The sequence below is a fragment of the Dromiciops gliroides genome, chromosome 3 (genome assembly GCF_019393635.1).
Source record: "Dromiciops gliroides isolate mDroGli1 chromosome 3, mDroGli1.pri, whole genome shotgun sequence".
Taxonomy (NCBI): Eukaryota; Metazoa; Chordata; class Mammalia; order Microbiotheria; family Microbiotheriidae; genus Dromiciops; species Dromiciops gliroides.
In genome coordinates, this window is record NC_057863.1 from 651,176,655 (window position 1) to 651,279,972 (window position 103,318).

Genomic DNA, 103,318 nt, shown 5'->3' on the forward strand with positions numbered 1-103,318 from the left:
ACTCCCCCTAGAAAACATGTAGAAAAACTTATGAAGAAAGCTATGTAACAAATCTCCTGCTGCTCAGTGCCTTCCTCTTACCTTAGAACACCTGTACCAGAATCAGATACAATTCCAGGCTTCGGTGTCCCGTCACAGTTAGCAAGATTCCCAGGAAATGGACTGGGGAAGGAAGAAATGTTCCAAGTTGATGTCCGATGTTCAACATGGGCACCAGTCACATGAATGATAGATTTGGGTGGGCTACTTAGGGGGTGATGGGGTGAGAGAATGCCCCCAAGACCCCACAAGGAGTGAGTACTCTGCTAGCTAAGAAGAAATGGCCACAGGCTGGGAAAGAGGCTAGGCCAGCAATTACAAAGAAGCATGTTCATTGCTAGTTGCTTTACATTATATCACCCACTAAGTGACAGCAGCTGAGGCATAGCAGAATGAGAGCAAGATTTAGAATTAGAAAAAGACATGCAGAACACAACCTCCCAATAAAGAGTGGAAGAGTAGAAAAATACCTCTACTTTAGCATGTCAGTTTGCCAGGGTTAGAGGGTGTCAATTACCAAGAGTTAATAGTAGAGTTCCCTTAATAGCTATGTTTTGGGATCCTGGCACATGAACCCCCTGAGAAAATGTATTCAGATGAGGGTGGGAGGTTTGAGAGGCAAAAAGGATGCAGACCCTTTGCAATCATATCAAGTTAGACTCGTATTAAGTTTGCCTGGTATTAACCAGGCAAAACAGGGATATATTAGGAATGACCAAGGCTTTTCATTCACAGTACATCCTATCTCGAGCCTCAGGGACTATACCCCAGGATAGCCAATATATTTAGTAACCAGATTCCACTAGAAACCAAAGGAATCCACTCCTGGGCGGGTAGTTTGGTCATAGCTTAGTGGAGAAGATGGAATTAAGTTATTTGGGTCCAAGGCTGGGAAGATGAGTGTTAGCATCATACATCCAGCACTATGACAGATATTGCATGGCCCAAGATAAATTCAGGGGAGTTGTTGGATTATTTGAACCTGTAGGGATTCTTGGCTGGATCATACTCACAAACCAACAGATGGGCCATACAGCTTGTTCTGATGTCCTTCCCTTACACCCTGCATGTGAGTCTGCTTACAATTTGCAAACATCATGGCAGCCAAAGCCCTCAGGCCCCTGTTACATCTCTCCCCACCCTAGCAGCATCGAAGAAGAGGTCATCATGAAGCTTAAGGGGGCCCACCATGAAGGGATGGATTGTGGGCCAAGTGGATGATGGTCATGGTTGGGAATGTTATGGATTAAATGGATTATGGTTGCTGTTACGGGCAAGAGTCCTAGCTGGGTCAAAAATGACATGTGGCAGGCTAAAAGCCAACCCTATCTCAGTTGAATATTCACATATTCTGCTACTTGGTGACATCCAGTGTGTTTCGGTCCATCTCTTTCCCCACTCCCAAAAAGAAATTTCAGTTTTAAAAAAAGCAAAACAAAAAAACATTTCCCCCAGTGCTTCCTGTCTATCACAAGGTGCTATTAGAGGGGATCCTGTAAGTCAATCCCTCAGTAAATTGTCCATTATTGAATGTAATTTTTATTGCATTATGATCTGAAAAGGATGTGTTTACTATTTATGCTTTTCTGCATCTGGTCCTAAGGTTTTTATACCCTAATACATGGTCAATTTTCATATAGGTCCCATGTACTTCTGAAAACAAGGTATATTACTTTCTATTCCCATTTGATTTTCTTCAGAGATCTATCATATCTATCTTTTCAAGAATTTTATTCATTTCCTTAACTTCTTTTTTGTTTATTTTTTGGTTAGATTTATCCAGTTCTGAGAGGGGAGTGTTAAGGTCCCCCACTAAGATAATTTAATTATCTATTTCCTCCTGTAACTCAACTTCTCCTTCAAAAATTTAGATGCTATATCATTTGGTGCATATATGTTAAATATTTATATGACTTCATTGTCTATGGTACCTTTCAGCAAGACATAGTTTCCTTCTTTTAACCAGATCTATTTTTGCTTTTGCTTTGTCTGAAATCATGATTGCTACCCCTGCTTTCTTTGCTTCAGCTGAAGCATAATAGATTCTGTTTCAGCCCCTTATGTGTACCCTGTGTGTATCTCTCTGCTTTAAATGTGTTTCTTGTAAACAACATATTGTAGGATTTGGGTTTTTAATCCATTCTGTTTAATGGGCGAGTTTATCCCATTCCCATTTACAGTTATGATGACTATTTATTTCCATGCTATTTTCACCTGTTTATCCCCCCCATTCTAACCACCCCACCCTCTCCCTTCTCATGTGTTTTACTTATGATCACCACCTTTTCCAGTATCCCCTCCCTTGTATCAGTCCCCCCACCCCACCCCATCCCTTTTTAAACTTCCTTATAGGATAAGATAGAATTCTATATCCAACTGAGTGTGTTTGTTATTCCCTCTTTGAGTCAACTTTGAAGAGAGTAAGGTTTAATCTTTGTCCATGCCCCCCATCCTCCCCTCGATTATGATAGTTTTTATGCCTCTTTTTGTGTGTGTGGGGGACAATTTACCCCATTCAATTTCTTTCCTCCTTCCATGTAATTTCTTTCTACCCCTTAATTTTGTTTTCTGGGGTGTCATTCCATCAATGTCACCTTGTGACCACACTCTCTGTCTACATATACTCCTTCTAATTATTCTTATAATAAAGTTGTTAAGACTTAAAAATATTATCATCCCTTCAATATTACCTTATGACCACATCCTCTTTAATATACTTCTAATTGCTCTTATAATAAAGTTATTAAGAATTACAAATATTATCTTATCATATAGAACTAGAAACAGTTTAACCTTATTAAATATCTTACAGTTTTTCTTTCTTGTTTCTTTTTTTTTTTTTACCTTTTTATGTTTCTGCTGAGTCTTGTATTTGGAGGTCAGTTTTGGGTTTTTTTTTGGCTGTTTGCAATACTTTTTCTTTGATCTGTGAGCTTTGAAATTTGGCTATGATGTTCCAGGGAGTTTTCATTTTGGGATCTCTTTCAAATGGTGATCAGTGGATTCTTTCAATTTCTATTTTGCCCTCTGGTTCTAATATTTCAGGGCAGTTTTCTTTGATAATTTCTTGAAAGATATTGTCCAGGTTTACTTTTGGTCACACCTTTCAGGTAGTCCAATAATTCTTATATTATCTCTTCTGGATCTATTTTCTAGGTCAGTTGTTTTTCCAATTAGAACTTTCACATTTTCTTATATTTTTTTACTTTTTTGATTTTGTTTTATTGTATATTGGTGTCTCATAGAGTCATTAGTTTCCATTTGTTCAATTTTAATTTTTAAGGAATTATTTTCTTCAGTAACCTTTTGTACTTCCTTTTCTATTTGGTTAAATCTGTTTTTTTTAGGGAGTTATTTTCCCCGGTAAATTTTTTCAGTTCTTTTTCATGGTTCTCTTGCATTATTTTTATTTCTTTCCCCAATTTTTCTTCTGCTTCTCTAATTTGCTTTTTAAAGTCCCTTTTAAGTGCTTCTAGAAATTCTTTTGGGGCCTGAGACCAATTTGCATTTTTCTTTGAAACTTCGCCTGTAGTCATTTTGTTACTATTGTCCTCTATATTTATGCCTTGATTTTCCCTATGACCATAGTAACTGGCAATAGTCAAGCTTTTTTGTTGTTTTTTGCTCATTTTTGTGCCTTGATGTTTTTATTCGAGTTGGAATCTCTTCTTAAACTGTTCCAGGGTTTGTGCTAAGGCTCTGGGTCTTATTGGTGGTTTTCACTAGACTTCAGGGCTTAGCCATTTGCTTTTGCTGGTTGCTAAAGTTAACAAACTCTTTCTGGTGGCTGGCCCTGGAGGAGCTCCAGAGAATGGCTTCCTCACTTGGGCATATTGGCACAGGACGTCCTCAACTCCTCATTAAAGCTTGCACTAATCGCTTGGGCTTTGTGTGATTCTTTCTCAGATTCCCTGCATGAGTAGTAGATGTAATCAGGCACTTGTGTTTCTTTCCACAAGAACCAGTTCTTTCAGTTGTTCAAGGATGTTTTTATTAGCCCTAGGCTTGAAATCCTCAAAGGAAGTGGGTAATTTCTCATGATTTCCTGACAATTCTGGGTTTGACACAGCATACCAAAATTTCAGTATTGTAAAGGACCACAGAAGCTACCTAGTCCACTCATTGGCTGCCTGAGAATCAACCTGACACCTAGGCTTTGCTTGGACACCATGTCCTCTGTCTCTGTTCTCTCTTTACCAATCTAAAGAGCATTGTCTTTGATAGAGAAAATGGACTTCAATAAAGAAGTGAGGGAGCAGCTAGGTGGTGCAGTGGATAAAATACTGGCCCTGGATTCAGGAGGACCTGAGTTCAAATCTGGCCTCAGACACTTACTAGCTGTGTGACCTTGGGCAAGTCACTTAACCCTCATTGCCCTGGAAAAAAAATAATTAAAAAAAAAAAGAAGTGAGATTTCCCTTCTCTCATTTATCCATCACCCTCCTCGAATCCCTTCTTTAATTCTCAGCATAGATTTATTTGGCCTTTATTGTTGTGATTAGCAGGTGAAAAGCAATTTACCTTTGTAATAAACATGTTTCCATGGCATCAGCTCGTTCTCACTGTGGGTTTCATTATGGCATTGATCCTTTTTGGCCACGACATAGAGCACACTGGATTTTGCTTCTCTTCGTGACCCCCAGCACTTAGCACAGGGCTTAGCACATTTTGTTGTTCGGTCATGTCAACTCTTTGTGACCCTGGTTGGAGTTTTCTTGGCAAAGATACTGGAGTGGTTTGCCATTGCCTTCTCCAGTTGACCATTTCCTTAATAAAAGGCTTTCATAAATGAGTGAAATCAAGGAGACCTGGCTGGGTTTAAATCTGTGTGATCAAGGTCAGTTCACTTAACCTCAGTTTCCCCATCTGCCCAGTTTTGTTGTGAGGTTCAAATGAGAGAATAAATGTGAAATACTCTAAAAATTTACAGAGCTATGTAAATAAATAGTTAACACTAGTGTTCTCCTCTATCTGCCCTTGCTCTCATCACTGTCTGTTTCATTTAAAATCTTAGTTGGAAAATAAGCTCTTTGTCTATCTATACCATGTTAGACAACTCTCGCTTTTCTACCACATAAAAATTGTTTCTCTGTCTATCTTTGGAACTTACTTTTTTGTGCTCTTTCTCTCTCCTGTATTGACTTCCCTTCTTGAAATTTAGGTCATGAATTTCTATTTCCTACCATGTGAGTTTGCTTTCCATATATTTTATGTGCATGTCACACTTTGTCTTATTCTCTTTTCCCATATCACAAATTCTAAACTGAAATGTCCATTTCTCCCCAAGTTTCCATAATTTCTACATGAGCAACCAGTTTCTTCTTATTAGCTAATATCTGATACAGAGCAGCAGGTCTCCTCATTACTTCCTTTACCTTTCAAAGATAAAATTATTGCTGAGGTAATTAATTAATTAGGGCAAACAGAACAGGACAGATATCATTATTTTTGGTGAACAAGAGGTGACTGGTGACCTTGCAGTCTCTTTACTAACCCCTATTATACTTTAATAAATGCTTAATGCCCCAAAGACTGGTACTATGAGTTTCGAATTTAAGGCGACCATACATTAGATTTTTAGACATAGCAATTAGATCTTAACTCTCACATGTGAAAACAAAAAGTCAAGCAGAATTGGAACTCAGCAATTCCCCAAAATAAGTCCAGCATTCTATCCACTGTACCATCTACCTTCCCCTAGACTGACTTCTTAAGGGGAAGAAAGCATTGAGCTTTTCCCTCTCCACCCACTATGATGCTTCGGTGTGTTGAGGCTTTGGCTTTCTAAAAGAATGGAGGGGGTTGGCAAGTAGGATGGGAAGGCTTTAAATGTTAGGCTAAAAGACCGATGGCTGAGCTCATCCTTCTGTGAGGAAGACCCGCTACCCCAGCCAAAGATTTCTACCAAGCCACAATCTGAGAGCCCCGAAAAGCTCTACAACTTCATTCTCAGTGAGGTGTTGTTTAGCATTGGCTAGAAATGACTAGAGGGTCAGCAAAGTACTGCTGAGGGGGAGCCATGGAAGACCAACAGGGAGCAATGTCCAGCCTAGACTGGATATTCAGTCGAGACCATAGGGTACTCAACACCATCTGGATCAAAGGCTTTCCAAAGATGCAGGCCTGCCTGAGCCCCTTGCCACCTATCTTAGGTGAGAGGCAGCAAAATGATCTCACAAGAAGAAATTGGCTGCCCCAAAGCATTGGACGCATGAGTCGTTCCCCAATTCTTGTGCCCTGGTCTCAGATGTTTCATAGATATGTGCCTCTGCATTTATAATCTTTATCAGAGCACGGGCCCTGGATTCAGGAGTACCTGAGTTCAAATCTGGCCTCAGACACTTGACACTTACTAGCTGTGTGACCCTGGGCAAGTCACTTAACCCCAATTGCCTCAGTAAAAAAAAAAAAAAATAACAATAATCTTTATCAGGGTCCACTCTTCTCTACAGGTGGTATATGTATGTATGTGTATGTATATATTTATTGTATATGTATGTGTATATACTGTGATGTTTAAAAATCTAACTGTGATGTCTAAAAATCTAATGTGTGGTCGCCTTAAATTAGAAACTCATAGCACCAGTCTTTGGGGCATTAAGCATTTATTAAAGTATAATAGGGGTTAGTAAAGAGAACACGTGGAGAAAGAAAGAGCCTAGGTCCCTGCACCTCCTGCTCCTGTAGTGATCTCCAACCAAAAGAAGGATTCCTGTTCTCCCAAGCAGAAGTTCCCTGTGGGCCCGCCCAGGCCTGGTCCCTACACACAGCTCCAAGCTAATTGACTGGTAGCATTGATTGACATGACTTTCAGGTGGTTCTATGAATAGATGTAACTTCCGGATGCTAGTCACATGCTTTCTCCTCAGGGTGGCACTGCCCTGGTTCTGGCAATGTCTTTCTCAGCAGGGGCGTGGCACTCTGATTGTCACACTGCCCCCTGTGCTTCATGAAGAAACTGTACACACACGCACACACACATGCACACATATATGGGACTGTGGACCCTAGGCTTCTAAGGGAAGCATTTTATTACTACTAATTAAATCCTTTTGCTTTGAATTAATCATATCCTCTGGCTGACTAGCACTAGCCCCACTGGCACAGGTCGGGTCTCAGGAGTTATGATTAGGAATCATATACTATCTTAAACCTCTTGGAGCCTTGTCCAAGGAATCTAACTACAAGTTGGGGGTGACTCTTCGGGTGCCACAATAGTGAAGGAGATATGAGAGATGAGAGGGTAGCTTAAGGAGTAGATGGAAGGGTTTTAGAAGTGGATTTTTGGGAAAATATAACTGACTCCATTTTGTCCTGAATTTGCTATGTTTCTTTTTGTAGTACTTCTTTGACACATACGGTCTCCTTCAATACCTTCCTTCCACCAGATTATGAAAGAAAACTCAGAGGATTTCCATAGTTCAAGGAAGTCACTCCCTCTATCTGATGTACAAGGCTCTTCACAAATGCTAAGTGATTCATTGATAAACGAGGTACTATTTTCTTTGATTAATCTAGTATAAATGGCTGATACCAAGGACATATTCTTTCTGTCACAATCTGAGCATCTTTTCCCACCTATGGGCTATACCTGCTTTTATCAGAATTGCTTTGTAAGAAACACATTTCTTTGTTTCCTCTCTCTGCTGTCAGGTAGCTCAGTAGGAAAGACAATATACATACCTAAATATATATGTGTGTCATATACACATCTATGGCATCTGTGGAATGATGTGACATACGTGTCCATCACCTACTGATGTGTGTCACACTCTTGACAGTTTCCCTCTCTGTCTATATTCTGGGCTGCTTATTTGGGTAGTACCTAAAAAGAACCCTGAGAACTGACAGCACTAGGGCAAAAAGACAGCTTTTTAAAGGGTAGGGAAGAACTGAACATGTTTGTACTTTGGGCCCATGAAAGGGATCAATAGAAAGGAAGAGATGAGAGGAAAGCAAAAGTGACCATGAATATACTGGTCTCGGAATTGGATAAAGGGAATAGGATGAGCTTTGGTTGGGCAAACATAATGGAGGAGCCATTTCATTCTCTGAGACAGGAAAGGTGTTGAAGTGTTGTGAGGAGCAGGGAAAATGAGGCAGCTGGTCCAACATCTAGTCTCTCAACCTTCTGGGGTCTGGGTCAAGAAGAGAGGAGGAAGAAGAGGTCAAGTAGAAGGGATTCTGGGTACAGGAACCCAGAAACCAGAGCTTCTGATAGAGGTGAAGTGGGAAACTGCTATTTTTGTAGGGAGTGTGTTGTGTGCAAGGGGAAGGGTGTGGGGGTTCCTTCCCTACTCATCTCCACTTCTCAAAATTGTGATCTTTCATCAAGGCTCAAGCTCATACACCTGGGTGTTAACTGCTCCAACCTTTGTCAAATCCTTGGCTATTGATTTATGTGACTTATCTCTTGAGACCCTTGAAGATTCTTGAGGACAGGATTGTTTTCATTTTTGTCTTTTGTATCTCCAATGCCTCAACATGGTGTCTTACAGAAAAGACACAGCCTTGGCAAATGTCATTGAATCGCCCTTCTGTTTGGCATTTAAAGCCCGTTTCAGGCTTAACTTGTAACACAAGCTGCTCTCCTCCATTTCTAGGGTGCGGCCAACCTGGACTTCTCTCTGCCCTACGTGCCATCTCTCTTCTTCGGTGAACTTGTGCTGGCTGACCACATCTCCTTCCTCAGCACCACCTTTCAGGATCCCCACCTTCCCTCACAGTTCAGATCCTGGACTACCTCCTGCATTTGGCCTCTACTGATGTGTCCTTGGAAATGTTGTGTAGTCTGTCAACAAGCATTTATTAAACGCCTACTACGAGACAGACGCTCTGCTAAGCCCTACGGATCCAAAGAAAGACAAAAAACCAAAAGAGTACTTATATGGGGACATCTCCCTTCAGAACGGAAGCTTTGGGTGGGGTGGAGGTCCTAGAAGTCTCCGCATATCCATTCTCCAGTAATGCCTGCCAAACAAAAGGCACTTATGAACGCTGATTAACTGACTGATAGATAGATTGGTAGATTGATAGCCTGAGGTGAGGCTGAGAACCGGGAGGATGGGCTGCTTAAATCTCCCGCAGGCCCCACCCCTCCCCCTACTTAAGGTCCTGCCAGCAACTTGCCCGCGGAGGGATTCCAGACCACCCTTTCCGGTCAGGCCCGAGGCAGAGGCCCGTTGGAGGAGACCAGTTTTCCAAGATGGAGAAGTGGGAGGAGAGGCCGGAGTCCGGAGGGTGAGTGAATCCGAGAAAGACAAAGACCTGCAGACTTACAGACTCAGAGATGAGGGTCAGAGATCCACAGAAACAGACTGGCCGACAGAGCCCAGGAGGGGCGCTGAGAGGCTTGTGGGAAGTCGGGGTGTGGTATAGAGAACTGTGCCCTGGGCTGGGGTCCTGGAACCTGGTTTCCAGTCCTGCCCAGCCCTCAGCTCCCTCAGGAACCTTAACTCAATCAGTCAATCAACACTCATTTATCAAGTATCTACTTGGGTGCTAGGCACTGGGGGTGCTCATTCAAAGAACGAAACAGCCTCTATTGACAAGAAGTTCCTCAGTTCTCTGGACGAAAGTTTTCTCATGTGTAAAATGGTGGGATGGGGGTGGGGCTGGGGAAGAAGGGTGCAATTTAAATCCAGTGTTGTCCAAGGCCTCTTCCAGCTCTGACATTGAATGTTCTACGTTTTAAGACTGTGATTCTCCAGATATACTCAAATGATGTGAAAGGTCAAAAGTATTTATATAATAATGCTAAGATGTCTTAATCCTTAATATGGTAAATATTGATGGGTATAACCCACAGAAACAAAACAAAAACTCATGGTGGTGGGGAGTGGGTTCCTCAGTAATTTTTAAGAGTGAAAGGGGAGAGGGCAGCTAGATGGTGCAGTGCATAAAGCACCCGCCCTGGATTCAGGAGGATCTGAGTTCAAATGCGGCCTCAGACACTTGACACTGACTAGCTGTGTGACCTCTGGCAAGTCACTTAACCTTCATTGCCCAAAGCCCCCTCCCCCCAAAAAAAGAGTCAGTGAAAAGTACAAGATGGTCCTGAGACCAAAAAGGTTCAGAACTGCTGTTCTAAGACACCTCCCAGCCTTGACATGCCCTGTTCCAAGGGCTCTTCCAGCTCTGACAGTCCTTGTTCTAGGAACTTAATCTAGAGCTAGAGCCTCAGACAATGAGCAGATTGTCATAGCTAGCGAAGCACAAAGAAGGGGGGTCGGTGATGACTTTTCCCTTCCTTTATGGTGATATTCTGACCTCTGCCCTCTCTTATTACAGGAGGAGCCTCTCTGAGCCCCAGAATTCACCAGTCTCCATCCCTGGCTCCCAGACCCTAGCCCTGAGCCAGGCGGGGCCAACAGAATCTGTGCTGCCCCGACTCCCTGAGGGTCTGGCTGCTCTCACCATCCCCATCCGACTTGATGCCCTGTCCTATCTCCTCCACAGTGCTCTGCTTGGGGCCTATAGCCTCCGGCCTGGCGCAGCCCTTTGTCCTTGCCACCCTAACCCTTGCTGTGCCCGGCCACCAGCCTTAGATGAGCCAGTGGCCCAGGATCCCCCCAGACAGCACTGGGCCAGAAGCCGCAGCCCAAGGGAGGCTCTTAGGCCGAGGGAGGTAGGGCCCAAGGGTGGTAGAGGGCTGGAACCCCCAGTGGGTACCACCAAGCAGAGCCTATGGGTCCGTCCTTCACCCATTCGACATCCTATCAAGGACCAGGGGAGTGAGTACCAGCGCCGAAGACCCCCTGCCTCTCTGCCAAGGCCCAAGGAGGAGCGAGAGAGCAAGCACTACCACCAGAGGAGTGAGACAGGGAATACCCGAGAATATCAGCACCACAGGCCTCCCTCCCCTCCACCACAGCCCAAGGAGACCTATGAGGGCAGGTACCACCATAAAAGTGTCCCACCTATCACCTCAAGCCCTCCTGCTGAGGACTGGGAGAGCGAGTACCAGGAAGCCCCCGGTCCCACCATGCCAGGCCCTCAAGATGCCTCTTCAGTCTGCTCTGAGAATGTGGATAACAGCTCGGATGCTCAGGCCCCCCAACCCTAAGGGGACACCTCCCGTGTCGCACAAGCCAGTGAACTATGAATGGTACCCACCACTTCTGGAAATCCATCTAGAGAGCAAAGCTGGACATCCCCACCCCCACCCCACCTCCTCAACCCATTCCCATCTCCAGTTACAGCTCAGCCCACACAGCCACAGCCAGGTCACTACCTTCATTCCTGTTTTCTGTCCCTGACTCTGACCCAGCCCCCAACTCCAAACACAGGCCTCCATCTGTCCAGCAGGACTGGGCATCTGGAGGTGCCTCCTTTGCCCCAAGTTCCTCCTCAAAGTTTATACCCAATGGGGACCTGACCTTAGGCACCCTAATCCATGTTCTGTCCCCCCATCAGGGACCCAGGCACCCTGTAGTTCTCCAACCCCTAGGGACCCGAGCTTTCTGGTCTCCCAGTCCATTAATAAAAAGGTTGTGATTAGTTGTTTCTGTGTCCTTGGCAGCAGAGGGTTAACCACAAAACAGGAGTGTTCTGGAGTTAGGAGGGACTGGTAACTATGAGGGCCACACATCAGCAGAGGGAGATCAGAGGAAGGTAGGGGGAGGCCCTGAGGAGCTGAGGGTGGGGGCCTACCCTTTCCCCCAAATGAGTCGTCTCAGCAACTCCCATTTAGGGCCTGTTTCGCCAACTCAGCAACTCCAGGGACTAGAAGCTACTGGTGCCTGGGCCTATTGTCCCGAGGGGTTAAGGGATTTGGGGGCACCCAGGGGAGGGCATTCAGGAAGGGCTGGGGCTAGGCTGGGACTCAGTCTGCACCAGGGGGACGTGATCATCGGAGGGTTCAGCTGCATCTCTGCGACCAAGGTATGGAGCCGGGCATCAGCTCCTATGGTAGGAGATTGAGATAGCTGAGACCCCAATCCCAATCCCCATCAAGGGCCCAAGTACCTGAATTCCCAGCTTCCGATCCTCCAGGGACCCATATCCCTAATCCCCTCACTGTGTTGGGGACCCAAGCATCTAGTTTGTCCACCTCCCTTGGGGGCTGCCAAGATAACCAGTCCTCTTGCCAATACAACCCTAGGCACTCAGGTGTCTGTACCACCCTAGACCCAGCCACTTGAAGGATACATATGGGTATCCAACATTCCCCCCTTGGAGATGCAGGTATCTTACATCTTTGGACTTACCAAAGTATCTAGCTCAATGGCACATATACCAAGGGGGCCTAGAACCCAGCCCATTCGCCCTCAGAAACCAGATAGCCTGACACCCCCAGCCTCTGCCCCCCGCCCCAGACCCAAGCATATTGGTTCCACACCTCCCACCCTCTCAAGGACATAATTAGGTTCCAGGTCCCAACCCTTTCTAATACTCAAGTAAGATATCTTTGCACCTTTGGGGACACTCAGATGGGCATCCCCACCTCCACCCAGTCCCCTACCAGTCAGGTTTCGATGAATCAGAAGTCGTCTTGTCCCTTCTATTCTCACCTCTCTCAGGGACCCAGGCATCTAACACCTCTGCTCCTAAAGTGTCAGAGACACAGACTCTATCACCAGATCATTTCCTTCCTTAAAATAAGTGTGTGAGGACCCTGGCATTCTTGGGACCTGAAATCCCCAGAACCCACCCTCCAAGCAACCCCCAAAGAGCCAGGCATGCAGCCTTGGGGCATTCTGGGCATCCAGCACTTTTGAGACCCACAGGTCTTCAGTATCTTCAAGGAGGGGGTCTGGCCCACTAGCCGAGCACCCCATCCCTGTACCTACCTCGTGTCTCTCCTTTCTCTTCCTCTCTCCCTCCCCTTCTCCCAGGAAACCATGTATAGCTTCATGGGTGGGGGCCTCTTCTGTGCCTGGGTGGGGAACATCCTCCTGGTGGTTGCCACGGCTACAGACCATTGGATGCAGTACCGGCTGTCGGGGGCCTTTGCCCACCAGGGGCTCTGGCGCTATTGCCTCAGCAACAAATGCTACCTACAGACTGAGAGCATCGGTAAGAGCGTTGGCGTTGGTAAGGGAGGGGAGTCCACCTATGGGACCTGGCCATTTGGCCTAAACTTGATAGAGCAGGCCAGGCAGGCACCAGAGACCAGAGTGGGTGGGCAGGGACAGAGTGAGGAGATTCAGATCGTCAGAGCTGGGAGGCTTTTAGAACAGGGAGTGTCAGGACTGGGAGGCTTTTAGAACAGGGAATGTCAGAGCTGGAAGAGCCCTTAGAACAGACAATGAAAACTAGAACTCAGAGGAGCATCAGAAATTATTCAGGCCAGTCTTTTCACCTGAAGCAATGGTTTAGGGGAAAAAAAGGTGGGGTTGGGGGGCAGCTAGGTGGAGCAGCGGATAAAGCGTCAGCCCTGGATTCAGGAGGACCTGAGTTCAAATCCGACCTCAGACACTTGACACTTACTAGCTGTGTGACTCTGGGCAAGTCACTTAACCCTCATTGCCCCATCAAAAAAAAAAAAAAAAAAGAATAGCCTGAAGCCAAGAAAGCTGAGAAGCTGAGTCTTGGTTGAGACATTCAGTGGTGGTGCAGCCTCAGAAAAGTCCTTCTGTTCTCTGGATCTCAGTTTCCTCCTCTGTAAGTCTGCTCCCATCCCCCACCACCATGTGTAGCAGAAGCTCTGCAAACTCTCTTGTCCACACTAACCCCCTTGCATTGGGTAGATTCACCTCCCCCCGCCCCCAACAGTCTTCCTCAGACACAGGTCTGACTGTGCTGCTCCCTTCCTCACGAAGCTGCAGTAGCTCCATATTGCCTCTGGAAAGTAAAACAAACTTCTCCACTTAAAACCCTCTGCAACCTGTGGCCAACTCACATCTCCAGATCATTCCACATTATTCCACTCCACACACTTGACATTCCGGACAAACTGCATGATTAGACATCTCCATCTGGGACAGTACATTTGTCATCTCTGCCGATTGGCACAAGCTGCCCCCAGTGCCTTGCCCCTCTTATCTGCCTTCCTTCAAGGCCCAGGCCTGCATCATGGAGCCTTTCCTGATTCTCCCCATATTACCCCCTCCCCACTTAGGATCGAGTGGTGCAATGGATAGAGCACTGGCCCTGGAGTCAGGAAGACCTGAGTTCAAATCCGGCCTCAGTGGGAAAACCACTTAACTTCTGTCCACCTCAGTTTCCTCATCTATAAAATGGGGATAATAATAGTAATCTACAGGGCAGCTAGGTGGCACAGTGGATAAAGCACTGGCCCTGGATTCAGGATGGCCTGAGTTCAAATCCAGCCTCAGACACTCGACACTTACCAGCTGTGTGACCTTGGGCAAGTCACTTAACCCTCATTGCCCCACAAAAAATTAATTAATTAATTAAATAGTAATCTGCAGTGTTATAGTGATATAATATTTGTAAAGTGTTTAGCATAGCACAGAATAAGTGCTTAATAAATTCTTGTTCCCATTCTCTTCCCTTCTTTCTTTCCTTTCTAGTATTAAGGAAAGAGGTGAGACTGACTTTCCTTCCTTTCTTCTTTCCTTCCCTTCCTCCCTCCCTTCCTTCCTTCTTTCTCTTTCTTTTTCTTCCTTCCCAACAAATCAAAAGGGTGCTCTCTATCCTCAAAATTTCCTAAAACATTTGGCATATATCTCTGCCTATATATCTACCACCATCACAATCTACTTTGTAGCTTGCTTATCAAATTAATGAGTAATCTTGGAATTAATTGAGAGATGAAGATGCAGATAAAAGCCAGGATGAAGAAATAAAGAATGAGAAACAGGTCTAGGAAGATTGAGAGCCAAGGAGAAATAGAAACAGGGATAGAATGGTAACAGAAAGGAAGAGAGTAAGATAGCAACAGAAACCAGAATATCAAGGTAGAGGTAATGAAACAAATAGATATAGAAACAGATAGTTGAGAGAGGCAGGATAGAGAAAGAGAGAGAGAGACAGAGACAGAGACAGAGACAGAGAGATAAGGAGGGAAAGAGGCAGAAATAAACCAAGACAGATTGTAGACATAAACTGAGAAATCAAGTGATAGGAAACAGAGATAGAGAAAGACAGAGAGACAGAGACAGAGAACAAGACAGGTTGTTGACATAAAATGAGAAATCAAGCGATAAGGAAACAGAGATAGAGAAAGACAGAGAGGCAGAGACAGAACAAGAAAGAGAGAAAAAAGGAGGGAGAGAGGAAAAGGAGGAGGAGGAAAGGAGGGAGAGACAGAGATAGACAGAAATAGACAAAGATATAGAGGAGGAGGAGAAGGAGAAGAAGGAGAAAAGAGAGAGAGAGAAGAAAGGAGGGAGAGAGAAGGAGGAGAGGGAGAAAAGAAGATGAAAAGAGGGAAAGAAAGAGGAATGAGATGGGGAGGGAGGGGGAGGGTGAGCAATGGGAGGTGGGATGTTGAAGAAGGAAAAGAAGTAGGGAAAGGGACACAGAGAGGAAGAGACAGACACAGACATAGAGATAGGGCAGAGGCAGGAAAAAAAACCCTAGGAAAACTGAGATGGAGACAGAGAAAAAGACTGAAAAATGAACAGAGAGAAACAGACAGAACTAGAAACAGAAACAAGTCCTATCAGTCCAGGTGAAACAGCTCACAGATATATACCAGGTCAGGGTCTGGGAGATGAAGCCCCTATGCTGTGCCAGGCACTGTGCTAAATGCAGGGGGCTACAAACACCAGAACAAATCTCTTGTTCTTGAGCTCACAAAATCTCACGTGGGAGACACTGTACCAACAATTAGATGCCAACAATCCACCAAAAGGTAAATTGGAGGCCATCTCAGAGGGAAGGCAATGGCATCAATGGAGATGTCAGCTGGGACTTAAAGAGAACAAGGAATGATGAGGAGGAGGGAGGACATGATGGTGCATCCTGGAAAAGGACCTTAGAACACAGATCTTTACTGCTCAAGGAAACCTTGGACCACAGGACAACCCAAAGGGAGAAGACTAGGCTTCATTCTCTTTTGCTACTTCCAGCTCCATTGATTTCTTTCTGCCTCAGTTTCCCTACCTGAAAAGTGATAAATTTGCTCTAAAATCTTGATCTTAAAGGTCCCTTCCCACTGTGAGGTCCTAGGGTTCTATGCCTTGAGCTCTGGTATTGGACCTAAGACTTAATAACTGTGTGACTTTGGATAATCACTTCATCTGCCAAGCTTTAATTTCTCCATATGGAGAAGACAAGTTATGATTTTCTGCCCAACTCCATGGGATTTGGCGGGGTAGGGGGGGCGGGGATACTAAGAGGTAATATTTGCACAAACACTTGGTGACTGAAGAAGGCTACGTGCATTGGGAGAATCAAATGAGCTAATTACTATACGTGAAGCCCTTCACACCCACTAAAGGGTTACACAATTTCATCCTTATTATTACCCAGAGAATTCTTATCATAGTTCCTGTTAATGCAATGCGAAGCATATTTGTTGTTTTATTAATAACATTACATTTCTATACATTTCCTTTTTCTTTTTTTTTTTTTTTTTGGTGAGGCAATTGGGGTTAAGTGACTTGCCCAGGGTCACACAGCTAGTAAGTGTTAAGTGTCTGAGGCCGGATTTGAACTCAGGTCTCTGAATCCGGGGCTGGTGCTCTTTCTACTGCACCACCTAGTTGCCCCTCCATACATTTCCTAACAGCAGCCCTGTGAGGAAGTTAGAATGAGTATGAGGCAGCTGGGAGGAATGGTGGATAGAGGGTTGAACTAAGAGTCAGGAAGACCTGAGTTCAAATCCTGCTTCAGACCCTTACGTAACAATCACTTTTATGGGCCTCAGTCTCAGTCTATTCATCTGTAGAATGGTGATAATAATGGCACCAACCTCCCAGGACTTCATTGAGCATCAAATGAGAGATAAAGTGCATCACAAGCTTTAAGCACTGTATCAATGTAGTTAATTTATTATTGTTGTTATTATTATTATTATTAAGGCTGGAAGAGACTTCTGGGCCTGTCTCTTTCAACCAGTGCATGAAAAGGAATCTCCTCTTAGAAAATACCCAATAAGGGTTCATCTAGCTTCTTCTTGAATACTTCTGGGAGAGGGGGGCGGTGTGGAGGACTCACTACCTTCCAAGGCAGCCTATTTCACTTTGGGACACCTTTTTTTTTTTTTTTTTTTTTTGTGAGGCAATTGGGGGTAAGTGACTTGCCCAGGGTCACACAGCTAGTAAGTGTTAAGTGTCTGAGGCCAGATTTGAACTCAGGTCCTCCTGAATCCAGGGCCAGTGCTCTCTCCACTGTGCCACCTAGCTGCCCCTAGGGACAGCTTTTAATGTCAGCAAGTTTCCCCTGACTTCAAGCCTAAATCTGCCTCTTTGCACTTTTTCACCCATGATTACTAATTCTGAGCAAGCCTAAGGGCCAGAAGGGGCCAAATTCTCCAGGAAAAGTGGAAGAGGGAGAGGACATTTTGATTCTGGAGGATCAGGGAGGATTTCCCCTTAAGTTGTGCCTAGAAGGAAGAGAAGGATTCTGCAGGGTGCAGACAAGCAGAAAGGGCTCTCCCAGACTTGGGGGAAATGATGTATGGGCTTGTAATGAACCAGGAGAGGTAAGGCTGAAGTTGAGAAAGCTCTCACCACCTAATCTAGCTGGACATGTGGGAGGGAAATTGAAAAAAAGGGCAGAAAGGCAACCCTCCAAACTGGCACCATGGAGAGGCACCTGGCCCTGGGTTCAGTTTCTGCCTCAGCCACAGACCAGCTGGGTGACTCTCGACAAATCACATAGCCTCCTTGTAAAACTAGGAGCTTTGTGGTGAGAACACAGAATCTAGAGTCTCAGGACTTGGATTTCAATCTCCGATCTGCCAGTTAACAACATGAGATTTGAAGCAATTCACTTCACCTCTCTAGACCTTGGTTCCCTCATCGGTAAAATGAGGAGATTGTTTTTCATGATCCATCCCTCTGCCTGCTGCTGCTGCTACAAAAATCAAATATCCTTGTGGACTGAGAGGAATGTGTTAACCTTCAGATTCTGTAGGATTTTAAAATTGTTATTGTCTTTATTAAACGCCGGTCAGGGTAGTCAGTGTTTTACCCTCTAGGTAATAGGGAGCCACTGGAGAATTATGAGCAGGGGAGGAAAGATCAGGAGGATTCCTTTGACAAATGTGTGAAGAAAGAAGAAGGGAGAGGACAGAGGCCCCTATCAAGTGCTGATGGCTGAGAAAATGCCACTGGATTTAGTAATGAGAAAGTCATTGGTAACCATGAAAAATGGCAGCATCAGGAGACAGGTAGGAATAGAAGCAAGCTGATGATGACAGAATGAGTTGAGATTTATATCTGAGGTGGGGAATAAAGGATGGGGAGATCATGTTAGGAGTGTGAGAGCCACGAGAGGTCACGAATGGACAATGGAAGTGAGGAGTCAGTGACTTAATGACCAAGTGGGGTCTGTCGGGGAGTGGGGAATATAGCAAGACAAAAGGTGGTGGGTGGGGTGGAGTCGTGGGAATGGGAGAGCAGCAATACCACCCCGGCAGTACCCCGACGTGTTATGGCCGGAGCCCGACAATGGAAGGTTGTTGTTGACCCCCTGATAGCATACTGGAATGCGACCCGGGCCTTCATGATCCTGGCTTCCCTCTGCTGCTTTGCGGGCATCGTCATTGGAATCCTTGCCTTTGCCCAGCTGCCCACCTTCCATCGACTCACACGCCCCTTCTCAGCGGGCATCATGTTCTTTATTTCCAGTAAGTGACCAAACTCCTCCCTCCCCTCCACTCTCACCAGGCCATTTCCTGGACTCAGGTCTTCCCCCAACAATTGATGGGATCCCTAAGAACAACACATGTCATCCCCATCCCCAATTCTCACCTGAGCCATCCCTGAATCTAGAATCAGAGATCCTAGTTTTGGCCCCAAATCTAGCCCCGTCTCCTATCCTTTATCACCACCCACAAACCCAGCACCAGTCCCACTGCCGCCCCTGTCCTGTCATACTCTCTCTCACCCACTCCAGCCCCCACATTTTCCTCCATGGATATAGAGTCAGAGACCCCAGATCCATGCTCTCAACCTCTAGTCGCACCCCTCCCTAAGCCCACCTCCATTCCTCATGTCCACCTGCTCCCCTACCACATCCTGATGCCCACATGTATCCCCAAATCTCCCCCTCATGCTCCCTCCGCACCCCACTTTCGGCCCCCAACCCACATCTCTCCTTCTGTTGGGCCTGTGTTTGCATCCTAGCGCTCTTTGTCCTTCTTGCCATGGCCATCTACACGGGAGTCACGGTCAGCTTCCTAGGCCGGAGATTTGGTGACTGGCGATTCTCCTGGTCCTACATCCTGGGTTGGGTGTCTCTGCTCATGACCTTCTTTGCAGGTAACTGTGGAGTGGACTGAAAGGGGAGCTATCAGTCAGGGTTTGTGGGGAAGTCTGGGCTGAATGGGTGGGGATGAGGAGGGCCTGGATCCTTGATCTGGGTTCCCTCAGTCCCTCTGTCTTTATAGGAATATTTTACATGTGTGCTTACCGGATGCATGAATGTCGCCGCCTGTCTGGGCCTCGCTGAGTCCTGGCATCCTACATGGAGCCCTGGATACTCCCTATCCCTGACCCCAACAGGCCACCCCGCAGCCCCCCATTCACACTTGGATCTGACATCAATGAAGGCTGAAGGAACAGGAAGTCTGGGTCCCTGAGGGAGTGGGGGTAGGGTGGTCCGGATGCTTGAGTCTCTGAGGGGAGTAGAGCTGGGGCTAGCAGAGTCAGGATACTTGGATCTGGGGGAGGGGTGAGAGCTGGGGCACAGATCCGAGCCCCACCTTGGGCCAGCCACAGAAGCTGGAAATCGGGGCTCCCAAAGAATTTTGGGACAGGAATCTGAATGTTTGGGACCTAGATTGGGGCAGGGGAGAGGGAAGAATAGAAAGGATTGTTCTAACCTCTAATAAAACTACTATGAAGCCCATTTTTTGTCTCTGATGTGATTTTATATGGGGGTCCCTGAGGAAGTGAGGATGAGAAGCTAAGGATGCCTGAATTCCTAAGGGAGATAGAGGCTAGAGCCAGGAAACTTGGATATCTGAGAGGGCAGGCATGGAATTCACGTTGCCTGGATCTCTGACAGAGGGGCTGTGGAACTCTGGATGGGGGTTGGGGAGGATTGAGGCCCTGAGATGCCCAGGTCCCTGAAAGGGTGGGGGCTGGGGGACAGAATTCCGTGGCAGTTGAGGGAGGTATCTGGGGAGCTTTGGGGTCACACTCATCATCAAGGTGGTACCTTACTAAGTCTGCCAAGATGCCTCTGAACTTGTTCCCTGCCATCCCTAGCATCCTTTTCCTCAAGAGTCTGGTCATCCTGATGGTAACATTCTTCTTTCCATACTGGGCTCTCTTCTTCCATCATGAACACGAGTCCTTGGTGTTTGCCAGCCCATGGATCATATGTGTGAGGAAACAGTGCAAGCTCATCAAGAATATCGGTAAGACCTTCCAGACCCTGGCTTCACCTCCCTCGCTGCCTTCTCAGCCTCTGTTTCCTGCTGCCCCTGAACCTGTCATCTTCAGTCTAGGACTACCTACCCTCCTTCTCCCCTCACATGTGAGTGACCTCTAGTCTTGGACTCTAACTGGTGATGGGTGCCTTCCACCTTTCAGCATCTCACTTATGATGAGTGACTTCCAACTTGCAACAGGTGGCATGGGATAGGTGCTACTCTCGACCCTTCCCTATTGACCCTTTGCCTTTCATATGTGACCGCTGGTTCCTTAATGCCTGTCCAATAACTCCTTGCCGAGAATTGACCCAAATGGTCCTGACTTATAACCTCTGATCCAGCCTTAGTCCACCTCCTTAGGACCCCTCTAGGACCTTTCTTCTCTTAGTTATCAATTCCACCCATTAATCACCTTTGGTTTTTCCCCAGTATGATTAACCTTCATCTCTTCCCTTAAACCCTGGTTGACCCTCATCAACCCACCTGGCCACCTCTCTGGGCAAGTAACTGGCTATGATTCAGCCTTTGGCAACCACTCTGGCAACAATTCAATTTAATCCCACAACTTTTTATTAAGTGCTTGTGACCTGAAAGGCCCTATGCTCAGGGCTATGGAGAGCAAACAAAACAAAACAAACAAAAAACCATTTCATGACAAATGGTGAGTTCTCTGCTTTCAAGGAGCTCACAATCAAATAGCATCCTGTGCAAGGATCGGTGATTTGGGCTGAGTTGGTCCAACTCTTTCCAATCCTGCTAGAATTGTCAACAAACATTTAGCAAGCATTCACTATGGGTCAGGTACGATGCTAAACACCGGGCATACAAAAAAAAGGGGAAAAAAATACAGTCACTGTCCTTAGGGAGCACAGAATATGAAGGGAGAGACACTACGCAAACCACCCTGTGCAAACAAGATACAGACAACATAAATCTATAGATGGCCTTTGAGAGCTGCTGTGGCCAAAAAGTTCACTACCCTGTAGCCAGCCTAGGGGTGAGATCCTCAGAACTTAGTAAGGTTATCAGATGCATCATCATCATTATTGTTCTTATGTTGACAATATTAATATAATTAAGAGGTATAAATTATATTGAGATTCTAATGAATGGGTATTGAGGAGTCATTATATAATTAATAATTAGGTGTTCAACGATATGTTAATTATATTGGTATAGTTATACTTGACATAATTAACATATTCTATTAGTCATTATAATAGCTCACATCGATACAGTACTTTAAGGTGTCCATATGTGACCTTTTTCATTTGAAAAAGTGATCTGGTGAAATAAAAGCTATTTCTGTCTCTGCTTTACAGATGAGTGTCTGAGGCAAGTTTCAAACTCAGGTCTTTATGACTCCAAGGCCCCCTACTCTAGCCACTGAGAGCTTTCATTGTGTCATTAGTGCTTTTGTTTTGTTTTGTTTTTTTATTTTCACAGGATTTTTAGTACCAATTTTTTCTCCCTTCCTCCTCCCCAAGAGGGAAAGCAATCTGATATAGGTTGTATATGTCCAATGACATTAAACATATTTCTACATTAGTCATCTTGTGAAAGAAGAATCAGAGCACAAAGGAAAAACCTCAAAAAAAGAAGGAAAAAAACACCACAGTCCAAAAGTAGAAACAGTATGGTTCAATCTGCTTTCATAATCCACAGTTCTTTTTTTCTGGATGTTGAGAACATTTTCCATCATTAGTTCTTTGAAACTGTTTTGGATCATTGCACTGCTGAGAAGAGCCAAGTCTATCCCCATTGTTCATCATACAGTGTTGCTGTTACTGTGTACAATGTGCTCCTGGTTCTGCTACTCTCGGTCAGCATGAGTTCATATAAGTTCTTCGAGGTTTCTCTGAACTCCTCCTGCTCATTGTTTCTTACAGCACATTAGTATTCCATTATATTCATATACCACAACTTGTTTAGTTATTCCCCTATTGATGGGCATTCCCTGGATTTCCAATTCTTTGCTACCACAAAGAGAGCTGCTATAAATATTTTTGTACATGTGGGTCCTTTTCCTTTTTCTATGGTCTTTTTGGGATACACACCTAGCAGTGGTACCACTGGGTCAAAGGGTATGAACAATCCCATAGCTCTTTGGGCATAGTTCCAAATTGCTCTCCAGAATGGTTGGATCAGTTCACAGCTCCACCAACAGTGCATCAGTGTTCCAATTTTTCCACATCTTCTCCAACATTTATTATTTTCCTTTTTTGTCATATTAGCCAATCTGATAGGTATAAGGTGGTACTCAGAGTTGTTTTAATTTGTATTTCTCTGATCAATAGTGATTTAGAGCACTTTTTCATATGGCAATAGATAGCTTTGACTTCTTCATCAGAAAACTGCCTGTTCATATCCTTTGACAATTTCTCAATTGGGGAATGACTTGGATTCTTATAAATGTGATTTAGTTCCTTATATATTTTAGAAATAAGGCCTTTACCAGAAATGCTGGCTGTAAAAATTGTTTCCCAGTTTTCTGCCTCCCTTCTAATTTTGGCTGCATTGCTTCTGTTTGTACAAAAACTTTTTAATGTAATGTAATGTAATGTAATATAATGTAATACGATGTAATCAAAGTCTTCCATCTTGTATTTCATAATATTCTCTATCTCTTGTTTGGACATAAATTGCTCTCCTCTCCATAGATCTGAGAGGTAAACTATTCCTTCCTCTCCTGATTTACCTATGGTATCACCCTTTATGTCTAAATCTTGAACCCATTTTGACCTTATTTTTGTATAAGGTGTAAGGTGTTGGTCTATGCCTAGTTTCTGCCATATTATCTTCCAGTTTTCCCAGCAGTTTTTGTCAAATACTGAGTTCTTATCACAGAAGCTGGAGTCTTGGGTTTATCAAACAGTAAATTACTATAGTCATTTACTACTGTGTCTCCTGTGCCTAACCTATTCCATTGATCCACAACTCTATTTCTTAGCCAGTACCAAATAGTTTTGATGCTAGCCACTTTATAGTATGGCTTCAAATTTGGTACAGCTAGCCCACCTTCCTGTGCATTTTTTTTATTAGTTCCCTTGATATTCTTGATTTTTTTGTTTTTTTTTTTCAAGATGAATTTTGTTATTATTTTTTCTAACTCTATAAAATAATTTTAGGTAGTCTGATTGGTATGGCACTGAATAGGTAAATTAATTTAGGTAGAATTTTCATTTTTTTATATTAGCTTGGCCTATCCATGAATAATTGATATTTTTCTAATTACATAGATCTGATTTTATTTGTGTGAAAAATGTTTTGTAATTTTGGTCATAGAGTTCCTGGATTTATCTTGGCAGGTAGACTCCCAAGAATTTTATATTGTCTACTGTTACTTTATTTTTTTTTCTTTGCTACAAACATTTATTCTGTTTTTTACAGTTACATATAAGGGTAGTTTTCAACATTCATTTTCATAAGATTTAGAGTTCCAAATTTTTCTCCCTCCCTCCCTTTCCTCCCCCCTGCACAAGACAGCAACCAGGTTATATATGTACAATCCACAAGTGCTCTTTTTATCAGTTCTTTCTATGGGGGTAGATAATATGGATTGTCATTAGTCCCTTGGGATTGTCTTAGTTCACTGTATTGCTGAGAGTAGTCAAGTCATTCACAATTGCTGATCAAACAATACTGCTGTCACTATGCACAATGTCCTCCTAGTTCTGCTCACTTCACCAAACATCAGTTCAAATGAGTCTTTTCAGGTTTTTCTGATATCATCCTGTTTGTCATTTCCTATTGCACAAGACCATTCCACCACAATCATATACCACAGCTTCTTCTGTCATTCCTCAACTGATGGACATTACCTTGATTCCCAATTCTTAGCCACCACAAAGAGTTGCTATAAATATTTTTGTACAATTCCCCCCCTTTTCTCTTTTTCATGATTACTATCGTTAACTGTTTCCCTCAATCTTATCCCCTTCCCCGTGATATTTACTCTATTATCTATCTTCTTTCACTCTATCCCTCTTCAAAAGGGATTTGCTTCTGTCTATCCCCTCCCCCAATCTGCCCTCCCTTCTTTTGCCCCTCTCTCTTTATCCCCTTCCCCATCTATTTTCTTGCAGGGTTAGATAGATTACTCCACCCAATAAAGTGTGTGTGTGTTATTTCCTCCTTGAGCCAATTCTGATGAGATTGAGGTCTTTGAGCCAATTCTGATGAGTGTTAGGCTCATTTACTGCCCAGATGAAATAGATTACTCTACCCAGTTGAGTGTGTGTATTAATCCCTCCTTGAGGCAACTCTGATGACATTAAGGTCTTTGAGCCTATTCTGATGAGTGTACTGCCCTGCTCCTCCCCCATCTCTTCCCCCACTCCATAAGCCCTTTCCTGTTTCTTTCATGTGGGATTTCACTCTATGCTACACAGTTGTGTTGGATATGTGATTCTTGGTTGTAATCCCAATTCCTTTGCCCTCTGGAATATCATATTCCATGCCCTCTAGTCCTTTAATGTAGAAGCTGATAGATCCTGTGCTATCCTGACTGGGGCTCCATAGTATTTGAATTCTTTCTTTTTGGCAGCTTGCAATATTTTCTCCTTGACCTGAGAGCTCTGGAATTTGGCTATAATATTCCTACGAGTTTTCCTTTTGGGATCTCATTCAGGAGGTGATGGATGGATTCTTTCAATTTCTATTTTACCTCCTGCTTCTAGAATATCAGGGCAATTTTCCCTGACAATTTCTTGGAAGATGATGTCTAAGCTCTTTCCTTGATCATGGTTTTCAGGTTTACCAATACATTTCAAATTCTCTCTCCTGGACCTATTTTCCAGGTTAGCAGTTTCTCCAAGAAGATATTTCACATTGCACTCTTTTATTTTGTTCATTTGGATTTGCTTTATTGTGTCTTGGTTTCATATAAAGTCACTAGCTTCCATTTGTTCAATCCTAATTCTTAGACAATTATTTTTGTCAGAGAGCTTTTGTATCTCCTTTTCAATTTGGCTTTTCAAGCTGTCAACTTTTTCTGATGTCTTTCCTGCATCACCCTCATTTCTCTTTCCATTTTTTCCTTTATCTCTCTAACTGTATCTTCAAAGACCTTTTTGAGTGCCTCTATGGCCTGAAACCAATTCATATTTTTCTTTTTTTAGTCTTCTTCTTTTATTTTTCTTTCTTTCTTTCTTTCAGCAAGGCAATGAGGATTAAGTGACTCGCCCAGGGTCACACAGCTAGTAAGTGTGTCAAGTCAAGTGTGTGAGGCCAGGTCTGAACTCAGGTCCTCCTGACTCCAGGGCCTGAACTTTATCCATTCTGCCACCTAGCTGCCCCTCATATTTTTCTTGGAAGCTTTAGATATAGGGGCCCTGATGTTGACATCTTCCTCTGAGGGTGTACCTTGATCTTCCTTGTCACAAAAGAAACTTTCTATGGTCCTCACCTTTCTCTGTCTGCTCATCTTGCCTTTCTTTGACTTTACTTTTAGCTCCTTAAAGTGAGGCACTATTTCCAGGCTGCAGTATCCCAAGTTTCAGAAGGTCCCAGGTGGTATTATTTAAGGAGGAGCAGGTTCTTCACTCACCTGACCTGTTTCCTGGTCTTCAGATGACTCCAGACCAACTTGCTAATCAACCAGCTTTGTGTGTTGTGGTTGTCAGCTCTGACGAGCCTGTGCCCCTCCCCCACCTGGGCCACTGCTACTCAAGCATACCTCCTAGTTCCCAGAAGGGGTGAAAAACCCAAGTTCTGCCTCAGCAGCAGCACAGAACCCTGTAGTCTCCCCCCTGCCAAGGGCTCAGTCCTCTCACCAGAGTGTGAGCTTAGTTCCAGACAAAACTGGCACTGCAGCTGATTCAGAGGCTCTAGGGGATCTCTTTTTCTGGCAAGGCCTTCCTGAAACTGGACCTGTGTCAGGGTGACTGTGGGGTTGGGCTCCACTCCTGTCTCAGCACAGCAGTGACTTCCTTCTGACCTTCCAAGCATTCTTGGTTGGAAAATTATCTCAGCACATTCTTCTGTGGATTTTGCTGCTCCAGGAATTGTCCTATGGCATTATTTGGATGTTTTTTGAAGTGATCGTGTTATGAATTCGAAAGCTCACTGCCTTTCCTCCACCATCTTGGGTCCACCCTGAACGTTCTGTCTACCCTTACTTTAAATGAAATTTTTCTTTCTATCTCTTGCCTCTGAGCTTTGTTGGTTGTGTATAGAAATGCTAATGATTTATGTGGGTTTATTTTATATCCTGCAACTTTGCTAAAGTTGTTAATTATTTCAAGCAGTTTTTTTAGTTGATTCTTTAGGATTCTCTAAGTATACCATCATATTATCTGCAAAGAGTGAAAGTTTTGTTTCCTCCTTGCCTATTCTAATTATTTTAATTCCTTTTTCTTAGAGCTGTAGCTAACATTTCTAGTACAATATTAAATAATAGAGGTGATAATGGACATCCCTGTTTCACCCCTGATCTTATTGGGAAGGCCTCTAACTTATTCCCGTTACATATAATGTTTGCTGATGGTTTTAGGTAGTTACTACTTATTATTTTAAGGGAAAACTCCACCTATTCCTATGCTCTCTAGTATTTTTAATAGGAATGAGTATTGTATTTTGTCAAATGCATTCTCTGCATCTATTGAGATAATCATATGATTTTGGTTAGTTTTGTTATTGATGTGGTTGATTATATTAATAGTTTTTCTAATGTTGAACCAGGCTTGCATTCCTGGTATAAATCCCACCTGGTCATCATGTATTATCCTGGTGATCACTTGCTGTAATCTTCTTGCTAATATTTTGTCTAAGATTTTTGCATCAATATTCATTAGGGAAATTGGTCTATAATTTTCTTTCTCTGTTTTTGCTTTGCCTGGTTTTGCTATCACCACCATATTTGTGTCATATCTAACTTTTCTAATATTCTATGCACCTCTTTAACTTTTTTCTTATTTATTTTGTGGTTAGATTTATCTAATTCTGAGAGGGGAAGGTTCAGATCCCCTACTAGTATAGTTTTGCTGTCTATTTCCTCTTGTAATTCATTTAACTTCTCCTCTAAGAATTTGGGTGCTATACCACTTGGTGCACACATGTTTAGTATAGATATTACTTCATTATCTATCATACCTTTTAGCAAGATGTAATTTCCTTCATTATCTCTTTTAATTAGATCTATTTTTGCTTTTGCTTTGTCTGAGATAAGAATTGCTACCCCTGCTTTTTTGACTTCAGATGAATCATAATATATTTTGCTCCAACCTTTTACCTTTACTCTGTGTATCTTTCTGCTTCAAATGTGTTTCCTGTAAACAACATATTGTAGGATTCTGATTTTTAATCCACTATGCTATTCAATTCCATTTAATGGGAGAGTTCATCCCATCCACATTCATGGTTAAGATTATGAACTGTTTATTTCCCTCCATTCTCTTTCCCCCTTTGTTTTCCCCTCTTTCACCCTATTCCTCTTGACCAGTGTTTTGCTTCTGACCATGGGCTCCCTCAATCTGCCCTCCCTTTTATCAGCTGCCCTTCTTTTTTTTTGCCCCTTTTTTCCTCCTGCTTCCGCCCTCCCTTCTATCAATACCACCTTTTCCCCCTTCCCCTTTTGTTTCCTTAAAGAGCAAGCTAAGTTCCTTGATACAAATGGGAGTGTATTTTATTCTCTCCCTGGACCAAATCAGATGAGAGTAAGGTTGCAACAATGCTCACCCCTCCCTTCTTTCCCTCTATTGTAATGGGTTCTTTTTGTGCCTTTTCACATGATGTAATTAACCCCATTTCACCTCCCCCTTCCTCTCCTCCCCCTAGTCTTCTTTTATTCTGCCCCTTAAGTTTCTTTATATCATCACATCAAGGTCAATTTAATAACAATACCTTAACAGAGATACAGATCCCAAAAGTTAAAAAACCAAATCTTTCTTTCTTTCTTAACAATTTTTAGATATTTTATTTTTTCCCAATTGCATGTAAAAATATTTTTAACATTTGTTTTTTTAATTTTGAGTTCTGAATTTTCTCCCTCCCTTACTCCCCTCTTCTATCCCTTCCCTGAGATGACAATTTGATATAGGTTATATGCATGCAATCATGCATATATCCATATTAGTCATGCTTGTGAAAGAAAATGAAGACCAAAAAAAAAAACATGAAAAAAATAAAGTGAAATATAGTATACTCTTATTTGCATTCAGACTTCATCAATTCTTTCTCTGGATATGGATAGCATTTTCCAACATGGATCTCTTGTAATTGTCTTGGATCATTGTATTGCTGAGAAGAGCTAAGTCAATCATAGTTGATCATCATGCAATGCTGCTATTATTGTGTACAATATCCTCCTGGTTCTGCTCATTTCACTTTACATCAGTTTGTGTCTTTCCAGGTTTTATTGTATTCATGGACCATGCCATTCCCCAATTGGTGGGCATCCTCTCAATTTCCAATTTGCCACCACAAAAAGAGCAGCTATAAATGTTTTTGTATAAATTTGTCTTGTTCCCTCTTTAAAAATATCTTTGGGATACACACCTAGTAGTGGTATTTCCCAGTCTTATAGCCCTTTGGGCCTAGTTCCAAATTGCTCTCCAGAATGGTTGGCTCACAATTCTACCAACAGTGGATTAGTGTCCCAGTTTTCCCACATCTCCTCCAAAATTTATTAGTTTCCTTTTCTGTCATATTAGCCATTTTGATAGATTTGAGGTGGTATTTAGAACTGTTTTAATTTGTATTTCTCTAATTAATAATGATTTGGAGGATTTTTTCAATGCCAATAGATAACTTTGATTTGTCTGAAAACTGCCTATTCATATCTTTTGACTATTTATCAATTGGGAAATAACTTGTATTATACATTTGACTCCATTCTCTATGTATTTGAGAAATAAGGCCTTTATCAGACACTTGCTATTTAAAAAATTCCCCAGATTTCTGATTTCCTCTTAATCTTGCCTGCATTGGCTTTGTTGGTACAAAATCCTTTTCATTTAATCTTTTTTTTTTTTTTTTTTTTTTTTTGCTGGGCAATGGGGGTTAAGTGACTTGCCCAGGGTCACACAGCTAGTAAGTGTCAAGTGTCTGAGGCCGGATTTGAACTCAGGTACTCCTGAATTCAGGGCCGGTGCTTTACCACTGCGCCATCTAGCTGCCCCTTTCATTTAATCTTATCAAAATTAGCCATTTTATGTCTCATAATGCTCTCTCTTGTTTAGTCATAAATTCTTCTCTTATACACAGATCTGACAACTATTCCATGCTCCCCTAATTTGCCCATGATATCACTCTTTTTTTTTTTTTTAGTGAGGCAATTGGGGTTAAGTGATTTGCCCAGGGTCACACAGCTAGTAAGTGTGTGTTAAGTGTCTGAGGCTGGATTTGAACTCAGTTACTCCTGACTCCAGGGCCGGTGCTCTATCCACTGCGCCACCTAGCTGCCCCGATATCACTCTTTATGTCCAAGTCATGTACCCATTTTTACCTTATCTTGGTACAGGGTGTGGCATGTTGTTTTATGCCTAGTTTCCATCAAACTGCTTGCCAATTTTCCCTGCAATTTTTGGCAAACAGTGCGTCCTTCTCCCCAAATCTTGGATCTTTCTGTTTATCAAATACTAGATTGCTGTGGTCATTGACTATTATGTATTCTGTACCTAATTTATTCCACTGATCCACCACTCTATTTCTTAGGTAGTACCAGATTGTTTGTGACAGTTTTGTTTCCTCATTGCCTATTCTAATTCCTTCAATTTCTTTTTTTTTTCTTATTTCTATAGCTAACATTTCTAGTATAATACTGAATAATAGTGGTGATAATAGGCATCCTTGCTTTACCCCTGATCTTATTGGGAAAGCTTCAAGTTTATCCCCATTACAGATAATGTTTGCTGATGATTTTAGGTAGTGTGATGTTTAAAATCTAAATGTGTGGTTGCCTTAAATTAGAAGCTTTAGCACAAGTCTTTGGGCATTAAACATTTATTAAAGCATACCAGGTATTCATATGGAGTTAAGAAAAGGCCTATCTAGCCTAGAGTTCCACCCTGGTCTGGTTCTTCCTCAAGTCCTCCGCCAGGAGCCTGCTTCAACCACGAACTCCCCAGCAAACTGATTGTGGAAGCTTTTTATAGGTCCAGAGCATGGGCGGTCATTACACACTGCTTTAAGCTGTCATCCAAATCCATTGGTCACTGGACTTGAAGGTGGTCTCCAGTTAAGTTCAAAGTCTAGCTTCTGAGAACAATACCTTCTTAAGGGCTAGGCAGGTGTGCTTACAATCTAGTTAACTTGAAGTAGGCTAATCAGCAGTCAATCACTCTCACTTAATTCAATCAGTTTAGATTAATCTCCAGGTGGGCCTTTGAGTATCTGCTAAATCCCATTATTTTATCACAATAGTTACTTATCAATTTAAGGATGACTCCCTTTATTCCTATGCTCTCTAGTGTTTTTTAATAGGAATGGGTGTTGTATTTTGGCAAATATAATAGTAGTAGACCTCCATCAGTCACGGCTGACCATGGATCAGTGCCTTGAAGAGCCACAGGCCACAGTGTGGCTGTGCTGGAGTGTTCTCTCCAGGGCGCTGGCCTGGGTGGATCAATATGGAAAACAAGCTGTTGCCCATGCAGCAGGTTTTCACTCTCACTGGTGGATCCAAAGGAGAGGCAGAGCCAGTACAGTTTGGCACCAGTGCTGCTGCAGGAGTTGCCAGATGGATGTGATGTCCAACATCCAACTGCCTAAGGGACTCCGACTCCTGATTTTTCCTCCAGGTTAACTCCTGAAGCCTTTCCCATACATGGGTATAGCCGCAAGGCAGCGGAGGTTTCAAATCAGGGTTTCCTTCCCCTAGGCGGGTTGCCTGCCAAGGCTAACGAGCCCCACTTGCCTGAAGCGACCGGTTTTAAGGTGCCAGTGACTCACCTTCACCCCTTCTCCTGTTAGTGGAAACAGTTCTGCCATGAGAAGGCCAGGAGTTGGGCTTCGATTGTCAGAGGCTATTTGAGACGCATGACATTGGAGCATTTCATAGAGAGAGGGAAGTTATCCCCACTCCCACCGTGGCATGACAACCTTTGGCAAATATACTCTGCATCTATTGAGATAATCACATGATTTCTGTTGGTTTTGTTATTGATATGGCCAATTATGCTGGTAGTTTTTCTAATATTGAAACAGCTCTCCTGCATTCCTAGTATAAATACCATCTGATCATATGATTCTTGTGATACATTGCTCTAATCTCATGCCTAGTATTTTATTAAAGTTTTTGCATTGATATTCATTAGGGAAATTACTCTATAGTTTCCTGTCTCTGCTGTTTTCCTTTCCTTTTCCCAGTTCTATATTTGTGTTAAAAAAGGAATTTGGTAGGCTTTTTTGCCTATTTTTCTTTAAATTTTATTTTTTGGTTGCATTTGAAGTTCTGAACTCTCTTCCTCCTTCCCTACCTCACACTAGAGAAGGACACCATTTCACATAGGTGTATATATAAACATATTTATGAGTGTATGTATATGTAAAACCTGTTCAGTGGACCCCTTAAAAACCATATTATGTATACTTCTATTCATCAATTCTTTCTCTGGAGGTTGATAGCATATTCATTCATAGGTCCTTTGTAGGTGATTTGAGTATTATAATACTCGGAATAACTTAGTCATTCATAGATGTTCTTCAAATAATATTGCTGTTACTGTATACAATGTTCTCTTCATTCTGCTCATTTCATTGTTCATTATTTCATGCAAGTCTTTACATGTTTTTTTCTAAAATCAACCTGCTCATCATTTCTTTTTTAAAATTAAATTTTTTTCTAATTACATGTAAAGATTTTTTTTGAGTTCCAAATTTTTCTCCCACCTCTCCTTCCCTCATCCTTCTGCAGCCAGCAAACAATCTGATATAGGTTATACATGACAAGCATGTTAATCATTTTTCTACATTAATCAATGCTCATCATTTCTTTTTTTTTTCTTTTTTCAAAAAATTTTTTGTTTTTTGTGGGGCAATGGGGGTTAAGTGACTTGCCCAGGGTCACACAACTAATAAGTGTCAAGTGTCCAAGGCTGGATTTGAACTCATGTCCTCCTGAATCCAGGGCTGGTGCTTTATCCATTGCACCACCTAGCTGCCCCTATGCTTCCCAATAGCACTTCATCACAATCATGTAGCACAACTTGTTTAGCCATTGCCCAATTTCCAGTTCTTTGCCTCCACAAAGAAAGCTACTATATTTTCAATATTATACACTATATGTTCTTTCCCTTTTTCCCTCATCACCTTACAAAATAGACCTAATGGTGCTGGGTCAAAAGGTATATATGGTTTTATAACTCTTTGGGCATAATTCCACATTACTCTCTAGTGGTCAATTAGTGTCCCAATTTTTACACATCTTTAACATTTGTCATTTTCCCCTTCTATGATCTTAGCCAGTCTGATAGTTGTGAGATATCAGTTGTATTAATTTGCATTTCTCCAATCAATAATTATTTAAGAGCATTTTTTCCTATGATTATATATAGCTTTGATTTCATTGAAAATTGCCTATTCATATCCTTTGGCCATTTATCAATTGGAGAATGACTCATAGTCTAATAAATTTGACAAAGTTCTCTATATATTTGAGATATGAGACCTTTATCTGTGAAACTGTCTAAAAATTTTCCCCAATTTTCTGCTTTCCTTCTTATCTTGGTTACATTGTTTTTATTTGTACAAAAGCTTTTTAATTAAATGTAATCAAAATTATTCATTTTACTCCTCAGAACGCTATCTCTTGTTTAATTCATAAATTATTTTCCTATCCATAAGTCTGATAGGTTAATATGTTCCATGTTTTTCTAATTTTCTTATGCTATCTCATTTTGACCTTATCTTGGTAAATGGTGTAAGATATTGATCTATGTCCAATTTCTGCCATACTGCTTCCCAGTTTTTCCAACAAGTTTTTACCAAATAGTGAATTCTTATCCCCAAAACTTAAATCTTTACATTTGTCAAACACAAAGTTACTATAATCATTTACTACTATGCATTGTATGGCTAGTCTGTTCCATTGATCCACCTATTTTTTAGTCAGTACCAGATAGTTTTGATAATTACTGCCTTATAGTATAAGATCAACTACTGTGAAACTTCTTTCCATTTTCATCAGTTTCTTTTATATTCTTGACCTTTTGTTTTTCCAAATGAATTTCGTTATTTTTTTCTAGCTCAACCAAATAATTTTTCAGTAATTTAATGGGATAGCATTGAAAAGTAGATTAGGAAGAATTCTCATTTTTATTATATTGGCTCTTCCCACCTACAATTAGTATATATTTATTTAAATGTCTTTGTGTAAAAAGTGTTCCATAATTTTGTTAATGTAGTCCCTCGGTTTGTCTTGACAGGTATATTCCCAGGTATTTTATGCTATCTGTGGTTATTTTAACCTCTTGAAAGATTTTGTTGAAGATATATAGAAATACATAGATGCTTTATGTGCATTTATTTTATATCCTATTGTTTTGTTAAATTTATTGTTTCAACTAGCTTTTTAGTCAAATCCCTAGGATTTTCAAAGTATATCATCATATCATCTGCAAAAAGAGTTACTTTTATACTTCCCTTGTATTCTGATTCTTCTTACACAACATGATTAATGCAGAAATATGTTTAATGCTTTCTGTCTTGGGGAGGGGGAAGGGAAGGGAGAGAGAGAGAAAAAATTGGAAATAAAAATCTTATGAAAACAAATGTTGAAAACTATCTTTACATGTAACTGGAAAATAAGAAAATACTTTTATGATTTTTTTTAAAAAGTTAGTTTTATCCGGGCAGTTATGTGGTTCAGTGGAAAAAGCACCAAGGAGGACCTGAGTTCAAATCAGCCTCAGACACTTGACACTTACTAGCTGTGTGACCTTGGGCAAGTCACTTAACCCTCATTGCCCTGCAAAAACAAAGAAAACAAATAAAGTTAGTTTTATTATTTTATTGCCCATTCTGATTCCTTCAATTTCTTTTTCTTTTCTTATTGGTATTGCCTGCATTTCTAATACAATAGTGACTAATACTGGTGATAATGGGCATCCTTGTTTAGGTCCTGATCTTACTGAGAAGGCTTCTAGCTTATCACCATTATTGTGTAGGTGCCATATACTGCTGAGAAAAAGGTTTTTCCTTTCTATTCCCATTCAATTTTCTCCAGAGGTCTATCATACCGACGTTTTCTAACATTCTATTCATCTCCTTTTGTGTGTGTTTAGATTCATCTAGTTCTGAGAGGAGAAAGTTGACCTCCCCCCCTTATCATTTCACTATTTGCTCCTGTAACTCATTTCATCCTCAGAAGTCCAGCCACATTCTCTAACAAGGCTCCCTGCATCTCTCTAGCTCCACCACTTCCTCTTCCTGTCCACATCTTATCTTCTCTTCTCCTTCCTCTGTGACCCCAGCCCCTCTTCTCCCAGCCCGCATGGTCTCCTCTCGAGCCTCATCCTCCTGAGGCTCTCCCCCTCCTGCCTTTTCCTCCTGTCCAGGCCATGTTGAAGCCTCTCGCGTCACGTTGCTGATGTCCATGGTGCTTTCCCTGCCGCTGGGTCTGAGTCTGCCGGCACAGTGCACTGGAATCTTGTCTGGCTCCCTGCCAGAGATCATGCCCTTCTTCACAAGTCTCATCTGCCTGAGCATCGGTGAGCGGCCCTCCTGGGGCCCAGGGAGGCGGGGCTTGCACCGAGGGCCAGGCTCTGCGTGCCCCTTAGGGATATGGGCAGTGACTAGCCACTGGTCCCCTGCGGGTCCTCTATACCATCCTCTCTCCAGGTGGGGTGTCTCCTCCCACCTCCGTGCTCCCGCTCCAGGTCCCCAGCTGTCCACCCTAAATCCCTGAGGTGCTCTTACTGCCCAGTGCCTCCTCCGGCCTTAACTCTCCATCCCGCCTCCCGTCAGGTATCACTGAATTCCTTGCCTTCGTATTCTTCCGCCTCATGTTGAACCATCTCAAGTTCCTATTAAAGGAATTCTCCATGTGGCTCAATTGGCCGGTCTACTTGCTCCTGATCTCCTCAGCGATCTACATTGTGACTGGTGCGCTCCGTGAGCCGGAGGCAGGAGGAGGAGGAGGATGAGGGAATCGGAGGGGATCGCAGGAGAGAGGAAGGGCAAGGGAGAGGAAGGAGACCCGGGCAGAGGGCCAGACCGGAGGCAGGAGACAGGAAAAGCGAGGATGTTGAAGGAGACAGAAGGGATGGAAGCTATCATAGCAGGCAGGGAATGGCGCTCGAAGGAGAGGGCTGTGGATGGCAAGTGGAGAGAGGGAGGCGGAGAGGAAGGGATGAAGTGCAAAAGGGAAGGGAAATGATTGAGGAGGGAATGATGAAAGGGGAGGGAAGGGCAAAAGGGGGAGGGATTGTAGAAAGATGGGAGGAATGGGAAGAAGCGTGAGGAATCTAGCCCGAGGCTGTTGGGGTAGGGAAGAGTACCTATGTATACAGGGAGGGAGGAGGGGAGATGTGTGTGGGGGGGGGGGGAGGGGCTTAGGCAGAGAAAGAATTAGCAGAGCAGGAGGAAGTGGAGAGGAGGATAGAGAGATGTGGACCATTGCGGGTGGTGCGGTAGACTGAAAATGAGGGGGACCTAAGTTCAAATTTCGTCCCAGACACTTACTAGCTGTGTAATTGTGGGCAAGTCACTTCACCTCTCTTAGTGTGTTTCCTCATCTGTATGGGGATAATAATAGCACCTCTGTCCCAGGGTTCTTGTGAGGATTGAATGAGATATTTTTAAAGTGTTTTGAAAACCTTCAAGAACTATATAAATATTATTAATATTTTATGTAGGGTAGAAGGGAAAGAGAAAGTAGGGAAGCAGCATGTTGAGACAAGAGTATTATTGGGGTAGAGGCTGAGGGGCAGCTAGGTGGCAAAGTGGATTCAGGAGGACCTGAGTTCAAATCCAGCCTCAGACACTTGACACTTACTAGCTGTGTGACCCTGGGCAAGTCACTTAACCCCAATTGCCTCACTAAAAAGAGAGAGAGAGAGAGAGAGAGAGAGAGAGAGAGAGAGAGAGAGTATAGGCTGAAATGAAGGAACCAGATGGGCAGAAGAAAATAGATTGAGTGGGATAGATGTTGGGGTGGACCATGAAGGCTAGAGCAACACAATAACAGCCATTGGCTTGCATGTGATTCCTGGGGAGTACAGCTAGTCCCTTTCCTTTCTCCAGGGTCCTTCATCTTCAGTCAAAATATTCATCACTCCCCCTCTGTGATACTGCCCTCAGGGAAACTTTCAGATCCCCCAAACCTAGTAGTCTCACAGAGTCTAAGAATGTCCACAGTCTCCAAAACAACTGAGCAGTCTGAAACCTCCAGGAACAAAACATCTGACAGAGCTCCTAGGGTCATCTGGACCCCACAGCCCAGAAACATCTCAACAACTCTGATCCCTTCAAAGAGTTCCATGAAGTCCCAGATCTTTAAAGCTTCCTTTTCCCAGATGTCCAACAGATCCTGGATCTCTGAGCAGCCTGGTGTCTCCCAAAGGCCTACATCCCCATATCCCTTTGACTTTAGGGTTCAATCAATCTTTATGGATTCCCCCAAACCTTCTGACCCCTCCAATCCCCAGAATTCCACTTGAAGACACCCAGATCTCTAAAGTCTTGCTCCCAAGATCACAGAGACATCTAAGGCCATTACTCCCTCCCTATAGCCATAACTCTCCTCCTGGATGGTAAAAATATTTACTTTTAGGAGCACTTCCCTGGGTCCTGATGTTGGTAAAGGTGTCTAAACTTTCTCCTTTCCCACATCATAACTCCCCTTCCCCCAGCAAGGTAAGATTTGCCCTCTCTGTGAGATCTGTCTGTACCCCCTTGAGGTCCCTGGAGAAAACTGGGGGTAGACAGGAGCCTGCATATTGGGTGTGGTGAAGACAAGTTGACCAGAAACAGAAAGCCAGAGAATAAGGAAGATCTCCTAAGACAGAAGGATGAAAAGGGACTGTTGTCAATTTCCTGGATGAAGTCTCCATCATTAAAGAAAGTCTGGGGTTTCTTCCCCAACCCAGTGTCCTACCATTATCTCAATTACCAGCTTGATCCCATTATGGTCCCTGTTACCCCCATCTCTAGTCCCACACCCCATCTGAACCTCCTCCTCCATCATCCCTATTCCTAAGCCCAGTCCCAGCTTGATCACTCACTCCAACCTAATGTACATCTCAACTCTATAGCCAAACCCACTTCCTTTAGCCCCAAACGCAGACCACACACTCTTTTCCCCCATGCCAAACTCCAATTCCACCACCCTCCCCAAGCCACCTCCAACTCACCCCAGCCCCAAATCCATACCCATTCCCTATCTTGATCTCTACTCCTAACTCTAGCTCCACGTCATTCCCTTTCCTCTGCCATGAACTGGGAGTGATGATGTCAACCGTGGGGGTCTTGGAAGGTTCTATGACAGTTGGGGCCCCTGAGTAAGTGGGGGAAGATCAGAGAAGCCTGGGAGGGGGGAACATAACTGTTGTACCCAGGGAAATATCTGAAGGAACTAAGAGGGAACTGAGGGGACTGGGAAGGACCTGACGAGGTGGGGAATAACTATGGAGGGCAGTGAGGAATCTGAGGAAAAGCAGAAGGGCAGGCAGAAGTGAAGAGAAACTGAAGACAAACATCAGGGACTTAATGAAGAGTGGAGGTAGAGCAGGACAAGGCCACACTGAATCACAGTCCAGGTTCCCAGAACAAGCCTGGGCTAGGCTTTGCCTTCCTTGTACCAGAAGCCTCTCAGCCTTCTGTGGAAAATGAGGAAACGTGATTTGAATTCATTCAGACATGAAGGGGGCTTGGTGGCCTTCAAAATGGCCCTAAACAGCCTGTGCTTCGTGCTTCTCCTTCTCACTGTGTTCTTGCCCTACTGGCTGAAGATTCAAGTGCCTCATACCTATCAGAACATGGGCATATGGAAACCCTGTGGGGAAAAAATATGTGAGGACATTCTGAAGTCAGGTACATGGGAACAGGGAGGAGAATGGAGGGCGGAAATCGGGAACGAGGATATTGAAGGTGGTAGTGAATGCAAATGGGGACAGGAATAAATATGGAGAATAGAGATAGAAGATGGAGGTTGAACAAAGATGGAGGGTAGAGAATGAAGGTGGAGATGGGAATAAAGGTAGAGGATGAGGGAAAAGAGGATTCCCAAGCCTACTGAATGTGATTTAGACAACATGGGTTCCATTAGTCTAAAAAGGTTTCTTCCTGTGGATGAGCATGTGGGCACAACAGACTGATTCTGGGGACCTAGGAGGAGAAGGGTGTGTGTGTGTGTGTGTGTTGTGTGAGACAGAGAGAGGAAAGGGGATAGAAAGAGAGAGAGAGATTGGCTATTGCTATCACTGCCTCTCTCCAGTCTTAATTAAGGTAGTTCAAGTGCTGATGGGCATAGCCATTGTAACAGGCTTCCTGGCTCTTGTGAACATCTTCCTGATACTGATCAATGCAGTGCATGATAGGACATTCTTCTACCTTTTCTCTGCCCTGTGCAGCTTTGTCACTGGTAAGATACCTAGATTCCAGTGTCCCTATGGGGCTTGGTCAAGAGGTAATGGGAGGCTGGACACTTGCTGTTCTGGGGCAGTGACACCATCTAATTCTTCCTGCAGCCTTCCTGGGCCTTGTTGGCCAGAGTATCTTCATGGTAAACATACAAATAATATCTACCCACCTCATCAATCACTTTGTCTTTGAATGGGTCTTCTACCTAGGCTGGGGCACTTCCACGCTGTACATCCTAAGTGGTGAGGTGGTGAGAGGGAATGAAAAGGCTGGGGATAGGGACAGGATTGGAAAGAGAATAAGATAAGGATGAGGGTGGTGATGGGCATGGGAATGAGGATGGGATGGGGGGTGGAGGTGGGTTTGAGGATGGAGATGCAAAGGAAACTAAGAGGCCTCCCCTCTTAAAGGCACCCTGATACTGGTGAGGAAGTATCCTAAAAGGGTGAAGAAAAGAACCAACTCTTTGCCCAAGTCCATCCAAGAAGCCAAGCAACCCCCCAGCTGAAGGCAGCCCCCACCCTTTCCTGGGCTAGACCTTCTGAAGCTACATGTGTGTGTGTCTGTGTTTCTGTGTATGTGTTTAAAGCCTCTCAGGTCCTGGATTTGAGTTTGCCTCTGGGCATGCCTTCTTTCATTCTAACATCTTTGCCTCCAGGACCCCTTCCTCTTTGCCATTCTTCCTAACAACCCCCCGGGCTCTACTCTGTGTGTTTGGTGGGGGAAGGAAGAGGGAGAAGAAGTGGGCCGAAGCAGCCTGAAGCCGCCCAGGAGACTTGGTTTGCCACCTCAAAAATCATTTGTATAAACAAAAACAGTGAATAATTGAGTAAACAAACAGTCTAACCAGTGGAGTTTTGGGGAAATAAATTGAACCTTTGATGGGCATCCTAGATGCTTCTGGTCCCAAAGCCCATGAAATCTCAGAGATTCCAGCCTCCCAAGCCCCTTGGGGACAGGTGTCTTATCCTGCAGTACCTTTGGCCCCCAGAGTCCTAGTTTCTGAGTTTCCCACTGTGTATCTGCCCTACCAGGCCATAGGTTTCCCAGGGCCAAAGCCTTTTGGGGGACTCAAGTGTCTGCTTCCAGTTTCGATTCACTTCAGGGCTCTAGGTGTGTCGTCACACTATCCCCTCCCCAGGATGGAAAGAAAAGGGGCCTAGTGAGTCAGCTTTATCAAGCCTCTGCTCTTATGAGCTACTCCCCTCCTACCCACATCCTGGTGAACACCACTGGGTTTTTGTAACGTCCTCATAGCACCTGCAGGATACCTCCTTCCCTTCCAGGAAATAGGAGAAAGAGGCCTCTCCCCTCAACACTCCATACAATCCTCCACACCTGGTATGATTACCTGCCTTTCCCCACACCCAGCCCCAGGCAGAGGATGTGACATTAGGGTTTGAGGGAAGAAATGTAAAGATGATCTTTGTCATCAATCTGGTGTGAAACCCCCCCACCACTTCCCTTTCCGGGACCCACACTTGGAGCCCCCAACCTCCTGCTGGCTTGGCCAGATGTCAGTCCCCTCTTAGCTTCCTGAAACCCAATCATTTGGCCTCCAGTCTTCTATAAAAGACCCTCAAAGTCCCAGCTACTGGCACCCCCATCTCTCAGGAATTCAGGCTGCAACAGCACCCCCCCCCCGCCCAATTCTCCTTACCCTGCCTACAAGATCCAGGCTCCCTGTTCTTCTCTGGCTCCCACTGCCTAAGGCCCCGGGCATCTGGCCTGCCTACTTCTGAGAAGGCACCCCCCAGGATCTGAAGACTGAAGTCAAGGATGCGGCCCTACTGCATGCTCGCCCTGCTCTCCGGGAGCCTCGCTCTGGTTCTCCTGCTGGTGGCACTGAGTACAGATAATTGGATTGCCTCAGTCGGCCATAACAACCAGGCTCACTCTGGCCTCTGGCATCTAGAACAGGAATCTGTGAAAGGTAAGAGGGTCGGGTCTGAGCCTTGGATTTGGTGATTTTGGAACAGTCAGCTTGGGCTGAGCTGCTGGCTCTCCTGTTGCAGATTTTATCTGGGCCACCCGAGTCTTCACCATCCTGGCTGCCCTGGCTGGTTTGCTGTCCATCTCCTGCCTGATCGTCTTCATCATTCCATCCCTCAGTAACTCCAGCTTCAGCCACCTGGCCTCTTTGATTTTTTGCATCACAGCCTTTGTCGCAGGTGAGCCCCAAGGCAGGGGAGGGAATGAAGCCTAGGAGGGAGAAGTGGCAGGTTGGGGAGGAGGGAAGGGCCTCACTGCCCATGTCCACAGTCCTCTGCAGCACGGTGGGAATGGCTGTTTACACTGGAGAGCGATGGAGAGAGTCTGGTCATTCTCAGATTCAAACCTTCTTTGCCTGGTCCTTTTACATGGGATGGACTTCTGTCCTTCTCTTCCTTTTCACTGGTGAGTGGGGCAAGTGAGGTGTGGGAAATTCGTGGAGGGCTAGAGGCCTCTGGGAATATAGGCCTCCCATCCCAGGAAGAGAGAGAGTGGGCAAAGTGGCCCTTTACCTCTAGGGCCTCTAGAAAGAAACCCCAGATCAGGAGAATAGAGAACATTACATGAATGGGAGGGGGGGGTGCATGATGAGGCGGGGGGGGGGTAGTCAAAATGAAGCTCCTCTGAAACCTCCTCCTCTCTGTCATAACAGGGGTCCTCAGCCTTGGGGTGCACCAGGGCACTCCTCGTCCCAACTATGAGACCTTCTCAGCCTGAGAATCTCATCAGTGCTCTATTCATTGAATAAATCAAAAATTGCCCATTGGATTGATTTGTGTCTTATTACTCCCAACCTTTAGCCTGAGTCCCCAGTCAGCTTGGGTTTCTAACCCCTTCATCCCTCTGTCTTTCCCCTTCAGTCTTTCACCATTTCCCATTAATTCTCCAGCCAATCACAGCTCCTTTCCCAGTCTCCCTTGATTCCTTCCCAATGTCCTCCCCCCAACACTGTTCCCTCGTGTCCCACAAGTACCTTACCTCTATTCCCACTCTGCCTTTTCTCTCCATCTCCTAGCCTCCACTTTCAGCCAATTTCCCAATCTTCCCTTCTCCCCATCTCCTAGTACTGCCTGTGTCCCACCTAGTTTTCCCCCAGTGTTGGTCATCCCCTGCACACCTTACTTTCCATAGTCTTCCCCACATCTCTTCTTTTTTTCTCCATCCTGTTCCCCCCCCCCCACACCACATTCTCTCCCTGTTGATCTCAGTCTTGTCCTTCTGTCTCCTCTTCATCCTTTCCATTTTTTCTCTCTCCCCTCCCAATTTTCTCTGGCTGCCTGACTCCAAGATAGCCCCTGCTGCATTTCTCTCAGTCTTCCCCTTATTCTGTCTCTGCTCCTAGAATACCCTTGTTGTTCCTCTCCTGTTCTTCCCTCTCTGGTTCCCAACCCCAAATGTCCCCTTATCTCCCTTATCCTTTGGTCTCCCTAATCAATTTCCCTCACTACTTAGGTCTGTCCACATAAAGACTTTCAGTTATCCAACCTTCTATCCTGTTGCTGATCTAGGATGAACAGGCTCCTTCTCCAGGAATGGGGTGTGTGCCCCTTTAATGAGGTGTAGAGGGGTTCTGGAACTCCTTCCTCACAGAGACCCTAGCTCCCCTCCCCGACTAAGCCTCCATCTCCCCACCCCAGGCGGGAGGTGCTGGAGCAGGACGGCTGAGCTGGGTGTGAGCCACGCAGGTGGGGGGGGGCTCCCCTCAAAAGAAGGGACTCGTCGTGAGGAACAGGCTAGCTGAGCTGGGCGGCAGGCAGGCAGGCAGGTGGGGTGGGGCGGGGGTAAGGTGGGCGTGCAAAATGTGGGAAGAGTTTCTCTCCAAGGGAAGGGCTTACGTGACTCCAGGAAGTAGGGAGTGGGTGGGGAGGGCCCCTCTCCCCACCTGGAGTCGCAGCTCTGCCACCCCCCCCCCGGCCTGTAGCTGCCCCTGGATGGGGGTGAAGAGAAGCCTGCAGAGTGCCGGCTTGACGCTGGGCGTCTTGGCCAACATCCTCGTAGTGCTGGCCACTGCCACCGACTTTTGGAGCCGCTTCTCCAATGGCCACAATGGACTGTGGCGGACGTGTGGAAAGAACAACTGTACCAATGCCCCCTGCGAGAGTGAGGGCCGCTCCACCCCAGCCCCTCCCCGTCGCAGCCAGCCCTTGAGGTCACGTTGTCCGGACATCCCGCGCCCCGGGCCTCAGTTTCTTTAACCGTAACACGGGGCGGGGGTGGGGGTGTCTCCGAGGCCCCTTCCAGCGCTAACTCTTTGACCCTAACACTGCCCCCCAGACTGGGGACCGGCCCCGGCTTTCGCACGGCCTCCACCCAGTCACTATGTCACCTTCCGTCCTCTTAACCGCAGAACGGGGACGCTGGGGCCTCATCTCTGAGGGGAGGAGGTGTTTCTGCTGACACCTTCCTCGACCCAACCCTTCGCCCTCTTTCCACAGCCATGCTGTCGGCAACAGCGGCCTGTGTGGTGTTGGCCGCTGGCTCGGGCCTCGTGGCCTCCATGATGGGCACCCGAGTCCTGCACGCGTCCAGGGACGGGAACCTTATCCCACCCCGGGGCCGGAACGCCTGCCTAGTCTTCTTCCTGAGCGGTGAGAGACAGGCACCTTGGCGGAAAAAGCGGGCCCGGGGTGAGGCCAGGAACAGAGCGGGGAGCGGAGGGCTAGAGAGCGGAGCTCAGACCCGGGGTGCCCAGGGAGGCTTTCCGGGAGAAGCCGTGTCTGGAGCTAGGCATGAGTGTAAGGCTGGGGACCGAGACGGTCAGATCAGGCTAAGAGCCAATCAGGGATGAGGAGGCGGGGCCACGGAGGGGGGCTCGGGGGAGAAGCCGAGCGCAAGGTGAGACCTTACCTGGGAATGGGGCTGGGCCAAGGGCTCGGGAGAGGGTAAGGCCGAGCTCGGGCACTGGGGTGAGGCGGGGCCGGAGAAGGGGGCCAGGCCAAGCAAAGTGGGGTTAGGGTCTGCAGGGGAGGGGAACAATCTGGATGCGGGCGGGGAGGAGCGGGGGGCTGGATGAGACACCACCTAGAGAGCCGGGACAGCTGCTTTCGAGGGGACGTCGGGTATATCTCGGCCCCTCGCCTCTGCTAACCCGAGGGGTCTGGTGGGCCAGCGCTGCTGCTGCTGGCAGGCATGGTGGGCTACACTGCGCGGGACGCGTGGAAGGTAGACAGCTTCTTCTCCTGGTCCTACTTCACCGCCTGGCTAGCCCTGCCCTTCTCCATCCTCGCAGGTAGCAAGGCCCATGGGGAGATCCTCACGTCCTTCCACCCATCCCAGGGACTCCTAGTTTCCTCTCCTCGGTCCATCCCCCCCGCCTTCGGCTGCCAGGGACCCCAGGTGCCCCTCCAGTCACTTAGGTCCCTCCTCCAAAGACACGCAGTGCCCCTCTCTTCCCATCCTCGGGACTCCAGCACTACTCCACCAGTCGCCCTCCCTCAGTCACCCAGCCTCCTCCCCTAGGTTTCTGCTTCCTCTTCGCGGACATGATCCTGCAGAGCACGGACGCCATCAGCGGTTTCCCGGTGTGCTTGTGAGCCCAGCGAAGCTGGCCGGAGGACCTAGGCTAATAAAGGCGCTTCCCTCCCCCAGTCTTGCTGGATTTCCCTCCTCCTGGAAGCCTTCCCGTATCATCCCTAGTGGGAGGGGACCAGAAGGAAGGGAGTGATTTAGTGTGGAAAGGGGGGAGGGAAGGGGAAAACAACCCCGCCCCCTCCGTATGGCCCCTCCTCCTCTCCCCGAGGCCCCACCCCGTCCGCCCTTTCACCCAGTTCCACGCTCCGCCCTTTGGCCCTGACTCCGCGATCATCCTTCTGGCCTCGCTCCCGCACATGCGCAACAAATGTGTAGTTGGGAGGAAAGACGGGCGGGTCTCCAGCCCTTGGACCCTGTTTCGGTCGTGGAGGTCCGTTCTACCAACTGCGTGCCCTTTGCTCGTCTTTGGCGTCTAGGCCTCGCCTCTCGCACACACCTCCTCCCTTCATTGGCTCGCGCGCCTCTCCCCAAGCTTCCAAGGCATTCGGCGGATGATTGGAGGAGAGAGGCTGCGAGGGGGCGGGACGATGTCATAATATAGTTTCTGATTGGTGGAGGGCGGCGGGATGGTGTTGGGTCAAGGTGAGAGAAGTTTCGGAGACAGGGAGATGAGAGGCGGAGGAGTTAATGGCTACTGATTGGCGAAGGCCGTAGTTAAGGGGCGGAGCCTAGGGACAGCACCGATTTCTGGTTGGTGAAGAGCTTTGAGGGCGGGGCTCCCGAGCGGCCACAGCCTTAGGCGGTGACGGCGGAAGCGGAGGCATCATCAAGATGGCGGAGCTGCGCGCGCTGGTTGGAGTCAAGCGGGTCATAGACTATGCGGTGAAGGTAAGCACGACTTCTGACCTCGCCTCCGTACCTCTCCACCACGTCTGCCTAACTCGGCAGCGCGAACGCACGGGGTGGTCTCACGGCCAAGCGAGGGCAAAGGTCGAGGGGCTGACCTTTGACCTGGATGCTCCCCTCTCCAGGGCTGACCCCTGACACCGGGTTAGGGTGAGAGGAGGGGTCCCGTTCTCACTAGCCCGAACACTGAGGCTCAGCGTGGACGAGCCACGGGCCGAGACTCCTCACCCCCTCATTCTCCATTCCCGCAGTGGGCCGGGGAGGGGCGGGGCTCCAAGGGGGCGTGCTTGCACCTGTTCCCCGCCCTCCTGGCCCCAGAGGCCCGGGGGGGCCCCGGGTTGGGGTGCAGGGGAGGGGGTCACCCCGGGAGGGGGGTCATCCCGGGAGGGGCTTCCCTAGTACAAGGGAGGGGGTCACCTCAGGAGGGGCTCCCCTGGTTGGGGTGCAGGGGAGGGGGTCACCCCGGGAGGGGCTCCCCTAGTGCAAGGGAGGGGGTCACCCCGGGAGGGGCTTCCCTAGTCCAAGGGAGGGGGTCACCTCAGGAGGGGCTCCCCTGGTTGGGGTGCAGGGGAGGGGGTCACCCCGGGAAGGGCTTCCCTAGTACAAGGGAGGGGGTCACCTCGGGAGGGGCTCCCCTGGTTGGGGTGCAGGGGAGGGGGTCACTCTGGAAGGGGCTCCCCTAGTGCATGGGAGGGGGTCACCTCGGGAGGGGCTCCCCTGGTTGGGGTGCAGGGGAGGGGGTCACTCTGGGAGTCCCTGCAGAGGAGAATGTTGTGGCCAAAGGAGGAGAGGTGGTCAGTGGGCATGGGAGCTGGCCTCCTTCCCACCTTGGCCCAGAGCAGGGGTCAGAGGGAGGGGGCAGTAGCTGGGGCTGCTGACTTTCTGACCATCCTTCCTTTGCTATGCTCAGATCCGGGTGAAGCCGGACAAGTCTGGCGTGGTGACCGATGGGGTGAAGCACTCCATGAACCCCTTCTGTGAGATCGCTGTGGAGGAGGCCGTGCGGCTGAAGGAGAAAAAGCTGCTGAAGGAAGTGATCGCTGTCAGCTGTGGCCCCAAGCAGTGCCAGGTGACTGTTGGTGCCCTCTGCCCCCAGGCAGCCCCCCCCCCCCCCCCGCAGCGCCCCCCGGGGCAGCATGGGCACACGGCAGGAGCCAGGAGGGCCGGCAGCCCTGACCCCGTCACTCTTCCCCTACAGGAGACCATCCGCACAGCGCTGGCCATGGGCGCTGACCGGGGCATCCACGTGGAGGTGCCCGAAGGCGAGGCGCAGCGTCTGGGGCCCCTGCAGGTTTCCCGAGTGCTGGCCGCCTTGGCCCAGAAGGAGAAGGCTGGGCTGGTGCTGCTGGGGAAACAGGTGGGAGAGCCCGACCCACCTTGTCCTTCCCTCCCCACCCCTTGGGGCTCCTGCTGGTCTCCTCCTCTGTGTTTCTCTCCCCTCGCCCTTTCAATACTTAGTTCTCCAGGGTTAGGAATCAAGAAATGACAGGTCTGAGTGTCTGGGGGATGGCCTGTCCTGTGCTGGAGTCCTACAAGAGTAGGGGGAGGAGAAGTCTTAGGTTTTGTGTGCCAAGGAACTCAGCCCTGGGTAGACAAGAGCAGCATGGCCTTGGCAAGGTTCCTTCCCCTCTTGGGGCCTCAGTTTCCCTCTCTGTAAAAGGAAGTTGGAGAAGAAGACTTCTAAGGACCCTTTCGGCTCTTAGGCTCCAAGTTCTAGCATTACTCCATCCCCTGGCAATTTCCTACATCTCCCCTCTTCACAGGCCATTGATGATGACTGTAACCAAACTGGACAGATGACAGCTGCCCTGCTTGACTGGCCTCAGGTGAGCCTCTGGGAAGGCAATGCCGGATGTGGGTGATTCCGTTCCCTGAAGTTCCCTGGAACATCCCTTCTACCTCTGTGTGGTGCCCCCCACTTCAGATGCCCTGAAGTCCAAATTGGGCTCTCTGGAACACTATGGGCACATTCTCCTTCCCTGCTCTTCTTCCTGGCTCTCAGGCAGCTCCTGGATTCGTGTCACTTCCTTCCCCCCCAGCTCCCTTTGGAATTCCTGTGGACCCCCCCCATCTCTCCAGATTTCCTGTAACCTCCCAGCTCCCTCCAAACTCCCTGTAACGCTGCCCCCCCCAGCCCTCCCAGGCTTTTTCAACAACAGGCTCTTTCCTCTTCTCCAGGGCACATTTGCCTCAAAGCTCTCACTAGAGGGAGAGAAGCTGAAGGTAGAACGAGAGGTTGATGGTGGCCTTGAGACAATTCTCCTCAAGCTGCCCGCTGTGGTGACTGCTGACCTTCGGCTGAACGAGCCCCGTTATGCCACCCTGCCCAATATCATGGTAAGCAGGGGGCGGGCGCTCCCAGACTCTCAGGCTGGGCTGGGCCAGTCTGAATCATCCCCCCCTGAGTCCTTTCAGATTGACATACACATACCCACGCACATGTGCACGCACACCCATGCACACGTGCACGCGCACACATGTGCACGCGCACACACACACCTAAGCTCACACGCACACACCCCGATTTCTCAGTCCTTTCAGATTTCCACTATCCTCCAGAGAGGGTAGAAGGGACCTGGGAGGCCGGGAATCCCAGCCTCCATCATGCTCAGTCTAGTCTTCCAGCTCCCGCCTCCTCCCGTCTCCCATTGTACTTCCAGAGAGCACCTGTGGTCAGAACATGTGTGCTGAGCTCCGGGAGTCCTTGTGAATCCTCCTCTTCTCAGCGCCCCCCCAACAGAACAGTTCTCATCCCTCTCTGCTCTGCAGGCACTTCCCCGTAGCTACTATTTCTAGACCTAAGGAGATCGAGCACTAAGTGGTTACTGAGCCCTTTGTCGCCCCTGCCTTGTCTCAGAGCAGCTCCCTGGAGTAGGTGTTGTGTATTTGTATTGCCGTTTTACAGACAAGTCAGTCACGTTCCAGAGAGCTTAGGGGCCCACAGCCAGTAAATGTCCCAGGTACAATGTGAATCTGGGACTCCAGGTTCTGTACTCTATGCATTTCTACCCAACCATCTGCTCCAAGTCAGCTCTCTCCCAAACGTGGGGTGCGCTTATTTCTGCCAGATGCATGATTGGTGTTTGTGCTCTGATGGGATGTTGAAATGGCATGAGGAAGTGTGCCCCAGAGCCTTGGGTCTGGCTCCCACCTGAGCCAGAGGGTGCTTGGTCTGGGATGCTGTCTGGTGACGCTGGGTCTCACTCTGTTGGCACAAGGCTTCCTATGACCCCATCAGTTTCTAAGGGGCTTTGGTTACTTTCTGGGAGCCCCTCAGTGGCTCCCTTGACAGACTGGGGCCCTCCGGCCAGTGGGAAAGGGCCCCTAAGAGGGGACTGGATTTCCAGGTGGGATCCCTGTGGGGAGGGGCATTTGCCCTTCTGCTATCTTGCTGGGAGTATCAAGTCAGCCATCAGCACCCACTGTCCCTCCCAGAATGGTGGCAGAGCCTGGACTTTCCCTTTTAATCCTCCTCCAGAAAGCCAAAAAGAAGAAGATCGAAGTGATGAAGCCTGGGGACCTGGGGGTGGACACCTCCTCCCGAATTTCTGTGCTCAGTGTGGAGGATCCGCCCCAGCGCACGGCAGGGGTGAAGCTGGAGACCACTGAGGACCTTGTGGCCAGATTGAAAGAGGCAGGGCATGTCTGAACTACCCCTCCTCCAATAAATTGGTGGCACTCGTTCCCCCTTTACCTTCTCCTGTCTGCAGCCTCATTGTTGAAATATCTGCTCAGTGGACTTGCCCTTTGGAAGCACCTGGTTCAGGAAGTCTTCTCGAATTCAACATGACTACATCCTCTGCACACATCTCACCACTGATTCACTGGCATTCAGAGGGGTGGCTCCCTTCTCCCTCAGTCTCTTGTGCTACAAACTTCCTGAGCACTTTGGGGCATCCCTGGGACTCAGGCTTTGTTCTGTCACTGGGGAATCCCTGAAGCCAGGGCTGGACCCCACTTTGGCCAAGGTTATTCCATGTCACTGATGCCCTCAGGCTTGGTGTTGGCTAGGGCTGTCAGATGGATTGCAGGAAGTGTGGGGAGGGGAGGGTGGCCAGAAGAATCCTGTCACGGTTGTATTCATAAAAGCCTGGGCTGTGTCCCCTGTCTCCATGCCTGCTCCCCACCCAGGAAGCCGCTTGGCTTGTCAGACCCGTCTTGGCTTGAGGAGGGTTGGGAGGCTGGACCTAGCCCTGGCTTTTTGCCTTTGACAACATGGCCACCCAGGGGCCTCAGCCTCTCCAGCAGCTGCTGCTCCTGTTTCTGGGTGAGCACCCCTCCATACCTACCTCCTATGCCCCCATTTAGCTAGACCCCTGTGGGTGTACCTTTGTGTCCCTTCACTGGGAGAGACTTGCTTTTTTCCTGAGGTGTCCTCACAGGAAACCTCACTGTTGGGGGAATTGTTTATCTCAAGGTCCCTAGTTCCAAGACCCTTGTCTATAAGAGACATCTCTGCGTTGTGCCTCCTCGGTGACCCTCTGAGGGAGAGTTTGAGAGATCTTTCACCTGGAGGTCTCTTCTAAGAGTTGAGCCTTCTCTGTAAGGGTGCCTTACCTAGGCTTTCTTCTGGGAAAGGGAGGGGGAAGCCTTCCTGAGAGCCTACCCTGGACCTTTTTTTCTTGTTTGCCTTCCAAAGACCTTTATCCCCTTCTCTGAGGTCTCTTCTCGGTAGGCTTACCAATTATGGGAGAGACGTCTCTCTCAGATCCTTGACTGGGAGAATGTTCCCTAATCCTTGGTATGTAGCCTCCCCACTCCCTAGTGGGGAGTACCTTCTCCCTGTGGTGTAAGAAGCTGCGGCAATAGTGCCCCTACCCTAATCCACTGTCCATCTCCCACCATTCGTTCTTGTTTTCTTTCTCTCTGTCTCTATCTCTGCCTCTCTCTGTCTCTCTCTGCCTGCCCCCCCCCCCTTGCTCTCCCTCTCGCTCTCTCTTCCTCTCGCTCTCTCCCTCTCTCACTCAAATAAAACATCCAGTTTCAGGCGTGGGAACATCATCCCCTGCTGCTCTTGGCGGCAGAATATCACCTTCACCACCTTTTCTTGGAAAAGGACACCCCTTCTCCAGTCGTCCTAACGCAGCCCCGAGCGCGAGAGCCTCCCCCGCTACAGACCTGGGCGGGAACGCCTCTCCTGGCAACTCCAGAGAGAGATCGCCGTCTCCTACAGCTCAGGGTTCGAAATCGTCATCCCTCCAAGTCCCTTCTGGGTGGTCCAGCCCGCAGGTTGCTCGGAGTCCCTTGTCGGTGCTCGTGGGTTCTCCCATCTCCCTGCGCTTAGCCCCGGCTCCAGCCCTCGGCCCACCCAGTCCTCTCGTAGTTTGGCGTCGGGGCCCCACAGTGTTGGCAGCTGGAACCCTGGGGAGCGAAGCCGCCCTGCCCAGTCTAGCCCCAGCCTACCGGGCCCGGCTTCGCTTTGACCAGGCCACTGGTGGTCTGGATCTGGAGCAGGCAGAGCTGGCCGACAGCGGGCACTACACTGCGGAGGTGATTCACGCTGGGCGCGAACGGGAGCTGCGGCAGATCACAGTCAACGTGTATGGTGAGGGGGCCTGGCGGGCTGGGGTGGGCGGATACTGGAGCTGACCTCGGTCCCTCACCTCTCTGGGTTTCAGGTTACTTGTAAATGAAAGGACTGCACTCGATGGTGTTGGAGGCTCATTCCAGCTTTACCAGTTAATGGTAGCTGACATTTATATAGTGCTTTCGGACTTACAAAGCTCTCTATACACTGTTTCATTTGATCCTTAAGCCTATGCCGATAGGTGCTCTTATTAGGATTTTCCAGGTGAGGAAACAGGCTGAGGTTGTCACTTGCCCAGAGTTACTCAGTAAGGCAGGAGATGAGTTCAAATCTTCCTCTTATCAACAATAAGCATTTATGAAGTACGCACCCCCTCAGGTTCAGTCACCTGGAGTAGGGAGAGGAAGGCGACACCCGGTCTCTGGGAGTTGGGGAGAGAGAGAGGGATGATGAATGGGGTGCCTAAGTCCGGCTTCCCTCTGCCAAATTTCTTCCGCAGAGCCAGTGCCACAATTAGCGGTGGCGCCCGCGGACCCAGTGACGGAGGAGGGGGCCCCAGAGCTACGGCTGCGCTGCTTGGGGGCTCGGCCCGGCCAAGGCCAACTTAGCTGGAGCCGGGGAGGGCGGCCCCTGGAAGCGGCGAGCGGAGATGATGAGGGTCCGGCCCGGCTAAGGACCAATGGAGTCGACCTGGTCATCGCGCGTCCCAAACGCACAGACCAGGCCAACTACACGTGCCGTGTGCAGAGCCCCTTCGGAGTCAGTGAGGCCACGGCAGCTGTCACCGTCCTGTGTAAGCGAGAGGCACAGTTCGGGGATCGAGACGTCTGGATTCCCAGGAATGGAAGGCGAAGGAGGAGGAGAGGGTGCAGGGCAAATACTTGACCCCCAGGGGGAGGTGGAAGCCGAAAGGGCGAATGTCTGGATCCCTCGCCTGGGGACGGGATGGAGGAGCTCTGGGGGCTGAGGACACCTGGGCCCCGGTGGCCCCGAGGAAACGTGGAGTGGGAAGGGAGTTCCCCCGGGGGTCCCTGGATGTGGGGTGCAGCTCAGGGGGTCGGGACGCCTGAGTCGGGGAAGAAAGACCCTATCGTCCAAAAATGAGAACAGTTGGGTGCCGGAGGAGTCTGGGTCGGGGGTGCTGATCCAGGGCGAAGGTTCGGGGAAGACGCTGATGTCTCGCCTGTCTGCAGACGGCCCGGATCCTCCGGTCATCACCGTCTCCTCGGACCGGGACGCGAGCCCAGCCCACTACGTCTTGGTGGGCAGCAATGTGACTCTACGCTGCGATGTCGCTTCCAGGCCCCCAGCCGAGTTGTCCTGGAGCCTGGCGGACCCAGGAGAGGCTGCTGTGCCTGCGGGACCCAGACTCCTCCTGCCCGGCGTGGGGCCAGCCCACACCGGAACCTACGCCTGTCTCGCGGCCAATCCACGCACAGGACTTCGGCGCCGCGGGCTGCTCAACCTCACCGTGGCCGGTGCGGACCCGGGTCCGGGGGAAGGCCGGGAGAGGGGAACGGGGTTCTCAGAGGAGACAAGGGTGAAAATGGGGAGGTATGGAGCACTGCGGGGAAGAGGGGATGGGCGGGGCTAAGAGGAAAGGAGGCGGGTCTATGCATGGGAGGCGGGGCTTAGATGAGAGCTTGCTGAAGGGGCGTGCCCCGAGGAGGGGCTTCCCTCCTGACCCCGCCCCTCCCTCAGCCCCGCCTCCCGGCTCTCCGCGCTGCTCCCTGCAAGGCTCCTCGGGTGACCGGAGCCTTCTCCTGGGCTGCACGTGGCCCGGGGGAGTGCCTGGAGCCTCGGTGCAGTGGACAGGGCTGCCCCCGGACGTCCCCGCGGGCCCTGCGCCAACCTCGCTGTTCGTCACGGTCCCTGCCCGGCCGCAGCTGAGCGGAGTCACCTTCACATGCCTCGGGCGCCACCTCGCGGCCACGAGAAGCTGTAGCGTCACCCCCAGTGAGTGGGGGCGGGACTTCTGCCACCGCGAACCCGAGAGGGGCGGGACTTCCGCCTTTGGCAGCCAGGGCGGGACTTCGCCTCACTAGAGGGACCCTGGGCTGACCGGTCCTAACCCTCAGGGCAAGGAAAAAAACTTTATCTCAGAGGAGGATTTCCTCTTAATTCTTAGAGACGTCCCCATTTACCCCCAAATCGTGGGAGTGGGACTTCCTCTTATGTCTAAGAAAGGCCCTGGACTCTGGGATAGGAGAATTGTCCTTTTCCCAGGGGTCAAGGAGTTGAATTTCCCATTTTTCTTTTAATTTTAGAATTAAGGAGTACTTATCTTTCTACCTTGGGAGACAGGATGGGACTTCCTTTTTCCACCGGTCCACTAGGGAGGGCGGGACTTCCTCTTTACCCCTGGCAAGGGGTGGCCCCTGGATAGAGCAGTGGGCATGGAGTCAGGAAACCCAGAGTTCAAATCCAGCCTCAGACACTTCCCAGCTGTGTCACCTTGGGCAACTCACTTCATCCTGTTTGCCTCTGTTTCCCCAACTGCAAGATGGAGGTGATAAAAGCAGCTATCTCCCCGGGCTGATCAAATAAGTTCATGTTTGTAAAGCGCTTTGCAAACCTTAAAGCTATAGAAATGCCACCAGTTTTCTTCACTCAGCTTTTCCTCCTCAGAGGCGCCCCAGGAAGTGCTGCTGAGGCTGGAAACTGAGAAGTCCAGGTCTGGGGAGGCCCTGGTGACCCTGGAGGCCACAGGCTGCCCTCCACCAGCCAGGGTGGCCTGGGCTCGAGAGGGCCGGCCACTGGCTCCCGGGGGCGGGGGCCGTCTGAAGCTGAGCCCTGACGGCCGGAGGCTTCTCCTTGGCAACTTCAGCTTGGAGCACGACGTGGGGAACTACTCTGTTCTGTGCAGTGGGGCCCTTGGGGCCGGTGGGGACCGGATCACCCTCATTGGTCAGTTCCAGAGGCACTCCAGAGTCCTGAATTCCGGCTCTTCCTATTCAGGGACTTGAGTGTCCTGTTTTCAAGGCTCCTGTCCCATCATTGCCTCATGGGTTCTGGGTTCTGGTCCCCATCCCTGCCCTTTCAAGAATATAGGCATCTTGGGGCAGCTAGATGGTACAGTGGTTAAAGCCCCAGCCCTGGATTCAGGGGGACCTGAGTTCAAATCCAGCCTCAGACACTTGACACTTACTAGCTGTGTGACCCTGGGCAAGTCACTTAAGCCCCATTGCCTGCAAAAAAAAAAAAAAAAAGAATATAGGCATCCCGCTCCATCAGAGACCTTCAGTTCCTGCCCCCCTTAGGTGCCTAAGGCCCTAGATTCATTCTTTCTCCTTTCCTTCTCCAATAGGACCTTCTGTCTCCTCTTGGCGTCTGCAGCCTGCTGATGGGGCAGCCGTCTTGACATGGGATGTGGAACGTGGATGTGTGGTCAGTGGCTTTGAGGTGCAGGCACGGACAGAGAAACCAGAAGCAGGGGCCACGGGCCTGAGTGGAGGGGCCTGGACATCGTTGCTACTTCTGGGCCCCGGGGAACGCTCAGCTGTAGTGCTCCTGCCCCCTAGTCCCCCTGGGCCTTGGAAATTTCGTGTGCTGCCCACTCTGGGTGGTCAGCCTGGGATTCCTTCATCTGGCCGCAGCTACCAGGCTGGTGAGATTGCGGGCTTGTATGCCTGTATCTGTGAGAAGGACTGGGGAAAACACAGTTGAATACCTGTGGAGTCTCTATATAGGGGAGGTTGGCTGAAACAGCTGATCCCTGGGCCCCATCCTGAATCCAGTCTCCCTGTCTAAATCAGGTCCTGTCCTGGGCCCTGGGGCCATTGCTGGTATTGTGCTCGGCTCCTTGCTGGGTTTGTCCCTTCTAGCAGCTCTGCTGGTCCTGCTTGGATGTTGTGCGTGTCGGCTATGGGGTAAGCAAGGGATGGTTCTGTAGCATCTGAATCGAGATGGGCTCGGGACAGTCAAGTCACAGTGACCAGTGAGGAGGTAGTGGCCAATGGGGCAGGGGCAGATGAGCACCCTGACCAGAGTGAGAAAGTGGCTAAGAAGGTTGGTTAGTGAAGAGGGAGCAGAACCAGGGCCAGTGGGGACTGAACAGCCAAAATACCTTGACCCGTGACAGAGAAGATACAACTTTGGTTAATGAGAAGGGATGACCACTGGGGAAGGAGCAGAGGAGAAACAGGGCCTCTGGGGTTGGATTAAACCATATCTTTGGACAGTAGGAACAGAGAAGAATTTGGGAGACAAAAGGGACCCCAGATTTCTAGCCAATAGGAACAGAGGGAATAGATATCTTATAGCCTGGGATTAGATAGAAGCTCATTTTGACTCCCTCCCCACCCCACTCCATCTCCTTATCTCCCTTGGCCAGTGTCAGGCTGGACTTGCTGGTGGGCAGAGTGGGAGGGTGTGGGGAGATCTGGCCAGCCAGACACACAATTCCTCCCTTTTTCTTTGCTATGTAGGAAAGAACATGAAGAAGCAAAAGCCCCCGATATTCCCCCCTGCAACCTCTACCCCAGAGAAGAACACACAGAATGTAACCCCTGTGGAGGTCCCACAACCTTCCTCCCACGGTTTCTCCACAGAACCCAGTCCAACCTGGGCTTCTCCTGTGAGTAAATGTATCGGGAAGTGCTTGACTGTTCAGAAGGGAGCAGTGAGACCAATTTTTTCCCCCTCCACAAGATGAAAGGGTGAGACTTGCCACCAAAAAGTAGTATATTGAAGTGGAAGACACCTGGCATAAAAAAGGGGGGGTTGTCTTGCAGTCATGGGACCTGGATTCAAATGGTAACTCTGCTACTCTACGACCTGTTTTGTGACCTTGGTCCAGTCACTTTCTCTGCACTTCAAGGGTTGAACCAATTAACCCATATGGTTCTAAGACTCCCTTAAAAACAACAGCAGTATGAGGTGGGACTTCCTGTTTCTTCCCATGGTAGGGAAGGACTTCCTTTTCAATTCATAGGGATGGGTGGCCCATTTTTTTTTCTTCCACAATACAGGGCAAGCCATACTCTTAACAAGATAGGGGCAGGACTTCCTTTTTCCTAGTAGGTGGGGGTGGGACTCCCTGTTTCCCCTTTCTTTACAAGACGGAGGTGAGAATTCCTATTTGTGTTCACCCATGTGGGGCCTAGAACTTCACTCTCCTTTTCCTCTCTGCCTGGACATAACTGGGGAGAGGTGAGGTATGGAGATATAGACAGGTGGTTGATGCACTATAAGACCAGTTCCTCTTCCTTCCTGCCCTAGACCCTGGATTTCAGCCTCCAACCCCACTTGCTTTCTTTTCTTCCAGGTCACAGTATCCAGCCAGGTCACTTCTGCCAACCCCAAGGGAGTTCACCGAACAGTCCGATCAGCCACTCAGGTGTGAACAGTCACAGCCAGTGTGGGCCTCAAGGACATTAAACTTCCTGGACCCTCTGGAGGCTCAGGAATTCCTGTTTGACGCCAGCAGAGCATAGAGGGTCTTAACTTTGCATGATGAAGCTTCGGAACTCTGTTCTGCACCATGGAAAAGTCTGGGATCTCAAGTAGAGACTTCCTGTCCTGGCATACCAGGGTAGTAGGGCTACCTGTCTTTTCTTACTTGAAGAAAGAAGATATGACTGGGCAAGACTTCTTTTGTTCATTTCAGGAGCAGGGAGTGGCCTTTCTTATGCAAATGACGGACTAATTGGCCATCGGTGGGGCAGGACTTCCTGATTTGGCATGGTGGAGGGGCAAGGCTTCCCATGTGGCTGCTTATAAGTTGGTGGGAGTTTTCTGGAGGTGTGTGTGTGTGTGTGTGAGTGAGTGTACCTTTGGTGGACAGAAGTGAGGAATTAAACAGCTTTATGGACCTCTGAGTGGGAGAAATTGGGGAGAAAGATATTGGGATTCTCAACCAAGACAAGAGGTTGGAGACTAGATGCCAAGGTCCCTCAAAGAGTGATTGGAGCCCAGTTATCTGGGACAGGGATGCCATAGACAGGGTTTTGGAAAAAGGTGTTTATTGGTGTGACGGTTTCAACACTCCCTATGGTTTGGGACACACTGGGTCCCAGGGTCCTTCCCCCCACCCCACCCTATTTTCCTTCCCCTCCCCACCCCCTCAGGACCCTGGGAATGGAAGACGATGTGGATGGGGTCCATGCCCCCCTCTGAGGTACAGTCTCTGCCCCTCCCTGATCCGGCCCACCCCCCAGACCCTCCTTAGCCCTGGCCAGCTCTGAATCATATGGACATTGAGGAAGTGTTTATGTAGCAGATGGTGTTTACAAGTCTAGGACTGGGCCCAGGACTCACCCTCCCTCTGAGTGGTGGTTTTTGGGGGTCTCTAGTGGGACTAGATAGCAGCAGGCCTTCTGTTAGATCCTCTGTCCCTCTGCAAAACCACCACCTCCGGTGGAAACTACAGTTGGGCCCAGGGAGAGCTGGGAGTTGGGTTGGGGGGACTATTGCTGATCACAGTCGCTGGTGGGTGTAGGTACGTGTGGGTGAGGTACAGTCGGCTGACTGGGCTTCAAGCCAAGACTGGAGTGGCTGGAGCTAAAACAGCCGGCAGCCAGTAGACAGGACAGGGACACAGGCAAGCAGCTAAGGGTGGCAGAGGGGTAGGGGATGTAGCACTGAGGCAGACAGCTGAAGCGGGGGAGGCCACAGCCACCAGCCTGACAGTAGGATGGAAGCACCAGTCGGCCTGGGGGGAAGGCCAGAAAGTGGGGGAAGGGAAATAGTATGGGACAGGAGGACACCCAGAAATGTGACAGGCAGCCTTGGTTGTCCGGAGAGGCCCAGAGACGAGATGGTGCCCTCCCCGAGCTTTCCTCTTCACTGGGGCCGAAATCCAACGCAAAGGGGTATGGGGCCACTCCCAACAGGTGAGACAGCTAAAGCTAAGCCTGGTGGTGGGGGCCAGGGACCCCTGCAGCCAGTGCAGCCGCCTAAAGCTGGCATGCAGAGGTGACAGGCAGCCTGTGGCTGGCAGGGGTGACGGGGCTACCCTGAGGGGGTCAGGGGCAACTGGGGTACAGTCAGACAGGTGAACGGGTGACAACGATGGCTGTAGAAACGATGCATAATTTTGCGTTTATCCCTCACAGTGATGGGTTCTCTAAGGATCTCTCCTCTTCCTCCTCCTCTGCCCGGGACTCTGGGCCTCCCTCGCTGGCTCTCTCTCTCTCCAGGCTGCTGGCTCACTCCCTTGCTAGGGCTCCATCTCTGTCAGCCTTGGCTCCTACATGCCTCCCCACCACAGCCAGCCCAGGGCAGAGAGGAGGGCCAGGGGCCCAGGGGGCCGGGAGGCAGCGTTCTCCAGGGAGCCTGGGCCTGAAGGCAGAAGGGGAGGATGAGGAGAAACAAGGTCAGGAGGAGGGAAGCCCTTCAGCCCACCCTCAGGCCATTTTCTGAGCTCCCTCTGCTTTGGATGCCTTCTCCCCTCTCTGGCCTTTCTTCTGATCTTGGTGGAAATTGGGAGCTTCAGTCCTCCCTGCATCCATTTCTCACCAGGCCGCTGATTCTCCGTATCTCTGTCCTTCACCCTCTCCCGCTGTTTCCGTCTCTCCACCTGTCTCGCTGTTTCCTGCTTTTCTCTCCCCACCCCTTCTTCCACTTGCTCTCTGCCTGTCTTTTTCTCCCGTCGCCCCACTCTGGCTCTTGCTTCTTGCCCTTTTTCTCCATTTGTGCCGTCTCTCTCCACCTCTGGCTCCCCATCTCTAGTCATTTCTTTTGTCTTTCCCTGTCTTCCTCGGATTCTCTCCCTGTTTCTCCCTCTCTTCCGTTAAGTTTCTTTAGATGTGGCTTCTTGTCTCTGTCTCTGCATCTCTCTCTGTCTCATTCTGCCTGTCCTCGGTCCTGCATACTTCTGCTGTCCGTGCCCTTCTCTCTCTCTTGCTCCAAGTCCCGTGCCTCCCCTCTCTGGCCCTGGGTCTGGGGCGCTCTGTCCCGGACTGCGGTCCCTGCTCTAGCCTGGGCGCACTCACGCAGAAGGCGCATGGAGGCGCTGGCGGCCCCAAGCCGGTTAGCCGCTCGGCACGTGTAGTTCCCATAGTGTCGGCCGCTCACGTTGGCAAATAGCAGCATGGAGCGAGTCCTCTCCGTCTGCACCTTCAGGCCCTCGGCCGCGCCGCCCCCCAACCTACGGACAAGGTTGTGAGTCCCCCCCTTCCTGTCGTGCTTCCCCCAGACCCCCGCAGCAAGGGCTTTCAGTGCCCAATGTCTCAACTAAACGTGACGGACGTGTGTGTGTGTGTGTGTGTGTGTGTGTGTATCGAGAGAGAGCACAGCCCTAAGGTAGGGTGGACGCCCACATCTTTAGTCTTCCCCACACTGGAGAAGGACTCTCAGTGTCTCGCAGTTGACAGCCCACCTCTCCCCGCCCTGCCCACCGGGAGCATTCCTGCATCACTCCTTCCACAGTGGTGGGCAGGGGCCATTCCTCTCTGAACCCTAGATGAACGCCCCTCTCCGCCCCGCCCCTCACTTTAGGACCCGAGATGCAGGCCCAGCCCTAGGTAATCCTCACTCCGCGTCCCTCCCTTGCCTTAGTCACTTGGAGGTCCACCCCCTACAAGGCCTCGCCCCATCGCGTCCTTCCTTACTGTTTGTCATCTTTGAACCACTGGAAGTCAGCTGGGGGCACGGCCATAGCCTCACAGCGGAGCAGCGCAGTGCGTCCCACAGCTGTCCGGGCGCTTGTCACATCGGTGATGGTCGGAGGGTCTGAGGCAGAAGGGGCGGCGCTGGATGAGCCGTTCTGACTTCGCACCCTCCCCACTCCTCGCTTGGTGGTTCTCAACCCCAGCTCCAGGACTGCCAGTTCAGGGACCCAGGCGTCCCTCCCCCAAGCCAACGCCTTCGGGGACCCAGAGTCCGGACGTCAGGCCCCTCCCCCTAGCCCATCCTCTCTCGGGGACCAGGGCGATAAGGGGCTCACAGTTGACAGTGACTGGCACGCGGCGGCTGTCAGGGGCCGACGCCACGCCATTGTGGGTCACACACTCGTAGTCCCCCGCCTGACTTCGCCGGATGTCCGAGATCTCCAGAATCTCACCCTCGGATGTGAAGCCGTCTGAGGGAGGAGGGGCAGGGCGGACACAAACACACTTAAACACGGGGACGACACGGGCACAACACAGACATACATCAGCAGGGGCAAGCATGGGGAGGGGGCAAACAGGGGCTGGGACCCTGGAGTCCAGGGATCATTGAGTGGGAGAGGGTTTCGTCTAGGGATTGAGGTGCTGAGGTCAGAGACTGGTAATCGCCTAGAGAGAGGAGACACAGGGTCCGACAATCCAGAGAGGGTATGTGTGGGGACCTGGAGAAGACAGTGATGAGAAAACGGCTCCAGTGAGTGCAGGTCTGAGAGATTTCAAGGGACTCTGGGACTAGTAACCAGGTATTGGAGCCAGACGTCTCCGTAGGTGACTCAAACTTATTGGTGCTATGTGGTCTTGGAAAACTCATCCATATAGGCCCTTCAAGCTGGAGCGGTTTGCGTGCTGTGTTCTAAGAGTCCACCCAGCTCAGACCAAAGCCTCAACCTGGATCTGACCATCTCCGTTCTAAGCTCTTTCCCAGATCTCACAGTCTGTTCTAGGGACTCTTCTAGCTCTGACACTTCAGATTCTAGGATCCCTCCTACTTCTGACATTCTATGTTCTAAGTTCCTGGTTCTGACATTGTCTGCTCTAAGCTTCCTCCCAGTTCTGACATTGTCTATTCTAAGCTCCATCCCAGCTCTGACATTTTCTGTTCTAAGCTTCTAGTTCTGACTTTCTTTTTTCTAAGCTCTCTTCCAGCTCTGACATTCTCTGTTCTAAGAATCAAAAGGGGAAATGCTTGTACAGTATCTTACAAATCTAGTGATTTTGTGTGAGATGCAGTATATCATAGGAAATAGAGCCACCTCCTCAGAGACGGAAAGACCTGGGTTCAAGTATTGCCTTGGACCCAGCCTAGCTATGTGACCACACAGAAGCCATTTAACCTTTGAGGCCCCTGGGTGGTACATGTGCTGGACTCAGAGTCAGGAAGACTTGAGGTCAAATAAAGCCCTGGGCACTTTTTAGCTGTGTGATCCTGGGCAAGTCACTTTACCACTGCCTCTGTAAAATGGAGATAATAATAACACTCACTGCCCACCAGAGTTATTGTCAGGATCATTTTGTGAACTGTTTTTAAAACCTTAAAAGGGTCATATAAATGCTAGCCGTTATTAGGGTTGACAGTTCCAGCCAGCTAAGTGAAATCACAGATCCTTGGAATGTTCTGCTGTTTTTAGTTATTATTTTATTCTCTCCCCCTCCCAAGATGGCCTCCATGGTCTGATAGTCTAAGTTCTAAGGAGCCTTCCAGTTTTTTCCATGTTCTATGATTCCTCTCAGCCCAGACATTTTATGTCCTGTGGTTCTTTCCACCTCAGGAATATGGAACCACATTCCAAGGCTCTAGCAATCTGTGTTTTAAGGTCCAGAGAAGTGAGTCCCAACAATTACCTCACAGTTATTAGATTATAACCTACTTGAGGGGCAGCTAGGTGTCGCAGTGGATAAAGCACTGGCCTTGGATTCAGGAGGACCTGAGTTCAAATCCAGCCTCAGACACTTGACACTTAACTAGCTGTGTGACCCTGGGCAAGTCACTTAACCCTAATTGCCCTGAAAACCAAAACAAAACAAAACAAATAACCTACTTGAGAGAATACCTTATATTGAAGCTCCCTTTTCTCTTCCAGTATGGATCACAAAAGACAGTCTCTACTTAATCCAATTTTGCTAAATTGAATCTAATGGGTTGAGTCCCTGGGGTCTCTCCCACCACAGGTGAGAGGTCTAGGCATCAGAGATTGAATTTTGGTTTGACACAAGAATTCCAACCGGAAGGGGATGCCTGATGCAGTGAGTTCCCCATCAGTGGAGGTCTTCAAATGAAGAGTGGATGGCCACCATCATCCTGGGATCTTCAATTCAACAAAAATGTATTAAGTTCCAATCTGGGGCAGAGCACCTTGCCAGGCACCGGGCTTTTTGCTGGCAATGGCTGGATGTAGACAGAGGAATTTATGTTCAGGTACCGGTGGGGTTTGATGGTGTCTGAGGTTCCCAGTAGCTCAGAGGTTCTGTTATTCTAAGGTCTTATCCAGTAAATATTTAATACTTGACTGATAGGCTAGAGAAGACTATAGCTAGTTCATCCTAGAATCACAGACTGTTGGATCTGGGAAGGCCCTTAGGTAATGAACTCTAGACCCACAAAGAGGAGTGGGAATAGCCCAATAGACCACATATCAGGGCTATTGCAGAAGCAATCCCTTCTCAAGTTTGTCTTGAATTAAATGCCCTTTTGAGGTCCTTTACAACCCTGGGTATCTGTGATCCTTTTTTTTCTTCGGGGCACCCCATTCTCCAGGGTAAAGACCTTTGGGTCATCCTGGATACCTTCTTCTTCCTTGACTTCCCATATCCAACCAGTTGTCAGATATCAAGTGTCCTACCACAATCGCATCATTTGCATTTGTCTCCTTGTCTCCACTTACCTGATCACCATCCTAGAGGGTGAAGGCTCTCTTTGTCTCTTGTTTGGACTTCTGTAATAGTGTGCAAAGTCATCTTCCTGCATCCAGTCTCTCCCCACTGCCCCCAACCTTCCTCTACACTGGTTCAGACTCATATTCCTCATTCCCATTTTAATCCTGCTGCTCCCTTACTCAAAAGACTTCAGGGGCTCCTACTGCCTGTTGATTACAGTCTCAATGTTGTCATTCAAGGGCCCTCTACAATATGGGTTGCAACCATACCTTGACTGCTTTATCTCATACTACTCCCTTCATTTACCTCCTCCATGCCTGGAAAGTCTTCTCCCAGTTCCATATCCACATATCTGTTAAAGTCTCTTCCTTCCTTAAAGTTCCAGGTCAGATAGCATCTACTCCATGAAACCTTTGTTAGCACTCCTCTCCCCACAGTGAAATGTATCTCTCTCCCCACAAATTTCTTATACCATCCTTTGGATCAGTTCCTTTGCTCCCATCTCACTCTCCTTTGTATCAGTTATTAATGTAGACATCTCTCTCCCTTATTGGATTGCCAGCTTTTTGAGAGCAGGGCCCACATTTTTATCTATCATTGCACATATTACCAGTGCTTAAGATAAGGCTTTGAACCTTCTGAGCACTCAAAAACTCATGGATTTAGAGCCCAAAGGAACCTAAGAAGCCACCGAGTCCAGTCCCTTCATTTTAAGGTCAAGGAAAGTTAAGTGATTGACCAAGGTTATAAGGAACTGTCAGAAAGAGGATTTGACATTTTATGTTCTAAGGTCTCTCCCAGTTCTGACATTACATATTTCATGCTCTCTCCTGTCTCTGCCTTCCAAGACTGTTAAAACAATGAATGAATATTTGGAACAGTACTATAATGAGTTCCCCATCATTAGAAGTCTCCAGACAATGGCAGGATGACTACTTACAGACTACTTAATGGGGGGATTGGAGAGGGGATTACTATTCAGGTGTGGGTTGGATTAGATGAGAAGGGAAGAGAACAGAATGAGTATGTCTGTAGTGCCATATATATATATATATATATATATATATATATATATATATATATATATATATATATATATATATATATATAAACACTTTTACAGATGTTATCTCATTTGATTTTCACAACCACCCTTTGAGGTAGGTGTTATTATTATCCCCATGTTATAATTGAGGAAACAGAGGTTATGTGACTTGCTCAAGGTCATACAGCTAGGAAGTATCTGAGACTACCAGCTGTTCCTGTGGTAGACTCTGAGATCCCTTTCATCACTTGAGATTCTGATATTGAGGACAGAAAGGTAGTGAGCTCCTCATCACTGGAGATGGTCCAAGAGATGCTGGATGGTTTTCCCATTCCCCACCTTCCACTCCCCTGAAGGGATTCCTGCACAGTCAATGATTGGACTGGATTCGTCTTGAGGCTCAATACATTCTAACTCTCAGAGTTTAAGCTCTATGACTGTGGTTTTAGGCTAAAAGATGAATTCCCCACACATGCATGGTTTGGGGATGTAGGGATCTCTCAGGGTTTGGGAGTTGGGACTTAAGGGATTTGGGGAGGGCCTGGAGTGCAGCAAGTATAGCAGTGTAGGGTCTGGGAAGAGAGGGTTAAGTTGGAGGTTGAAATGGGAATTTGGGGGCCCAGGGTGAGGCATTAGGAAGGTAGGGTTGGGGGAGGGCCCTCACCTCGGAGCTGTCTCCAGGTGACTGTGGGCTCTGGCCTCCCCACAGCCAGGCATAGCAGGTTCACGTTCCCACCCTCATTCACTGTCACAGCAGAGGAGATGTTCACGATTCGGGCAGGGACTGAAGAGAGATGGGGAGATGGGGGTAGGGGGTAGAAGGTGACCCAGAGGTCAGGATCCTCCAGCTCTTCCTCTCTAAGGGTCCCAGATTTCCTGATTCTGCATCCCTCACCCTCTTTAGACAGTTTCATCCCTTAATACCCCCCCAAGGATTCTGGGAATCTTGGACTCCCAATTCCTTTCCACCCCCCAACCCCCACCAGGGATCTTCCACTCTCTTCTCCCTTTGGTAATCCAGGCACCTGATACCCTAGTCTTGCCTGCTAAGGTAGGCTAAGTGCTCTGATCCTCCTGCCTTGTTCCTCTCAGGAACCCTGATATCCCAGTTTCTAATCCCTGCCCCCTGAGAAAACCAGATGTCCTCTTCCCCAGCCTCATCTCTCAGGGGCCCAGGCCTCAGGTCCTTCTAATTCCTGCTTTCTAGGACCCAGAAGATGTAGAAGGTGCAGTAGCCCATGATATTAGCTGCTCTTGGGCCCTGAGGGGGAGAGGCTGGGCAGAAAAGCCTGCCTCAGCATTTTCTCTGGGTGTCTGTATATCTCTGACTCCATCTCTGCCTCTGCTCCCCTCTGTGTTTGTCTTCCTCTACTTTTCCCTTTGTGTATTTCTGACTCTTATGTCCCTTTTCTGTCTTTCCCTTGGTATGTTCTCCTCTGTCTCTATTTCTGTCTCTGTCTCTGTGCCTCTCTCCCCCTGCTTTTGGCTGCACAGCTGCCTTCAGGAGCAGGGCAGCAGTCTGTCTCTTCATCCTTTTGTTAGTCTCCAGAGCCACTCCTTTCACTCCTTTATTGCTACGGCTGTCTGTGTCCTTATTTCTGTGTTTCTGTCTTTCTCTGGGTCTCTGTTCCTTTCTCTGGGTTTGGGTCCCTATCTCTCCACCCCCCACTTACTCTGCCTCCTCCTTCTCCTCCCCCTTCCCCTCCTCCTCCTTCTCTTCCTCCTCCTCCTCTTCCCCCCTCCTCCTCCCCCCTTTTCCCTCCCTATACGTTTCTGTCCTTCTTGAAGTCCCTGTAACTTTTGCTGTCTCTGCCTGGGTCTCTGTTTCTGTCCCCACCCTACAGTGCCTATCCTCCCCTGTCTCTCCTCCCCTGTCTCCCCAGGCTCTCAGCCCCTCCCAGGGTCCCTGATCAGTGCCTAGTGCCCGTCTCTCGCTGGGGCGCCAGCCTGGTTCTTACCGTGCACTATGAGGTAGACCTGGGCCGTGTGCGGCTGCTGCCTGGTCTGGAAGGAGCAGGTGTAGAGACCCTCGTCGCCCAGGCCCACGCGGGTGATGAGGATGGAGAACTCGGCGGGAGAGTTGGTGAGCAGCCGCACCCGAGGGTCGCTGGTCCAGCGGTCATTGCCCGCATACAGGATGTTGGAACGGTTCAGCCAGGCCACGCGGGTCACGTGCTCGTCGATGGAGCAGCTGCGGCCACGGGGGAGGCTCTGGCTGGCACCGGCCTGGGCACCGGGCCCCAGAGGGAGGGGGCTGGGGAACCCGGGGGAGGGAGTTTGGGGGCGGGGTGAACGGGGCACCTACCTTGAAGGAAGAAGGAAGGGGTGCCTTGGGAGGTAGGGGTCATCAGGGAGAGGATTGGGGCGGGGGTGCATAGGGCGGGGTCTTGGCTGTACCTGAGTGTGGCGTTGTCTCCCTCGCACACGGTGTAGTTGTCTGCCAGAGAGCTGAACTCCAGGCTCTGCGACAGCAGCCCTGGGGAGAAGGGGAGGGGTGGAGCACACGATCTCTATTCCATCCCCCACAACCAAAAAACCTGGGGCAGGGCTGGCATGTCACCCACACAATCTGTGTAACCCCGTGACATTGTAAAGACAAGCACAAGCCACCCCTTGTCAGTGGGTTACAGCTGGCAAACACCCCCAACACAGATCGATTCAGAGAATGGCACATAGAGACAAAGAAACAGAGAGACAGTAACATCGACATAGACACAATGACATCAAGAGACAAGGACCTGGGCTCAGGGAGGGATGAATTGCCTAAACTGGATTACAAAATACCCTGGAACCAATAATGTAAGTGGGAAAAGATCCTGGCTAAATCTCCCAGCAGGCAATTTGGGGAGGAAAAGGAGGGGAGAGGCTAATTAATCCAGGGCCCTTTTTATCCTGGGACATTACTACCAGGAAACTCCCCCCCCCCCCCCCCAGTATTCCATCACTAAACTTTAGGTATATGTGGATAAATGTGCAGCGGATGGATGGGGAACAGGTGCTGATCCTGGAGTTTATCTGAGATCACATCTATTTCCCTGCCTCTGGGCACTTGCTCCCTCCCCACCCAAATCTTTCCTGTATTTAAAGAACACCAGGAAAGAGACTGTCCCTAAGAAATATATAGATAGGGGCAGCTAGATGGCGCAGTGGTAAAGCACCTGCCGTGGATTCAGGAGGACCTGAGTTCAAATCCAGCCTCAGACACTTGACACTTACTAGCTGTGTGACCCTGGGCAAGTCACTTAACCCCAATTGCCTCACAAAAAAAAAAAAGAAAGAAAGAAATACTGAGATACACGGAGGCAAACCTTCACAAGATAACAGAACCCTGGGCAAGTCACTTAACCCTAATTGCCTCACCAAAAAAAGAAAAAAGAAATACTGAGATACACGGAGGAAAACCTTCACAAGATAACAGAACATACTCACTCACCAGGACAGGCAGCTTTTACCAACCCCCTTCCTACCCTCCTTATGACTTTCTCCACTGTTCAGAACACTCTACTCAGTCAAAATAGACAGAGTCAAGGGAGAGCCAAGACCCATTGGGAATCAGGTTAACTTTGAGACACATAGTCATAAGCTAATGACATAGGAAGGCAGAAGTACACAATCACACACTGTCTCTAGCACCTTCCGCCTCCCTCCCTCCCCCAGACCCTGGAGCAATGATTCCCCTCCCCCCCCCATCTCCCAGGGGCCCAGAGGAGGAGCTGCAGAGCCTTGATTTCAACATGCTGACACTGACTCTCATACACAGAAAGAGAAACACAGATGGAGACAGCCAGGCAGGGGCACTCCCAAGGACACAGTCACACACAGCAGAAAGAAGCATGGAGATACACTGAACAAACAGGGACGTAGACATAGTTACAAGGACAAAAGTCTCAGACACACTGATATACAAACAGGCAGACACCTAGTCCCAAGGACACACATGCATACAGAGAGATACAAAGTCACACACTTCCAGGCAGGAGCAAAACACAGAATCAGACACAGATATGAACACAGGCGTAGAAATAAGCAGATACACACATCATAGAGATGGAGCCACACAAATCCACAGACAAAACAGGCAGACAATCATAAAGGTGTACAGTCTGATACCAAAACATACAGAAACAAAAGTAGACACATACAGACACAAAGTTACAAAGATACACTCTCATATATAGAGATACAGAGATCTATAGATACATATACATATACATTGATAAGCACAAACTATTTGACATCAAATTTTCTTCTAAAGTCTATCTGTCCCTGTCTTTTCCTTTCTCTCTCCTGTCTCTCTGTCTCTCTCTCCTTCTCTGTCTCTCTCCTCTCTCTCCCCTCTCCAATCTCTCTCCCTGTCTCTCTCTCCTTCCCTTCTCTGTCTCTTCCTTTCTCTCCTCTTCTCTCTCCCCTCTCCAATCTCTCTCTTCTCTGTCTTTCCCTCTCTATCTATGTCTCTGTTTCACACACACCGTCTCTCACACACATAGACACACACTCTCTCCCTCCCTCTCACACACACTCTCTCTCTCTCTCTCTCTCTCTCTCTCTCTCTCTCTCTCTCCTCTCCTCTCCTCTATCTCTCTCTTCTCTCTTTCTCTCACTGTTTGTCTGTCTGTCTCTCTTTCACACACACCCCCCTCACACACAGGCACACACACTCTCTCCCTCCCTCTCTCTCTCACACACGCACTTTCTCTGCCTTTCCTCTCTGTCTTTGTGTCTCTCTCTTAGTCTCTGTCTGTCTCTCTGACATATATACTCTCCTCCCCACAGACAGACACACACAGTCTCCTCTCTTCTTCTCTCTCACACACATACACAAATACACACACACACACACACACACCTACCCCTGATTTAGAGCCCCATGTCCATTATAATCATTAAATGTCCTCCCTTGGGGAAGGCTATTACAATACAATGCAATGGGAGGGATAGAAGCAGGACAACAGGTGTGAAGACCACAAAGTAGAGTAATGGAAATGGAGGAATCAGGGAGAGTTTCCCTTCCTACCTGCACACCCTCAGGCCAGAATATGACTGGAGAGAACCACTGAAGGAAAGTTGTGAGGGGTAGGGGGAGAGGGAGGGAGCATGGACCAATGAGATCTAATGTTCCCCCTAGCTCTGTCATTCTGTGCTTCAGCTCTCAATCTTATAAACTATGAACTGAGTTCAAATTTGGCCTTGGACCTTGGGCAAATCACTTAATCCTTATTTTTGTCTCAGTTCCTCATCCATAAAATGGGGATACACCAGAGAAGGAAAGGGCAAACCATTACAGGACCTTTGCAAAGAAAACCCCATGGACAAAAGTCCACAGGATTACACAGAGTTGGACACAATTGAACAACAACAACAGTATAAAAACCATTTTACAAGGATTTAGCAGGATTTATCACAAGGGAATGGGAGAAGAATGTTGGGAATAGACACATTCTCCTAGCTCTCTAGGACCCCAGAATGCCCCTTCCAGGGACTTAACTCTTTTGATCTGGAGGTACCTGCAGGGACTCAGTTGTAAAGACTCCCCAGAGCCTGACTCATGGATAAATTTTTGGCTGGAGTTATTACATGAAGTTGGAAATTATTCTATAGGAGACAGGAGATGCAGGTTATTACATGGAAGTGTAAAAGGAACGAGATACTGGATTTTAATCTTGAGTGGTGAAAAAGACTATTCAGGGTACTAGGTCCAGATGTTATTGACCATGTCAATGTGAAATTGGGACTCGTTTAGGTGGAGGTCAGCTCATTTATCCCTCTGTGTCAAGTACAAAGCATCCCTTGCTTCAAGTGGATGCCAAAGGGCTGACTCCCACAGCCTCCCGAGCCCAGATGTCTACTCTGGCCAATTATCTTTCAGAAGGAAGCTCCATCCTTTCCTTGATACCCTGACCGCCCCCAAACAGGCAAGCAAGCCGACAAGCACAAAAAATTATCTCCCTCAGTGGCGTCTGCCAAGAGAGATGAGTCAGGTTGTCTGTTTTCAGACCTTAGCCCTGGTTCTGCTCTCCCCAGGGAAAGGTGAGTTCCGACAGAGAGGGTGGGAGGAGTGTGAGCCTAAAGGGTTTCTTGCTGCCGGGGCAGCTGCAGCCCGGATAGGAGCTCAGGATGTGGGAAAGGAGCAGGAAGGGTCCGAGAATCATAGAGGCAGAGAGCTACAAAAGCCATTTGAACTGAACACAGATCAAATCAGAGCTGGGAAGGTCTTAAAATAGAGAACATAAAGTGTTTGAGCTGGCCCTCACTCCAGCGGTAACTTCAATGACCTGCCCTACATGTCTCCAAGTGAAATCAGCCTAAAAACAGAGAATGTCAGAGCTGAGAGGGACCTAAGAACTCAGAGTAGAAAGAAACTTTCTCGAGGGAGAAACTCAGCGATGGAAGACACTGTAGACTCTAGAACAGAGAATAGGAAAGGAGATGAGCACCAAATAGAGCCTGTCAGAACTTTGATTGGCCTTCAAATGTGCAATGTCTGAGCTGGAAGGGGCCTTAAAACATTCAAAGCTATTTATCACATGAGAATGTAAAATTTGGAAGAGACATTATGAATGGGGAATGTCAGATGACTAAGGAACTTCTGAACCTAGAACAAAGAATGGTAGGGTAGAAATGATGTAAGGAAGATTGTCAGAGCTGGGAGGAATGGTAAAATATCCGAAGTAGGAAGTATTAAAGTATTAAATGTGAAAGCACTCTGAGAACTCAAAACAGAACAGAACATGAAAGAATATAGAATGCCACACTTGGAAGTCACTTTAGAGCCTAAACAGAGAATGTTAAGGGTGAATAGGAACTTAGAACATAGAACAGAGAACGTCAGAACTGAATGAACTTGAAAACCTAGGACAAAGAATGCTAGTACTGGGAGGGATATTAGAAACCACTTAGTTTAATCCTCTCCTTTTATAATTGGAAAACAGACCTAAAGAGGGGATATGACTTTCCCAAGGTCACATGGACTTAGTGAAAGAGCTGGGACTAAAACCTGGGTCAATGACTCCCAGTCCATTTGCTAAGAAACTAAATGGTAGAGAAACAAGAATAGAGACCAAGAGAAATAAGGAAGCAGAACGGGAGACAGACATGGGAAAATGCTGAAACAGAAAAAAATAAAAGGACCCAGATTCAGACAATATTAAAAAGAGAAAGATTCAGAGACTCAGAGACAGGCAGAAACAGAGTTAAGAGAGACAAAGTGAGAGACAGAGTCAGAGACACACAGAGAGAGATGGATGGATACTTGAGGAGGAAAAGACAGAGGAAGGGTTTTAGAATTGGAAGTTATGAGCAAGGGAGAGAAAAATGCTGAGGGAAACAGGAGAGGAAATCCAAACACTCAGAGAAACAGAAAAAACAGAGATAGAGAAAGCACAAAGGAAACTTAGTAAGAGAGAGATAGTCTAACATACACACGGAGACAGAGGCAGAGACCTGGAGAGATTTTGAGAAACAGAGGCAAATGACAAAAATGGAAAGAAACCAAGAGAAGCACAGGCAGAGAGAAGAGAGAAAAAGAGAGACAGAGAAGCAGTAGAGACAGAGACAGAGAAAAAGAGAGATAAAAAGAGAAAGAGAGAAATGACAGAGAGACAGAGAAAGGCAGAGAGAGACAAGGAAACAGAGAGAGACAAGAGAGACAAAGACAGAAAGAGAAGAGAGGTGACAGAGAGAAAAGGAGAAAGAGAGAGAGATGAGAGACAGAGACAGAGACAGAAAAAAGTGAGTAAGAGAAAGAGATGAGACAGGAAGATAGAGACAGAGAAAGAGAGGGACAGACGGACAGACAGACAGACACACGAAAGAGATATGGAGACAGGTAAAGAGAAGACACCGGACAGAAACATATGCAAAGAACAGGATCACAATGAAGAGACAGAGGGAGGCCACGGAGAGATGAGAGAGAATGAGATGTAGACAGAATATGTAGAAAAGAGAAAGATAAATGGAAAAGTCACAAATATGGGCAGGCAGAAGTCAAGAGAGATGGAAAGATACATGAAGGGGGGAAGATTCAGAGAGACAGAGACAGGCAGATGAAAGTGAGAAATAGACACAGATAGAGACAGAGACAAAGCCAAGAGAGCAGGCACTGGGGGAAGTTAGAGAGCCCTGTCCAGACAAGAAGGCAGAGCAACGAAAAGCTTTGGCCCTTTCCCACCCCCTTCCCCTTCAGACTGGCTGGAGGAGATAGCCCGATCCCTGACTGTGGGAGAATCTCCTCTGGGAGCCTGAGGTCGGACTGGGCCCAGGCCCCCTTAACCCATTTCTTGCCGGGAGAAGCCTCAGCCCTAAGTAGGCCTGGGCCAAGGAAACTTAATTAGTCCAGCGTCTCTTCAACCCATTAACCTTTCCGGCAGGAGCCGGAGAAATCGATGCCAACCCTGGCCCTCCTGCCCATCCCCCTCTTCCCCATAGCTACCCCAAACCTTCAGACACCTGAATGATCTGCTGCCCTGCCCCTGCTCCCCACGACACGGGCACTCTAGACTCTATTGCCCCCTCAATAACCCAGACGACCCCATCCTTCAGAACCCATCCTCCTCAGGGACATAGGCGCTGGAGCGGCCAGCACGGCTTCCCTCTTCCCTCCTCCCCTCCCCCCTCCCCCAATCTGGCCTCTAAGCCCCGCTGTCCCCCTGAAATAGCCCTCAATGACCCGCCTCACCTTCTCCCTATTCCACCCCAACCCTCTAAACTCTTCCACTTATTTGAACCCCCCCACCTCCCCCGTCCCCATCCCCAGGCCGATGAAGCTGTTTTCTTCAATCTCCGCCTTCCATCCCTCTATCTCCCGTCTAGCCAGCTTCAGGACTCAGGTTTCTGCCCCCTACCCTATCCCCCTCCCGACAGTCCCCTCTTCTGCTCTCACCCGGCAGGGATCCAGGCGAGCGGCCGAGGCCCCAGGACCCTGGGGACTGTCACCCCCTCCCCCGCCCAATTTCTGGGACCCCCTAGAGACTCAGCTGTCTTGCTCCCCACGCCCTCCCCTCAGCTATCCCAGCATTCAGCCTCCACCCCCCGAGGGGACCCTAGAGTCGATCCCCCAGCGGTCCCCACCCCACCCCCCACCGTGGACCCAAGGCATCCATCCCCTTTCCTCCCAGACACATCACTAAGGTCACTTCCAACTCTAGAACCCAAAGATAACCTCATAGCTACCAAGGACCCAGGCGTCCTGATCCCTCGCTCCCCGCAGGGACCCAAGCTTCCAGCCCCCCGCCCCCCCGGCCCCAGCGCTGCAGTACCTCGGCTGATGACGGCCAGCCCGGCCAGGGCGGCGGCGGCGAGGAGCCGGAGCCGGGCCCGGGGGGCGGGGGGGGGGCATGGCGGCGCGCAGGGGGCGGGAGGGGGAAAGGGGGGGCCGGTCCGGGGCGCGCGGGGCCCGGGGGGGAAGGGGGAGGGGGAGGGGGGCTCCCCGCCTGCGGCACCGGGCGGGGGGGGGGCGCGAGGAGCCGGCGAGAGCCCTGCTGCAGACCCGGGGAGGGGGCGGCGCTGACGGGCAGGGGGACCGGCCAATCAGGGGATGCGGGGGGCCGCGGGGCGGGGCAGAGGGGGGGGCGCTGCCTGACGGATGGAGAGGCCTTTGTTACTGCGGTTCTGCCCACCCCCCTTCCGAATCCCCAGTTCCCTCACCCCCGCCCCCGTCGGGACCCAGGCATCTTGCCCACCAGCCGCCCCCGCCCGCGCCAGAAGGCAAACATCCCGGCCCCTAGAGCCTACAACGCAAGGACCCAAGCCTCCTGCCCCTTTCCTTTTCCAACAAGGACGCAGGTGCCCTGATCCGCAGGCCCCGCACTGTCAAGGGATCAGGTGTCTCAGGCCCAGCACTGGCAAAGATCCAAACTCTTGACCTTAATCTCCGCCCTCTTCCCCCAGTCCCTCAAGAATCCATGCATCCCGACCCCTCTTCCTGCTACTGCCCCGTAGAAACCCATGAATCTTGTCTCTCCCCACGTGACCTAGAGGTCCTACCCCTAGGTTCACCTTGCAGGGACCCAGGCAGGAATCCGACCCTTAATCCTCCCCTAGGCGTGACCCAGGGGTCTCAATCCCTCAGCTGGCACTGCCTTTTCCCACCAGAGTCCTGACACTCTTTCCACTTGGCTGGAAGGAAGCCAGGCATCCTGAACCCATCTGCTTACTTGGGGACCCAGATAACCTGAAGTCCCCACCCCTCACTTTCTTGAGTTATCCTGGCCAGCCCTTTCAGGAATTACTGGCAATAAAATGGATGCCAGGAGTTCTTATTTAAGGGTCTCTCCTCTTTGCAGCCAAGGGCAGCTAGCTTTCAACTGGGCTATAGGATGATGCCCTTCGGGACCCATGGACCCATGGGCAAGCCAGCCACCAATTCAGTCAAGCCTGATAGGGCTGCCTGTCATTCTGGCCAGCTGTGCCTTCTAAACAGCATAAACTGAGTCTTGAGGTAATTTTATTTATTACTATGCCACAAAGGTTCAGATCTAGAATTCTCTAAAATTCCGAGATTCTGTGAATGATGAAGTGACACCTACCCTGAAATCTTCAGGGAATAAAAGGTTCATTTAGGAGCTTCCCCCCAAGGGGTACCAATCTGATATTACACAGCTTGTCTTCAGTCAGAATGGAACTCAGGTCTGCCTGATGCTGAGGCTTAGCCCTTTATCCACTGAGCCACCTTTCTTCCTAGCACAGTCACCCTAGCACATAGTAGGGGCTCTAGAGATGCCTTTTGATTTAAAGACAATAGGCATGCAGAAAGGATCTATAATCCTAAGGAGCTCCTGATACAGAATAACCTTCCACCAACGAAAACACAAATTATTTGTGAGTTAGGAGATAAACCCAGGAAATTATCTGAGATCAGGAGTTAGGACACTTGTCCAGAGTTACCCATGAAATGTATAAGTGTCAGAGTGAGAATTTCTGACATCAGCCTCAGTACTTTGTCTATTCTGTTACGTGATTGGTCTGTCTCTATTTTCATCTCTGCCTCTGTCTCTTTATCTAGATTGGAGTGAGGAAAGTGCCACCTCTGAAGCCTACTGGCTGTGAGACCATAGACAAGTAACAATAATAATTATAGCTAACATTTGTATAGCAATTACTTTGTGCCAGGTACTATTCTAATTATTTCATTTGATCCTCATAATAACCCTGAGAGGTGGGTGCTATTATTGGCCCTATTTTATGGTTGAGGAAACTGACGCCAACACAGGTGAAGTGATGTGCCCAAGATCACGCAGCTAGCATGTCTCTGAAAGATAGTTTTGAACTGAGGTATTCCTCTATAGGCTCCTCTATAGGCTAAGCGACCTCACTGACCTCAGTCTCCCCAGTAACTTTCTAAGATTGGAAATTTAAGACAGCTGCTGATCTGCATTGATAAAGGAATTTTCTTTTTCTTCCTTCCTTCCTTCCTTCCTTCCTTCCTTCCTTCCTTCCTTCCTTCCTTCCTTCCTTCCTTCCTTCCTTCCTTCCTTCCTTCCTTCCTTCCTTCCTTCCTTCCTTCCTTCCTTCCTTCCTTTCATTTTTTCATTCTTTATAGTGGGCAATGAGGTTAAGTGACTTGCCAGGGTCACACAGCTAATACATGTCAAGAGTCTGAGGCCAGAATTGAAACTCAGGTCCTCCTGAATCCAGGGCCCATGCTTTACTATTGTGCCACCTAGCTGCCCCCCATAGAGGAATTTTCTTAACCAGGAATCTTGTTACACAGGTTACATTTGTAACATATGGGATCTAGATAAAGCTATTTCTATCTATTTCTATGCCCTCTATCTTTATCTCTAGCTCTCTCTCTTACTCTCAGTAGCTAAATCTATATCTTGTTTTAAATCTATATATTTGTGTCTTTATATATGTATCTGTATATGCATCTCTCCCTTCCCTTTCCCTCCCCTCCCCCTCACTCCCTTTTCCTCCCTTTCTCTCCTCCCCTTCTCCTTTGTTTTTGTCTCTGTTCCCCTCCCACCCTACCTTGGATTCAAACATTTCCAACTCCTGCCTTACCAGCTCGTGATTATCTAGAGTCAAACCACATCACCTTTCTAATACTCAGTTTTACTTATCTATAAAATGGTGGTAGTAGCACCACTCACTAGTTACCTCTATAGAGACACTGCAAAAAAAGTGCTTTGTAAACCTAAAGTATTATAGAAAAATTATTATTGTTACTACTACCACTACTTTGCAATTTTTTTTTTTTGTATTTTTTTTTTTTGTTGTTTTTGCGGGGAATGGGGGTTAAGTGACCTTGCCCAGGGTCACACAGCTAGTAAGTGTCAAGTGTCTGAGGCCGGATTTGAAATCAGGTACTCCTGAATCCAGGGCCTGGTGCTTTATCCACTGTGCTACCTAGCTGCCCCGCCAATTTTTGGATAGCTAAAACTTTACTTCAGCAATGGCTGATCTATCTAGCTATGAGCACCTCCTAGAACAGTTTTGTATATTTCTGTTAAATGACCAAATGTCATGTAGGAGGTTGTGATGATTCATGAGGGTTATAGAGATATCAGTTTAAAAAAATAATAACTTTTTCATAGGATTTATTTGCTAGTTGCTTCAACAACTCAAGAGATGCTTTTGGAATTCCACTCTATATATGCCCATCCCCCTTTCAAAGTCATTCAAGTGATATTTTTTCCCTGTCTTTTATAATTAGGGAGAATTTCTGGAGTTTGTGTTGAGTCAAGATTTTCTGGGACCTGGGGTTCTTTAGCTTCTCCCTTTTCCAATTTTTGTAGCCTGCTTGATTTAATCTCTAACTTTGACTAGGAACTGAAGTGATGAAGTCACCCCCCTTCCCACTTAAAAAAAACAATTGCCCTTCACTGGTTATTGTGTAACTCAGGACTCAGGGTACTGTTGACAAAAAGCAGTATCAAGCCCTTGCCTACCACTGGTAAGATCAGCTTCCAATTGTATTATGAGTTTGTGCCAGCACATGCTAAAACATTCATGTATCAGTCGATTAAGAGAGTTCATGGAGTACATTCAAAGTTTGCCTGCTCTACTGATCCGACAGGTATATAATGATACTGATTAATAATAAAAATAATAATAGCTACCTATATAGTGCCTGATATGTTGTCATCAATCACCACACCCACCATACCACACCATCATCATAATTGTCGTCATTGTCATCGTCATTCCCATTTGACAGTTCAGGTTACTGGGGCAGGCTAGAGACTAAATACATTTTGCCCAAGGTTGAACAGCTAGTTACTTAACTGAGGCTGGATTTGAACTCAGGTTTTCCTGACTACAGAACCAGCACTCCATCTACTGCACCATCTTATTCCAGGGTATTTTACCTTCTTGTGGTGCCAGAACATGAAGGGGAACTGGTCCCTTCTCTATGCCAAGATGACTGGTATGACAGGCTTGAGTAGGCTAGACTATTTCTGTGATTTTTAGGAGCACTTACATCCCTCTGAGTCCGTGATAATATTATCCGTTGAGGCACCAGACCTGCAATTTGCCTTTTTTTAAAAGCATTCCTGTCAGGCTTTTGGAGCTACCATTATTGTTGTTGTTTGTCCTTCATTCTCAAAGAGGACCATGACATCGGGCGGGGGTGGGGGGGTGGGGTGATGTCATGACTTGCAGTGAATTAGATTTAAGTGAGGGAGGGCTGAGCAAGGTCAGTCTCCTCCAGAGTCATCTGGGTCCACTGGCAAGGACGACTGAAGATGGCCCTGGATGTTGAGGCAATTAGGGTTAAGTGACTTGCCCAGGGTCACACAGCTGGTAAATGTCAAGTGTCTGAGGCTGGATATGAATTCATGTCCTCCTGACTCCAGGGCTAGCACTCTATCCACTGTGCCACTCATCTCAGGGTGCACAAAACCCCTGGTAGGTATCACCCAGGCTGACAGCCACCTAGCTGGCCATTGTCATTCTCCTCATGACATGAACAATGACCTTTGAGGGTGTGGTGCTGGCTCTTTTTAGTACCCTTGTTAATAACAGTTTCATTATTTAAAATTGATTTTACATAGAAACAATCCCAGGGCAAGTCACCATCTTGCTATTATGCTTTTATACTTAGTGGATAAAGAACCCCTGTTTTTTGTAGTCGAATAAATGGATGAAGAAATAAAGTCATTTTCTGCAGGCTCACTAAAAGTGTTTTCTGTACAAGCCCAGTTGCAGATATGAGTTGCAAGATAATATGGACCTCATCCTGTTTCCACTTGACTTTTTATTTCTTTTGCTAGTTCTTTATATCTTGAAGGCTTTTTTATTCTCCAGAAGGCTTTGTGGTTATGAGTAGTTTGGTACGGCACTACTATTTAAATGTGGTACTTAGTGATTAAGGATCAATGTTATATTGGGGATAATGGTTTGGTTCAGTACTAGAGTTCTTACTGATATCTGCATTTATTGTATGGGAATTTGATGCCTATCACTCCATGAAAAAGTAAAGCTTTTGATGCATAATTTTTGCCAGCAGGTCATGTATTGCTAGAGGTTCAATAGGCACTAAAGTTGTACAACCTGTGGTGATGTGTTGCACAGTTTCTATCACTTTATATAATTTACAGTGATCACTAAGACAAGGTTGCTTAAGGATAACACTTAAAATTTGTGGTAGCAATGACATGTTCCATAATTGTCATCATAAACCTTCACATCTCTTCTGTCTCTGTCTCTGTCTCTCCCCTTCCCTCCTTCCCTTCTTTCCTCCTACCTCATCTATTTTTTGGACCCTTTTTGGCCTCCCTGTTGTTGACTGAATTAATGTATTATTAATGGATAGCATTTTGACTCCATTCTTGGATCCTAGCCATCAAAATCTCTATCCATAGATAAACTACTTGGGCCACATAAAACAAATCTAGTGGTATTCATCTTTTAGTCTTTCTTTTCTTTTTCTTTTTCTTTTTTTTTTGTGGAGCAATGAGGGTTAAGTGACTTGCCCAGGGTCATACAGCTAGTAAGTGTCAAGTGTCTGAGGCTGGATTTTTGAACTCAGGTCCTCCTGAATGCAGGGCTGGTGCTTTATCCACTATGCCACCTAGCTGCCCCCCTAGTCTTTTCTTTTATATGGTTAAGTGATGTCTGTTTGTTCCAAAAGTATTTCTGTAGTTTTAAAATTTATTCCCCCCCCCCCCCCCCCGTGCATTGAAAATAACTATGAATCCTCTTTCCATTTTGGGGACATGAAGTGTTAAATCTTTCAATAGTTGCCTAGAGATGATGGGCTCTGTGCTTCATCAATATTGTGTAAATTTGATTAGAATACTTTCAAAATTGCCATTTACCAGTTCCCAAAGTATATATGACCAATATTTTATAGGTGTTCATTTCTTCATACTTTGTCTTTTGTTTCAGAAAAAATCCTAACATCAATTATGTTTAATTGTAAATGTAATATTCCACACTCATATTTGCTTTATACTTTGATTTCAGGATGCCAGTAAGTCTCTTAACACATTAAACCACAACTTTCTTCTTGATATCTTTATAATCAGTGTGTCTTAACTGAAAGTGACCAAAATATGAGTAGATATTGCTTTTTTCAATAGTTTAATGTGACCTCTAGATTCAGTCTTGAATCCTTTGGTCTCTATCTTTCCTTGGCATGAATTAGAAATGCTATACTTATAATTACCTTTATTATTATCAATTTTATAAATATTCTATTGTCATTATTATTGTCACATCTTATTCTTTTCAACTTTTTTTAAAAATAGAATTCAGATAGGAATTGCCCTGAGAATGTCTTTATCTTTCTGTTATTATATTTTATAAGTTCTGAAGTCTATTTCGCAGGTGAATAAAATGCCTTCTTTTTGTAATTGATTGAGTATTGAAAGGCAAGAAACATTTTCTGTATACTTATTGTTGGCATCTTTCAGAACAGTACAAACACCGATCAAGAAGATGGGGGTTATATCTATCTTGTACATACACACATATACATGCACCCATACATATATGTGGCCCATGGGGGCAGCTAGGTGGCACAGTAGATAAAGCACTGGCCTTGGATTCGGGAGGACCTGAGTTCAAATCCAGCCGAAGATGCTTGACATTAGCTGTGTGACCCTGGGCAAGTCACTTAACCCTCATTGCCCTAAAAAAAACCCCAAACCACCATAGGCCCATAGCCTAGAGCCTTCCAGCTTTGACATTCTATAGTCTGTGTTTTTGCATTAGTTTTTTCTGCCTATTCATCTTATAAGATCATGGAAGACCATACCATGTCCTTTTCTTGTTTCCCCCACCACCACCCAGTGCCTTAGATGGATAAATGCCTGTTGATGGATTCAATAGATATCATCTGGCAGCATTGCTAGTCACCCTCAGATTAACAGCTACAGATTAGCTTTAATCCCAGATACTTTTCATCATCCCTCTCACCCCTTCTTCCAGTTTCCTGTTTCAAACTTGAGCTCTGAGTACTCAGTATTGGTGTCTTCTAGCTCGTAGATCTTTTGGGGCTTCTGGGCTTGGGTGGAGATAGAAGCATATTGTACCTCATCCCCCCACTCCTGTAAGCAGGGGGTCAGCACAATTGCCGGCGGGATCTCTGGGCTGGCATGCTGTGTAGAATTCTCATGTTGATTCTGTGAGACAGAGAAAGGTCAAGGAGTTTTGGGAAGGGTTGTCATCCCTATGAGGAATCTAAGATATCGGCTCTGCCTGTCTCTGTTCTCCATTACCGTTCTACTCTGATATTCTAGGTTCCATGTTCCAATATTCTTTCCAGCACTAGCCTTCCATGTCCTATTATATTCTTCTGGGTGTTCTACTGGTTACTTTGTTCTCCCTTCTATAGTTTTAACCCATGGCTGAGCTAGTTTAGCATTATCCTTTAACCTAAAATCTTTCAGCCCTTTATTCTGCTGCCAATCATGCCTTGCCAAGCACCATCCTTGGATTACGCTCATCACCTGCCTCCTTCAGTTCTACTCATGAGCTGCTGAACAGAGCTGCAGAAAGTTAAAGAACCAAGCTGACTGGGTGCATTGCAAATTCATATCACATAATTTCAACTGGGTCCTCACAATAGCAAGGTAATCCTGTTATTCCTCTTTAATCAAGTCACCATTTCCCTCATAACTGCAGCAAAAAGTCCCAGACTTTGTCACTCCCTCCTCAAGCCCTCATGGACCTGCCTCTGCCATGTTAAACCGATGACCTCACCCCATCTTTCACCTGAAGAAATTGAGACCATTTGCTGAGATTTCCTCTTCTTCCCCTCCTTATCTCAAATCCATCAGATGCCTTCCTCCCACTCTCCCCTCCTTCATCTCTTGTACATAAAGAGTTAGGTCCTGGGGCCAGCTAGGTGGCGCCGTGGAAAAAGCACTGGCCCTGGATTCAGGAGGACCTGCTGTTCAAATGCAGAGCTCAGACACTTGACACTTACTAGTTATATCATTTAACCCTCATTGCCCCCCAAAAAGAAAAAAAAAGAGTTGGTACTCTCTCCTTGCCAAGGCAAAACTCTTTCTACAGGGTGGGCCCAAAAGTCAAGGATACTTAATAATGCCTTTATTTTTTGTTTTTTTCATTTACAATGCCAAAACATATATAGGAAGATGAATTTACATCATATGATGAACATCAAATCTCATAAATGGCCAAAAAAATAAAGAAACATACTTTTCAAAGTTATTAAAACATCAGATCCCTTTGTGACTTTTGGTCCACCCTGTACATTCCATCTTCTTTTTTCTCCAATAGATTGCTCCCCCATTAATCTTCAGTCTCTCCTTGTCTGCCTCCTGCTGCATACAGCATTTGCTCATACCTAGCAAAACTCACACTTGATCCAATTTCCTTCCTCATGGTGTAGTGGAAAGAGCAATTTAGAATCAAGTGGATCCATGTTCAAATCTGCCTCAGCCACTTACTTGCCATGGCCTGGATAAATCAATTCCATTCTGGGAACCTCAGTTTCTTCAACTGTCAAATGAGGTGGTTGGACCAAATATATCCAAGACCTCTTCTAGTTCTAAATTCTGTGATCCTATTTTTTTTAGGGCAGATATTTTGTCTTGGTTTTTGAAATCCTCCATAATCTACCTGCAAACTAACTTCCTAGATGAATCTCACACTGTTTCCTTCCCTTCTTTTCTGAGCTACTCTGTCATAAAGAACATTGGTTTTTAGTAAGAATCCTTGTTCTACATCCTGGTTTTGACCGTGGTAGTCACTTTTGCTCCTCAGGGCCTCAGTTTTCTTCTCTGTCAAATGAGGGGGTAAGCTGAAAATATCTCTTGTATCCTAATGAGGTCTTTTTATTTGGAAAAAAAAAAGTCCTGGGTATCTTAATGGATTTCAAGCTCACTTTGAGTCAGCAACATGCTATAGTAGGCAAGAGAGCTATCATATTTGTAATTTCCAGGAATAAGCATGTAATAGTTCCTCTTAACAAGTTTGACCTGTAGTGATTGGGTTTGATCACACCTTGTGTTTACTTCTGGTCATCACAGTGTTGAAAATGCATTGACAAGGAACAGATTATCAGTGGATGAAGGACAACCACTTTGGTGACAGTCTTTAGCTTCCTGCCATATTGATTGAAGGAGGTGGGGATGCTTAGCTTGTGCAAGAGGACTGGAAGCAGAGGGTGATTGATTTGGTCATGAGAGCTGTGTTCAGATTTTGAAAAGACTGTCCTATGGGAGGATGTGATTCGCCCTTGAGGCGAACCAGAGGGGATATGAATAGGAAATTGCAAAGAGGCCAATTGAAAACCAATGTTGGGGCGGCAGTAGGGTGGCACAGTGGATAGAGCACCGGCCCTAGGATTCAGGAAGACCTGAGTTCAGATCTGGGCCTCAGACAACTTACAAATTACTAGCTGTGGTACCCTGGGCAAGTCACTTAAACCCTAATTGCCTCACCAAAAAAAAAAAAAAAGAAGAAGAAACCCAATGTTGGGAAAAATAATTCCACAACAATTAGAGCCATCTAAAACTTCGATGGGCTCCTTTGGGTGGTGTGTATTCCCCTCATTGCTGTGTGCCAGCAGAGGTTAGAGGACACCTGTTGTGTGGTGTCATACACGGTTTGCTTTAATAGCTTGGAAAGTACACTGAGAATTTTAGGACACTTTCGTTGAACCAGATAGCCACTGAAGTCTTTGTTAAGCCTCAAGGTTTATAATTCTGTCAACTATTGCTATTGTCTAACAGATCTTTTAGCCTTGGCTCTCTTTCTTCCCTCCAACACATCCTCCATAGGCCACTTTGATAATCTTCCTGTATACATAGACTTGGGCATGTCACTCCCTTGCTGAAAAAAAATCTTCAGTAGCTCCCTATTTATCCACAGTCTAGCCCAATCTATTTTTTCCAGTTTCAAATCCCATTATTCTCCTCAAAGCACTCTGAAGTCCAACCAGACTTTATGACTTGCTATCCCCAGGACATAGCCTATCCTCTTTGCCTCCTCAGTTTGTTCCCAGATCATTCTTTGTTTGTTTTTTTTGTTTTGTTTTTGTTTTTTGTTTTTGTTTTTTTTAAGTGAGGCAATTGGGGTAAGTGTAAGGTAAGTGACTTGCCCAGGGTCACACAGCTAGTAAGTGTTAAGTGTCTGAGGGCCGGATTTGAACTTAGGTCCTCCTGAATCCAGGGCCGGTGCCTTTATCCACTGCGCCCACCTCGCCAACTCCCCCCCCCCCCCCCCAGATCATTCTTTATCTCTCTCCTCCTCCTTTCCCCAGTTCTCCTCACCCTGGTCTCCATCTGATGAATTTCTACTCCATTTTTAAGCTCACTCTTACGCCAAATTCTCTAGGAATCTTTCCTAGGCACACTGCTTGGCAACAATCTTTAGCCTCCCATCTCACATAACTTTGGGTCCATATGTTTCAAAGTAGTATTTGATATACACAGTGATATTATTTCTCCCCCACCCCACTCTCCAGTTAGACTGTAAGCATCATGAAGGCAGGTATCAAGGTTTGTCTAAATTTTGTATCTCTTCTAGCACTGGGTCAAAGAGCTCTGTACACATTTTAATAAATGTTTGGTGAGTGAAACTGATCTTTGGCCTAGGCAAAGTCATCTACTTAGGACCCATTGTCCCATCTTTCACAAACTATAGCTTCTCTGCTGAGCCAGATCCTCTCTGTCTTTTGCCACCTGACTCCACATATGAGGACTTGCCACTGCACCTAATAATTCCAGGGATGAGTTAGGGTCAGCTTAGTGGGGCTAGTTATCAATGTCTACATTATGGTCATTCACATGTTGCTGGGTGATGGTTGGAGTGTACTATCTTGTCAACTAGATTAAACTATTCAGGGTTGGGGAGTTGACAATCCTCATGATTCTGGAAGCCCACCGCATTGGTGTGGATAGGGAATGAGAATGCCTTCTTCCCAATCCTTTCTATTTCTCCAGTGTCCTATAAGGTGATGTTGATTGAGGGATGGGGATTGAGAATCTGGGGTAACTTACCAGTGGGACCACACTGGAGACTTGGTTGGTGCTGATCCCAGACTCTGAACCCCCCACATCTCCGTCTGATGGTTTTCTCCTCAGTCTCTTCACTCTGAGAAAGGGCAGCCATGCTTGGTTATGAACATTTCACATGACATCTAAAGGCTCTGCCAGTTATGATCTAAGTTTCTTTCCACATTTGACTTCCTATAGTCCATGTTCAATGCTCTGCCTGAGGCAGCTCAGTGGGACAGTAAATAGAACACAAGACCTCAAGTCAGAAAACCCTGAGTCCAAATGTGACTTCAGACACTTCCTTGCTGTGTTACCCTGAGCAAGTCACTTAACCTCTTCCTGCCTCAGTTTCCTCACCTGCAAAATGGGATGACAATAATACCACCCATTTGTTGGGAGGATCAGATGAGATAATATTTATCAAGCCTGTCACATAGTAGGCACTTAATCATGCATGCTTTGTTCTTCTGCTAAGTTTGAACAGTCCTTGTCCTAAAGTCCCACCCAGCTTTGATATTTTTCCTTTCTAAGGACTTTCTAGCTCTTATTCTAAGATTCCTATTAGCTCTGACATTCCCCATTCTAAGTCCCACCCTCCCCCAGTTCTGACACTCTCTATTCCATATTTTAAGGTCTTCCACTCAGATTTCTGAGCTGAAAACTCACAGGCAAGTCACCAGGCAAGTGAAGAGCACAGTAGCCAAGATGGATAGAACCAGAGCACTTTGATTCACTGTTTCCAAGAGGTGACTGGACCTTGGTGAGCCTTTATCTGAGGACACATACAATTTAGAAAGAGCTAGATTCTCCACCATTCTTTCTCTAGCTCGTCCCCGCCTCACCCCCACCCATTCTCCAAAGACTCCAGGAATAATGACATCCCATCTAAATGTCTCGCATCTTCCTTCTCACCATCCACTCATCCAGTGCCCGCTCTTCCCTGAACAAGACACTAGATCTCTCTGCTCTGGACATTTTCTTTGGGTATCTTCTGTGCCCGGAATTCTCTTCCCTTTCATTTCCACCCGCTGACTTCCCCAACTTCCTTCAAGTCCCAGCTGAAATCCCACCTTCTACCTTTCTCAGGTCTTCTCAATGTTTTTGACTTTTACCCTACTGGTTAGCCAATATAGATTTTCTTTGTACATAATGCCTAGCATGTTGTCTGTTCATTATACTGTCCGTTCCTTGATGGCAGGGACTGTTTTTTGCTTGGTTTTGTATCTCAAGAACTTGGTAGAGCATTTGGCACAAAGCAGGCCCTTAACAAATGCAAATTAACTTGGTGAGACTAGCACTGCAGGCCAGGAGTGGAATGAGACCAGAACCCAGAAGAGGAAATGGGGGATCCCCAAGGAACAACCTTCTTAGGGGCCCAGATCTTTCTCTCTCTGGTCTCAGGACCCAAGAATCTAGTGCCACTGGTTCTAGCCTTCCCTTTTAACTTCTCCTGAGCAAGCCAAGTGTCTGGTCACCACCCTCTCCCCAAACTCACTGGCAGGGGTGAGCTGGATAGTTGTCTCTGTGCTCATCGTGGCTTCTGCTAATTTCACCTGACAGGTAATATTGGTGTTATTGTCCTGGGGCCAGGGGGTGAACAGGAGTTTGGAGGAATTGGTATTTTGTGAGGCCAGTCCCTGGGAAGAGAGAGCAGTCCCTTGCCAGAGGAAGGTGACAGGTGAAGCATTTCTGCAGACTTCAGGAACCACACAGGTCAAAGTCACCTGTTTCCCAGGTTCCAAGATCTCTGGCATGTGAATCTCTGGCTTCTCGGTCAGTTCTGGAGGAGGAGAGATGGTGTGAGCTAGGTAGAAGGAAGAGGGGTCTTTCCAAAGTGTACAGTCATGTGATGGCTTTGGGGTGTCTATTTCCCTGGTTTTTCCCTCTTATTCCCTGACTTATCTCTCTGTCTCCAATGGCTGCATATCACACCCAGCCCACAGTGTTTTACTACCTCAAGGAGAGCCCCCTTCACTAGTGTGTCTGTCCCTTCCACACACCTATGAAGAGCTCTCCCACTCCCTCTCATCCTTGATGCCCAGATTCTGAAGTGATCACCCCTGCCTAGGGTCATGTTTCTTTACAGAAAGAATCAGAGTCTCCCCTTCCAGCCAAGGTCCTTGAGACTATAGCTCATGGATCACCAGCATGTCCTTCCCTGGCTTCCAAACTGACTCCTTCCCCAGGCTTTTCATCATCCCAAACAATTTCCTGGGACAGAGAACTCACCTACCACCTGGAGTGATACTCTGTGTTTGGAGTAACTGTAACTCAGTGCTCCCTTTTCTATACGGAACTCATAATCCCCTGCATCACTTTTCTTGGCCCCAGTAATTCTCAGGGAGCAGTTGTCCATTTGGGGATTCCCAATAAAGTGGAACCGGTCTTTGTCCCCGGGGTGGATTGTCATGTGGGGTTTATTGGTGGCCACCAGTTTGCCTGATTTCTTTTGGTACCAGTATGCATAGCCTGGGTCATTATTCCTGTATTCTGAGGGATAGTGGAAGGAGCAGGGGATGGCGACACACAACCCTTCCTGCACAGTGACTGGCCCGGACACGCAAAGCTCAAATGTTTGCTTCTGTGGAGAAAAGGACCCTAAGGGGAAAGAGGAAGATTCAGCCCAAGGCCTCCTGTATTTTTTCATCCAACCTTACCCCCACACCTTCCACAACTGATTTATCTTTCAGGCCCTCCCACGTCTCTCCAGGTACCCTCCGTTCTGACTCTTGCTGCGACTTACCCTCCCAGAATTGGAGCAGCAGCAGCAGCAGGAGGAGAAGGAAGTCCATGGTGAGATGAAGGGAAACAGTGGAGACCAGAGCTACTGGGGGGAGCCTGAGACCCATTCATACGGCCTTCTGGGGGGAAGAACCCCAAGCCAAGGGGAAGAAGCACCTCAGAACTGGAGGAAGGGAGACGGGCTTCTGAGAACGCTGGGGAGCTGGGTCCTCTCAGCTGCCCAGCTTCTCCCTTCTGCTGGTCCTCAGAGCAGGCGCCACAAAGGAAACCATGAGCCTGATAGGAGGGAAATCAGATCTGTGAAAAAGGAAGATGGCCCGAGGGATGGAGGTGGTGCAGGGAAGTGACCAGCACTTCCTCTTTCCCTGGTTCCCGGTGCTCTGTGAGTTCAGTGATCAAGGTACTCCTTTCTCACAGAATCTGGGTTCTGAGGCCCAACCTTAGACAGGAGGCTCCTCCCAACCTCCATGAGCTCTCCATGGTTCCAGCCCTGTTGCCTAACTTGTTTTTCAGTCATTTTTCAGCCACGTCTGACTCTCCGTGATCCCATTTGGGGTTTTTCTTGGTAAAGATACTGGAGTGGTTTGCCATTTCATTCTTCAGCCAATTTGACAGATAAGGAATCTGAGGCAAAGAGGGTCAGGTGACTTGCCCAGGGTCATGCAGCTAGTCAGAGTCTGAGGCTGGATTTGAACTCAGGTACTCTCGGATCCATGCCCAGCATTCTATCCATCATACCACCCTTGATACCTAACTGCACCCTTTTATTCCCCCCCCCATATGTCCTTTTTGCCAACTCCCTCTCCCCTGGAATGTCCACAGTAATCAATTTCTATCTTGAAGTAAAGGTTTCAGTCTTTCTTGCTCCTCTTTGATGTCTCCAAAGCCTTTTTACTGTCTCTTTATCATGATGACAAGAATTCCCAATTCTTTAAAAAATATATAGGGTATGGGGCAGCTAGGTGGCGCAGTGGATAGAGCACCGGCCCTGGAGTCAGGAGTACCTGAGTTCAAATCCGGCCTCAGACACTTGACACTTACTAGCTGTGTGACCCTGGGCAAATCACTTAACCTTCATTGCCCAGCAAAAAAATATATATATATATATATATATATATATATATATATATATATATATATATATATATATATATATATATATATATATGGTAGCTTTTGATTTTAAATGGGCTCAATTTCTTTCTGTATCCCTTCACTTTCCTCTCCAAGAGCCATACCTTAGAACAAGGGATTGCTTTCTTGAAAAAAGTAAAGAAGGGAAAGAAGAGCAAAAAAAACAAACAATAAAATCAATAAAAAAATCAGGTGTCATGTTGTTGTTCCTTCAGAGGACCATGACACTGGGGTAATGTCATGACTTGCAGTAAATTGGATTTAAGTGAGAAAGGGCTGCGCAAAGTCACCAACCTTACTGTCTCCTCCAGAGCCATCTGGGTTCAGTGGCAATATATATCAGGATGACTGAAGATGACTCCGGATGTTTTAAGGCAATTGGGGTCAAGTGACTTGTCCAAGGTCACAAAGCTAATAGGTATCTGAGGTCAAATTTGAACTCAGGTCTTCCCAACTTCAGAGTCAGTGCTCTATCCACTGCACTACCTAGTTGCAGATGACATAATGATATACTTGGAAAATCCCAAAGAAACAATTAATAATTTTAGCAAAGTAGCAGGATAAAAAGTAAATGCACATAAATCATTAGCATCACTATAGGTTACAAACAAAACTCTGAAAGAGATAGTAAAAAATACCCAATTTAAAGTAAATCTAGACAGTATAAATAGGCAGGAGAACACCTACCAAAATAAACCCAGGAACTATATAAACAATATTATAAAGACCTTTTTATAAAAATAAAATCAAATTTAAATAACTGGAGAAATAGTGTTCATGGGTAGGCAGGGCCAATATAATAAAAATGACAATTTTACCCAAACTAATTTATATATTCAATGCCATTCAAATCAAATCATTTATTTTACTAAATTAGGAAAAATAATAACAAAATTCATTTGGAAACACAAAAACTCAAGAGTGTCAAAGGAACCAATGAAAAATGTAAAGGAAGGAGGTTTAGCAGTAGCGCATCTTAAACTATATTACAAGGCAATAATTAAAACTGGTACTGGCTAAGAAATAAAAAAGAAGATCACTGGAATAGAATAGACATGCAATTTATAGCAGCAAAAAAAAATACAATAACCTTATATTTGACAAGCGTAAAGACAAGATTTTGGGATAAGAATTCATTATTTGGCAAAAATTGTTGGGAAAACTGGAAAACAGTATGGCAGAAACTGGGAATAGACCAATATCTTACACCATGGATGCATGACCTAGATATAAAGAGGGATTTTACAAGAAAATTAGAACATAGAACATATTACTTATCAGACTTATGGAGAGACAAACACTTTATGAATAAACAAGAGAGAACAAAGGTATAAAATGGATAATTTCAATTACATTAAATTAAAACATGTTTTGGGTGAATAAAACAAATGTAGCCAAGATCAGAAGGAAAGCATGAAGTTGGGAAAATAATTTTTATAGACAGTTTATCAAATAAAGGTCTCATCTAAAATATATAACTTTGTAAAATCTATAAGAGCACGAGTCATTCCCCAATTGATAAATGTTGAAAAGATATAAATAAGCAGTTTTCCAATGAAGAAAGCAAAATGATTTCTAATCATATGGGGAAAAATGCTCTAAATCATTACTGATTAGAGAAATGCAAATTAAGACAACCTTGAGATATCATTTTATACCTACCACATTGGCTAAAATGATGGAAGGGGAAAGTGACAAATGTTGGAGGAGATGTGGAAAAATTGGGACACATTCACTGTTGGTGGAATTGTGAACTGATCCAGTCATTTTGGAGAGCAATCTGGAATTATGCCTAAAGAGTTATTAAACTACCTGTGCCTTTGGACTCACCAATACAACTACTTGTTCTATTTCTAAAGATGATTAGGGAAAAAAGAAAAGAACCTACATATTCTACAATGTTTATAGTAGTTCTTTTTGCGTTGAAAAAAACCTGGAAATTACAGGGATGTCTATCAATTGGGGAATGGCAATATTATTGTACTATAGGAAATGAGGTAGTTGATTTAAGAAAAACATGTAAAGACTTGCAATGAAATAAGGAAGAGAGAAATGAGCAGAACCAAGAGAACATTGCATACTGTAATAGCAATATTGTTTTAAAAATGACTTTCAATGAATCAATTATTTTGACTATTTTAAATACATAATCACTTCACTAAGACTTGAGACACCCTCCACATAATTTTCCTGAATTTTCATAGCTTTACATAACTTTGTATCAATTCATGTAAATTTTCTCATGTTTTTTGGTATTCATCATTTTCTTCATGTCTTACAGCCCAATAGTATTCCCTTCTATCAATGTACCACCATTTCTTTAGTCATCAGTACACCATCTCTCTCTCAGTCTTTTGTTAACACAAAACATGTTGCTGTCCATATTCTGCTTTATTGTGAGGCCTTTCTTTTTATCAATGGCATCCTTGGGTCCTATGCCTACCGGTAGAATCTCTGGGTTAAAGGGTAGGGGTATTATAGCCACTTAATGTGTGCCTAATACCAAATTGCTTTGCAGAAGTAATTTGTTGTTCTACAACAGGCTGTGTTAGTTAACAGCTCCATGAATAATGTTCTACAACCCTCCTCAAGAACAATCCCCACTTTGTGAAGGAATCTTCTTTGCCAATGCACTGAGCATGAGAGTAACTTGCATTTTTATAGTACCTTGTGGTCTACAAAACATGTACATGGCTTTGTGGCTGTTCTACCAGGCATCATTCTGCCCACATCATGGATTAGAGAGGTAAACCTTCCATAGAGCTGAAGGGACTGAACTAAGGCTGCCCAGTGTGTAAGTATCAGAGGCCATACTTGAACCCAGGTCTCCCAACTGCTTCTACTCATTCCACTTTGCCAGTGGGCTCTTGAACAATGCCCTTATTTCCCCTTAATTTGTGTCCATTATGGGCACCGTGTAAACCAGACCTCAGTGGTGATAGAATGTTCTGTGAGTGGGAGCTAAGTGCAGACAAGCTTCGGTCTCACCAATTGAAAAAGTCTATCTCAGGCCTCCTAGGAAGGAGCCATGATGCCTCCATCACCTTGGATGGGGTCTCTACATTTTCCCCTGATGTCATCTTTTTTTTTAATAAAAGTATTTTATTATTTTCCAGTTCCATGTAGAGATAGTTTTCAATGTTTGTTTTTATAAGATTTCCAATTTCAAATTTTTCTCCCTCCCTCCCCTCCCTGTCCCCTCCCCTAGATAGCAGGCAATCTGATATAGGTTATATATATATATATATACACATGTATATATATGTATATATAATAACATTAAACATATTTCTGCATTAGTCATGTTATAAGAGAAGAATCAGGGCAAAAAGAAAAACAACACCAAAAACAAAAGAAATAGTATGGTTCAATCAGCATCCATATTCCAGTTTTTTTTTTTCTGGATTTGGAGAGCCTTTTCCATCATGAGTCCTTTGGGACCCTGATGTCATCTTTTTTTTTTTTTTTTTTTTTTTTTTTAGTGAGGCAATTGGGGTTAAGTGACTTGCCCAGGGTCACACAGCTAGTAAGTGTCAAGTGTCTGAGGCCGGATTTGAACTCAGGTACCCCTGAATCCAGGGCCGGTGCTCTATCCACTGTGCCATCTAGCTGCCCCCCCATGTCATCTTTACTTCAGTCACTTTATCTCCAACTTCATTTTAATATAACCCATCTCCAATCATGTCAACCAATTAGATTTGAATGATGTCTAACCATTAGATTTGATTGCTGTGTGATGGACCTCCTACAGCTGGAAAGGTATATGAACCAGGACCCAACTGAGAGGAAGGGGTCTTTGGTCTGAGGGAGACTGACTTAGACCTCATTTTGTTAACATCCTGCTGGCCATATTAATAAAGTGACTAAATTACCCAGAAAGTATGTATCTCATAATTTTAATCATCGCACATGTAAAAATTTCAAACTTTAAAAAAAAAATTTTGAGTTTGAAATTTTTTTCCTCCCTCCCCTGTCCCCCTTCTAGAGAAGGCAAGCAATAGAATATTGCTTATGCATGTGAAGTCATAGTCATGTTGAAAAGGAAAAGATGCACACACACAAACCCAAGAAAAATAAAGTTTAAAAAGGCCTCATTCAATATGCACTCACAACTCATCAGTTGCTAACATTTTTCATCGAGGTCCTTTGGAATTCTCTGGCATCACTGTCTTAATCAGAGAAGTGAAGTCTTTTACAGTTGATCTCATCTTTACAATTTGGTTGTTACTTTGTGAATTGTTCTGATTCTGCTCACTTGATTTTGTATTGGTTCATATAAGTCTTCCTTAGTTTTTCTGAAACCATCCTCTTCCTCATTTCTTATAGCACAATAGTATTCCATCACAATCATATACTGCGACTTGTTCAGCAATTCCCCAATTGATGAGCATGCCTTCAATTACTTAGCCACCAGAAAAAGAGCTGCCGTTGGGGGCAGCTAGGTGGCGCAGTGGATAGAGCACCAGCCCTGGAGTCAGGAGTACCTGAGTTCAAATCTGGCCTCAGACACTTAACACTTACTAGCTGTGTGACCCTGGGCAAGTCACTTAACCCCAATTGCCTCACTAAAATAAAAGAAGAGCTGCTGTAAATGTTTTTGTACAAATAGACACTTTCCCCTCTTCTCTGATCTCTTTGGGATACAGACTCAGTTGTGATACTGCTTTGTCAAAGGGTATGAACAGTTTTATAGCCCTTTGGGCATAGTTCCAAATTGTTCTCCAGAATAGTTAGGCAAGTTCACATTTGCGTCCCAGTTTTTGCACATCCACTCCAACATTCATCATTGTTCCTTTCAGTCATGTTAGCCAATTTGATAGGTATGAGGTGGTACCTCAGAGTTGGTTTAATTTAAATTTCTCTACTTAATAGTGATTTGGATTGTTATTTCTTGTCACTATCGATAGCTTTGGTTTCTTCTTCCGAAAACTTCCTTTAACCACTTATCAATTGAGGAATGGCTCACATTTTTACAAATTTGGCTCAGTTCCCTGTACATTTGAGAAATGAGTTGGCCAATCCATTTTTAGTAAAGGATATCCATCCCCCCACAAGAACATACCAGAGATAGGGCCATGCTTCTTTTTAAAGATCTTCATTGAGGGAAAATCTGTGATATCCAAAGACATCCCATTGCACTTTGGGACAGATCTATTTATTAGAAGGTTTTCCCTGACATTAAGCCAAAATTTCCTTCAATTCTCTTTGCCCATGCACCACCTTTCACCCTCTTGCTCTAGGTTCAATCTTATGAGGCCGAACAGAATCAGCTTAATCTTAGAAATGTAACCCCTCTTCCACATACTAGCTTTGCAAGTCCTTGAAGACAGTGGTCAGATTTCCTTCCCTAACTCTTTCCCCCACACTCAACCTTCTTTTTAGTCTCAGCAGTCCTCATATGGAATAGACTGGAGGCCCTTCCCCATCTTGGCTGCCTGTCTCTGAAGGTTTATTGCCTTTTTATTCCAGAAGAAGATAACATCAATCATACAACCACCATCCCAGTCCAAGTCCTCCTCACTTCAAACTAGACTTGTAATAGCCTACTAACTGATCTCCCTACACCTAACCAATCAAGCAATAAACATTTATTCAGGGCTTACTTCCTGATAAGTATCTGGGATACAAATTTGTTGGTTGTTGGGGTTCTTTTTTTTTTTAGTGAGGTAATTGGGGTTAAGTGACTTGCCCAGGGTCACACAGCTAGTAAGTATCAAGTGTCTGAGGCCGAATTTGAACTCAGGCTGGTGCTCTATCCACTGTGCCACCTAGCTGTCCCTGTCTTTCATTCTTGATGAGGACAATGTCATCAGGGTGATGTCATGACCTGTAGTGAATTGGATTTAAGTGATACAGGGCTGTACAAAGTCACCAACCTTACTCTCTCTTCTAGAACCATCTCAGTCCGGTTGTAAAATATATATCAGGACAACTGAGATAACCCTGGATATTTAAGGTGATTGGGGTCAAGTGACTTGCCTAGGGTCACACAGCTAGTAAGTGTCTGAGGTCAGATTTGAATTCAGGACCAGTGCCCTATCCACTGTACCACTTAGCTGCCCCAGGATACAAAGAGAAAAAAAAAACCAAGCCCCTGCTTTCAGGGAACTTACATTCTACTAGGGGAAACAACAGCTTTGTAAAAATTATATACAGAGTAGATATAAAGTAATCTTTTTTGTTTTTTTTTGGTGGGGCAATAGGGGTTAAGTGACTTGCCCAGGGTCACACAGCTAGTAAGTGTCAAGTGTCTGAGGCCAGATTTGAACTCAGGTACTCCTGAATCCAGGGCCGGTGCTTTATCCACTGCGATACCTAGCCACCCTCCCCTGCCGCTGCCCCCCCCCATATAAAGTAATCTTAATAGGTAAGGCTGGCAGCTGTGGAGATTGACCCTATAGAAGGTAGAATTTGAGAGGCATCTGAAGGAAACCGGGTATTCCAAGAGTCAGGTTTGAGGAGGGAGAGATTGGCAGGTAGGGGGAAAGCTACTGCAGAGCACAAAAATGGGAAATGCGCTGTCCTTTTCTGAGGGACAGCAAGAAGGCCAGGGTATCTACATCATAGAGTACACAGAGGGGAGTAGAATGTCAAAGACCAGAGAAGGAGGAAGGGGTCAAATTGGGAAGTCCTTTGCTTGTCAGTCAAAGGACTTTATAGTTGATCTTGGGCATAAAAAGGAATCACTAGAGTTTTTGAATAGAGGAAGTGACATGGTCAAAACTGTCCTGTAGGAAAATCACTCTGGCAACTGTGGGAAAGAAAGATTGGAGGGGAAAAGGACTTGAGTCAGGAAGACCAAGGGTAAGGTTTTGCAATAATCCAGGTGAGAGGGATAAAGGCTTGAATTAGATCAGTAGCTGTGAATATTAATGAGTGAAAATTTGTTTGGGAGAAATTATTGCAGAGAAGGTATAAATTTGGCAATGTGGGGTGAGTGAAATTGAGGAATAGAGGTTGACAATAAAGTGGAGAACATGTGTGATTGGAGGGTAATAGTGCCCTTAGTAGTGATTGAGAAGTTCAGAATGGGGAGGATTTGTGGAGGAAGATCAAGAGTTCTGTTCTGGACATATTGAGTTTCAGAGGTCTATGGGACATCTGGTCTGAAATATCCAACAGACTGTTAGTGATTTGAAACTTCAGCTCAGGAGAGAGATTCAAACTGGATGGATTTATGTAGGACTCATCTTAAGGAAGATGGCAGTTGAAGCCAGGGGAGCTTTTGAGATCACCAAATGAGGCAGTACAGTAAGAAAAGGGCAGAGGTCCAAGGACAGAGCCTTAAGCAACATTTCCAGTTAGTGGGAGTGATAAGGAGAAAGGTTCAGTAACAGAGATTGAGAAATATCAGCCAGAAAGACAGGAGGAGAACCAGGAGAGACCAGGCTCCCAGACACAGGAGGAGAAGGTGATAAATGTCAGATGCTGCAGAGTATTCAGAGAGGACAAGGACTGAGAAAAAAGTCCATGAGATCATTGGTAACTTTGCAGTCTCTCATCTTCTCAATCCATCCTCCCCAAAGCTCCTTAAATGATTTCCCTTTAAAGAGAGTGTCCCTCCTTTGTTAAATAGATTCCAGGGAGTCCTTATTACCTCAAGAATCAAGTATAGATTTCTTTGACATTGAAATCTATCTGAGGTAGCTAGTTGGTGCAGTGGATAGAGTGCAAGGTCTGGAATCAAGAAGACATCTTCTTGAATTCAAATCCAGCCTTGTATACTTACTGTTGTGTGATCCCGGAGAAGTCACTTAACCCTGTTTGCCTCAGTTTCCTCATCTGTAAAATGATGTGGAGAAGGAAATGGTAAACTACTTCAGTATCTCTGCCAAGAAAACCCCAAATGGGATCACAAAGAGTCAGATTTGACTAAAATGAATAGTGGGGCAGCTAGGTGGTGCAGTGGATAAAGCACTGGCCCTGGATTCAGGAGTACCTGAGTTCAAATCTGGCCTCAGATACTTGACACTTACTAGCTGTGTGACCCTGGGCAAGTCACTTAACCCCATTGCCCCCCCACAAAAAAACCCCCACCAAAACAAAACCAAAATAAAATGAATGAATAACAACACAACTTAGCTCCAACCTACCTTTCTAGTCCTATTGCACCTTACTCCCCTCTGCTCTCTCTACCATCAAGCTCAACTTGCTTTGTGGCTCTTCTTCATAAAGAGCACTCTATCTCCACCCCTATGCCTTTATAGTAGCTCTCCCCCAACCTAGAATACACGTTCTTCTCATTCCCATCTTTTAGAATTCTGAATTTCCTTCAAGGCTCAGGACAACTCCTCCTTTCCTGTCTGCTATGAATTCATTTTCCCTAACTCCAGCTGGATGTTGCTGCATGGCAATATTTTTAAACCATGGATTATTTTGCTTTCTATTATGATCCCCACAGTGACTATTGAATATCTGTCTTTCTCCTTTGAGAATCCAGAAATAGTCATTCAATTGGGCTATCACATAGTTAGCCTGAAGAGAAGCAGTATGCATATAGCAAGGGTTTTAATAAGGAATATTCCAGTCAATGGAGTCCTCCCAGCCCCTGGATGAGATTGCAAAATGTAAGGGGCAGGAAACAGAGATAATGAGCTATTCAAGTATAGTTCTTTTCAGACTCTGAGTGGTTGCATTCATTGTTTGTCAAAGGCATGAAACCTTGAGTTTCTTGTATTCTGAATGACCTGATTGTCACTGATTGTGAAAGGTAAAAAAATGGAAGTTATCCATTCACATCTTGAAAAGGCTTCATCCTTTTTGGGAATTGGTTGGGTCAGTGTAAAGGAAGTGTTTATTCAGCTTTGCTGCTTTCAGATATTTCCTTAATCAACTTATGGACTTGTAGATTGACTAGCCATTGTCTGGCCAGAGTTGCAGTCATACCTTTGGTTGTCCTTAAGAAGCATGAGCAAGGGGTAGCTAGGTGGTGCAGTGGATAGAACACTGGCCCTGGATTCAGGGGGACCTGAGTTCAAATCTGGCCTCAGACACTTGACACTAGCTGTGTGACCCTGGACAAGTCACTTAACCCCAATTGCCACACACACACACACACACACACACACACACACACACACACACACACACACACACACGGCATGAGCAAACCCTGGGAAGAATCAACTTTGGCAGAAATGAGTGTAATAACAATAATAGCTATAATTGATAGTGTGGAAGAACCTAGTTTTAGAGAAGGGTCATGAGTTCATAAGATCAAAGATCCAGAGCTATTCAGGATTCCAGAAGCCCTCTGCCCTAATTCCTACTTCCCATATGTTCTTAGACACCCATGCCTCCCTGTTTTCTGCCTCTAGACCTCCCATGGCCAATTTATGACACTGGGTATCTTACTTCTCTCTAGGCATCTGGAGCTATGGCTCTGGCCCTACTAACCCTCTCCCCACCCCAAAGCAGAAACAGCATCAGCAACCATAGCTTCAGGTCCATGGTGAGACAAAGGGGATCAAGGGAGAGCAGAATTGTCTTTGGAGTAGCCTCAGGCCAATCAACATGGCCCTCAGTGAGGAAGGAGCCTAGTGAGAACAGAAGAGAGATGGGAAATAAAAGAGATGAGAATTCTCAGAAAATCAGTCTAGCTGATTGCACCAATTCTTCCCTTCTGATGGGCCTCAGAGTAGGGGCCCACAAGAGAACTTCACAGGCTAATAGGGAGGAAGTTAGATATGTAGAAATGGGAGATGGCCAGGAAGATTGATGTGGGAGAGGGAAGTGACCAGCACTCACCTAATTCCTTATGCTCAGTGACCTAGTGAGTCCTTCTCTGGCATGAATTGGGGCCTAAGGGACCTAACACTAGACAAGAGGGGCCTTCTCTGACTCCCATGAACTCTCCATTCCTCAGCCCTGTTCCCCTTAATAGCCAAATGCACTATCCCTCTCCCCCTGACATTCCCTCTCACTCATATATTCACATTAGTCAAGTTCCTCTCTGTCTTTTAGTGAGGACCTTAATCCTCCTTCTTGGCTCTGCTTGGTCTTCCTAAAGCCCCAGTTCTTGTACTGTTATGATGATGACAGTAAGTCACATTTCTTATTAATATCCTTTGTTTTTATATTGGTTCAATTTCCCCTGTATCACTTTTCTTTCTCTTTCTAGAACAATGGATTTTTTTAGTGGAGTAGACAAGAAGCTGTAGAACAACAACAAAAATCTTTAAAATCAATCAGTTCATTGAGAAAACCTCCCACGATATTCATTGTTCCACAGCTGTGGATCAATTACCTCTGCAAAAAAGTAGGAGAAGTGCTTTTCTCCTATGATTTCTCTGAAGCCTTGCTTTTTCTTGGAAATTGAACAAACTTCCTGTACCCTTCCCAGCACACCCCTCTCCCACTTTTCCAGATTAAACATTTTTATGTATATTTTTCTATTCCAGTCTCTATCCCTCCCTTGTCCCCTCCCCCGCCCCCTACTGGAGTTTACTGAGTAGGAAGAAGGGATATGGTCAGACCTGTGCTTTGGGAAAATCTCTTTGATAAGTGAGTGGAGAATGTGATGCAATGAGGAGGGATTAATGTGAGGTGGTAAAGGGAGTGTTCCCGGGTGGTGGCAGAATCAGAGGAGAAAAGGGGGCACATGTGAAAGATGTTAGGAAGACAAAATTGACAGGACTTGGAAACAGATTGGAGATGGGAGTGAGACACATTTAGAGACAGGAAGAGACAGAGAGACAAAGAGACAGACAAAAAGACAGAGTCAAAGAGACAGACAGAGACAGCGATACACAGAGAGAAGATAGTGGTGATGCCCTTGTCTCTCTTTCACTACAGAACTCTATGATTTCTCTACCTCTCTTAACACCTGACTTCAGCCAAGTTACTTGTCCCATTCTTCTGGGGGAAATGGGTGCTCATCCTCTGAGGAGGACCTGTGATGGAAGAATGTGACCGACTCTGGGCTGGGTTTTTGGCACCATCCTGAAGGAGGGGATGAAATTGGGACCATTAGTTTCAGAAGTCAGGATAGGGAATGGAAGGGTGTCGGCATTTATTAGGTGCCTACTATGTCATGCACCATGCTAAGTGCTTTACAAGTGTCTCATTTAATCATCACAAAAACCCTGAGAGGTAGGTGCTATCAATATCTCTACTTTACAGCCAAGAAAACTGAGGCAGACAAAGGTGAAGTGATTTGTTCACAGTAAACACAGCTAGGAAGTGTCTGGGGTCAATTTGATTTCAGATCTTTCTGACTCCAGGCTCACCACTCTATCCATTGTGCTACCTAAATATCTCTAAGAAATAGGGGAGCCCTAAGCATTATCTCCCATAGGACCCCATCTCTCCCTTCCTTCTCAAGAGTCAGGCACTTTGGGGGCAGCCAGGTGGCACAGTAGATAAAGCGCTGGTCCTAGATTCAAGAGGACCTGAGTTCAAAACCAGCCTCAGACACTTGACACTTACTAGTTGTGTAACCCTGGGCAAGTCACTTAACCCTCATTGCCCTGAAAAAAAAAGAGTCAGGAACCTAGTCTCCCTGATCCTGACTCTTTTTTCTCTCTAGTTTTGTTTCCTTTGAGGCACCTGGGTATTGTGTTCACTACTTCTCAGCGCTCACAGGCAACCTTGAGCTGGACAGCCTCTGGGTTGTGAGCTTAGGGTCATGGTCCTGGACCTTGGGGGTGAAGAGGAGTTTGGAGGAGTCAAGATTTTGGACACAAATCCCTGGGAGGACATAACAGAGCCAGTCCTGAAGAATTGGGGGGTGTCCCCTCTCTATAGTCTCCAGAAACTATACAAGTCAGGGTCACTTGGCACCCAGCCTCCAGAGTGTCTGGAATGTGGATCTCTGACTTCTGTGTCAGATTTTGAGGAGAAAAGTTGAATGAACCAAATGGCAAGGGGAGGGGTCCCCACAATGTGCACCCTTAGGTAACGGCCTTAGGGTTTTGCCTTAGATGTCCCAGCAAGTCCTTTCCTTGGGTGTCCCCTCCCAAGCCCTGACTTTCTATCCTTTGGAATCCCCCATCCTCCTCAGGGTCTGGCTCTTCCTTTCTTTCTTTCTTTCGTTCTTTTTTTTTTTTTTTTGGTGAGGCAATTGGGGTTAAGTGACTTGCCCAGGGTCACACAGCTAGTAAGTGTTAAGTGTCTGAGGTCAGATTTGAACCCAGGTACTCCTGACTCCAGGGCTGGTGCTCTATCCACTGTGCCACCTAGCTGCCCCTAGGCCTGGCTCTTTCATCCCACCTAGGAGTCCTGTTTCCTGAAGCAGAGGACCCCACAGTGTATCTACTCAGCTGAAAGTCTCAGGGCCATCTCTCTTACCTCACAGTCCCTTGATGCCTTCCATGAACACTTCTGGTTCTGCCACCCACTCCTGTCTAAGTGCCCTGTGGTTCTCACCCTTGCTTAAAGGCATGTTTCTTTACAAAAAAGACAATAGGTCTTCCCAGCCAAGATCTCTGAGACCGTCCTTCACATGTCTCCAGCATCCCCTTCTCTGGCTCTCATACTGGCCCTTATCAAAGGCTTCCCATCACTTTCAAACAACTCCCTGGGACAGAATTCTCACCCTCTACATGGACTGAAAGTATTTTATAGGTGTAACTGTATTTCAGATTTCCTTTTATTACACTAAACTTATAATTCCCATCATCTTGTTTCTGGGTACCAATAATGCTCAGGGAGCAGTTGTCTGTCTGTAGGTCCCCAGTCAGGTAGAGCTACAGCTCTGGGCCCAGGATTGAATATCCCTTTGGGGGTTTGCAGTGGCCACCAACTTGTCCCAGGATGTGTTATTACATCTGTTTTGTTGGGGGTAGTAGAAGCAGCAGAGGATGGAGACACACAGCCCCTCCTGCACCATCATTTTCTCCTGGACACGAATCCCATACTCTGGATTTTGAGAAAGAAACACTGTGAAGAAGGATGGGGAGAGAGAGAGAGAGAAAGAGACCAAGACAGAAAATAGAGGGAGAGAAAGAGATGTGTGTGTGTGTGTGTGTGTGTGAGAGAGAGAGAGACAGAGAGAGACAGAGAGACAGAGACAGAGACAGAGACAGAGACAGAGACAGAGAGAGAGACCAGGACAAAATAGAGGGAGAGAAAGAAATGAGAGAGAGAGAGAGAGAGAGAGAGAGAGAGAGAGAGAGCAAGACAGAAAATAGAGGGAGAGAAAGAGATGTGTGTGTGTGTGTGTGTGTGAGAGAGAGAGAGAGAGAGAGAGAGAGAGAGAGAGAGAGAGAGAGAGAGAGAGAGCGCACAAGAGAGAATTAGAGAGCACCTCCATGTCCTCCCTCCAGTCCTTCCTGAATCAGTTTTCCTCCAGGCACCCTGAGCTTTGGCTCTGGTGCCCTTGCTCCTCCAGAGAAGGGATGGCAGCAACAGTCTTAGGTTCATGGTAAAACCCAGGGGTCATGAAGGGAGCTGTCTCGTGGGTTGGCCTCCTCTTAAAGCCATCTGGGAGGAAGGAACCTGTGTAGAGGAGAAGAGACCAAGAGGAACAAGAAGTGTGGGAAGGAGCCGAGAGAGGGTCTTCCAGCCACTTTGGCCCCACTAGCCCTTTCCTTTCTCTGCACTTCAGAGAAAAATTTAACCCAAGGTGAGGCCAGGTATGTGGTTAAAGGAAGTTGGACTGAAGGAGGACACGCAAGAGTGACCAGTGCTTCTTCCTTCATTGGCTCCATGATCTCTTCATTGCCCCTCCTCCCACTAGATCTGACCTACCGTCCCTACGTCCTAACACACCTCTATTGCCCACTGTTCTTCACCGATAGATGCACTTAGTTCCTGTCCATCTATAAGGTTCTCAATCTTCCTAAATTCCCAAAGCTTTGTCCTCATTCCTTTATGACAATGTCAGTAATTCACTTTTCCATAACACTTTGATATCTACAAAACATGTTCATGCCTTATAGGGGGAGCCTATGCAAGTTCAGACGATCCAGATCCCAACTTCCTTTCTCTTTGATGAGTCAGATCCCCAGATCTTGACCATGCCTCTTCCTCAGGGTTCTGAGCATACAGCTAAGGAGTCAGGGCTGATTTTCTAGTGCCATCAGCTCAAACTTTCTCCAGTGTGCTTTTCCCTTAGATTACCAGTTAAAATGGATTTAGAAAGTCAGCCTTAACTAGCTTTTGAAACCTTCCCTTCTCTTCCCTTCTCTTCCCTTCTCTTCCCTTCTCTTCCCTTCCCTTCCCTTCCCTTCCCTTCCCTTCCCTTCCCTTCCCTTCCCTTCCCTTCCCTTCCCTTCCCTTCCCTTCCCTTCCCTTCCCTTCCCTTCCCTTCCCTTCCCTTCCCTTCCCTTCCCTTCCCTTCCCTTCCCTTCCTTCCCTTCCCTTCCTTCCCTTCCCTTCCCTTCCCTTCCCTTCCCTTCCCTTCCCTTCCCTTCCCTTCCCTTCCCTTCCCTTCCCTTCCCTTCCCTTCTCTTGTCTTCTCTTGTCTTCCCTTCCTTTTCTTTGCCTTCCCTTCCCCTTTCCTTCTTTCTCTTTTCTTTACTTACTCAGCTTATATCTTAACAATAAGATGATTAAGATTAAAATGATGTTCACTTTAAATCCTGTGCTCTTCACACATTTGAAGAATAGATGCTTCTCATTCCTTCCCAATAGCAGTAACATCAGTAGCAGCACTAACTAATCAAAGGAGTACATTAAGTGACAAGATGGTGCAGGGCATTTTTACCATCCCTCTTTGGCAGTGTGGCTCAGTACCTGAACACTAATGCACAGCAATAAATTTTTATTGAAATAAATGTGGCATATCATGTGGCACATAAATATTGTAGTGAAAATATGCATTTATTTTCTTAGACTCCATTTTGTTACCCAAGGCCCATTCTGTAACTCTGATATATAAAATGGTTTTATTTTCTATGGAAACTCACTAGCTGGTTTTCTGAATACTCTGTCCCCTACCCCCATTCCCTATACCCTCCCACATCCCCTTGACCCTCCCCTAACTATGCATGTGGAGAAAGGATAATCACCATTCCTCTTTCTTGGGATAAGGTCAAGACACTGAGATGACCAAATTTAGAATACTAGGTTGGCTTTCACTTACCTTTCACCTGGGAAATAGGCCCCATCACTTGAACCAGCCCAAGACCAAACATTGGGTGGGTATTCACTTTCCCTGCATTGGGAGACAGGTGCCCTTCCTGAGATGCTCAAGGTAGGGCATTAGAAGAATTTTTGTTTCAGCTGTACTGGAAGATAGACCTTCCACCTGAGATGATGGTAAGAACATCGAGAAGGTTTCAGCTTACTCTGAACTGTGAAATAGTGCCTTCCCCCATCCCCAAGTACCATGTAGATAAGCAGGGATTATCCTTGAAGAATTCTATAAAAACCCTGTTCAAATCCCTAGTCAATGGAGCAATCAATGCTAGCCCCTTGATGGAATGGTGGATTCCCACCTTCAGCTGATGCCCAGAGATCAGCTCTTCCTTCCCATAAGTATTATCTAATTAATTGAATGGAATGCTCCTCCCTATTCCCTCTCTCTCCCCTTCCATGTTCTTTCCTCTGGATTTTGCTGCTAATTCTGTGGGCTTCTAGCCCTCCTTCATATCCACCATTGATCTCTGGTGGTAGTAAGTATCAATGGGTTGCTAATAATGTCTA

At 46.8% G+C, this 103,318-nt stretch overlaps 8 protein-coding genes across 9 annotated transcripts; 6 read left to right on the plus strand and 2 right to left on the minus strand.

The window, feature by feature from the left end:
• Window positions 1-9,244: 9,244 nt before the first annotated feature.
• C3H19orf84 (chromosome 3 C19orf84 homolog) lies at window positions 9,245-11,104 on the plus strand. Its single transcript, XM_043993941.1, has 2 exons — window positions 9,245-9,279; window positions 10,330-11,104. The coding sequence occupies exons 1-2, from the start codon at window positions 9,245-9,247 to the stop codon at window positions 11,102-11,104; spliced, it is 810 nt and encodes a 269-aa protein (XP_043849876.1).
• Window positions 11,105-12,881: 1,777 nt separating this feature from the next.
• Window positions 12,882-19,569, plus strand: LIM2 (lens intrinsic membrane protein 2). Of its 2 annotated transcripts, XM_043998937.1 has the most exons (7): window positions 12,882-13,087; window positions 13,371-13,375; window positions 15,803-15,877; window positions 18,381-18,392; window positions 18,596-18,745; window positions 19,245-19,379; window positions 19,508-19,569. In XM_043998937.1, the coding sequence occupies exons 1-7, from the start codon at window positions 12,882-12,884 to the stop codon at window positions 19,567-19,569; spliced, it is 645 nt and encodes a 214-aa protein (XP_043854872.1). The 2 variants fall into 2 exon arrangements, with proteins under 2 accessions (XP_043854872.1, XP_043854873.1); XM_043998938.1 differs by lacking the exons at window positions 13,371-13,375; window positions 15,803-15,877; window positions 18,381-18,392 and having other exon boundaries at window positions 12,882-13,056.
• Window positions 19,570-40,509: 20,940 nt separating this feature from the next.
• On the plus strand, window positions 40,510-41,769 carry NKG7 (natural killer cell granule protein 7). The gene is made up of 4 exons (XM_043998683.1): window positions 40,510-40,949; window positions 41,032-41,187; window positions 41,279-41,413; window positions 41,661-41,769. Exons 1-4 carry the CDS (start codon window positions 40,796-40,798, stop codon window positions 41,723-41,725), a joined length of 510 nt encoding a protein of 169 aa, XP_043854618.1. The 5' UTR covers window positions 40,510-40,795; the 3' UTR covers window positions 41,726-41,769.
• Window positions 41,770-42,939: 1,170 nt separating this feature from the next.
• On the plus strand, window positions 42,940-44,595 carry CLDND2 (claudin domain containing 2). The gene is made up of 4 exons (XM_043995771.1): window positions 42,940-43,108; window positions 43,444-43,596; window positions 44,118-44,237; window positions 44,468-44,595. Exons 1-4 carry the CDS (start codon window positions 42,940-42,942, stop codon window positions 44,539-44,541), a joined length of 516 nt encoding a protein of 171 aa, XP_043851706.1. The 3' UTR covers window positions 44,542-44,595.
• A 524-nt stretch (window positions 44,596-45,119) lies between these two features.
• ETFB (electron transfer flavoprotein subunit beta) lies at window positions 45,120-49,083 on the plus strand. The gene is made up of 6 exons (XM_043995770.1): window positions 45,120-45,367; window positions 46,296-46,454; window positions 46,584-46,742; window positions 47,149-47,211; window positions 47,564-47,722; window positions 48,864-49,083. Exons 1-6 carry the CDS (start codon window positions 45,311-45,313, stop codon window positions 49,032-49,034), a joined length of 768 nt encoding a protein of 255 aa, XP_043851705.1. The 5' UTR covers window positions 45,120-45,310; the 3' UTR covers window positions 49,035-49,083.
• A 127-nt stretch (window positions 49,084-49,210) lies between these two features.
• VSIG10L (V-set and immunoglobulin domain containing 10 like) lies at window positions 49,211-56,701 on the plus strand. Its single transcript, XM_043995769.1, has 10 exons — window positions 49,211-49,652; window positions 50,367-50,930; window positions 51,412-51,705; window positions 52,106-52,390; window positions 52,614-52,868; window positions 53,541-53,819; window positions 54,220-54,519; window positions 54,668-54,781; window positions 55,340-55,488; window positions 56,179-56,701. Exons 1-10 carry the CDS (start codon window positions 49,601-49,603, stop codon window positions 56,254-56,256), a joined length of 2,370 nt encoding a protein of 789 aa, XP_043851704.1. The 5' UTR covers window positions 49,211-49,600; the 3' UTR covers window positions 56,257-56,701.
• A 305-nt stretch (window positions 56,702-57,006) lies between these two features.
• Window positions 57,007-73,150, minus strand: IGLON5 (IgLON family member 5). Its single transcript, XM_043993942.1, has 9 exons — window positions 73,118-73,150; window positions 72,695-72,941; window positions 65,838-65,916; window positions 65,399-65,631; window positions 64,105-64,224; window positions 59,800-59,934; window positions 59,465-59,585; window positions 58,847-59,001; window positions 57,007-58,193 (listed from the first exon to the last, which is right to left on the minus strand). The coding sequence occupies exons 1-9, from the start codon at window positions 73,148-73,150 to the stop codon at window positions 58,102-58,104; spliced, it is 1,215 nt and encodes a 404-aa protein (XP_043849877.1). The 3' UTR covers window positions 57,007-58,101.
• Window positions 73,151-73,165: 15 nt separating this feature from the next.
• LOC122748279 (myeloid cell surface antigen CD33-like) lies at window positions 73,166-86,646 on the minus strand. Its single transcript, XM_043993943.1, has 7 exons — window positions 86,598-86,646; window positions 86,084-86,452; window positions 85,350-85,634; window positions 84,521-84,626; window positions 83,858-83,951; window positions 79,803-80,008; window positions 73,166-73,244 (listed from the first exon to the last, which is right to left on the minus strand). The coding sequence occupies exons 1-7, from the start codon at window positions 86,644-86,646 to the stop codon at window positions 73,166-73,168; spliced, it is 1,188 nt and encodes a 395-aa protein (XP_043849878.1).
• Window positions 86,647-103,318: the final 16,672 nt, after the last annotated feature.

Coding starts and splice junctions, on each gene's coding strand:
- LIM2 (XM_043998937.1), top strand. CDS start 12,882: ATGTATAGCTTCATGGGTGGGGGCCTCTTCTGTGCCTGGGTGGGGAAC. Junction 18,746..19,244: donor CATCATGTTCTTTATTTCCA/GTAAGTGACCAA, acceptor TTTGCATCCTAG/CGCTCTTTGTCCTTCTTGCC. Junction 19,380..19,507: donor GCTCATGACCTTCTTTGCAG/GTAACTGTGGAG, acceptor CTGTCTTTATAG/GAATATTTTACATGTGTGCT.
- CLDND2 (XM_043995771.1), top strand. CDS start 42,940: ATGGGGGTGAAGAGAAGCCTGCAGAGTGCCGGCTTGACGCTGGGCGTC. Junction 43,109..43,443: donor TACCAATGCCCCCTGCGAGA/GTGAGGGCCGCT, acceptor CTCTTTCCACAG/CCATGCTGTCGGCAACAGCG. Junction 44,238..44,467: donor GCCCTTCTCCATCCTCGCAG/GTAGCAAGGCCC, acceptor CTCCTCCCCTAG/GTTTCTGCTTCCTCTTCGCG.
- C3H19orf84 (XM_043993941.1), top strand. CDS start 9,245: ATGGAGAAGTGGGAGGAGAGGCCGGAGTCCGGAGG. Junction 9,280..10,329: donor GAGAGGCCGGAGTCCGGAGG/GTGAGTGAATCC, acceptor CTCTTATTACAG/GAGGAGCCTCTCTGAGCCCC.
- ETFB (XM_043995770.1), top strand. CDS start 45,311: ATGGCGGAGCTGCGCGCGCTGGTTGGAGTCAAGCGGGTCATAGACTAT. Junction 45,368..46,295: donor TCATAGACTATGCGGTGAAG/GTAAGCACGACT, acceptor TGCTATGCTCAG/ATCCGGGTGAAGCCGGACAA. Junction 47,212..47,563: donor CCCTGCTTGACTGGCCTCAG/GTGAGCCTCTGG, acceptor CCTCTTCTCCAG/GGCACATTTGCCTCAAAGCT.
- LOC122748279 (XM_043993943.1), bottom strand. CDS start 86,646: ATGGACTTCCTTCTCCTCCTGCTGCTGCTGCTGCTCCAATTCTGGGAG. Junction 84,627..85,349: donor TATCCAGCTCACCCCTGCCA/GTGAGTTTGGGG, acceptor ATGTGTCCTCAG/ATAAAGGCTCACCAAGGTCC. Junction 73,245..79,802: donor ACAGGAAACTGGAAGAAGGG/GTGAGAGGGATG, acceptor ATCCCTTGACAG/TGCGGGGCCTGCGGATCAGG.
- NKG7 (XM_043998683.1), top strand. CDS start 40,796: ATGCGGCCCTACTGCATGCTCGCCCTGCTCTCCGGGAGCCTCGCTCTG. Junction 40,950..41,031: donor AGAACAGGAATCTGTGAAAG/GTAAGAGGGTCG, acceptor CTCCTGTTGCAG/ATTTTATCTGGGCCACCCGA. Junction 41,188..41,278: donor CATCACAGCCTTTGTCGCAG/GTGAGCCCCAAG, acceptor CCATGTCCACAG/TCCTCTGCAGCACGGTGGGA.
- IGLON5 (XM_043993942.1), bottom strand. CDS start 73,150: ATGTTTGCCTTCTGGCGCGGGCGGGGGCGGCTG. Junction 65,632..65,837: donor GGAGACAACGCCACACTCAG/GTACAGCCAAGA, acceptor CCGTGGCCGCAG/CTGCTCCATCGACGAGCACG. Junction 59,002..59,464: donor TGGTTCAAAGATGACAAACA/GTAAGGAAGGAC, acceptor CCTTGTCCGTAG/GTTGGGGGGCGGCGCGGCCG.
- VSIG10L (XM_043995769.1), top strand. CDS start 49,601: ATGGCCACCCAGGGGCCTCAGCCTCTCCAGCAGCTGCTGCTCCTGTTT. Junction 49,653..50,366: donor GCTGCTGCTCCTGTTTCTGG/GTGAGCACCCCT, acceptor TAAAACATCCAG/TTTCAGGCGTGGGAACATCA. Junction 52,869..53,540: donor AAGCTGTAGCGTCACCCCCA/GTGAGTGGGGGC, acceptor TTTCCTCCTCAG/AGGCGCCCCAGGAAGTGCTG.